This window comes from Chiloscyllium plagiosum, unplaced genomic scaffold, assembly GCF_037043375.1.
Source record: "Chiloscyllium plagiosum isolate Xiang-an unplaced genomic scaffold, Cpla_swu_hap1 HiC_scaffold_34, whole genome shotgun sequence".
NCBI lineage: Eukaryota > Metazoa > Chordata > Chondrichthyes > Orectolobiformes > Hemiscylliidae > Chiloscyllium > Chiloscyllium plagiosum.
In genome coordinates, this window is record NW_028270172.1 from 46,732,720 (window position 1) to 46,876,898 (window position 144,179).

Here is a 144,179-nt window from a genome sequence, read left to right on the forward strand (position 1 = left end):
CCAATGGACAAAGCAAGAAATTACATTTCAGAAGTAACCTATTCGCTGCAAATCACTTCACAATATTCTGAAAGATATAACACAAAAGCAAGCTCTTTCCTTCTACAATAAGGGGGTTTGAACAAAGTTAGATAAGGATCAATAGTCCTTTCTACTTTTCAGATTCTGTTGACGCCATTGCTATGAGTTTGAACTCAGAAGGGAACATAGGAACTGGAGTCTCTTCATTGTAAAGGGATGTACATTTCAAGGACAGATCATTAGCATACAATGACAACACCCATAGCATTTCTCCATCTCATGTCTTTATCACAGGATGGCACTCTTGTTATCTAGACTTTTATCCCAGTCATGGGATACTCATGGCAGTATGCCCTGATCAATGGTTTTCGGGTCTTGTGGTACTGTTTTCCAGGCTGTGATGATGGGTGATTCACTCGCAAGTTCTGCTGGATCATAACCAGGTTACCCATGATTTCCTGGAATATTTTTAGATGTGAAATTTAAGCCGTGATCCACTGGATCTTGGTGGATGGACTATACCAGGTGATCAATTGGGTTTATGATTTGGAGATACCGGTGTTGGACTGGGGTATACAAAGTTAAAAATAACACAACACCAGGTTATAGTCCAACAGGTTTAATTGGAAGCACTAGCTTTCGGAGCGCTGCTCCTTCATCAGGTGGTAGTGGAGGCACAATTGTAAGACACAGAATTTATAGCAAAAGTTTACAGTGTGATGTAACTGAAATTATACATTGAAAAACACCTTGATTGTTTGTTAAATCGCTCATCTGTTAGAATGTCCATGATAGTTTCACTTCTTTCATATATAAACCACAAAAGTTTTTTTAAAAAGTTACATTCTCAGGTTAACTGTAACAATTGGTGTCAGCCAGATAAGATGTTGAAGGTGTTAGTCCCCTGTTCTGTTGTCTGTGCCATAACATTTAGACTGATTCTAATCTAAAAAATGAGTTAACAGAATCTGACATGGATTCCTGCAGTTTTTCAGCAAAGTAGAATGTAACTGAGCAAGTACAAACGTATATGTGTATGTGTGCATGTGGATGTGTGTGTCTGGGGTGGGGGGATTGTGAGTGTCTGTGAGAAAGAGTGTATATGTGTGTGTGAGTGTAGAGTGGTCTACGTCTGTGAGAGGATGCATGTGTGAGTTTGGGAGTGTGTGTCTGTGTATAGGAGTGTCTGTATGTGCATAGGTTTTCTAGGTCTGTGAGAGGATGCATGTACACACACAGAGACACACACACACGCACACACACAAAAGTCCACATACACATATATGTTTGTGGGGTAAATTTGTACTTGCAGAGTTACATTGTACTTTGCTCAAAAATTGCATGAATCCATGTCAGATTCTGTTAACTCATTTTTTAGATTAGAATCAATCTAAACATTATGGCACAGACAACAGAACACAGGGGGCTAACACCTTCAGCATCTTATCTGGGCTGGCACCAATTGTTACAGTTAACCTGAGAATGTAATTTTTAGAAAAAGTTTTGTGATTTACATATGAAAGAAGTGAAACTATCATGGTATTCTAACAGATGAAAGACTCAACAAACAATCAAGGTGTTTTTCAATGTATAATTTCAGTTACATCCCACTGTAAACTTTTGCTATAAATTCTGTGTCTTACAATTGTGTCCTCCACAACCACCTGATGAAGGAGCGTCGCTCCAAAAGCTAGTGCTTCCAATTAAACCTGTTGGACTATAACCTGGTGTTGTATGATTTTTATCAATTGGGTTAATTCGCTCATTGCTGTTTTGCCAGATATGGTTACCAGGGAAACAGCTTCTGGGAAACAAGAACCATGTTCAATGTGATAAGGATATATTGGTGGCCCTGTTCCAGTTTGGGCAAGGATCCCTAACAGTCCACAAAGACCTTGCAGAATGGTTGCCTAAAAGCCAGCACAGGAATCATAGGTACAGTTACAGTGTAGAGTTTCCCACAAACTGACAATTGTGACATGTTCTACAAAGCCTTACTATATCCTTGTGGAGCTGTGGGTAGGATAAAAGGTTATACGATGCAGGATTGGGTTTCATATATGCTGACATGCCCAGCCATCAGAATTTCATGAGGCAGCCATAATATTTCCCTACTGCACCTTAATCACAGCACTACTTAGTGGATCACTGGGCACTCCTTGTTTACAGCATCTCATTTTTAATACAGTAGCATTCAGGCAGTGTTTCTGCATCAGCTTCAGCGTGAGCAGTCTTAGCTAATGTTTCCAACAGCGAGTTAGTTTGTTAAGACTGCTACTAAGGATGTTCAACTTATTACCTCCTTCGGGTCCACTGGACCCTGAAAAATATTTCAGATAGCTGGACTGGAAAGCCTTTAGCTTGCAGTGCTGACTCAACCTCTGTGGACTGAGCTTGCCTGGCCTTAGGCCATGTGGCTATGTAGTCAGGGAAAACACGCACACGTTATCTGTAACTGTTCAGTGTACCTGATCACAATGGATTTCTCAGAGCACTGGGGGAGGCTATTACCCCTGATCCTTGCAGATCATTGCTAGGAACAGGTTGAAATCTGGGGTGGCCTCCCATAGTCACTGGTCCCAACATATGGCTGTTGCACCTAATAAAAAGGAATAAGCATATGCCCTCCTTCAATCCCATTTATTAGCACATTGGAACACCGCACTCTCTGATGGGATTGTCATGCTTTTTCCCAGCATGACCCTGCTATCCCTGGATATTAGTCAAAGAGTGTGGTGTTGGAAAAGCACAGCAGGTCAGGCAGCATCCGAGGAGCAGGAAAATCAACATTTCGAGCATGCTGATGAAACCTGGATTCTCCTGCTGCTCGGATGCTGCCTGACCGGCTGTGCTCTTCCAGCACCACACTCTTTGACTCTGATCTCCAGTATCTGCAGTCCTCACTTTCTCCATCGCTGAATATTACTATAGTCTTGCTCACCACCCTTCTTTTAGATAAGTATACCTGGTAAATTCCAGGGATTTCTTTAGATTCGTCATGAATGCTTTTACGAATTCCGTAATACAAAGCAGAACTGTAGCCTGCTCTGTTTTCTGACGGACTCATTCTCTGCATGGAACACATCTGACCTAATAACTCACAAAGGTTTATCCTGCAGCATCCAACAGTTGGCCCAGATATGCCCTACAGGAGTTTAAATGCAGAGCTCAATTTGATCTCAATACCACCATTTTTATATTGAGGAGAGGTCCCAGCACCTCTTTTCTCTCCCATGGATTCTCAGTTTCCCATTGCTCTTATCAACTCTATCCTTTCTGATTGGTTGGGAATAGGTGGGATAGGATTTCTCCTGGAAATGGGGTCCATGGATCAGATTAGATTCCCTACAGTGTGGAAACAGGCCCTTTGGCCCAACAAGTCCACACCGACCCTCCGAAGAGTAACCCACCCAGACCCATTCCCAACCCGGCTTTTACACCTAACATTATGGGCAATTTAGCATGATTTAGCATGACCTATTCACCTAACCTGAACATCTTTGGACTGTGGGAGGAAACCAGAGCACCTGGAGAAAACCCATGCAGACATGGGGAGAATTTGCAAACTCCACACAGACAGTTGCACGAGGCTGGAATTGAACCTGGGTCCCTGGCGCTTTGAGGCAACAGGGTTAATCACTGAGGCACCATTCTGCCTCAGCTCATAATCATTAGCCAGTGACACAGTTTGCCAAGATAAAGTAGCTCTGTGTTCCTTTAGGTACATTCTTAATGGGAAGAGAATGGAGTTTTTGAGACTGGATGGGAATTATTTCACAAAGGCTGGTGTAAATGGGTTCTGATTTAACTTCTTGGATCAACTCGTCAAAAGGAAGCTCCTTCAGCCTTTTAAATTTCAAGTATGTCTAGTGCTTCATGGGCAGCACAGTGGCTCAGTGGTTAGCACTGCTGTCTCACAGCACCAGAGACCTGGGTTCAATTCCGCCCTCAGGTGGCTGTCTGAGTGGAGTTTGCACATTCTCCCTCTGTCTGTGGATTCCCTCGCTGCACTCTAGTTTCCTTGTACAGTCCGAAAGATGTGCGGGTTAGGTGGATTGACCATGCTAAACTGTCCAAGGGATGTGCTGGCTAGGGAAATGGGGTTATGGGGCAGGGATGCATCTGGGTGGGGTGCTGTTTTGAGAGTCAGTGTGGATCCAATGGGCTGAGTGGCCTGCTTCCACATTGTAGGAATTCAATGATCTCTAAGGGTATGGAATTTCTATTGGTATGTTGGCACTATTGGTACACATTTAAGACAGCCTGCAAAAATTCCCTGTTGATCCAGAGAAGGAACCAAAAGTGAAAAAGTTAAGGGTGGTGATGATTGGGGCCGACATTGATAATGTGTGCCCAACAAGTGTAATTGGCAGAAATTCTGGTTCCAGAAGGCTGTAACTGTCCGTGATCACCTAATAAGATAGATTTTGAACCTGCAGAGGCAGTGGTTATGTCAGAGACAGAGGCGTGACCAGGTAACTAATTCTCCAGCTCTTAGCTCTTGAGAGGTACTATGTCCACAAGCTGCGTTTCTGTGTTCATTGTGGTTTTTTTTCTCTGGAATAGCAGGAGGGTGAGGAGAAGACTATTGTTTCTTCTGTTGGTGTTGTTCCACAAAAGCTGGGAAATCCATGCGCACACAATTAATATCCACAATTAACACAGCTTTTAATGAACACTTTATTTACTAGAATTGGCAATTTGCCTTTCTCATATGAACTTTCTCATATGCTGATTAAAGATACAACTCAATTGTTTCCTGTCGACTTTCTGCTGCACTATCAATTTCATTACTTTTAACCTGTCAGCCACCCGCAATCCCATTCATTTTCCACATTAAATTCCTCTGCTTCCCAACCCCCACAACCATTTAACTCTGAGTCTATGTTCACAAACATTGCTTGAGTGTTAATATTACTAGCATTGTCTATTTATAGATCAAATTTCCATCCTTTGTGTTATTTTGTCATCGAAGGTCATTTTTTCTGATGACTGATTGGTAGGCAAATTATTAACTTTGTAATTCATTGTGGTTGTTCTGAGTCATTGCACTTAACTGCTTCAGCAATAGAATGATTACTATTTTTGGAATTAATTCTGCCACTCACCACGAGGTTAATCATTCACTTTTAATTAACATGGATGACATTTCATTTGGTGAAATTTTTCTTGACTTACAACAACTTAAATGTGGATCACTTTTCTTGTATTTAAAGTGTAGAAAGAAATACTGTTTTGTGTTCTGCAAGTTAAATATTTAACAGTAATATTCTGCGAAATTGTTTTGGCCTGAAGTTGAAATACTTGGTGTGTGACTATATTGCCCATTCTCAGTGAAAGTCTTCCTTGGTACGTTCCAGAAATATACTTTGAATTGCATTATAAGGTCATTGAGTTATCATTAAATGCATTTATCATATCCTAAATACATGTGCTCACATCAATTTCAGGGACAAAAAAAGTTTTTTTTTAAAAACACTACATCAGAATGAAACATCATTTAGTTTTTCAGTAGTTATCAACCTCCATCACCTACAAATATACTTCCCCCTCCCACCGTTGTCAGCATTTCATGGGGCCCTTTCCTTCTGTGACATATTCTGGGCTACTCCTTCCTCACGTCAACACTTCCTCATTCTCCTCCATGGCACCTTCTCATGCATTTGCAAAAGATGCAATACTTAGCACTTTTATCTCCTCTCTCCTCAATGTCCAAAGCCCCAAACACGCCTCCCTGATGAAGTAGTGGTTTACTTGTACTTCTTTCAACCTAGTCACTGCTCACAATGCAGTTTCGTCTACATGAATGAGACCAAACAAAGACTGGGTGACTACTTTGCAGATCATCTCTGCTGTCTCTGTAAGAATGACACCGACCTTCCAGTTGCTTGTTACCTTGCTCTCATACAAGCATTTCTGTCCTAGATCTGCTTCAGTACCCCAGCAAAGCTCAACCCAGGCTGAAGGACCAGCACCTCATTGTTCACTTTGGCACTTTCAAGCCTTCAGAGTTCTACGTCACATTCAACAACTTAAGAGCGTGAGTCCTCCATTTTGATTACACCTTCTTCCAATGCAACCCTCCACAAAGTCTTGCTTGCAGGTATTTGCTCTCAGCAAAACTAGCCTCTTGTCTATGATTCACCCCTATTTTTCATCTCCAATAGTCTTCTCCTAGTAATAGCACCTTTGTCTGTTGTTCCATTCACTTTTCCTTACCTTTGTTAACAGCATAAAGCCCATCATTTTCCAGCCCCATTGTGTTCTGAAGAAGTGTCCTATCAGACTCAAGATTACTGTGGAAAAGGATATGGAAGATATAGACTGTAGGGAAATAGATGGTGACATCTTGCAAAATGTCCAGATTATAGAGGAGGGAGTGCTGGATGTCTTGAAACAGTTAAAGATGGATAAATCCCCAGGACCTGATCAGGTGTACCCGAGAACTCTGTGGGAAGCTACAGAAGTGATTGCTGGGCCTCTTGCTGAGATATTTGTATCATCGATAGTCACAGTTCACAGCGTCAGAGACCCGAGTTCAATTCCCGCCTTAGGCGACTGACCGTGTGGAGTTTGCACATAATCCCTGTGTCTGCGTGGGTTTCCTCCGGGTGCTCCGGTTTCCTTCCACAATCTAAATGTGTGCAGGTTAGGTGAATTGGCCATGCTAAATTGCCCGTAGTGTTAGGTGTAGAGGAATGGGTCTGGATGGGTTGCGCTTCAGCGGGTCAGTGTAGACTTGTTGGGCCAAAGGGCCTGTTTCCACACTGTAAGTAATCTAATCTAAAAAAAAGGTGAGGTGCCGGAAGACTGGAGGTTGGCAAACATGGTGCCACTGTTTAAGAAGGGTGGTAAAGACAAGCCAGGAACTATAGACCGGTGAGCCTGACCTCGGTAGTGGGCAAGTTGTTGGAGGGAATCCTGAGGGACAGGATGTACATGTATTTGGAAAAGCAAGGACTGATTCGGAATAGTCAACCTGGCTTTGTGCGTGGGAAATCATGACTCACAAACTTGATTGAGTTTTTTGAAGAAGTAACAAAGAGGATTGATGAGGGCAGAGCAGTAGGTGTGATCAATATGGACTTCAGTAAGACGTTCGACAAGGTTCCCCATGGGAGACTGATTAGCAAGGTTAGATCTCATGGAATACATGGAGAATTAGCCAATTGTTTACAGAACTGGCTCAAAGTTAGAAGACAGAGGGTGGTGGTGGAGGGTTGTTTTTCAGACTGGAGGCCTGTGACCAGTGGAGCACCACAAGGATCGGTTCTGGGTCCTCTACTTTTTGTCATTTACATAAATGATTTGGATGCGAGCATAAGAGGTACAGTTAGTAAGTTTGCAGATGACACCAAAATTGGAGGTGTAGTGGACAGTGAAGAGGGTTACCTCAGATTACAACAGGATCTGGACCAGATGGGCCAATGGGCTGAGAAGTGGCAGACGGAGTTTAATTCAGATAAATGCGAGGTGCTGCATTTTGGGAAAGCAAGTCTTAGCAGGACTTATACACTTAATGGTAAGGTCCTAGTGAGTGTTGCTGAACAAAGAGACCTTGGAGTGCAGGTTCATAGCTCCTTGAAAGTGAAGTTGCAGGTAGATAGGATAGTGAAGAAGGTGTTTGGTATGCTTTCCTTTATTGGTCAGAGTATTGAGTACAGGAGTTGGGAGGTCATGTTGCAGCTGTACAGGACATTGGTTAGGCCACTGTTGGAATATTGCGTGCAATTCTGGTCTCCTTCCTATTGGAAAGATATTGTGAAACTTGAAAGGGTTCAGAAAAGATTTACAAGGATGTTGCCAGGGTTGGCGGATCTGAGCTACAGGGAGAGGCTGAACAGGCTGAGGCTGTTTCCATGGAGCGTTAGAGGCTGAGGGGTGACCTTATAGAGGTTTACAAAATTATGAGGGGCATGGATAGGATAAATAGACAAAGTCTTTTCCCTGGGGTCGGGGAGCCCAGAACTAGAGGGCATAGGTTTAGGGTGAGAGGGGAAAGATATAAAAGAGACCTAAGGGGCAACTTTTTCACGCAGAGAGTGGTACGTATATGGGATGTGCTGCCAGAGGATGTGGTGGAGGCTGGTACAATTGCAACATTTAAGAGGCATTTGGATGGGTATATGAATGGGAAGGGTTTGGAGGGATATGGGCTGGGTGCTGGCAGGTGGGACTAGATTGGTTTGGGATATCTGATCGGCATGGACGGGTTGGACCGAAGGGTCTTTTTCCATGCTGTACATCTCTATGACTCTATGACTCTATGACTCTCTCCAGATGTTGCCAGAAATGCTGAGTTTCTCCAGAATTTCCTGTTTTAAATTCAGCTCTCAAGCATTTACTGTACTTTGCTTTTATTTTAGAAATAATATTTGATTAGAATAGTAAATGAGCATCCATTTGTATAGAAATCGCTCTTTCATAATATTTGTTCCCGTATCTCAATTGTTCTTCAGCGACAACAAACCTCGTGTGAGCCTCCCACAAATGAATAATGTTTCTTTGATGTTTTAATAATTCCAAAAGCAATAAAATGTTAGACCATCTACATCTACGTTAATTAGATTGAATTTAGCCAGCAGCAGAAGAAAGTACAGTCAGTTCTTCTATAACATGATGGTTGCGTTCTTGTGCAACCCTGCATTATAGAAAAATCCTGCTTCAGAAATAGTGCTTTAAGGGTTGGCGATGTAATCGCATTACAGCCGACACATGTTTAAAATTCGCACTTTACAAATAGAGTCCCCAATGCATCAATTGCGTTTAGAGCACATTCATGTTGAGGAAATTCATATTTTCGCAGAGCGACCTGATGCCTGATTCTACGGATTAACTTCAGAAATGACTTTCACTAAAGCTCCCTGATATGTTTCCATGTGTTGTATTTTTACATTGAAAATGCTTTTGTAAAACATGATTTTTGCATATCAACTTTATTTTGTACATGCAATCAGCCATTTTCTCAGCATTATTGAGAAATATTTGGTTTTCAACTATGGACAGCTTTCATTTTCAAATTGTTTCATTAATTTCATTTTTTGTGGATCTTCTGTTCTTAAACTATATTTGGGTTTAACACAGAATCACTCAAGGATTTAAAATCCTACGTTAAGGCCTGTTAAATAGATTAACACATTGCTTGTGAATATTTATATTTAACACACAAACCTGGTGTGAGTAGCATTTTTAAAAGGATTTGACATGTCAGACTTACACCAATTAAACCCTGTGCACAATTTTTATATTGCAAGCCCCTTAGGTCCTGAGCTGTAAAGCACAAAGAAAATGATTAGCTCATGGCTATATTGCTAAGAAATGCAATATGTCAGCTTTTCAACATGTCTGCCCTAGTGCCTATGATTCTGTTGGTTGTATCACACAGCTTGTGCATAGAATGTGCATTTACTTAAAAAAAGTGAATGTTACCTTGAGCTATTAAAAAAAACTGTGTCAGTAGTATCATGAAGTTGACAAATCATTTTACAGTTATTTTTGGAAAGGGGTAGTGTTACGTTTATTCATTGAGAATTGCTTGGTTGCCAGAAGTATCAGAGATTCATCGACAAATCTGTCTTTGTATTTAGAAATTTTCTAATCAACCTGTTTCGAGATGTTATGACACACCTCTGGAGCAGGTGGGACTTGATCCCAGACCTCCTGATTCAAAGGTAGTTTGGCACAATGCCAGCTTGGCCCAAGATCCTATATTACTGTGCATATATTTGTGGATTTAATAAACGCCAGGTGACATTTGAGCAGAATGAAACAACAATGAGAACATGACTCACATACCAAATCATTAGCATACAAAACATATGTATTATATGGAATTACACTGAACTTACAGCACAGAAACAGGCTGTTGATCCAAGAGTTTAAGTGATGTAGGAGCATTCTCCCAACTCACTTTATTAATTGTTACCCAAACACTCTTCTATGACACACCCTTCATAACCTACCTAGCTTTCACTCAAATACATCTATGCCAATCATCTCAACTACTCCATAAAGTGATGAGTTTCATGTTCTAACCATTCTCTGAGTAAAGAAGTTTCTCTTGAATTCCTTTCTGATTTTTAGGGACTACCTCATATTTATGACCTGTAGTTTTGTACCCCAACAAGTTAACTCGGTACATCATTATGTTGATGCACTTGTGTAACATTTTAAGAATATAAATTCATATTGTTGAATTTCATGCGAGTACCAGAACAGTACAGTCCTAAAAGCAGTTAAATATGATCGTACTTGTTATGAAATGGTTTACTGAGATTAGTAAATGGATTAATTAGTGTCTGCTTGGCTATATGCAATACCATATTATCACACGTCCCACATGTATTCTGGAATGCCAATGCTTATTTAAATAGATATTGATAACAAGCACAATCAACTTGTATTTAATATCAAAGTTAAATATTCAGTGGAATGTATTGCACAATAATGAGTATCAATAGCTGATCATGCCATTTAAAATAGTTGAAGTTTTTATTGCAGGGATAACATCAGAAGTCTTTTTGCATGGTAGTAAAACAATAAAAACAACTTGCATTTGAAAGTCAAAGAACAGTGCAGTGCAAGGGCTAGGACCTTTGGCCCATCAAGACTGTGCCAACACAATGCTTTTCTAAACTTGAAAACCTTTGCCTCTATGCTGTCCATATTCCTATATTCCCTGCTAATTCATATCTATTAAGATGCCTCCTAAATGTTATTATTGTATCCACCTTCAACATCTCCTCTGGTAGCATATTCCAGGCACTTATTGCTCTCTGTGTAAACAACCTGCCTCTCACACCTCCTTTAAACTTAGCCCTTTTACCTTATTACTATGTCCCCTAGTAATTGACATTTCTATCCTGGGACAGAGATTCTGACTATCCATTCTATCAGTGCCTCTCGTAAATTTCTATCTGGTCGCCCCTCATCCTTCCATGTTCAAGTGAAAACAAATGGCATTTGTCCAATCTCTTCTTATTGCTAATACCTTCCAGACCAGATAACATCCCGATAAACAGTTTCTGTACCCTCTCCATAATCTCCACAACCAGAACTAGTGGCAACCAGAACTGTATACAATATTCCAAATGTAACCAATATAAAGTTCCATACAGCTGCAATATAACTTGCCAATTTTTATACTCTATGCCCTGACTAATGAAAGCAAGCATACCATATGCCTCCTTGACCATATTATCCATTTGTGTTGCTGGTTTCAGGGATCTGTAGACCTGTATGCCTAGATCCCTCTGTATGTTGATGCTATTAAGGGTTCCCTCTTCTTCCTTGACTGCAACTAGACTTTCCCTGGGCGGCACGGTGGCACAGTGGTTAGCACTGCTGCCTCGCAGCGCCAGAGACCCGGGTTCAATTCCCGACTCAGGCGACTGACTGTGTGGAGTTTGCACGTTCTCCCCGTGTCTGCGTGGGTTTCCTCCGGGTGCTCCGGTTTCCTCCCACAGTCCAAAGATGTGCAGGTTTGGTGAATTGGCCATACTAAATTGCCCGTAGTGTTAGGTAAGGGGTAAATGTAGGGGTATGGGTGGGTTTCGCTTCGGCGGGTCGGTGTGGACTTGTTGGGCCGAAGGGCCTGTTTCCACACTGTAAGTAATCTAATCTAATCTAATACCCTCTTGCTCCTTATACAAGCATGAAACGCTTTGGGATTTTCCTTAATACTTGGCGCAGTGGGGAGATGTGTGTCACAATTTTTAGCACTGCTGCTTCTCAGTGCCAGGGACCCGGGTTCAATTCCATAATCAGGCCACTGTTGGGATTTTCTCCGGGTGCTCCAATTTCCTCCCGTTGTCCAAAAATGTGGAGGTTAGGTGGATTGGCAATGCTGAATTGTCCAGGGGTATGTGTAGGTTAGTTGGATTAGCTATGAAGAAATGCAGAGTTGTAGGCAAGGGATGGGTCTGGGCGGGGTGCTGTTTGGAAGGTTGGTGTGGACTTGATGGCCCAAGTAGCTTGCTTCCACACTGTAGGGATTCTGTGATGATTCGCTTTACCAAAGACATTTCATGGCCCCTTTTAGCACCCCCCCCCCTCAATTCTTGTTTGAGTTGTATTCTTTGACGGCTCTATCTCTCTTCAGTTTTCTAAACATTACATGTGTCTCCTTTTTTTTTGACTAAGCTCTCAACTTCTCTTATCATCCAAGGTTCCTGAAACTTGTCATCCTTATCCTTCATTTTCACAGGAACAGAATGGTCCTGAACTCTAATCATCTGGCTTTTAAAGATTCCATCAAGCCAATGTGGATTTACCCTCAAACATTTGCACCCAATCTGTATTCCTCAGCTCCTGCTTGATATTTTTTTATTACTTACAGTGTGAAATAGGCCCAACAAGTCCACGCCGACCCTCCAATGAGCAACCAACCCAGACCCATTCCCTTACATTTATCCCTTCACCTAACACTATGGGCAATTTAGCATGGCCAATTCACCTAACCTGCACATTTTTGGACTGTGGGAGGAAACCGGAGCACCCGGAGGAAACCCACGCAGACACGGGGAGAATGTGCAAACTCCACACAGTCACCTGAATTGAACCCGGGTCTCTGACGCTGTGAGGCAACAGTGCTAACCACTGTACCACCGTGCCGCCCACAATTATAGCAATTAGTCTTCTTCCAGTTTAGAACTTTCACCCAAAGACAGCTATTATCCTTATCCATAAGTAACTTATAGAATTATGGTCACTATTCCCAAAATGCTTCCCCTTGGAACTTTGATCCCTTGCCCAGGCTCATTCTTAGGTCTAATATGGCTCTTTCCCTCATTGCTGAAAATGTGTTGCTGGAACAGTGCAGCAGGTCAGGCAGCATCCAGGGAACAGGAGAATCGACGTTTCGGGCATAAGCCCTTCTTCAGGAATCTGTTCCAGCAACACATTTTCAGCTCTGATCTCCAGCATCTGCAGACCTCACTTTCTCCTCTTTTCCTCATTGGACTATTTACATATCTGTACATACCTAACAAATTCCTCCTCCATCCAAATCCTTGCCCTTGGCATTGAGTGAGTTTCAGTCATATAGGGAAAACTAAAATCATCCATCGTAACAACATTGTCGTTTTTACACTTTTCCAAAGTCGGTCCACATATCTGTTCCTCTGTCATCCATTGACTATGGGGAGACTTGTAATAAAATCCCATCAAAGTGTTTGCATGCTTCCTATTCCTGAGCTGTACAGAACAGCTGTGATATTTTCCCCTGTCAGTAGTACCCTTATCTCTTTTATACTCATCTCTATCTTGCCTGAAACATTTAAATCCTAATTGCCAGTCCTGTCTCTGTTTCGATCAAGTCTCTCCAGCAGCTACAACATCATAGCTTTATGTATTAATCCAAGCTCTCATTTCATCTGCCTTATCTGTCATACTCCTCGTATTAAAACAAATACACCTCAGACCGCTGGTCAGTAACCTCCCCCTGCCTAGTCTTCCTTTTCGTCTTACTGACCTTAAGCTCTGACTCCTTGGTCATTTTACTTGCAGACCTATTGTTCTGGTCCCCCCACCCTCACACACACACTCCCTACCCTCCCCCCCCCCACTCCCCCCAGCTTCCAGACTAGTTTAATCTCTCTCGAGTGGCACTGGCAAACCTCCCTACCAGGATATTGGTGCCTTCCAGTTTAGGTGCAACTAGGCTCTCCTGTACAGGTCCCACCTGCCCCAGAGACATCTCAATGATCTGAAGCTCTCCCTCCTACACCAGCTATTTAGCTACGTATTTAACTGTACTATTCCTAGCCTCAATGGCCTTTGGCACAGGACATAATCCCATGATTTAAACCTTAGAGGTCCTGTTTTTCAATTTCCTCCTGAAATCTCTAAACTTCTTTTGCAAGACCTCATCTCTCTTTCTGCCTATGTCATTGGTATCAATATGAACCACACCCCCGGCTCCTCACTCTCACACATCAGAATTTCCTGTGCCCACTTAGAGACATCCTTGGCCCTGACACCAGAGAAGCAATACATCATACAGGAGTTTCACTTGCAGTTACAAAACCACCTACCTGTGCCTATAACTATAATGTCCCCTTCCCTACTGTTCACCTACACGTTAGACAATAGACAATAGACAATAGGTGCAGGAGTAGGCCATTCAGCCCTTCGAGCCTGCACTGCCATTCAATATAATTATGGCTGATCATTCCTAATCAGTATCCTGTTCCTGCCTTATCTCCATAACCCTTGATTCCACTATCTTTGAGAGCTCTATCCAACTCTTTCTTAAATGAATCCAGAGAGTGGGCCTCCACTGCCCTCTGGGGCAGAGCATTCCACACAGCCACCACTCTCTGGGTGAAGAAGTTTCTCCTGAGCTCTGTCCTAAATGGTCTACCCCGTATTTTAACTTGCTGGATAACAGTGCCAAGTTGTGGTGCGACTGATCTGACTACTCCTGCTGCCTTCTCCTGAGAGGCCATCCCTCCAACTGTATCCAAAATGGTTATACCTGTTTGAGAGGAGAATGGCCACCTGGGGCTTCTGCATTGCCTGGCCACACTTACTCATCTTCATGCTTCTGTGTCTGTGTAGCCTTACTGGTGGTGTGACTGGCTCACTAAACATGCTATCCATGACATTCTCAGCATCAAGGATGCTCTGTTATGAGTCCATCTTCAGCTCCAGGTGCTCTATATGGGAAATCAGGAGATACAACTGAACACACTTCCTGTATACATAGTCATTATATTGCAGGAGAAGCATTCCATGGAGCCAAGTTCTCCTGCCTTCCCCTATAATTTGATTAATTCTTCAGGGACCCCAACGGGATTACATCCATAGTTTTTGTGCAGTTACTGATTTATTATTTTTTGAGGTTCTTTTACCTTTCATACTATAGCTGTTCTGGATTCCTCATCTTAACTGAATGTTTTTAGGCTGAGTCTTACTACCTGTTAGCATAAAAATTATCTTCATGGGCCCTGAGATCTAACTGAGGTTCTGTTTGTACTCCCAAGTGATAAACCAAAAGACTTTCATTAGATTTCTTTTGATCTCATATCAATCTAGGTTTTCCACAATCTTCCTGTAACATATTTAAAAGTGGCAGATTAAGCATGATTCCAGTACACGTGTTGCCTCCCTGGTGTCAGGGGTTAAGGATTTTTCTGAGTGGGCACAGGATATTCTGATAGGGAAGGGTGAGCAGCCAGGGGGTCGTGTCCACTTTGGCATTAATGACATCAGCAGAAAGGGAGATGAGGTCCTGCAAAGGGAACTTAGGTAGTTAGGTAGAAAATAGAAAGTAGGTTGTAATCTCATGATTACTCCCTGTGCCATGTGCTGGTGAAGCCAGAAATAGAAAGATAATACAGATGAATATGTGGCTAAAGAGCTGGTGTGGGAGGGAGAGCTTCAGATATTTGGATCAATGGGAGCAGATGGGATTTGTACAAAAAGGTTGAGTTGCACCTAAACTTGGAGGGGCATCAATATCCTTACAGGGTTGTTTGCTTCTGTCATTTAGGAGGGTTTAAACTAGTATGACTGGGATGGGGGTGGTGTTGGACTAAGGCTGGAGACTAAAAGAAACTTCATTGAGAAAAGGGCAGCACAGAAAGCTCAACATTCTAGTGATTAGATGTTTCAGGTGAGATAGAGAGGGGTGCAAAAGGTGTGCAGGAGTTGACCTACCATTAGAGGGATTCCTGAGGGACAGGATTTACAGATATTTGGAAGTTGAAACTTTATTGCTGGAACAGCACAGCAGGTCAGGCAGCATCCAGGGAACAGGAGATTCGACGTTTCGGGCACAGGCCCTTCTTCAGGAATCGGAAGGGCAAGGACTGAATAGGGATAGTCAACATGGCTTTGTGCGTGGGAAATCATGTCTCACAAACTTGATTGAGTTTTTTTGAAAAAGTAACAAAGAGGATTGATGAGAGCAGAGGGGTGGATGTGATCTATATGGACTTCAGTAAGGCATTTGACAAGGTTCCCCATGGGAGACTGGATAGCAAGGTTAGATCTCATGAAATACAGGGAGAACTAGCCAATTGTTTACAGAACTATCTCGAACGTAGAAGACAGAGAGTGGTGGTGGAGGGTTGTTCTTCAGACTGGAGGCCTGTGACCAGTGGAGTGCCATAAGGATCAGTGCTGGGTCGAATACTTTTCGTCATTTGTATAAATGATTTGGATATGAACGTAGGAGGTATAGTTAACATGTTTGCAGATGACACCAATATTGGAGGTGTAAGTGGACAGCAAAGGAAGTTACCTCAGATTACAATGGGATCCTGATCAGATGGGCCAATGGGTTGAGGATTGGCACATGGAGTTTAATTTAGATAAATGCGAGGTGCTGCATTCTGGGAAAGCAAATCTTAGCAGGATTTATACACTTAATGGTAAGGTCCTAGGGAGTGTTGCTGAACAAAAAGACCTTGGAGTGCAGGTTCATAGTTCCTTGAAAGGAGTTGCAGGTAGATAGGATAGTGAAGAAAGCATTTGGTATGCTTTCCTTTATTGGTCAGAGCATTGAGGATAGGATTTGGGAATTCATGTTGTAGCTGTACAGGACGTTGGTTAGGCCGCTTTTGGAATATTGTATGCAATTTTGGTCTCCTTCCTTTTGGAAGGATGTTGTGAAACTTGAAAGGGTTCAGAAAAGATTTGAAAGGATGTTGCCAGGGTTGGAGGATTTGAGCTATAGGGAGAGGCTGAATAGGCTGTGGCTGTGTTCCCTGGAGCATCAAAGGCTGAGGAATGACCTTAGAGAGGTTTATAAAATTATGAGGGGCATGGATAGGATAAATAGACAAAGTCTTTTCCCTGGGGTGAGGGAGTCCAGAACTAGAGGGCATAGGTTTAGTTTATTCTATCTACCTGCGACTCCACTTTCAAGGAGCTATGAACCTGCACTCCAAGGTCCCTTTGTTCAACAACACTCCTGAGGACTTTACCATTAAGTGTAAAGTCCTGCTAAGATTTGTAATCTGAGGTAACCTTCTTGTTGTCCATTACATTTCCAATTTTGATGTCATCTGCAAACTTATTAACTATACCTCCTATAAATCATTTGTATAAATGATGGAAAGTAGTGGACCAGCACCAATCCTTGTGACACTCCACTACTCACCATTGACCACAATTTGTTAGGCTCACTGGTCTATACTTTCCTGACTTTTCCTTACCACCTTTCTTAAATAGTGGCACCATATTAGCCAACCTTCAGTCTACTGGCACCCCACCTGTGACTATTGATGATACAAATATCTCAACAAGAGGCCCAGCAATCACTTCCCTAGCTTTCCATAGTTCTAGGTTACACCTGATCAGGCCCCAAAGTGCTCCACCACTGACACCTCGGTCACCTGCCCTGCCTTATTTCCCAAGAGTAGGTCAAGTTTTGCACCTTCTCGAGCAGGCACATCCACATACTGAATCAGAAAATGTTCTTGTACGCACTTAAATTCCTCTCCATCTAAACCCTTAACACTATGGCAGTCCCAGTCTATGTTTGGAAAGTTAAAATCTCCTACCATAACCACCCTATTATTCTTACAGATAACTGAGATCTCCTTACAAATTTGTTTCTCAATTTCCCTCTGACTATTAGGGGGTCTATAATACAATCCCGATAAGGTGATCATCCCTTTCTTATTTCTCAGTTCCACCCAAATAACTTCATTGGATGTATTTCCAGGAATATCCTCCCTCAGCACAGCTGTAATGCTATCCCTTATCAAAAATACCATTTCCCCTCCTCTCTTGCCTCCTTTCCTATCCATCCTATAGCAGTTGTATCCTGGAACATTAAGCTGCCAGTCCTGTCCATCCCTTAGCCATGTTTCTGTAATTGCTATGATGTCCCAGTCCCATGTTCCTAACCATGACCTGAGTTCATCTGCCTTCCCTGTTTCAGACTCTTGAATTAAAATAAATGTATTTAATTTATCAGTCCTACCTTGTTCTCTGCTTTGTTCCTGCCTGCCCTGACTGTTTGACTCGCCTTTGTTCTCAACTGTACCAGTCTCAGATTGATCTCTTTCCTCAGTATCTCCCTGCATCTCACCCCTGTCCTTACTAGTTTAAATCCTCCCAAATAGCTCTAGCAAATCTCCCTGCCAGTATATTAGTCCCCTTACAATAAAGGTGCAATCCATCCTTCTGGTACAGGTCACTTCTACCCCAGAAGAGATTCCAATGATCCAAAAATGTGAACCCTTCTCCCATACACCAGCCCTTCAGCCACGCATTCATCTGCTCTATCCTCCTATTCCTGCCCTCACTAGCTCATAGCACCGGGAGTAATCCAGGTGTTACTGCTTTCGAGGACCTACTTTTTAACTCGCCATATTTACCCTTCAGAATCTCATCCTTTTCCCTTCCTATGTCGTTGGTTCCAATGTGTACAATGATGTCCTGCTGGGCCCTCTTTTGAGAACATTCTGCATCCTCTCTGAGACATCTTTGATCTTGGCACCAGAAAGGCAACACACCATTCTGATTTTTCGCTATTGGCCACAGAAATGTCTGTCTGTGCCCCTGACTAGAGAGTCCCCTAACACAATCGATCACTTGGAACCCAATGTACCCCTCATTACATTAGAGCCAGTCTCAATACCAGAAAATTAGCTGTTCATGCTGCATTCCCCTGAGAATACATCACCTCCTACATTTTCCAAAACAGCATAGTTGTTTAAAATTGGAATAGCCACAGGATACTCCTGCATTACCCGCCTACCTCTCCTACTTTTCCTGGAGTTAATCCATCTATGTGACTGTACCTGCAACTTTTCTCCCTTCCTATAACTGCCATCCATCACATCCCCTTGCTCTTGTAAATTCTTCATTGCCTCTATCTGTCGCTCCAACTGATCCATTCGATCTGACAGGATTCACAAACAACATTTATTGCAGATATAATCCTTAGTAACCCTTAAACTCTCCCGAAACTCCCACATCCAATAAGTAGAGCATATTACTCTATTTAATTGAGATTTTTGAGAAAGTAATGAAGATGATTGATGACAGGAGGGCAGTGGATGTTGTCTGCATGGACTTTACTAAAACTCATGGTAGGCAGGTCCAGATTAAGTCACATGTCATCCATGGTGAGTTGGCAAGTTGGATACAAAATTGGCTTGGCATTAGAAGGCAGAGGATATTTTTGGAGGGGTGTTTTTCGGACTGGAGATCTGTGACCACAGGTTTTCCTCAAGGATCAGTGCTGGGACCTCTGTTGTTGGTAATATCTATATATATGTGTTGGTTTGGATGAACATGTAGGTGCTCTGATTAGTAGGTTTGCAGATGATACAGAAATTGGTGGAGTTGTGAAAAGTGAGATTATCAAAGGATACAGTAGGATGCAGACCAGTTGGAAAGTTGGGTGGAGAAATGGAGGATTGAGTTTAATTTGGGCAAGTGTGAGGTCATGTATTCTGGAGAAGAGAAAAGTATACAATATATGGCAGAACATTTAGGAGCATTGATACATAGAGGGATCTTCGGATGCAAGTCTATAGCTCCCTGGAAGTAGAAACACATGTGGATATGATAGTAATGAAGGCATTTGGTGTACTTGCCTTCATCAGTCAGGGTAATAAGTATAGCAGTTAATAAGTCATGTTGTATCTGTGCAAAACTTTAATTAGGCCAGCTTTGGAGTATTGTGTACACTTCTGATCACCATACTGTAGGGTAGACTGTGGAGGCTTTGGAGAAGGTGCAAAAGGATGTTGCCTAGATCAGAATGTACTACCTATAGCGAGAGGTTGGACAAACTTGGATGGTTTTTGATAGAATTATGGTAGGGTGGATAGTCAGAGCCTTTTTTCCCAGGATAGAAATGTCAAATAGTAGGGCGCACAGATTTAAGGCGAGAGGGGAGAAATTTAAAAGACGGTGAAAGTGAGTACTGCAGATACTGGAGATCAGAGTCAAGATTAGAGTGATGCTGGAAAAGCACAGTAGGTCAGGCAGCATCCAAGGAGCAGGAAAATCAACGTTTCAGGCAAAAGTTTAAAAGAGATGAGCGAGGAAATTTTTTTATATAGAGAATGGTAGATGCCTGGAATGCACTGCCATGGGAGGTGGTCGAATCATGGTTAGCACAGACATGGTGGGCCAAAGGGTCTGTTCTTGTGCTGTACTGTTCTATGAAGAGGACTTATTTTAGACAACACCAACTCCTAGAAATGAAGAAAGACTTGCATTTACATAGCACCTTTCACAACGTCAAGATGTGCTAAAATGCTCCTAAACCAACTTACCGTAACCCTGATTTCTAAAATGTAATCACAGTTCTCATGTAGGAAATATGGAAGATAATTTGCTCACAGCATGCTACCACAAACAATAATGAGATAAACGATCAGATAAGCTGATTGAGAGATAAAAACTGATCAGAGCATTAGGTTTAGACACAGGAGAGTTAACAATTATGTGCCATGACTGACAGCTGAACAGAAATGATAAATAATAAAGCAATATGCAATCTAACTTCCTTGCATCATTGGTGGAGTTAATTAGTCTGATGTCTTTTCTTCATGGCAGAATCTCTCTCTGTTTTGAACTGTCCAAACTAATTAAATGCCCCAGAAAATAGCAGTTCCAATTTGAATAACTATCAGCTAAATTCAAAATAATCTGCTTGAAAAACATACAGTTGTTTGTCTTTCTGTATGAGTTTCCTCCCTAAATTTTACTTCTTGAAAATCAAACTGATCTGTTGTTGCAAATTTAAAATTAATTAAGCTAGGGAGCTAATGCTGCTGATTTTAATATGGTCAGTATTGTGACTGAATTATGGTGCTGCTATCTAACTAAAATTAGTAAAAACATTCCATGTTGCTATATTGGAAATCACAGTAACAACTTACAAGGTAACCAATAAATGATAAAGTAGCTAAATTTTCTCAGGATATTGTTTGAGGAAGTAATGTTCCACGTACCTTGCAAAGAGACAGGCATAGCTAGAACCCAAACAGGTACCAATGGCCACACCTTTGATTTGAAAGGAATTGTTACAGAAAGCAGAGCGTGAGGACGTCCATCCTACCAGCATCAGCATCTAAAGGATTATCAGCCACCACTTCTAGTCGACTGTATTTGCTGCTCACAATGTGGTCTTCTCTGCAGTAGGGAGACTGAGACACAGACTGGGCAACCACTTTGCAGATCACCTATGAAATAATGACCCTGAGCTTCCAGTTGCCTGCCACTGCAACCTTTGTCTCAGGCCAGCTGCAGTGCTCCAGCGAGGCTCAGTGCAAGCTGGAAGAACAGCATTTCATTTGCCACTTCAGGACCCTGCAGTCTTCAGAACTCAATATTAATTTCAATAATTTTAGGGCCCAAACACCTCTTCCTATGTTCTTTAACCACCCCTGCACACCTTGCTCTGTTATCACATGGGCTGAATTCAACACAGCCTACTCATTTTTTGTCTACTTTTAGTTCCCAATATCAGCTTTTATTTCTCCTTGGCTTACCATTATCCATCCCTTTATCTGCCCAAATGTCTTTCTGTCCCTCTGGGCTCCTTCTCCACCTTTGTTTACTCCTTCCCACACTCCTTCCCCACCCCAGCCTCCCCCCATCCCACTTTCTGTCTTCAGCATATACACCACCTTTTTCTTGCTACTAATTATTCAGAAGGGTCACTAGACTCAAAGTGTTAACTCTGATTTTTCTGTGTAGATCTGCCAAACCTGTTCAGTTTCTCAAAGCAATTTCCGTAGATATTTATTGCTTTTATTTTAACCTGAGATTAAATTTAAGATTTTATCTCAATCTTAAATACTTCCATATTATTGCTGACAGTATTTGCAGCTTTCATTGATTCACTTTAATACATAGCAGATTTTACAATGGATAGTGAATACTAATGGCAGAGCATATTTGGGAATTACTTAATGACTATTGGATATTGGAAGACAACAAACAGTCATGCAGCAGGAACTTTAATGTTAAGCTGTGAATTCTACATTGTCTAATGGACATGCACTACCATCTATAATAGTCAGCCATAGCACAACTACAAAATAAGACACAAAATATTAAATCCAAGTTGCAGAGTGATACCGAGCAAAAGTAAACACAAACAGAATTGCATAATGCAACCTCCAAAGCACTGGAAAACCTCAATTAAACAACTTAAACAGAAAAGTGAGAACTGACACTTTGCAATTGCATTCCAAGAGTTGTACTCAAAGAACTAAATGATAAATGAGTGTTGCATAGAATATAGAGCACAGAAACAGGCCATTCAGTCCTCCTAGTATGGACTCATATTTAGCTAAGTCTGAGTAATTTCCAAAATCACCTATAGAACATAGAACATAGAACATAGAAGAATACAGCGCAGTACAGGCCCTTCGGCCCTCGATGTTGCGCCGATCCAAGCCCACCTAACCTACACTAGCCCACTATCCTCCATATGCCTATCCAATGCCCGCTTAAAGTGGGCGGCACGGTGGTACAGTGGTTAGCACTGCTGCCTCACAGCGCCAGAGACCTGGGTTCAATTCCCACCTCAGGCGACTGACTGTGTGGAGTTTGCACGTTCTCCCCGTGTCTGCGTGGGTTTCCTCCGGGTGCTCCGGTTTCCTCCCACAATCCAAAGATGTGCAGGGTCAGGTGAATTGGCCATACTAAATTACCTGTAGTGTTAGGTAAGGTATGGGTGGGTTTCGCTTCGGCGGGGCGGTGTGGACTTGTTGGGCCGAAGGGCCTGTTTCCACACTGTAATCTAATCTAATCTAATCTAATCTAAATGCCCATAATGAGGGAGAGTCCACCACTGCTACTGGCAGGGCATTCCATGAACTCACGACTCGCTGAGTAAAGAACCTACCCCTAACATCTGTCCTATACCTACCCCCCCTTAATTTAAAGCTATGCCCCCTTGTAATAGCTGACTCCATATGTGGAAAAAGATTCTCACTATCGACCCTATCTAAACCCCTAATCATCTTGTACACCTCTATTAAGTCACCCCTAAATCTTCTTTTCTCCAATGAAAACAACCCCAAGTGCCTCAGCCTTTCCTCATACGATCTTTCTACCATACCAGGCAACATCCTGGTAAACCTCCTCTGCACCCGTTCCAGTGCCTCCACATCCTTCCTATAATATGGCGACCAAAACTGCACACAATACTCCAGATGCGGCCGCACCAGAGTCTTATACAACTGCAACATGACCTCAGTACTCCGGAACTCAATTCCTCTACCAATAAAAGCCAGTACGCCATATGCCTTCTTCACCGCACTATTTACCTGGGTGGCAACTTTCAAAGATCTGTGTACATGGACACCAAGATCCCTCTGCTCATCCACACTACCAAGTATCCGGCCATTAGCCCAGTACCCTATCTCCTAGTATCATTTCAAAACCACCTGAACTAGTTACCTCAAACACTTCCTCAATTTGAGAGTTCCAATCAAACTCTGAGTAAATACATTTCTCCTTATTTGCCCATCGGATTTGCCAGTCTGATATTGATGACGCCTAGTTTTGGATTTTCCCACAGGTAGAAATGCAGACTGCGAATCTGTCCAACACATTCACACTTTTAAAGACTTCTATGAGCTGTTTACTTGTCTTATCACAAAAGTCAGTAACCAATACCTATATATTTTGATTCTGATATTGTCCTTGTAAATTTTGTTTATATTGCTCCACCTGTTCTGAGTTATTTTTAAATATAGTTTAATTGCATTGCATTGTATTATTATCTGTTTTAGTGATGTTAGCTGTTAGATAAATTTGCCCAGGACACCAGGAAACCTGATGACAAAATAAATACATGGGATATTTTACAACCATATGTGAGATTGCTTAACACCCCTGCTGCATCATAGGCCCTTTCAATAGCACCTTCCTCAGTACTTTACTGATGTATAAATCTGGATTAATGCTGCACCTGAGTTAGTTTTAAATTCACTTTCTTTTAAAATTGCCCTAAGGATAAGATGTTTCATTCAGTTCACAGTCCAAAGGTAGATAGTTGCCATTTTTGTGTGCTAATTAACTGAGCCCCAGGACAGTAACCTAGATCCAGCCAGATTCAGCTGCATCGTCAGACTGGAAGTGATTGCAGTGCCTGGTTCCAAATGCAACTCCTCAGGTACTGAGGGAGTCAGGCATGCATTCAGACTTGGGTTAATGATCGGTAATGATCATTCACATTAAAAAAAAGCCAGGCAATTACCATTTTCAATAGGAGATTATTTTCCCATTACCCCTTGATGTTCAATGGTATTACCTCCCTGGATATTCCACTATAACATTCAGGGGGTTTACACCGACTGGAAAATTAGTTGGACCAGACACGAAAACAATGTGGTTACAACAGCAGGTTGAAGACTGGATATTCTGCAGTGATTAAATCATCTCCTGATGCAGAAAACACTTCCATCATCTATAAGGACCACTCTGAAGTGTCATGGAATGTTCTTCATTTGACTGCATGAACCCTTAAAAGTTCAACACCCTTCAAGACAAAGCAGCCAGCACCCCATCCACCACACTAAACATTCACTTCCTCCATCAAAAGTACACCATATCTACAAGGCATCAGCCACAATACAAACTGAAATAATTTGTTCAGGCTTCTTCAGTTGTATTTCCGAAATTTGTGGCTGATGCTGCTGAGAAAAACAACTGCAGTAAGTACATGGAAGCACCACCGCCCATAGGTTTCCCTCCGAGGCAAAAGCCTGACTTGTAAATGTATTCAGTTCCTTCACTGCCACTGGATCAATTCCTAGAACTCCCTTCCCAACAGTACTATAATGCACCTATTGATATTTATAATTAAATCTGAACCACTGTCAGCAAGTTATATATTGTAGTCATGCCCATCAGAACCATCTGACAAGACTTGGGTTGATTCACTGCCACCAGCCTTTCTTATTGATATTTGTCTAATTTACTGATACCAAGTGGGAAAACGTGCCCACACAAAGTCTTCAGTTTTAAGAAACAAAATAGGTTTACTACTTCCAAATTACAGGATAGTTTATTGTGAGAAATTAGACTGGACTTAAGAGCAAGTACACATTGCTATAAGCAAATGGATTTCGCATTAGAATAACTGAAACTGAACTGGTAACAGAATAGTTTAACAAGGTAAAAACAATGACTGCAGATGCTGGAAACCAGATTCTGGATTGGTGGTGCTGGAAGAGCACAGATTCTTGTAGAGAGAGGAGGAAAACTTCTTCAAGGCTGGCATCCTTGCAAGAGGAGTCGCAGTAGGGTTAAAATTAACGAGGTAAAAACAATGACTGCAGATGCTACTCCTTAGATGCTGCCTGAACTGCTGTGCTCTTCCAGCACCACTAATCCAGAATCAGAATAGTTTAGCTACTCCCAGGTGAGCGGAGTTTATCTCACAATATTAGTTCACATTTCAGGTACAATTTGTCTTATACAATTTCTCTGGCACACAGACAGCAGCAGTTCAATAAGGCACCACCATATTTTCAAGAGCAATTAGAAATGGGTGATGCCCACACTCCATGAATATACAAACACTGGAGTCATAGATAGATAAGATAGTGAAGACAACATTTGGTATGCTTGCCTCTATTGGTCAGTGCACTGGGAGACCATGTTACCGCTGTACAGAATATTGGTTAGGCCACTTTGTTGTTAAACTTGAAAGGGTTCAGAAAAGATTTACAAGGATGTTGCCAGAGTTGGTGGGTGACCTTATAGAGGTTTTATAAAATCATGAGGTGCATGGATAGGGAGAACAGGCAAGTTCTTTTCTCCAGGATAGGGGAGTCCAAAGCTAGAGGGCATAGGTGTAGGAGGAGAGGGGAAAGATATAAAAGGGACCTGAGGGGCAACATTTTCATGCACAGGGTGGTATATGTATGGAACTAGCTGCCAGAGGAGGTGGTGGAGGCTGGTACAATTTCAACATTTAAAAGGCACCTGGATGGGTATAAGAATAGGAAGGGTTTAGAAGAATATGGCCAGGTGCTGGGAAATGGAACTAAATTAACTTAGGATGTCTGGTCAGCATGGATGAGTTGGACCGAAGGATCTGTTTCCATGCTGTACATTTCTATGACTCTGAAATATTGATTCCTGGGAGAAAGTGAGGATTGCAGATGCTGGAGATCGGAGTCCAGATTGTGGTGCTGGAAAGGTACAGCAGGTCAGGCAGCATCTGAGGAGCAGGAAAATCAATGTTTCAGGCATAAGCCATTCATCAAGAATGAGGCTTGTGGGCCGGAGGGGACTGGGAGATAAATGGGAGGGTTGGGGCTGGGGGGATGGTATTGCATTTCCAGCTACCTTCCCCCTAGACCCTCTTCCCTCCCATTTATCTCTCATTCCCCCCGGCCCACAAGCCTCATTCCTGATGAAGGGCTTATGCCCGAAACATCGATTCTCCTGCTCATTGGATGCTGCCTGACCTGCTGTACTTTTCCAGCTCCACACTCTCGACTCCTACCTTGGACTGCATTATTCAACACATGTATTGCCTAGAACTTTTATATGATGCATTAATAGGTCCTTTGTGGTCATACTAACCTCTGTTATTGCTAATCTGAGTAACACAGCTACTGACCCCTGTTGGGAAGGGAGTTTCAGGATTTGATCCAGCAGCAGTAAAGGAACTTGATTTACTATTGAAGAACGTTTTGAAGAATTTCCAGTGCTATGTAACTGTGCATAATTTTCCCATCACTGATCATTAACAAGAACTTTAAAAACAAACACCAGATTAGGGGGGCATGTTTGTACACAAATTTGCTTGACAAGGGCTGAGAATTCAGCATGGATTATTAAGTGTGCTTCCAATTTAATGAGTTTTATAATCATTGGCTGGAAATTTAGGAGCACTGCGAATTGGCCACACTGATCCCTTCACCCACAGATGAAACAAGATTAAAATAGGTTCTGTGCCCAAGGTGTGCAAACCCAGCATTCCTCACCTCACATGGTTTCTTCCTTCCTTAATGCACTTCAGGGTTTACAAAACCCTGGAGAGGCATTAAAAATGGAAAGAGTTCGTTAGTATTTTCCTTAAAAAAAATGCTTTTTACTTGTTTTATTTTGTAGCAAAACTTGCAAAGCCAGGAACTCTGGAGATACTGCTCATTACTGACGCAGTTACTTACTGTGCCCTCAAGGACATAGACAGTGATCTAAATGGATTCCTGTCATTGTTATGTCTATAAAGTTCAGTAAATTCAATCTCAGTGGCCTAACATGCAATGCAGCTGAATAATCTGTCAACTTCATTCATATAAAAAACATAAAGAACTGCGGACTCTGGAAATGAGAAGCAAAAATAGAAATTGCTGGGAAAACTCAACAGGTCTGGCAGCATCTGTGGAGAGAAAGCAGTTAACATTTTAACGCTGCTTTTCCTGCACAGATGCTGCCAGACCAGCTGAAATTCATTCATGTGTTAGCAGCACAAGCCAAATCAACTATTAATATCTGTATTTATATTGATGCACAGGCCAAAGTTTCTAGTCGAATAGCATGGATATATTTTAGGCTTCTTGCTAATCCCCTCTGAGGCAATGTTCCATGATGTACTCCAGAGTCTCTATAGGAACTTCAGAGTCACATGAAGGGGATAATCTGAAATACTAGGAAATAGGCAGGGCTGCAGATGCTGAAGAGTCAGAGTAGATAGAGTGTGGGCCTGTAAAAAGCACAGCAGGTCAGGCAGCATCTGAGGAGCACGACAGTCGACATTTCAGGCAGGACCTGTCATCAGAATGACTCTCCTGCTCCTCAGATGTTGCCTGACCTGCTGTGCTTATTCTTAATTTGAAATACTTGCATTCAGAGCCTAAATATTCTTAACAAGTACATTTAAAAAATAATTTATTTTATGAAAGGTTCCTTACCTTCTGAGACAGTGGAGATGCAGTTTCACAGCCATTTAATGTCCCATGGTGGAGAAAGGACTTTCGCCTGTCCTTCAACTGGAGGTCCTGCCTCATAGAACAGCTAACCAATCTGAATGACTGGCAGCTGTCAAGTCTCAGCAGTGTCAGCATCAGCTTCAGTGGTGGCCAGGATTGGGACTACAAGCAGTCTCGAGATTCGAACTGCAGGAGTTCAAGATTAGGTAACTGCAGGAAGTCTCACAGCAGGAGGGGAAAGTGGGATTCAGAGTAGTGGAAAAATGAGGAGATAAGGAGGATCTGTGGAGGTAAGCCTTGGTGAGGAGTGTTGATGGGGAGAGGGGTGCTCTTAAAGCATGCATCACTCTTGGGTGTAAACAGGATGGCATGTTGGGCTTCTTCTCTGCCCTTTTCCTACTATTGTTTGAGGCAGTTAGTATAGGAAAGGGTTAACTGACATCAAGATAACTTCCGTCCATGAAGATATAAAGTACTGTTCCAAGGAGGAGCTAACAACTTTTCCATGTGCCTTTACTGGTTCCTGAGTTGTTGTTCTTATTATTAACAACAGAAAGCCAAAGTAGCAATGTATACTTACTCTTAGATGGAGTCTGATATCTCACAATAGACAACCATGGATCTTAAAAGCAATACAATCAGCTCTCAAGAAATATGTAATAAATCTATTTACTTTTCAAGAAGATTAACCAAGTTTTTGTCTTGGACATTGTGTGGACATCCACCCCACTTGGCATCAGTAAGACAAACAAGATTGTTCGGTGGTGACAGATCTACTCAAGATATCCAAGATAGTATCTAACCATATGTGCCCTCTTCAAAATTGAATTTATAGTGTCATTAGTTATAAATAATCATAGAATCCCTACATTGTGGAAGCAGGCCATTCAGCCCATCAAGTCCACACCAACCCTCTGAATCCCATCCAGACCCCTATCCCTGTTACCCTGCATTTCCCATGGCTAAACCACCTAGCCTGCACATTTTTGGACTGTGAGAGGAAACCAGAGCACCATGCAGATAAGGGACAACGTGGAAACTCCACACCTGAGGATGGAATTGAATCCAGGTCCCTGGTGCTGTGATGCAGCAGTGATAACCACTGAGCCACCCTGGCCATTGTGCTGCATTGTCCTAATATCCTATAGGGGCTCCACCGGTTGACATGATAAAACCAGTGCCAAATTTGGGAGGGGAGGAAGTAATAGAGGTGAGTAGATGTTCTGTTTTAAGAGATGGGGTTTGAGAACAGTTTTAAAGCAAGAGTGGGAGGACGAGATGTATCGTTAGAGAATTTTAAAATGTAGATGTCATTTGCTGAAAGCCATGTGGCCTACAGTGGAGTGAATGGATGGACAGGAAAGATTACTGAGCTAGGGTAAGAGAGTCCATAGTAGAATTTAAAGATGTGTATATTAATTTTATTATACTTGGCGATAGAAAGTAAGGATGTCAGTGAACAGATATGAGGCATGAAAAGAACAGGATATATGTAGCGATGTTTCACACAAATTAAAAATTTTGGAGTTGTGAGGCCAGAAATGAGAGCTTTGGAGTCACTGTATTTGCAGTTGACAATAGCATGAAAACAATTTCAGTAACAGGAGAGCTGAGAGATGGGGTCTGACAATGCTAAGGAATTTTGCAATCAAAACTTAGTTTTTGAACAGTCATGAAAAGTGAAAATAATTTTAATGTGTTTTTGGCAATGAGACATTACCTCATTTAATTAGCCCAATAGAAATTGAAGAGGAAATATTTAATGGTTGTCAGATCAGGAGTTAGTGAGCTTAATATTTAAATTGATGTGTTGGTAATGAAAGTACTTAGAAGCTTTTAAAAAGGAAGCATGCTACATTTACCACTGCTGTTGAAGCTTATACAATGTTGTGCCTTCTGACACAAGGCTGCATTGATACATCAGCCTTGTAGTTATTGTACAGGAGTGGCAGCAGGAATTCAAGGGCTGACAATCTCACAAAGACAAGATGTAAAACTGAATTTTAAAGTTTAAAATTGTTAAACAGAACTGTGTCATTTTTAATTATTACTAATTATTACTAATCACTAATTATTTCAAATAAAATAGAGTCATAGAGAGTAACTGAACAGTGAACAGCCTTGGGCACATTGCACCATTGTTGGTCAAAAGCAACCTCCTAACTATTCTAATTGCAATTCCGGTCTCCTTCCTATCGGAAGGATGTTGAGAAACTTGAACGGGTTCTGAAAAGATTTACCAGGAGGTTGCCAGGTTTGAAGGATTTGAGCTATAGGGAGAGGTTGAATAGACTGGGGCTCTTTTCCCTGGAGCATCGGACGCTGAGGGGTGACCTTATAGAGGTTTATAAATTCATGACGGGCATGGATAGGATAAATGTAGAAAGTCTTTTCCCTGGGGTGGCAGAGTCCAGAACTAGAGGGCATAGGTTTAGGGTGAGAGGGGAAAGATATAAAAGAGACCTAAAAGGCAACTTTTTCCTACAGAGGGCTGTGTGTGTGAGGAATGAGCTGCCAGAAGAGGTAGTGGAGGCTGGTACAATTGCAACATTTAGAAGGCATCAGGATGTTATACGAATAGGAAAGTTTAGAAGGATTTGGGCCGGGTGCTGGCAAATGGGACTAGATTAGTTTAGGATACATGGTGAGCATGGATGAGTTGCACCGAAGAGTCTGTTTCCGTGCTGTACATCTCTATGACTCTAAATGAATACAGTGAAAAATTTGTCAGTCACCAATTAAAGCACCATCTTAGGTACAATGTTACCTAAGTCCAATCCTTCGTTATAGAATAGCTAAATGAAGAAAAAGAAGTTACATTAGCTAAACACAGTATGACTGTAGGTCAGAAAAAACAAGAAGCAAAGTTAAAAAGACAAAATCCCAGTCTCTGTCAAATGGTTTTCCGCAGCAGACCAATGCAGGGGGGGTCTCCACATGGTATGATCTCTGGTTATTGCCATGCTCCACACTGGGACGCTATCCCTGCCACTGGTTGCTTGTGTTGCCACTCTGGCTGCTGGTTGATGGTGCCCCTGCTCTGGCCACTAGCATTCCCACTCTGGCCTCTGACATTCCCACTGCGGCTGCTGGCTTTCCCGCTCCTGCCGCTGGCATTCCCACTCCTGCTGCTGGCATTCCCACTCTGGCTGCTGGCATTCCCGCTCCGGCTGCTGGCATTCCCACTGCGGCCGCTGGCATCCATGCTCCGGCTGCTGGAATTCCTGCTCCAGCTGCTGGCATTCTCACTCCGGCCACTGGCATTCCCGCTCCAGCCACTGGCATTCCCACTCTGGCCGCTCTCTGTGAGGCAGAGAGAGAAGGGAGGAGAGAAGGAGAAAAAAAGAGCAGGCAGAGCAGAGGAGCTCCGACTGGAGTGTCCTACTCCATCACCATCTTATCAGGCAAGTAAGGTAGTTAGTCCAGGGCAGAAATTCATTGCAGTAGTTATTCTTCCTCTTTCTAGTTTGGTGGATCTCCAGCTTCTCCCTCCCACACTGGACAATTCAGTACAACTTGGTGATTACATCATAATGAAAAGAGTAAGCAGAGGATGTGTTCTTAAAAAGGTCACCAGTCAAGATGGCTGTCCAAAGCCACATGTGTGGTTTCATGCATAAGAGAAAATGCTGGAAGTGTACATGAGGTCTGGCAGCAGCAAGACACTTTTTAACAGAACCAAAAAAGTTAGAGATAGAACCAATATATACAGGGGCAGTGGAAGAGGAAAGGAATAAAAGGGAAGTTCCTGGGGTGGGTTGGAAGGCAAGAGCGATACAAGGTAAAAGAGGATGGAAATGATGCAAGTTATCAAACAAAAGATGGATCTTTTAGAAGAGGTTTAACTGGAAAAAGCAACAGCTGTCCGACAAGGAGGAGACAGAGATTTGTATATGAAACTCTATGCTAAATATGAAAAACCCATGTAGTGCCTAATTGAAAGATGAGGTGCTATCCTTGAGTTTGAGATTCATTGGAACACGGTAGGAGCACTCAACTTTCAGTGTTCAGCACTTACTTCATGTTTTAATTTTGGGTTTCCAGTGAATGCTGGGTAATTGCTTCCTTACTCATCCCTGTGATTTGCAAATCATTATGTTCGCTCAAATCTTCAGGAATGACAATGACCATCAGATGACTGCTCTACCCACCCTGTTTTCTGCCAAAAGAAATTCTACAAGTGTCTGGGCTATCCCAGCCCAGATTCTTCAGAAATGTGAGAGCATCTAATAAAAGAATCCTTCCTTGCAGGAACATTGTGGGAATACAGGCCACATTCCATTTTTATGGGCTTATGGACTTGTGTCCATAATTTAGGAAGTGTTCATTAATACTTTGTAAAGGTTTGGAATATTTAAACAACTTTTCCATGTGCTAGTGAATGGATTTGAGTAAGATAATTGGTTAAGTAGGCTGAATAGCAGCAGGATGGGAGGCGAGTAGTGTGGCAGGTTGGTAGGGTGTTTGGAGGGTAAAGAGGCAAGTGAGAATGTGGCCTTTTGGTTGGTTGGCCAGAAGACAGGCAGGGATATAGGATATATGGGTAATTGGGTTTGGGGTTTGTCAGGTAATGTAGGAGTCAGGGGGGAGTTGATGTGCCTGGGAGAATTGTAGGGTCATAGAAGTTGAGATGGGGTCTATTCAGATTTGGTTGAGTAGCAAATCAGAAGTTGTGGGAGCTTCTGGGGTGAGGAATTAAGTTAGCTAGTGAGGAGTTTGGAGGAGTGCAGTTCATGGAGGGGTTGATCAGTGTCAGGTACCTTTGAGGGAGATTTGGGGATCAAGGAGTCGGATGGTGGAGTTTGGTCACGTTGGATGGAGGAGTCAAACTGTGGGGTAGAATCAGGTTGAATTAGAGAGGGTGCTGGATGAGTGGGAAGAGTGTGGGGAGGTTTAGGGGAGTAGAGTAGTGTGTCTAGTCAGGTTGGGGTTGGGGGAGAGGAATTGGGAAATTTGGAAGATGGTAGTGGTGGTTCCAGGGAAGTGTCAAGTGATGGAGGTTTGTCACATTTGAGTAGGGGAGCCTGGGGAATCAAAGGGTCAGGAGGTTAGTTGCATGGTTGAGGGTCTGGGTCCAGAAAGGTCACATTGTAGGGAGTGGGTAAAGTCAGGGAGCTTGGCAGATCAGTTGCACAGCTACCCAGGGGTCAGAAGATGATTTTCATGTCTAACATTTCCTGGTAATTACACAGGTTAGAGATGACAGAACTGTACAAAGTTTCCAATTCTATCCCTGAAATTGCTTTTAAAGGGTCACAGGGAGGTCAGGAATTGCCGATTGGAAATTCAAATATCTTCAGCAATTTTCACTGAATAAATGTCTTGAGTCTTCAGTGAGATTGTATGTCCAATCTCTGACCATCCAGAGGGGAAAGAATAAGGAGTAAATTTGCATTATTGTTTCTCATTATTTTATATATTCCCTTTTCCTAATGCTGTTGGATAGATTTTACAAATTAATTTCACAAAAGTGAACATTTGGGTATTCAAGCAAGGAGCTCAGAGTGCCTGATGTGATTATCCATCCATTCAAAATAAACATGTCACCAAATTCACTACATGAAGAACTGTGTTGGGAGCTCAAATTCCAAACATTTATCCATTCACTTCCTTGGGAATATTTTGTTGTCATCAAATCACAACATGAGATCTATGATTGAATGTTTCTATTCAGTCTTTAGAAGACACCACGATTTGTTGATGTGGTAGTCTGCAATTACATGGTGATCTGCTTTGTTTGAATGTTTGCTCACAAAGCTGACTCAAACAAATCAGCAGCTGCTAGATGCATTCAGCAAAGTGCTGTCATCCCTAAATAATACCGCGTAGCAATACAAATTAAAGTAGATTTAAGGGCTAATGGAACAAAAGCCCCTGCAGAACTAGGACTTTGATTGTTAATCACTTCAGTTTATTCTTTCCTCACAGCTTTCCCTTTCGCACTTTAGGGTATGTTGCCGTTTTCTCCCCCCATCAATATATTTTTCAACTTCCTGAAGTATTGTGAACAAAGTTGCACACAAATTACATGTATCAGGGATTACAAATTTCATTTTAATCCCGACTGATTGAAGTTCCACTGCTCTGGCTATTTATCCCAAAATGGTAGGAAGGATCTCCCACCAGCTTTACTAAAAGGATCATTAAGTGCTCACAGTCCAGTTGTTGTTTGGCTCCTTCTGGCTGTTGCTGTGATTTTACTCGTGTGTGATCCTTTGTAAAGTTACTTCAAGTTGAACCAGTATACTGGGAGTCATGGCCTCCTGGGTGGTCTAGTGTTTGGGATTCGGTGTTTTCACATTCAGTCAGGGTCCAATGCCAACTCAGGGAGCAAACGCTTATACTGAGGGCTTTCGTGGCCCAATGGTAATGACGTCCCAGCCTGTGCTGGAGATGTGTCATAGCATATCTGAACAGGTTGACTCAAAATACTTAAAGGGAATGGTGTGACAGAAGATGCAGCTTTTTGCTGATGTTAAAGCTACTGCATGACGCAATTGCTCACAGATGTGGCTGCATTTGGCATTGCCTTGAAATACAGCATGATTTTGAGGATGAAAAAGGTCATGTGGGGGGAATTGCTTGAAGAGGAAAGAAAAGAAGGGGTCTCAGCAGGAGACCATTTATACCATATCCCTCAAGCGTTCTCAGGAAATAATTTTCCACCTTGAAACTCAGTGATGAATAATGTAAGACCACTATTCTTTAGTAAGAAGGTTCTCTTTGAAATGTGTCACTCACCATGCAATGACATTGTCAGATCATTCCAAGAAAGTGTGGAGTGCATAGTTCCTTGAAAGTGAAGTTGCAGCGAGGTAGGATAGTGAAATCATTTAGTATGTTTTCCTTTAACGGTCAGTGCATTGAGTATAGGAGTTGGGATGTTATATTGCAGCTGTATAGAACATTGGTTTGGCCACTTTTGGAATACTGCATTCAATTCTGACTTCCTGATACAGGAAAGTTGTTGTGAAAGGGTTCAGAAAAGATTTACAAGGATGTTGCCAGGGTTGGTGGGTTTGAGCTACAGGGAGAGACTGAACAGGCTGGGGCTTTTTTTCCCTGAAGCGTTGGAGGCTGAGGGGTGACCTTATTGAAGTATATAAACTCATGAGGGGCATGTATAGGATAATTAGCCAAGGTCTTTTCCCCAGGGTAGGGGAGTCCCAAACTAGAGGGCTCAGGTTTAAGGTGAGAGGGGAAAGATTTAAAAGGGACCTAAGGGGCAACTTTTTCACACAACAGTGGTGCGTGTATGAAAAGAGCTGCCAGAGGAAATGGTGGAGGCTGGTACAATTACAGCATTTACGAGGCATCTGGATGGGTTTATAAATAGGAAGGGCTTAAAGGGATATGGGGCAAATGCTGGCAAATGTGACTAGATTAATTTAGGATACCTGGTCATTATGGACAAATTGGACTGAAAGGTCTGTTTCCATGTTGTGTATCTTTATGACTCTATCTCAAAGTTTGTTGTCTATTTTTGCATGTGGTTCACTATTCAATGAGAGTTAGTTATATTTAATAAATAAGGTAAAGAAAAATAGCTCAATAAGAAAAACATTACAGCACATTACAGGCCCTTTGGCCCTCAATGTTGCGCCGACCTTGTGAAACTAATCTGAAGCCCATCTAACCTATACTATTCCATTTTCATCCATATGTTTATCCAATGACCATTTAAATGCCCTTAAAGTTGGTGAGTCTACTCCAGTTGCAGGCAGTGCATTCCACGCCCCTACTACTCTCTGAGTAAAGAAACTATCTCTGACATCTGTCCTAGATCTATCACCCCTCAATTTAAAGCTATGTCCCCTCGTGCTAGTCATTACCATCTGCGGAAAAAGGCTGTCATTGTCCATCCAATCTAACCCTCTGATTATCTTATATGTTTCAATTAAATCACCTCTCAATCTTCTCTCTAATGAAACCAGCCTCAAGTCCCTCAGCCTTTCCTTGTAAGACCTTCCCTCTATACCAGACAACATCCTAGTAAATCTCTTCTGAGCCCTTTCAAAGCTTCCACATCCTTTTGATCAGAACTGTACGCAATACTCCAAGTGCGGCCAGACCAAAGCTTTGTACAGCTGCAGCATGACCTCATGGTACCGAAACTCAATCCCTCTACCAATAAAAGCTAACACACCGTCTGCCTTCTTAACAACCCTATCAACCTGGGTGACAACTCTCAAGGATCTATGTACATGGACACAAAGATCTCTGTGCTCATCAACACTACCAAGAAACTTACCATTAGCCCAGTACTTTTTTATTCCTGTTACTCCTTCCAAAGTGAAACACCTCACACTTTTCTGCATCAACCTCTATTTGCCACCTCTCAGCCCAGCTCTAGAGCTTATCTGTGTCCCTCTGAAACTTACAACATCCTTCTGCACTATCCACAACTGTACCGATCTTAGTGTCATCTGCAAATTTACTAACCCATCCTTCTATACCCTCATCCAGGTAACTTATAAAAATGACAAACAGCAGTGGCCCCAAAACAGATCCTTGCGGTACACCACTAGTAACTGAACTTCAGAATGAACATTTCCCATCAACCACCACCATCTGCCTTCTTTCAGCTAGCTAATTTCTGATCCAAACCGCTAAATCACCCTCAATTCTATGCCTCCGTATTTTATGCAATAGCCTATCATGGGGAATCTTATTAAACACCTTACAGAAATCCATATACATCACATCAGCCACTTTTCCCTCATCCACCTGTTTGGTCACTTTCTCAAAGAACTCAAATATTAATTCTTCTCTCTCTTTGGGCTCTATCCCCACCTATTGTTTACTCATTACCCCCTTCCCCCATTCTATCTTTTGCATATAGGCCATCATTTTCCTAGCTACCATCAGTTCTGAGGAAAGGTCACCATCCCAAAACATTAACCCTGATTTTTCTTCACAGATGCTGCCAAACCTGCTGAGCTTTTCCAGCAACTTCTGTTTTTGTTTCTGATTTACAGCATCTGCAGTTCTTTCATTCTTTTATCATCAGAATATGGTCTGCTGCAGTCTGGTTTTGCTGGCTGACAGGAAACAGCAAGTACATTGGTAGATGGCCAGCATTGAAGGGTGAAAGTTGCCTTCCGAAGAGAACACACTGCTGCTACTGAGTGTTGGTGTTGAGGGTTTCTGACTATGGTGCCAATCAAGCAGAGTGTTTTATATTGGAAGGTGTTGAGCTTCTGAAGTGTTGCTGGATTTGCACTTGCCCAGACAAGTGGGAAGATTTCATCACACTCCCGACTCATGCTCCATAAAAGCATGTCTTTCCTCTGGGACTAAATATCAGTAATTTTAGTAATTCTTAGGAGGATAGATTGCTAGATTTCTGAGCCACTCTGCACCAAATAACCCGTGGTCATGATGGATGCTTCCACTGAATACTCACATTTGAGTGGCTGGTGCTGATGCTGGTACTGCAGTAGAAGTTGCAACATCAGCCGTTAGATCATGCATCATGTTGCATCCACAAGAGAGTGAATGGAGTTGGTCATCACTTCCACAATGAAAAGATTGGAATCTGATCTCTTAGCAAAGGCCTGTCACATGTTGGTGCCAGAATCCTCCACACTGCTTGGCTTTGACTGCAAGTATTTTTAATGCATATTTATCCGCTTTCTTCTGTAGCCTTCCTCAACTGAGACCTCTGCTGCAGAACTCACATGTGAACACATCCTCTGGTGAACTGGCACTTTCATTATCTGGCTCCTGTGATTTAGATTAGATTAGATTAGATTAGATTACAGTGTGGAAACAGGCCCTTCGGCCCAACAAGTCCACACCGACCCGCCGAAGCGCAACCCACCCATACCCCTACATTTACCCCTTACCTAACACTATGGGCAATTTAGTATGGCCAATTCACCTGACCTGCACATCTTTGGACTGTGGGAGGAAACCGGAGCACCCGGAGGAAATCCACGTAATTCTCGGATAAGACCTGTTTCAGCAGTGCAATTTGGCTATACCATCGCTGAAGAATTAGGGAATGGTATTTTCGAAAACACTTACCTTAATTCGCAATAACGCGATTCCAGCAGGGGTCAGTTCACACACTTCGTTGTGCACATGAGCCGGTGTCTACACTGAAATCTCTGAAATCTCATGCTGTACAGCACATGCACCGATGTCAGCTGCTGACAGAGCAGCTTTCTGTGAGAGGTACAGTATAGAGAGCAGATTTCGTACATTTTTTAAATGTACTGTGTGAAATTTACTTTTGTTTTGTTAATAAATATGATTTCAACCTTCATTCAGGCTGTGTTATACTCTGCGTTAGACTTTTGGGTGATTTTTGAGTGATTGTGAGTGATAGTTTTTGCAGGTCAGCCCCAACCCCACTTTTCCCAAAGACTCCATTACAGAGGAACCTCAGTTATCCCAAGGACACGGGCAGGCAGTATTTCGTTTGGTTAATCGAATTCCGGATAATGAATGCTGGATAACATAGTTTAGCTGAACATTGGGACCTTGTGAATTTGCCGGATAATCCAGTATTCAGATAATCGTATGCTGGATAATCGAGATTTCTCTGTGTTTCTATTAAATGATTTTCTATTAAGCGAGATTTCACTGGAATGCAACTACAGTGTGATAGGAGAACAACCTGTACTTGTGTTTGATGTTTCACTGCTTGCAGATCCTGTCTGGATGTTATTTAATCTGTAAGTGTGAGCTGTGGCTCAGTTGATTGTTCTGCCACCTCTTGGCTGAAGTTGTTGGCGGTATCAGGGGTCTGATCAGCTGGCTGAAGAGCTAGCAAGGGATCCACGTTGTGTCCTTTGGGAAGGCCTACCAGTGATTAGTGTGACTCAGGGGTTGACAGCTCTTTTGAATAGAAGACTCTGGTTGCTGCCAGAATGACACCTAGTGGAGGTTAGGGATGGAGGTGCAATCCAGGCTATGGATGATCAATGGGTGGAGGGAGTTCATGGGTCTGGATCGCCAGGTGTAGGAGGATCAGTAATGCAGATGGATCAAAGGGTAGTTAGCTCTTAGCTGGCATCCTTTCTATAATGTTGTGTCCTTAGTGAGGCTACAGTGCCATTGAATGAGGCCCCCATACCTCCAGCAAGGGAGACCACAAGCAGGCCACATAGTTTTACCTGCCATCCACATCGCAAGTTGGCAGACCTATCTACCACTGGGTTAATATCAGTGACTGAGAAATGTGGTCTTTAATTGGTCATTGATTGTCTACTTAAGGGCTTCAGTATGAGGTGGGGTGGGATGTTTAAGCATGTGCCTTCTTCCACCTTTCTTAATTCTGATAGAGACTCAAAAATTCAAGCACACATCATCTCACTAATTAAATGCTCTTGCCACCTCTAAACTTTGCAAGAGAAGCAAGAACATTCCACCTGCTGAGTCAGACAATTGTGAGAAAGAGCTACACTGGTGAAGGTTTCATCTTTCTTTTAATGAGTTATTAAAGGGAGATTTTGTCATTGTCAGGAGTGCAGGAATTCTATGGCAGTTATTTTTAAGATGATCCTGAGAAGTAACCCTGTCTGCTGAGTAATATTTATCTCTCGAACAGTATCACAGAATCTGACTATCTGCCTACGATTACATTGCTGTCTCTGGGACCTTACAAATTGATTTCCAACTGAACAAAAGCAGTTCCCAAGCCATACAGCATTTGCGTATGTGTGTGCCAGTATCTATGCATATGTGTTTCCTGGAGATGCTGTTCAGTTCATGAAAGATCAAATTTGCAATTTTTTTCTGAAGAAGTCCAATTTTCGTCTGCCAACTAGAGGACATGCTATTTTAGAACCAGTATTTTGTAATGAAAAAGGACTAATTTATGAACTAATTGTCAAAGAACCTTTAGGGATGAGTGACTACAATATGATAGAATTTTACATTATGTTTTAAAGTGAGATAGTTCATTCTCAAGAAAGACATTTAAATAAGGGAAATTATGAAGGCATGATGCACAGGTTGGCTGAAATAGATTGGAAAACACATTAAAAGACATGACTGTACATAGGCAATGGATAGTCTTTAAAGATCTATTACATGGTATACAGCAACTTCACATTCCTTCAAGGTACGAAAACTTGAAAAGGGTCAATCAACCATGGCTAACAAAGAAGGTTCATTATTGCAAAGTTTAAAAGAAAAGGCCTATGAATTTTCCAGAAATAGCAGTAATTCTGAAGATTGGAAGGATTATAAAACACAAAAATAGGAGGACCAAGAAACTGACAAGGAATGGAAGAATAGAATATGAAGCAATCTGGCAAAACAGAAATGCAAAAATAGGTTGCAAAAGCTTCTGTTTTTGTTTCTGATTTACAGCACCCGCAGTTCTTTCAGATTTTGTTTTGTATCAGCAATTATGTTGCACTGATTTCAGGTGAAGTGGCTGCCATAGCTGAATACCTGAAGTTATATGAAGGCAATAAAAGATCGATGTGAGACTGAAAGCAATGTGGTGTTAAGGTAAAGTATTTGAATTTTGTGTCTGAGTTATGATAGCTAGGGACCATTGCTGGGCTGGTGATGAATGTGGTGTCTTGAACAGCTTAAGGGTTTGCTGATGTGGTGGATAGGTGGTGTATGTGAAGATATATTTAATAACCTTGACTTTCTGTGTGAGGTCGTTCAGTTTCTTTCAGCACTGCTGCAACTCCTTGGGCAAGACTCTAGGAGCTGACATCCCTGATCACCTGCTCATATATTTTCAGTGAGGCAGTTGTTAACAGGCTCCAGGCCACCACAAATCCTGTTCATCCCCATGACCACATCCTCTAGTACCATATCTGTGATATGTGATATCCTCTCTCTGCCTTGCTATTTTATATCTATTCCCTATTTTGAGTAATTTAACAGAATTCAATTTAATTCAATGCAGTCTCCCTTTCAGAGGGCACATTTACCATAAGGAGCTGGAGGCTATTTGGTGTTCATGCTAGCTTCCCACGCTGTTAGGACGCATTGTGAATTCAGCCAGCCCCGCAGCAAGGATTGCACACAGAAAACACTGAAGTGATGAGGCAACACAGATTCTGAATGCTGACTGTCTCACTGGCAATGGGCAAGGGCAGTTCACAAATCACAAAACCTGCCACTTAAAACCATTTGAATGAACCTTTCTCCCAAATGTATTCTATTCATTTGGTTACACCTTTAGCAAGTGTAGAGGTTGCAGAAAGATGATCATAAAGGTCCATCTGTGCAGGAAATTAAATGAAGTAAATATTTTTTCATATCTTGGGTAGAAAATCCAAATGTCTGCACTTAGCCAATTTGAAGTGAGGTGACTGTGTCTGTCTGTTTGCCTACACCACTATTACATCTCTGAACATTATTGAAAGAAATATAATTTTTTCTTACACCCATCAGTAACTTTACTGAAACCATTTTACAACAGCTGCTCATACACAACGTTATGGCAGCAAACAGCTCTGGCTTACCACATTTCCATAGACACATTGATCAACCTAATATATGAGAGAAAAAGTAATATTCACTTTTATCATTATGATTTAAGTGGATATGATCTACATATTCTGAAGTGTTTAAATCAATATTAAAAAATAATCAATAATAAATTCAAATGTTTCCTGAGGGGCTAAAAAAAAAACAGAGCTCTGCCAAATTGCTTGAGGGCGCAAATCTGATTGAAATAAATTTTAACATTAATTATTACTGGCAGCAGTTCATTACTTGTACCAAGGCTGCCAGCACAATGGAAATGTTAAGAATGAGATTTATGATTATCAAGCTTCAGATAAGCAGCAAACCAATTTAAACACAAGAGCTAAGGTTGTTCTTCAAAGATACGAATGTTAATATATATTCAATTTTTAAAACAAATTCTGAGAGTAACTTATGTGTGTGAGACATGGTGGCCTCCTTGTAATATAGGTATTAGTTAAGATATAGAACTACAAGGAGGGTAACCAATTACAAATGATATACTTAATGTCAGATGCACAATTCCATTACGATTTTTTTAAAATTGTGATCAAGTTGAGACAAAAATCTGGTTCAAGATTCATTTGTTTCAGAGCTTTAACTTTGACATTATAACCTTTAATTTGGAAATTTGAATTTTTCAATGTACTGTGTTGAAGATGTATTCTCTGAAATACTAATGATATTAGCTTGACATATATTTTGACATTTTCAAAAGAACAAATTGGCTACGACAGCAAAAATATTGTGTTTAAAAAGTACAAAATCTGCTTGAATGAAGTCAATGAATCTGTTACACTTTCAGAGAGACACCCAGATTGTGAATCTAAAATATAGGCCATGAACACAGATAAAAAGAAGGAAATTGCCTGAAACCTCTGTTATCTAAGTTGGTGAGTTGAAAATTCACTGGGAGACCTCATCACCATAAGTCGAGGAATGTTAGAGGATAAATATGAATAAATAAATAAATAAATGAATAAAAATAAACACCACTGTCTCCGGATAAATACTTTCAATCAGCCATTACAGATCTAGGAAGAAACTCCAGTACCAATAGTTTGTGTGTGAAGTGAATTCAGCAGAAGATCGGCATTTGGAGCAAATTTTAATCAGTCTTTTTCTTAAATTTATCTGTTACCTATTCAAAGTATTTGCAAGATAATATTTTGCAGAGGTGGGTGTGATTTTTTTAAAGCCTTTTCTAATAATTCTTGCATCTTTGCTTGAGTCTTTTTAAAATTCACAAACTAGTTCTTAACTTGTTAACTAAAAAGAATCTAGCTGACTTGTTTCTGATACTGATAATATATAAAATTATAAATATCACTTTCCTTTTAAAATGCAGACATTGTTGTGGTCAGTGAAAGAGCAGGACAGACAAGGATGAATTTATCCACTTAACTAGGCTGTAACACTAAGTTAAAAGGATTTAAAGAAAAACGAAAGCAATTAGAAATCAAAATGCGTTGACAACATTGACTTAAGAGCTTAGAATTTGAAAGGCAAGAGCATAAACAGTAGGAATCTTGCTCTTAACTTAGCAATGGTGCCAGTAAGTCAAGAATAGATTGTCTTCTCCTTGTTAGAAAACACTTTATTCGTATGCTTTCTAAAAATCAACAAAACTTTGGATTTGACAGGTAGTTAATTCAACTGGCAGCACAGTGGCTCATTGGTTAGCACTGTTGCCTCACAGTGTCAGGATCCCTCATTTGATTTCTGCCTTGGGCGCCTGTGTGTGTGAAGTTTGCACATTCGCCCTGTGTCTGTGTGGGCTTCCTCTGGGTCATCTGGTTTCCCCCCACAGTTGAAAGATGTGCATGTTACCGAGAGGTGCAGGGTCGCATGGATAGGGCGACTTTGGGTGGGATGCTCTCCAGAGGGTAGGTCTGGATGCAATGGGCTGAATGGCCTGATTCCATGCTGTAGGAATTCGATGAAACCTGGGAATAGGCCACATGTATCATGTTGCCACACAGATGATAATTCAATGGAACATTTGGTCAGAATCCTCTTTCATTTAATTTAAACTTTCGGTGTTTGCTAACAGAAAGCGAGCTGTTAATTTTCAGTCTCCTAAGGGAAAAAAACAGTGGCCCTCAGAGAACCATTGTGTCAGAAAAGAGCCAACAGCTGGTAAGCTTGAAGGAAGAAATGTTTAATAGGAGCTAGGAATTATTGTGAGACCCACACGTTAAAGAAGCTAAAGGAGCATTGAGGCTAACTGGGAACCAGGGGTGTTCCTGATGTTCAAATCTCTCCAAAGGTCGTGAAGCCCAGGCTTGAACTGAAGCATCCATGCTCATGATTTTGTTTTTTTTTTAAATTGGAAGATTGATTAGCCAACAGCTAATTGAGAAATTCCCACGTAATTGACATCTCCAAGGATAGCTAGAATGCTAAAAGGTGTGAGACTGTGGCATACCACTTGGGTTGATTCCAAGAAAAGTTAATGAACGTTCAAGATTCCGTAAGAGAATCAAGGGAGGGTGGGGAGATTCTCTCTTGTTGGATAAGGTTATGCCAGGTTCTTGTATGATGACTTATCAGTCCAAGCTTGGATGTTGTCCGAATCTTGTTGCACTGGGACTCTGACTGCTTCAGTATGTGTAGAGTTGTCAATGATACTGAACATTATGTAATCTTCAGTGAAAGTCCCTATTTCTAACCTTACAATGGAAGGAAGGTAGATGGTAGATGATAAAGCAGTTGTAGATGGTTAATCTTAAATAATTCTGTAAGAAACTCCTGCAATTTCGCCCTAAGGCAATGACCTATGGCCTCCAATAGCCTCAACCATCTTCTTTTGTGTAAGTATGATTCCAACCATAGAATCCTTACAGTGTAGAAACAGGCCATTTGGCCCAACAGGTCTACACTGATCCTCTGAAGAGTAACCCACCCAGACCCAGTCCCCTACCCTATTATTCGACATTTATCCCTAACTAACCACCTATTGTTGTCTTGTTAAAGCACAACAAATTTTATTTTTTTGTAGCACTTTCCCATTTTTTTCCATTCTCATTTTTGGATGGCAAATCATCCTTTAATTTGTTGATGATGAATATGACAGGACAAGAAGTTGCAAGGCATGCTTGGTGTGGGACAGTTGTGTCTCATTGGCATTGTGACAGTTCGTAGGGGAGGTGGTGGTGTAAAAAGTGGGCTGTTGTACAGCATTGATCCAATGATGCAACCTAAGTATTAATGAGGGCATCTCTCATGTCCCAGGGATATTATGAGCAGCTGCCATTGCACTACTCAGGTAGCATGATGGCTCCATGGTTAGCACTGCTGCATCACAGTGCCAGGCACCTGGGTTATATTCCAGCCTTTGGCAACAGTCTGTGTGCAGTTTGCACATTACCTGTGTGGTTTTCCGCTAGGTGGTCTGGTTTTCTCCCACAGTCCAAAGATATGTAGGTTAGGTGGATTGGCCAAAGGAAATGCAGGATTATGGGGAATGGGTGAGGACTGTGTCTGTTTGGAAGGCTGTTCGGAGGAACGGTGCAGACTGGATATGCCAAATGACCTCTTTCTGCACTGTAGTGAGTAATATGTTCATTATCACCCTCTTTCTTCTCTTCTTCCCTGGAATTGTTCAAAAAGAACATAAGTTCTGCACATCATTCCTCCTGTGAATTCAAACCCTACTGATGCACAATTTTGTGGAAACCACAGGACGAAACAGTCATTCTGAAGATGAACTTCAATCGCCTAGACAAATCTGGAAGAGCCCTTCAGTACACACCAGCTAGGGTGTCCAGAATAGATGTACCCTAAGTTTACATTTGATCTCCCCAATGTACATCAGGGAGACCAAATGTAAACTTCGGGAATGGTTCGCCAAGCATCTCAGCTGGGCCCACAGGGGTGACCGGACCTCCCAGTCATCACACATTTTAATTCCCCTTCCCACTCCCTTTGCGACATGACCATCCTTAGCCTCCTCCATTGCTACAACGAACCAAACTGCAACACCTCATCTTCCACTTGGGCAGCTAACAGCCCAGTGGACTCAATATTGAGTTCTCCACTTTAAAATAGTGTCCTGTCCCATCCCCCAACTCCTTTCCCAGCCCCTCCCCTTCCCTTCCTCCCCCTCTCAGCCACCTACTGGATTAATTCCTCCCACTGACCAACCAGGTCATACCCTCTATCTGTCTTCACCTATCCCCACCCCACCACCCTGCCCCCACCACGCCCTTTATCTGTAACTCCCCCCACACACACTCCCAGTCCTGAAGAAGGGTTATGCCTGAAACATCAACTTCTCCACCTCCTGATGTTGCCTGGCTTGCTGTGTTCTTCCAGCCTCCTGCTTGTCTATTCTGAACACCTTAACTGGGGTGTACTGAAGGACTCTTCCAGATTCGTCGAGGCAACTGAAGTTTATCTTCAGAATACTGTTGGCGATATGATGTGGAGATGCCAGAGTTGGACTGGGTGGCAAGGTCAAATATCAAATGACACCAGTTTATAGCCAAACAGGTTTATTTGAAATTACAAACTTTTGGAGCTCCACTCCTTCTGCAGGCTTGATATGATAGGGAGGTATAAGACACAGTATTTATAAGCAAAACGTTAACAACTTTAAAACTAGCTGCCCCTGCTGAATCCTTTAATCAGTTAGAAGGTAGACTGCAGATTAAAATGCAAAATCCATGCTAGTATGTATATGAGAGAGAGAGAGAGTGTGTATGTGTATTTGAGAGTGTGAGTGTGCGTGCATGTGTATATGTGAGTGTGAGTGTGCATGTGTGAGTATTTGTGTGTGGGACATGGTCTGTGTAAGTGTGCGAGTGGTGAGTGTGTCTGTCTGTGTGTTGGAGTATATAGTGTGGTGGGGTTGCCTGTAGCGTGACATGAACCCAAAATAATGGTTGAGACCATTCTTATGGGTATGGAATATAGCTATCTGCCTCTGCTCAGTGATTTTGTGTTGTTGCATATCTCAAAGCCCATCTTGGAGGACGCTCACCCAAAGATTGGAGGCTGAATGTCCTGGATCACTGAAGTGTTCCCCCACTGGGAGGGAACCCCCCCCCCCCCCCCCCCATGTGTTGGGGGGAACCCCCCCCCCCATGTGTTGATCATTGTATGGGTGTTCATTCACCCATTGTTGAAGCATCTGCATGGTCTTCCCAATGTACCATGCCTTGGGGCATCTTGCATGCTGAGTATAAAATAGACGACATTGGCCAAGTCACATGTACGTAGTGGGCGATGTTCCCACATGTGAAGGTAGTGTCCATGTCGATACTCTGACATGTCCTGCAGAGGTTGCCTCTATGTGATGTAATGGCCGATGTTGCACTGAAGGCTGGGTAGTTTGCTGCAAACGATAAACTGTTTAAAGTTCAGCGGTTGTTTGAAGGTAGGAAGTGGAGGCATAGGGAAAGTCATGGCAAGGTATTCATCGTTGTCGCTGATGTGCTCAAGGCTGCGAAGAACAACCATGATCTTGGGTTCATGTCACACTATGGTAATATCACTACACTAGTTAAAAATCACACAACATCAGGATGTAGTCAAACAGTCATAAAGATGTACTGCATGGAAACAGATCTTTCGGTCAACTCATCCATGCTGACCAGATATCCCAACCCAATCTAGTCCCACCTGCTAGCACCTGGCCCACATCCCTCCAAACCCTTCCTATTCATGTACCCATCCAGATCCCTTTTAAATGATGCAATTGATGAAGGAGCAGTACTCTGAAAGGTAGTGTTTCTAATTAAACCTGTTGGGCTATAACATAGTGTTTTGTGATTTTTAACTTTGTACACCCCAGTCCAACACGGCATCTCCAAATCATGTCTACCACACTATATATGCTCACACGCATACACTTGCATACACACACACACCCTCTCTCTCTCTCTCTCTCTCTCACACACATTCTCTTTCTCTATCTCTCTCTCACACACACACTCTCTCACACACACACATTTTCTCACACACACACTCTCTCACATACACACTCTCTCACACTCTGTCTCTCTCACACACATACACTCTCACTCTCACACACACACACACTGTGAAGGGAATTATTTCTTTCAAGATTCTTTCCTGTCAAAAAATAAAACTGGACCTCAGCTTAAAACATAGACAGGTTTGAAGCAGGGCATCACAACTAAAGTGCATTATCTAACCTGAGATATCACATCTTGCACATTGATGAAATCTTTGCTTATCTAGGGACAAAGGAATCTGGATTTTACATTTTAATTAGCAGTCTAACTCCTAATTGATTAAAGGATTCAACAAAGGCAGCTAGTTTCAAAGTTGGTAACTTTATCCTTATAAATACTGTGTTTTAAATTCAATTCAATTATATTTCCCTATCATATCATGCCTGAGGAAGGAGGGGAGCTCCAAAAGCTTGTAATTACAAATAAACCTGTTGGGCTATGTAATGGAAAATTAACAAAAGTAACATTTACTCTGAAATCCATTTACTCTGAAATCTGAAAAAGAACGCTTCACTAAATTTACAACTTTTCTGACACTTTGCAACTTTGCCAAAGTCTGCAGTCCAGGGACAGCTTATCTCTGTGGAACTTTGTAAACATTCTAACTGGCCTTGTGAGCAGTCGATTTCAGATTTGAGCAAAGGAAAACATAAAGACAGTTATGTCCACAGTAAGGAAATGGAAAAAGCAAGGACTCGAATGTTCCCAGCCCTTGTCCTTGGGGGGGGGGGGTTATAAGAATGATATAAGAAGAATGTGTGAATCTGGTTTGAAGCCCTTACACGAGGAATTTCTGCCAAGTGCATTGGCCCTGCATGCAGTTTCTAATAAAGCTTTTTCTTTGCTCTTGCTAGCATATGAGTTGAGTCAGTTTAATTTCCATGACAGTAAACTTGGGGGCTTGTCCGGGATCCCACGACTGAGTGAGATTCTGAGGATTCCCAGGAAGTGCAGGTGCCAGTGCCTTGAAGGTCTTTCACTTAGTCTCGAGCGCTGAATTGGCCCCTTTGCATGAGAGGACTGGGAATCTGTGGATCACCCCAGGCCCAGGGTTATAACCGAATAGGGTCGGGGTAAGAGTCGTGGCTTAAGTAATCCGATATAGAGACTCATTCTAAGAAATTAAGTGAATCAGGAAGAGGGTTCAATGAACTCTCACGTGGTATTCGAGCAAAACTCAAGGGAAAGGATTGCTGTTTCTAGAGTGTTTGAGAGACAGCAAGTTTAAGGGTGGCTTTAGACTTGGAACCACCACTGGCAAAGTTGGACTCACCAAAGATGTACCGGGTACATGGTTTCTTGGTTTACAAAAACCAAGGCATTGAGGCGGACATGTCCAATGTGAGAGGGGACCTCCGGAGGTAAAAGCAAGTCAAAGGGAAAAAAGATAATGATAACATAAGAGAGAGAGAGAGCTGAGCACCTTTCCAGTAACACTGCAAATGAGCTTCAGCAAGAGCAAACAAAAAGAGAACCCACAGAGGCATTGGAATGGTCAACCAAAAATACAGTACATGTTAAATAATTATAGCCCAGAGTCTGTAAAGCAGTTAGAATTGTGGATCAAGGAATGTAGTTTTCCAGAGGGAGGAGGTTTTAGTAAAAGGCAGTTGGAAGTATTGAGGTCGAGGTTGGAGGAGAGAGACAGAAGAAGAAATGAAGGGGAAAATAGAACCTGTGAATTGGAGTGCTTATAACATATGGAAGGCTGAGGCTGATATTAGGGAAAGGAAATCTCAAGTAAAAGATAGATCAAACGCGCGTACAAACACCAGCGCACATGCAGACACGCACGGAAAACAACCTAACAAAGCTGTACAGTATCTTAAGTCTGTTCCAGATCCTGACCTTGATGACTGCCCTCCGAGACCTCCAGCCCCCGTATGAGATCTGCCTGGCGAAGGTTCCACATCAGCGGCCGCCACCTCAGGGTCTGCTGGATCACCGGTTCGTACCCACAACCAACTGAAGCAAGGAGCTCAAAATGACAACGGCCACTCCAAGACGAAAAGGCATCCAGGGTCTGTCCGCAATCACCCCATGATGGATGATGAGTCAGACGGTGAGGATTTTAGCATACGATCATCGAACCAGGTAGTTTTGCAAGCCCCAATGGTTGAAGTTGCAGGTCCAGACGGGCACCCAGTGCTGGTCCGCCAACCATGGACCATGAAGGATTTGGAAGGTGCCTATGGGCAGTTGCCTGACCCACGGGAGGTTGGAGGTAATAAGTTTGCCAAAGAAGTGACAAAGTTCTGTACCGAGTTCCATCCCATATCACATGAGATGAGACGTCTCCTGGGATGAAAACTGGGCACTGATGTCACCAAAAGCAAATATAGATGGCCAGCCGTAAACGTCCATGCCAGAGCAACTGACCCGCAAGGGGAAGAGAACGGAAACTTTGATGCTTTGGTTGCAGCACTGGCAACCGCCTGTAGGGAGGTATTCCCAGTGCAAATGGACATGACCAAAATAGCAATGTGTAAACAATGGGAAGGTGAGACAGTGTCCCAGTACCTTACGCGCCTCACTGAAGTCCATAACACCCGTAGTGGACTGACACCACCCGCGGACATAACGGTGGCAGAAATCACGCCGCATGAGGCACACCTGAGGAACAGCTTCATCAATGGAATGAAGGATGAAATAGCGAAAAAGGTAAAAGACACATATATTACCTGGGACACGGAAAAGCTGAATTTGATAGAACAGCATGCAATACATGCTGAAAAATTGCTGGCCCAAGAGAAGGATACGCGGAAACTAAAGATGGAACAGCAAGCACATAAAGCTCAGCTTATCATGATGCAAATGGTCACCCAGCCATTGGAGGGAGCTGCTGCGGAAAAAGAGAGAGGAAGTGGGGCTGGCAGAGGTAGATCTGGCGGGTGCTTTGTTTGTGGAGCAACGGACCATTGGGCAAGACAGTGCCCACAGAGACAGTCCCAATTGACCCTGGAGGCTGGACAGCAGGGTGACTGACAGGGGATGGCTGAGGTGGAGGTGGGCAGCCCACAAGGTACAGGTAAGCCTTTTTCTTTTATGCTTGGCAACGAAAACCCACTTATGCTAATCTCTTCTACTTATGGGCACTGAGACATGTCCCACCTCTACATCGAGCACTGAGATTACGTGGACAATATGTTCTATATAACAACGATTTGTATAAGTCGATGCCTACCTCTATGTTATATGTGGAAGGTACACCAGTTACCTTTTTGGTAGATACAGGGGCAGCATATTCGGTCCTTAAATTAAGCCAGTTCAGAGAGTCGCCATTAATAAAGATGAGTGGAAAGTTCCTGAACACAATGGGTGCATCAGGAATCGTGATACGAGAAAGATTTTTCTCACCCCTATTGTGCAAAACTAATCATGGGGAAACATTCTGATTCTCACTCTTGTTATCGGAATTCTGTCCTTTTAAATCTAATGGGTCAGGATCTCATAGGGAGACTGGTGTTAGGTTTGCTCAGTAACCCGATGGGCTAACATGTAATTCACAAGGAAGATTTACCTTGCAGGCTGTAAAATACGACCCATGACCCTTGATGTATGTCTATGAGTGGCGATTAAGCCAGAGAGCGATAAGTTCAGTGAGCAATTCACTCACCCTGGAAGCAAGTAACCATGTTAATCCTATGAACACCAATTTTCTTACTGGGGACATGCTGCACTGCACAGTACACATACACCTGACAAATCGTATGAGAAGGATCAGTTCAGGAGATTGGTTAAACCAGAGCAGTTGTTATTGTGTGAATTTTATTGGAGTGATCAGTCAGTGTGAACTTATCTAAAGTATCTGTGATAGCAAATAGACCCTAACTTTTTGATGTGCAAGGCTCTTTTCCTCACAAGTCACTGGCGAAGGCGTCCAGCGACAGGTGACAGGATTTAGGACCATGGGTGCTAAAGGCAGAAAGAATGGAAGGTTGGGTCTTCAGGGACAATGTGGGTATCTGGTTCAATGCAAATATGCGGACAAATAGGAAGAAACTAAATTGGCTAACTCAGGCAGATAGAGCAGTCCAGGTAAACCCCGCTAGCCCTGAAGAGCCTAGAAGGGTAGTCGGGCGGTTCCCTAAGGTAGAAGTCTCGGACCCAAGGTTAAAAACGGTCCCTACTGAGTTGTGGGCAAAGGGCAAACATGATGTGGGGTTCATACGAGGCTGTAAACCCATAAGAATAACCCCAAAGTCTGAGTATCGTGCTTGCAGAGCACAATACCTGTTAAAACCCAAAGCTATAGAAGGAATTACTCCAGTCTTTGAAACCCTCCTAAAGGCTGGGGTGATAATCCCCTGTGAAAACTCACCGGTGAGAACCCCCATTTTTCCGGTCAAAAAGCAAACATTCCCGGTGAGCCGGAGGAATGGAGGTTTGTTCAAGACCTGCAGGCAGTCAAAACCGCTGTTATCCTGCGTGCCCCAAATGTTCCTCACCCCTGTACTATATTGGCTCAAACTCCATCAGACAGTAAATGGTTCTCTGTTGTGGATTTAGCAAATGCCTTCTTTAGTGTACCGGTACACCCAGATAGGCAATTCTGGTTCGTTTTTTCATTCAAAGAGAAATTGTATACCTTCACACAACTTTGTCAAGGTTACTGTGAGTCCCCCACCATATATAATGAGGCTCGACACAGGAGTCTGGAGACTCTTGTTTTAACCCCGGGGTCAGCGCTTCTGCAGTATGTAGATGATTGCTTAATAGCAGCACCAACAGAGGAACAATGTGAGAAGATACCCTTGCATTGCTCTGCCATCCAGCGAGGGAAGGGCACAAAGCCAGTCTCACAAAGCTACAATTTGTGCAACAACAGGTGAGGTTCTTAGGTCACTTAATATCTGAACAAGGGAAGGCCATTGGTCAAGACAGAGTTCAAGCAATCCAGCAAATTCTAAAGCCTCACACAAAGAATCAATTGCTATCCTTTTTGGGCATGTGCTCCTACTGTAGAATGTTTATCCTACATTACGCAACCCTTGAGGCACCCCCTAAGTGACATAGCCCATGGCAAGGAGTTGCAGAACCAGAGTCCGTTGCAGTGGACCCCAGAGGCTGAAAATGCCTTGGTTGAATTGAAAAAGGTGCTCCAAACTACACCTACACTGGTGATTCCGAATCCAAACAAGCCTTTTGTACAAATGGTAGATGAGAAACGAGGCTACATGACATCTCTGCTGTTGCAGGATCATGGGGGAAGATTGAGACCGGTAGCATATTTTTCAGCTAAACTAGACCCTGTAGCAGCAGGATTGCCTAAATGCCTGCGAGCCAGCGCTGCAGCTGAAAAAGCTGTTGTAGCGTCCAGTGACGATGTCGGCTGTGGTGAATTAACCCTACTGGTCCCACATGCAGTATCCTTACTGCTTTCTGAGCAAAAGACAGCGTACATGTCGGCAGCATGTTGGCTGAGATACAATGCTGTGTTATTGGAGATGCCTATCTTTACAATAAAGCAATGGAACATCCTTAACCCTGCTAGCCTTCTCTCCACAGAAGGAGATGGAGACCCACATGATTGTGTCGCTGTAACTAATGAAGTTTGCAGCCCCAGACCAGATTTGCAGGATTCACCACTTCAGAATCCGGATATGGAGTTTTTTGTGGATGGGTCAGCTTTCAGGAACAAGGAGACAGGCCAGAATTGTGCTGGGTATGCTGTAGTAACTATCCATGAGGTAGTCAAAGCGGGATCACTCCCTTCTCATCATTTGCCTTGACTGAGGCCTGTAAATTGGCAGAGGGAAGGCCAGTGAATATTTACACCGACGGCAGATATGCATTCGGGGTAGTACATGATTTTGGAACCCTGTGGGAACACAGGGGCTTCTTGACCTCCACCGGAAAGCCCATCGCACACTGTGGCCTGATTTCTGACCTCCTGGAAGCGGTCCTGTTGCCCAATTCAATTTCTGTGTGTAAATGTGAAGCCCACACAAAAAATAATTATTCTATTTCTCAAAGCAATGCGAGGGCAGATCCAGCAGCAGGAACAGCAGCCCAGCAGCCACCAAGTGATCAGATTGACAAGCGTATGACAAAAATTTGTACCCCAACAGCAGACATACGGGAGTTACAGTCACAGGCCACGCCAGAAGAAAAGCATGAGTGGACAAAAGCAGGATGCAGTGTGAGGGAAGGAGTATGGTGTGGTCCCAATGGTAAATCCTGTCTACCATGATCATTATTTCCATTCTATGCCAAACTGACACACAGTAAGGACCATGTGTCAAAAGGGGGGATGTATGACAGTATTTCGGTACACTGGTACACTAAAGGGTTTACTCATTACTCCCAGAGATATTGTGAACGATGTATTACCTGTGTCACTAATAATGTGGGGAGGGGAATACAGATGAGTCAAGCAGCACACCCCCAACCCCAAAGACCTTTTGAACATTTACAGATGGATTTTATTGAACTAACACCCAGCGAAGGAAAAATGTATTGTCTGGTAATAGTTGAGATGTTTTCCAAATGGGTGGAAGCGTTCCCCAGGTCTAAACAGGATGCCAGTGCAGTAGCCAAGGCTCTGCTAACTGAAATAATCCCGAGATGAGGCATCCCTGAAAGGCTTAGTAGTGACAATGGGACACCATTTGTCAATAATGTCCTACAGCAGATCAGTGAATATTTGGGAATAAACATGAGACAACACTGTGCCTACAACCCTGCGAGTGGTGGGGCAGTGGAAAGAGAAAAATGCTACCCTAAAAAAAAATAAATTGATGAAATGTTATGAGGAACTAGGAGTGACATGGACAAAGGCACTTCCGATTGTGCTGATGTATATGAGATCTAGAAGGAGAGGAAGAGCTAACCTTAGCCCATTTGAGATTTTGTTTGGTAGGCCACCCAACACAGGAATTGGCTCAAGACCTAAGGTAAGCCAGATAACAGGCCGCTGTGAGGATGAGCTGTTGTGTTACCGTATAAAACTCTCTACACTTTTGTCTCAAGTATAGAATCAAGTGAAAGCAGCACTACCCTAATCAGCAGAGGGGAAGCTGCATGATCTGGAGACTGGATAGTGGTGAAAGGCTTCAGGAGGAAAAGCTGGAAGGTGAGGAGGTGGATGGGACCATTTCAAGTGCTCCTTAACAGACTGCTGTTAAGATCGCCGATGTTTAGCTATCTGGCTCTGTATTTTATTTTTAAATCTGGCTCGATTTTCTTGGTTGTCCTTGTTGTCATAAAATGATAAAAGGGGGAAAATGTAATGGAAAATTAACAAAATTAACATTTACTCTGAAATCCATTTACTCTGAAATCTGAAAGAGAATGCTTTACTAAATTTCAAACTTTTCTGACATTTGCAACTTTGCCAAAGTCTGCAGTCCAGGGACAGCTTGTCTCTGCGGACTTTGTAAATCTTCAAACTGCCCTTGTGAGCAGTCGATTTCAGATTTGAGCTAAGGAAAACATAAAGGCAGTTATGTCCACAGCAAGGGCATGGAAAAAGCAAGGACTCGAGTGTTCCCAGCCTTTGTCCTCGAGCGGGCGATAAGAATGGTATAAGAAGAATATGTGAATCTGGTTTGAAGCCCTTGCACGAGGCATTTCTGCCAACTGCGTTGGCCCTGCATACAGTTTTTAATAAAGCTTTTTCTTTGCTCTTGCTAGCAGCTGTGTCGAGTCAGTTTTATTTCCATGACAAGCTATAACCTGTTGTCGTTTTATTTTTGATGTTGGTGATGCGATAGTCATTGTAGGACTTTCAGGCTTTATTACTTGAATTTATAATGGGTGTCCAATTAAATTTTTCTTGGCTACCACCTGTTGCTGAACAAGCACCATGGGTTTGCTAACAAATCCAAAGGCATCATGGAACCAGTAATGCCACAGGACAAACTAATCAAGGCAGTTCTGGGAGTACCTTGCCCACACTTGCGGAAATATATTTTTGTATTTCATATCAGCAGTATAATGATGGAGTGAAAAACTCGTGTTGGATGAATACTCTTGATTGTTCTCAGCATGCCGAGATTGCCAGGTGTTTAAATGATGATGTTTTGCAACTGTGGGGAATCACTGAGAACCTCAAAGCTTAGTGCTCTCTCATTCTGACTGACATCATTTATTAGATCTGGTAAATGAACACATCAGTGAACTGTTTAGGTATTTTGTAGGTTTAGGTATTTGGAGATCCTAGATATCTCTCCTGATAGAGTCTGGAAGTTAAAATGGTGAGGGCTATAAAAGAATGTTTTTAAATTCATATTGATATTCTATGGCGTGTTTATTCTTTTTAGCTTCTGCTTGCGATGCGGCTCTAGCTGGGAGAAGTGAAGGTGGTTGAGATGGTTAGATGCCTATTTATGGGCAGTTCGGGAAGGGTAGTTGCCCGTCTGGGCAGGGGGTGAGTTCCCCTATTCAGTGCTATTGGCGCTTTATATGTTGGTTTGTTTTCTGGTTTTTGTTGTTTTTTATTTTTAATAATTTTGTATGTTCGTTAAATGTAGGGTTTTAGTTTATGTAGTTTTTATATTTGGTGGACCATGCAACACTAAGGCTCAGCAATTTGTGGTTCGGGTTTCTCCTCTCTGGAATTTAAATGTAATTGCAGAAGATTATGGCTAATGATTTGATTAAATGGTGTACCTGGAATATCAAGGGGAGTCACTCACCAATTAAGAGGAAGAAGGTACTCTTGAGTCTTAGAAAGGAGAAGATGGATATTGCTTTGTTACAGGAGACACATTTGGATGACAAGGAGCATCTGAAATTACAGCAGAATGGCTTTGACCGAGTTTATTTTTCATCATTTAATACCAGAAGTAGGGGAGTGGCTATATTGGTAAGGAAAAATCTCTCATTTAAATTGTTGGAATGTGTTAAAGACACATACGGGAGGCTTGAAATTCTTAAAGCCTTGATAAATGGGGAAGAATATGGTGTTTTAAATGTTTATTGTCCCCCAGCTCATCCTCTTAATTTCTTGGCAGATGCTTTTTCTAAACTGTTAAGTCTCAAGTCTCGGCACATCATTATAGGGGGAGATTTTAACTGCCTCATGGACCCCACAGTAGACAGGTTGCCTAAAGGTCCCTCAATACCCTCTGCACAAACTAAACAGTGATTGGGTTTGTGTGGGGAATTAGGGTTGGTGGACGTCTGGAGGTGTCTCCACCCTACAGGTAGGGATTTCACGTTTTTCTTCAATCCGCATAGATGTCACACAAGGATTGATTTTTTTCTGACCCCTGCGGTAACCCTGGATCTGGTGGCATCCTGTACGATTGGTAATATTGCCATCTCTGATCATGCTCCAGTGTCCCTCATGGTTAAGATTAAGGATTACTGTGGATTCAAGGTACTGGCGAATGGACCCCTTTATTCTCATGGACAGTAAGTTTGTGAAGTATTTCTCTAGGAAATTTCGGGCATTCCTAGACATCAAAATAGGCTTGGTTGATAGCTCATCTGTTCCCTGGGAAACTGCCAAAGCTTATGCCAGGGGGTTAGTTATTTCATATTCCACCACTAGGAAGCAGCAGAATAGTGAGCAGCAACGTCTCCTTGAAGCACGGTTGAAGGCAGCCGAGAAGGCCTATTTTGACAGATCCTCGTTGGTCAAACTACAGAGGATTACGGCACTGCTATCTGCACTAAATTCCATGCTCATGCAAACGACAAAGAAGGAGCTGGCTTTTGCAAAGCAAAGGTTATACGAGCATGGTGACAAGCCAGGCAAATACTTAGCATACCTTGCCAGAAAGAGAAGTGCCCTACAAACCATTACAGTGATTAGGAAAGGGTCTGGGAACCTAACATGTGATTCTAAAAAGATTAATGTGGCGTTCCAGAGATTCTACTATATCAGTCTGGGAATTGTGAGGAGGGGCAGACCAAAATGGAATCCTTTTTTAGAGATCTGAAGCTCCCGGGTGTGACTCCCGAACAACAGTCCTTTCTCAATGCCCCATTATCAGAGCAATAAGTGCAGGAAGCTGTGAGGCAGCTTCAGAGTGGAAAGGCACCCGGTCCTGACGGACTTCCCAGTGAATTCTATAAGGAATTTATAAGTATACTGTCAGGCTCGATGCTGAATATGTATAATGATTCACACAGTCATGATTGTCTCCCACCATCTCTGAGAGAGGCCAATATTTCATTTATCCTTAAAAAAGGGAAGTATCCGGAAGACTGTGCTTCATACAGGCCCATCTCACTCTTAAATGTGGACTTTAAGATCCTCTCTAAAGCTCTCGCGTTAAGGCTGGAGACTGTGTTACCCTCTATTATTAAAGAGGATCAGACAGACTTCATAAAGGGTCGCAGATCCTCCAATAACATTAGGAGGCTGCTTAACGTAATTCAAGCATGCCAACAGCAGTCAGTACAGGGATTGGTGATTTCTTTAGATGTAGAGAAGGCATTTGACCGAGTTGAGTGGCCATACCTTTTCTATACTCTAGACCGGTTTGGTCTGGGCAAAGTTTTCATAAGATGGGTAAAGGTTCTCTGCAGTGTACCTCTCGCTGTGGTCATTACCAACGGGGTACGATCAAGCAATTTTAATATTTCTAGGGGCAGCCGGCAGGGCTGTCCCCTTTCTCCATTACTTTTTACGTTGGTGATTGAACCATTGGCAGAGGCCATTCATGGGGATCTCAATATATCAGCTCCAGAAGTGGGGTCAAAATTACATAAGATCTCGCTGTATGCAGATGACGTTCTAATTTTCTTGACAAATCCAGCAGTTTCAGTGCCTTGCCTGATACAATGCATTCACGCGTTTGGTGCTTTTTCAGGGTATAAGATTAATTTTGCTAAATCAGAGGCTATGCCTATGGGTGGTCTTATGAAAGTGTTGGCTCTTGAGAGTGACTATAGATTCCCACTTAGGTGGTCACGGGGGGGTGGGTTTGTGTATTTGGGCATATTTAAAGGTAGGCTGGAATGTGCAGAATAGGCTGGTGGGCAGCACAGTGGCACAGTGGTTAGCACTGCTGCCTCACAGCGCCAGAGACCCAGGTTCATTTCCCGACTCAGTTGAAACTTTATTGCTGGAACAGCACAGCAGGTCAGGCAGCATCCAGGGAACAGGAGATTCGACGTTTCGGGCACAGGCCCTTCTTCAGGGCCTGGATGTTCCCTGGATGCTGCCTGACCTGCTGTGCTGTTCCAGCAATCAAGTTTCAACTTTGATCTCCAGCATCTGCAGACCTCACTTGCTCCTCATTTCCCGACTCAGGCAACTGACTGTGTGGAGTTTGCACATTCTCCCCGTGTCTGCGTGGGTTTCCTCCGGGTGCTCTGGTTTCCTCCCACAGTCCAAAGATGTGCAGGTCAGGTGAATTGGCCATGCTAAATTGCCCGTAGTGTTAGGTAAGGGGTAAATGTAGGGGTATGGGTGGGTTGCGCTTCGGCGGGGTGGTGTGGACTTGTTGGGCCGAAGGGCCTGTTTCCACACTGTAAGTAATCTAATCTAATCTACTCACCTCAGCCATAATTGTATTGAATGGCAAAGCAGGTCCGAGGACCTGAGTGGAGGCAGTCTGCTCTTAATTCATATGCAATATAATGAACCAACTATTGCTGCTCTTATGTTTTAACTTCATGGAATCTTTACATAGGCAGGTTCTTTGCAAGATAAAAACAATGACTGCAGATGCTGGAAACCAGATTCTGGATCAGTGGTGCTGGTAGAGCACAGCAATTCAGGCAGCATCCGACGAGCAGCAAAATCGACGTTTCGGGCAAAAGCCCTTCCTGATGAAAGGTTCTTTGCAAGGTCTAGCATATTTTCTCGGCCACCAACTGGAAGAACAACACATCTTCTGCCTCGGGACCCTACAACCGACATTGACTTCACTCGTTTCCAAGTCTCTTCTCCCCACCCCCCTCCTAATCCCAGATCCAACCGTCCAACTTGGCACTGCCCTCTTGACCTGTCCATCTTCCTTCCCACTATCCACTCCCCCCTCCCCACTGACTTATTACAATTACCTTCCATGTGCATCCACCTATCACCATCCTACCTACCTTCCCCCCAGCCCCATCCTCACCTGTCCCCTATTTGTCTCTCAGCACCCTTTCCCCCTCCACATTCCTGATGAAGGGCTTATGCACGAAACATCGACTCTCCTGCTCGTCAGATGCTGCCTGATCTGTGTTTTTCCAGCATCACACTTTTCGACTCAAGCATATTTTCTCACCAGATTCTCCCAAGTTTACCTATTTTACTGTAATGCCCCTACAGTGCCCCTTTGGTCCGATGCCAGTCAAATTCTCCCAAATTAATGCTAGCTTGCCTGTGCAGAGTGTAGTCTCCATAGTCTGTCAAAATGCCCAAAAATGCAGTACGGTAGCCAGGTAAGTAGCATCATCTTTTTGTCTATTTTTATCTATATTAGGGTCAGGGACAACTGCTGGTGAGAGCTTTGCAGCTATCCTAGATTGCTGACAGTTGGAGGACTACTAAAGACAGGCACCAGCTCATGACCAGGAAGGTCCATGGTGTTGGTCCTTGGGGACTTCACACATATGCATAAGCAGACACAGGAGCAGCAAGCATCAAGGTCAGTGGGATCTACAAGGCTACAAGATTGCAGCTCGATGGTTAGAACCTAGCTATCTCAAAACATGAGTTGGAGGTGCTGGTGTTGGACTGGGATGGATAAAGTTAAAAATCACAAAACAGCAGGTTATAGTCCAACAGGTTTATTTGGAGGTACTAGCTTTCAAAGCACTGCTTCTTTATCAAGTGGTTGTGAAAAACAGTGCTTTGAAAGCTAGTGCCTCCAAATAAACCTCCAAACAAACAACACTGTAACCTAGTGTTGTGTGATTTTTAACTCAAAACATGAGTGTATCTTGTTCCTTCAGGCCGATAGCTGCCATGGAGAGACAGCTCCAGCAGTCTCAGAGTTTGCTGAACGTGCGCACAGGCTTGTACTTCATTGCTCCAGCCATTGGTGATCAGTATCAATGGCTAGGTATCAGGTGACTAAGAACTAGGCACACTCTGCAAGTCCTCTCAAGGTGACTGGGTGGATCTAGTAGGCTTCCAGATAGAGGCGGCCAAACATGACCCCCTACAAAGTCTCTTAGGATATTCCAGTTATGGCAGCACCTTCCATCTCCACCCTAACTACAGACCTGTAGGAGCTGAAGTTGAAGTTGCACGTGCTTCTGCGCAGGATACACAAACACCACCACTGGGCCCTCCAGACAAAAATGCCCCAAGACTCTTTTGATCAAACATCCAAGGTCAATCGACTTCACTGTAAGACAAGCTGCCTCAACCAGATACCTGGGTATTACCACCTGGGGGCACATGGGTGGAGTGACCGACACTCCATTGAAAATACATTATCACATTTATAAACATATGGTCACTTTCCACCATTAGCTGTGTGCAAGTCTCTGTCTAGCTATAACCTCAACATTTAAGGTACAGAGCCCACCCATGCTGAGCGCTACATGATATGTAATGAATCAAGGTATGAAATGAAAAGTTTCTGCACTAAGTGTACTTACCAAGTGGGTAAATGACAGGTGATTGCTACTGGCAACTAGACTGCACCTTTCCAGGTAGACAATCATAGCTACTGTATCACTAACACTATGAGGAGCATTCATTCAATATATATGACATGGTCAAGAGCACCTGGGGCAAGGATTTGGACTGGACATAGCAGGATCATAACCAAGGTGACATGGCATGTCATGCTCTCAGGTGAGTTTTAGCTTCAATCTGTGAGACACTGAAGGGCCTCACACTGATTTCTGAGCAAAGACTTTCCATCACAGAATGCAGTATTTAGCCCAGCCACTTTTCAGCACAATGGAAGAGAACAGTGGCTGCTCTTTGAAGACCGAGCCTCAGGTTCAGTTTCACTGTCTTACTACATCCCATTCCTGGTAGCTACTCCTTGTCCAACCTCCCAACCCAGAGAGACCGAGTGGAAGCTCGCACAATGGTTCAGGGAACATTCCTGGTCCATACACACCAACCAACCCCAACTTCCATGCTAATATTGGAGCATCCATCTTGCCAGTGAGTTTGTAGCATTTTGTGATAATATCACTGGTGATATTTCAACAGGTACTTGAGGTGCCTGCTGTAAATTGTTCACATCCCCGTGCATAGAGGAGGCTGGTAATGTTGCTGGCCTTAGACGATGAACTTGGTATTGGGTCTCTGTCATAAAATGTGCTGTTCCTCAGATGATCAAGGCTGCCCTGAGGCAATTTTATATTTCACCATTTGTCTCCCCCTACTGAGAGGAGGCTCCCAAGGTATGAGAATTGATCCATATTGTCTCGTAATTCACCGTGAGTGTTGTGTCAGGAAAGCATGTGGTAGAGAAGCAGTGAGAGTAGGCTAGTGGAGGATTGCTGTCTTCCAGGTTTTTTATGATTAGGCATGTTCTTTCATATGTATCTGTGATTACATTAGTGATAACTTGGAGCTTGGTCTCTAATGTGAACGCACACAAGCGACAGCTACCCAGTGAAGCTTGGCTATGGAGATTAAGGCGGCCTTGGTGCAATGCAGGTTGAATGTAGAATCCTCATGAATGGAACCAACAAGTTCACATTGACCCTCCAAACAGCATCCCACCCACACCTATCCACCTACCCTATACCGGTAGCCCTGCAATTCCCATGGCTAATGTACCTAACCTACACATCCCTGAATACTATGGGCAACTTAGCATGGCCAATCCACCTAATTTGCACATCTTTGGACTGTGGGAGGAGACCGGAGCACGCAGCAGACATATAAACACTGTGCGGGCAGTCACCCGAGGTTAGAATTGAACCTGGGTCCCTGGCGCTGAGAGGCAGCAGTGCTAACCGCTGAGCCACTGTGTTGCCCTACATATTGAACCTGTTCATGCTCGTCCTGTAGAAAAGCTCCACGCCAGCAAGAAGTTTCATGGACATGGTAAATTGCAGCAAGGAAAATGGAGAAGAGTGATGGTGCAGGTACGCAGCTTTGTTTGGCCCCAGTTTGCCCACGTGCTGAATCCTTTGGATGCCGTTGTGCAGTTGACAGAAAACAGTGAGAATCTCTGCAGACACTAGACGAGGAGGAGGCCCATCGTCTCTTTCTGTCAATAGACTGTAGGCCTTTCAGAGGTTTACTCTTATTTCAAAAAAAAGGGCCAGGTGTAGAGATTATTGCTGCCCTCTGCTTCACTGTCCCTCTTGATAGACAGATCTGCATTGTGACTCTGTTAGGAATACTTTAGCAACGGAAGAGAAAACAATAATTGAGGACTTGCAATTGATCTCCTTTCTTGAAGGTGGTCACAACTGCAGTGTGCTCTTATCTGTCGGCCTCCCAAATAAGAGCATGTATACATACCAAAGGTGCTGCTCTGCCTTTTTTTAGTATTTCAGCAGCAATTCCATTTGCAAGGTGGCCTTGCCTGATTAAATGAGTCTTTCAGTCTCATGTTGGACTGGGGTTGTGCAGGACTGGTGGTGGATAGCATTCTATGGATGTCATCAATGACCATCCAGAAGAGGACTGATTCTTAGTTGAGATCCTTCATGTTCTTCTTCCTTTTGAGTCCCTCCCAACTCTGGTGTTGAAGTCATTGAAAATAATCTGAGTGTGTCCTTTTGTGACAACTCAACAACTAGAGTAGGATTCCAATTTAGTCTGATTTGTTGATTCTAGGGTTCAGTTATGTTAGGAGGAGACATGCACTTTTGTCCCCATTTATGCAGAGAACCTGGTCCCCGATTGTCTTGATGTCCCTGCCTTTGGATAAACATCTTACTCTACCAGGACTGTGGGGTTTTTGTTGTGAACCCACACATAGACATCTTCTACTGTTCAGAGATAATGAAGGCTAGACTGTTCAAAGCCAATTTTACTCAATTATTTGAAAAAATTAAACCAGATCTCCAAAGATGGGAGGCACTTCCAGTCTCGTGGTTGGGTCGGATAGTGCTTATTAAGATGAATATTCTCCCTCGTTTGCTATACCCTATATGGATGCTCCCCCGATTTTCAATAAACAAACACTCAGGAGACTGAACAGTTGGTTCAGCTCCTTTATCTGGCACCGTAAACGGCCCCTCATTAAATTAGCCAAACTGCAGTTGCCTCACAGATTGGGGGGAGCAGACCTTCCGGACACTAAAAATTACCAATGAAGCTCGCTTTTGACCTACGTGAGTGATTGGGTTTGTGGGGACCCTCTTTCAATATGGCTAGATATCGAAGCCTTCTAGGCAAGGTGCCGCCTTACCAGTTTGCTGATTTTGGACAAGGTGAGGACAGTTAGGGAATATTGCCATAACCCAATAGTCATCAATACCGTTAAAGCATGGAGGGCAATTCGGCAGAGGGAAGGTAATATTGGCAAAACATCTTTGTTTACACATTTAGTGGGTATGCTGGGTTTTCAACCAGGTATGATAGATTCAGGATTTAAATGTTGGGCAGCTAGGGGTATATCTTGCATGGGTGATTTATTTGAGGGAGACGTAATGATGTCCTTCGATCAGTTAGTACGGAAGTACAAGTTACCTAATAGAGACCGCTTTCGTTTTTTTCAAGTTTGGGATTTTATTAAAAAAAAGACCACACTTTTGACTGATCCCTACAAATCTGACATAGAAAGAGGGAAACTAAGGGCTAAGAGTACACTCTCTGTCAGTACTCGATATCACCACTTAGGGGGTGCCACCTCAGATGAGTCTGATCGACTCTGCAAGATGTGGGAAAGAGAGCTGGGTGTTGAAGTTTCCTCAGAGGCATGGGAGGATATTTGGGAGAATGCAAGGAAGATATCAATTTGCAATAGGACCCATGCTTTACAGTTGAAGATTCTCCACAGGGTCCACTTAGGGAATGCGGAGCTCCAAGCACTCATACCATCACATTGACTAAATGTGTAACTACTGTGCAGGTGCACGGAGCACTCATTGATTTTGAACTGGGGTTTAGTGATGGTGAGAGGGATGCCAGATGCCAGGGAAAACAGAACTCAGAAGCTGGAGTCTAAAGACAGCCCAGGACTTGAGCAGGAGTAATGCAAGGAGCCGGGAGGCCCTAGCCCCCTCTGCCTTCCTTCCATACTTCCCCGAACCCAGTTCTCTTTCTGTTCCTCCAAACCCACACCAGCTCTATCTACATCCCACCCTAATCAAGATATTTTTGTGTCAGTCTTCAAGAGAGACGATAGAAGTAGCATCCCCAAAATACCTAAATTAGGAATTGAGAGGGAGGATGGAACTCAAAACAATTACAATTACCAGGGAGATAGGACTAAATAAATTGTTGGAACTGTGACTTGACAAGTCTCTAGGTCCTGATGGATTTAATCCTAGGGTCTTAAAAGAAGTAGCCAGTCGATGCATAGGTTTTAATTTTCCAAAACGTATTAGATAGAGGGAAGTTTCCCTTAGATTGGAAAATAGTTATTCTAACTCCTTTATTCAAAATGGGAGGGAGGCAGATAGCAGGAAACTACAAGCCACTTAGCTTAACATCTGCCAAAGGGAAAATGTTAGCATTATAACAGGGCGCTTGCATAAATTCAAGGTAGTGAGGCAGAGTCAACATGGTTTTATCAAAGGTTAATCATGTTTAACTAATATGTTGGGGTTCTTTACAGAAGTAACTTGTGCTGTAGATAAAGAGCATTTCGATTTCCGGAAGGCATTTGGTAAGGTGTCACATCAAATGTTATTGTGAAAAATAAAAGCTCATGAAGTACAGTGTAACATATTGGCATGGATAGAAGAAGTCTGTGTAGTTGAGCTGATCAAATATGTCTTCACTGCAGAAGACACTAGTAACATCCAAGACATACTTGGATATACTTAAGACATACTTAAGAGGTAAAAGAAAGAGATGAACTTAAAACGATGACATTACTGTATCTCTGTCTCTCTCTCCCTCCTTTCTTGATTAGAGAAGTTATGTTCACTATTTTCCAATCTGATAGGACTTTTCCTGAATCGAAGGAACTAAATAAAAATAACAATACATTTGCTATCTCCACAGTCACTTCTTTCATGACAAAAAATAAATTTTAAAAATAATGGATATGGGATATGTCAGCCTTTAATTCTAATAGTTTCTCAGTATTCTTTCTCTGATGATTGTAATTGTTTTAAATTCCTCTCCTCCTTTCACCTCTTGATTTGCAAGTTAATTTGATTTCCCTTTCTATACACATCTGAAAATGGAGTGGGCAGAAGCAGGTGGAAACTGCATAATTCATGACTTTTGTTTTCCAAACCTCTTTGGAAATATTGCAACAGTTTGTAAATACATTCACGAAATATGGTCTCAGTTAGTTGTCTTTACTTTTTAAAGCCATGTTAAATAATAGAGGTTGCTTTTATTTTCACATCCACCAATCCCTCCCCTAACCCTGTATTTTTTTGCAGTCCACCTAAGTGAATTTGCAGAGAAAATGGAATGACAGCCTCACTGATCTTTTCCTTTACAATAAGTAAATTGGCAGGGGCAGGAACACCTTACAAAGCTAGCTGGGTCCTCTGACTGTACAGAGCAGGTTACACGAAAAACTGTTTTTTTTCTGATGTCTTATAGTGGGGAAGTTTCTGTGTTAAACGAATCCTATCAGAATTTATTGGCAGCTTCAAATCCTAAGTAATTATTTTTTCTTATTTTCACATCCATTGGGCTGCTAAGAAGCCTTCAGTCTTGCCTTCCCTCGACTGACTCCCAACTTCATTCTCCCATGGTCTAACCATGATTCCACTTCTTCAGCCGTATGCTGCACTAGCGAGTTTTGAGAAGATTTGTAGCTCAGGTTGAGGTTCTGGATGTAGTTTCACTCGCTGAGCTGGAAGGTCCATTTTCAGACGTTTCGTCACCATACTAGGTAACATCGTCAGTGAGCCTCTAGACGAAGCACTCCTGATGATTCCTACTTTCTATTTATATGTTTGAGTTTCTTTGGGCTGGTGGTGTCATTTCCTATGGTGATGACATTTCCTGTTCTTTTTCTCAGGGGGTGGTAAATGTGGTCCAAGTCAATGTGACTGTTGATAGAGTTCCAGTTGGAATAACGTGCTTCTAGGAATTCTCGTGCGTGTCTCTGTTTGCTTGTCCTAGGATGGATGTGCTGCCCAGTCAAAGTAGTGTCCTTTCTCATCTGTATGTAAGGATACTAGTGAGAAAGGGTAATATTGTTTTGTGGCTAGTTGATGCTCATATATCCTGGTGGCTAGTTTTCTGCCTGTTTGTCCAATATAGTTACAGTTCTTGCACGGTATTTTGTAAATTACATTAGTTTTGCTTGTTCCTTATAGGGTCTTTCTTTAATTTACATTCCATCAGTCTATGCACCCATTACTTACATTATTACCCTTGATATTTTTTACTGCTTCTCCAACTCCCCCATTTTAGATAAAAGTCTTGAAATTGGCAATCTTGAACGTAGGTCTGATTCAGGCAGGAGTCAACTTTCAGTGGAATGATTCTATTAGTCCATGGGATGGAAGTGTAACTGGTCGTCCTTGAGAAGGCTGTACTTGTGTAAATGATATTTGTCTTCTTGAACAATATGTTGTGGTCACACCCATAGACACACTAGAAAGGGAGATCCAGGATTTTGAGCCAAAAACAGTGAAGGAATTGTAAGGCAGTTCCAAGTCAGAATGGTATGTAATGGAAGGGAATTTGCAGCTGGTGGTGTTCTGTGTGTATGCTGCTTTTGTTCTTCTGGCTGGTAGAAATAGCAAGTTTGGAAGGTTCTGTTGAACTACTTAATGCATCTTGTAGATGGTGAACACTGATGCCACTGTGTATCAGTGATGGAGGAAGTGAATGAGCAGTAAATGGGGTGTCAATCAAGTGGGTTACCCTGCATTTGATAAGGTTCCCCATGGTAGGCTCATTCATAAAGTCAGGAAGGATGGGATACAGGGAGAATTGGCTATCTGGATTCAGAATTGGTTGGCTGACAGAAGGCAGAGAGTGGTTGTAGATGGGAAGTATTCTGCCTGGAGGTCAGTGTTGAGTGGGGTCCCGCAGGGCTCTGTTTTTGGGCCTCTACTCTTTGTAGTTTTTATAAATAACTTGGATGAGGAGGTTATGGGGTGCGTTAGTAAATTTGCAGATGACACAAAGGTTGGATGTGCCGTTGATAGTATCAAGGGCTATTGCAGGCTGCAGCGCGACATAGACAGGATACAGAGCTGGGCTGAGAAATGGCAGATGGAGTTCAACCTGGATAATTGCAAAGTGATGCATTATGGAAGGTCAAACTCAAATGATGAATATAGGATTAAAGACAGGATTCTTGGCAATGTGGAGGAACAGAGGGATCTAGAAGTTCAAGTACATAGATCCCTCAAAGTTGCCACCCAAGTGGATAGGGTTGTTAAAAAAGCATATGGTATTTTGGCTTTCAATAACAGGGGGATCGAGTTTAAGAGCCGTGAGGTTTTGCTGCAGCTCTACAAGTCCCTGGTGAGACCACACTTGGAATATTGTGTCCAGTTCTGGTCACTCTATTATAGGAAAAATACAGAGGCTTTGGAGAAGGTGCAAAGAAGGTTTACCAGGATGCTGCCTGGACTGGAGGGCTTGCCTTATGAAGAGAGGTTGAATAGCTTGGAATTTTCTCTCTGGAGAGAAGGAGGAAGAGAGGAGACCTGATCGAGGTATACAAGATAATGAGAGGAATAGATAGAGTCAACAGCCAGAGACCTTTCCCCAGGGTAGGATTGACTGGTACGAGGGGTCATAGTTTAAGATATTAGGAGGAAGGTATAGAGGGGACGTCAGAGGTAGGTACTTTATGCAGAGAGTTGTGAATGCATGGAATGCGTTGCCAGTTGTGGTGTTGGAAGCAGAGTAATTAGTGACATTTAAGTGACTGCTAGACATGCACCTGGATAGCAGTGAGTTGAGGGTGTGTAGGTTAAGTTATTTTAGTTTACATTAGGATTAAACCTCGGCACAACATCGTGGGCCAAAGGGCCTGTTCTGTGCTATACTTTTCTATGATCTATGTTCTGGAAAAGTTTCTTCAGCTTTTCTGGAGCTGCTTTCATCAAGGTGAGTGGAGAAGAACAGTCCTTCATCCTCCTACCTTGTTACATGTTTTGGGGAGTCAGGAAGTGAGTTACTCACAGCAGAATTTCTAACTTCTTACCTTCTCTCATAGCCACAGTATTTGCAGAACTGTTTCAGATCCATTTCTGGCATAAAGTAACTCCCGAGGACGTGGATAGTGAGGCAATGGTAATGTCGTTGAATGTGCAGGGAGGATGGCTAGGTTCTTAGAGATGGTTATTGCCTGACACTTATGTGATGGTAATCACAAGATGGTCACAACACTGAGGAGGCCATTCAGTCAATTATGTATGTGCTTGTTCCCTAAGAAGCAATTCATTTAGAACTACTCTTCTGCCTTTTCTCCATAGCACTGTACACTCTTCCTTTTCAAATAATAATGCAGTTCCATCTTGAATGCTCAATTGAATGTCCCTCCACCACACTGTCAGTCAGTTATGGATGCAGATCCTAACCAGTCACTGCATGAAAGAGTTTTGCTTCATGATGCCATTGCTTCTTTTGGCAATTATCTTTTTCTGTGACCTGTGTACTCTATCTTTTGATCAATGGAAACAGTTTTGTCCTATCTACTTTGGCTAGATCGCTCAATTTTGAATACATTCTCCAAGGAAAACAGTCCCAACCTTTCCAATCTATCTACATAAATATTACATACCAATTGTCAGTTCAAGCCTTCATACTGTTCAGTTTTTGTTGCCTGTCGGCCTGGACTACTGAGTATTTGAGGAGTTGTGACTTATACTGAAAACTGTGCAATTATCAACACATTCAAACTAAGTACTAGTGAACAGGTTATTAATGAGTAAGTGCTGCATGATCAACGTTTGAGAATAGATCAATGGGGCAGCAGTTGACCACTTTGGATTTCTCTTGATTTTGGCGGTCACGATGTAATGGAACAGCTTGGATAAGTAGTCAGTATTACAACTGAAATATTGTCAGGGCTCTTGACCTTTCCTATATCATGAGTAATCTCATGCACAGTTGTTTCAATGTAAATAGGCTTTGGATTAAAATTTTGAAGTAAAAATAGATGGAGTGTGCATTACATATGCTCTGCCTATTTTTATACCAGTTTCTTTTTCATTCAACAGATGAATTCATTGCTGGCTGGTCAGCATTGATTGCCCATCCCTAATTACCCAGAGGGCAGTTAAGAATCAACTACATTGCTGTGAGTCTGGAATCACATGTAGGCCAGATCAGGTAAGAATGGCAGTTTCCTTCCCTGAAGGACATTAGTGAACCAGATGGGGTTTTCCAATAATTGACAATGAATTCAGGATTATCATTAGACTCTTAATTCCAGATTTTAAAAAAAATTGAATTCAAATTCCACCATCTGCTGTGATGGGATTGGAACCCAGGACCCAGTGACATTCCCTGGGTCAATGGATTAACCGTGCAAGAGTAATACCACCAGGCCATTGCCTCCCTGTAATTACAAATGATTAGTGGAAAAATGAGCATCTTTCGATGAGCCACTTACATTTCGCCCAGGACAGGCAGTATCCATTTCCTCAGTTTGTTGATGGGCCAGAGGAGCAATACACATTTTAGGCCATCAACAAACATCTGGACCACTGCCATCTGATCCACTTCACAATGTACTTTCCTATCTATCTTTGTGTCGTCAGTAAGTTTAGTAATCATACCTCTGGGCTCTCCATCCAATTCATTCATGCAAATCGGAAAAAAAACTGAGATAATATCACTGATCCCTGTGGCATACCACTGGTTCCATCTTGCCTACCAGAAAAAGACCTATTTATGATTACTGTTATCTAGCTAACCTTCTATCCAAACCAATATGTTATCTTCTAAACCAGAATATTATATTTTCCACTATAGCCTTTAATTCAGCATATTTTCAAATGCTGTCTGAAAATCCAACTCTAGGACATCCCAACATTTCCTCTTTATCCACAGCACACATTACCTCCTCAAAAAAACTTCAACAATTTGGTTAAAGTAATTTCCCCTTTGTAAAGACACATTTATTTTATGTGGAATATGAACAGGGTGAAATGAACACTGCTGTATCATAGAGAATGAAACAATGTTTCTACTTATTTAATTCAAAGGCCAAACCTGGTATTTTGGGGTGTTCATATATTGGTTACACAAAGTAACATACCTATTGGAAGAGCTGGATTTGATATTTTGTGAGACCAACAAGAGCTAGGTGCCTCCAAGGTGAAAAGCTGCCCAGTTACAGCTCTTGGATCATTAAGTTGAATTTTGTCACAGAACTGAAATAGGGCAATTTCACTCAGACCTCCAGAAAGTCTGCAAGCCAAGACAGCACTTTCTCTCTCTCTCCTCTTCCAAGTGTATAAAAAACATCAGCTCTCAAAGACTCTGAAAAAAAGGATTTCTAGCTCAAGCATAGACATAGGTCCAAGTGAAGATCTTCTGCAGTTGACAACAGTGTGATATAATTACCAAAACCAGATGAACGGAGAGGAAATTACTCATCCCATTGTTATGGTTTGGAGTCTTGATCCACAAAATTTGTTCCTTATGCCTACGCTTTCCATCCTTGAACCAGCTGCAGAGCACCTTGTCTGTCTGTCTGTCCTATTAGTGAATAAATATGTGAACTTTAGATTCAAAGGAGGTGCAGTTGAAGTGAACCCAGTCTTAATGAAGTATCTGTTTTGCATTTGTTAAAAGGAAAGGTTTGTTTATAATATATATATTTCTTTTGCCTTTTGATGAAAGTCTGGTGTGAGCTTTTTTGTCCTAATTATCAGTCAAAGTCAGGTAAACTAACTGTCTTGGTGATTCAGTTGGTCATTTTTACAAGTGTTACGAGTTGTGAAAATGGGGATTGATTAGCAATCTTCCTGGCATGATTGTGACAAACGTTTGGGGCCTCAGAGCTGGACTGGGCATGGAATATGAGTAAGGATAAAAGGATAAAAGAACAGATACCAGGTTTCTCATACTCTATAATAAGATGGCATTTGAAGTAGATAAAATCCTCCTGCAGATGGAGAAGACATCTCTGACTGTCTTACAGGATTAACTAAGCTAATGCAATTAGAACTGGCAAGGTAATTAAAAGTCAAATGGCCTGAAAAAGCTAAGAAGACAGGGATAATTAAAATATTGGTGCAGCAATTAGGAGATGTGAAAGTACAAAAAAGATTAGATATACCAAGTGATAAGTGATGAGCTGACAAGAACTATGTGCAGCTAAAACAGCTTGAACATGACAAAAAAATGGAATTTAAAGGACATTAACTTGAGGAAGAAGGAAGAGAAAAATAATTTAAGAGGTTGGAACTAGAAATTCAGCAACAAGAAATTGAGAAAAAATTCCCTCTTAGGAAGTTGGAGGTTAAAGGAGAAATTTCAGCTGCAGAAAAATTAGAAAAATCCCAGCCATAATATAAAGTCCAATAGGGAAATTTAAAAATTCATTCAGACCCTACCCAACTTTGAGGAAAGGAATGTGGGTCACTGTTTGTCATTTGAAAAGGTAGTGAAGCAAATGAAATGGTTGAAAGGAAACCACACACTGCTAATACAGAACCAGTTGATAGGTTGAGCCCATGAGAGATAGTACATTGAGAGTCATAGTATCAGTAAACTAGATAACTGGAGAGTGTATACCCATTCCTTTGTACAAAGTACACACAGAATATGACTTGACAGTAATTGGAATTGTTTATGAATTACGCATGGACAGAGTCGACATCATTTGGCCAGAGTCAAAGTTATTATCTTTGGCTATATTCATAGAAATTGCAAGGTTAGAGATGGAACAGTAACAGGAACAAGCTCCAGGTATTTTTCACCATGTATGATGATTAGGGAGCTGGCTTTTTTAAAATTCACTCATGGGACCTGAGAATCACTCGGTGGGCCAACATATATTGCCCATCCTTAGTTGCTGTTGGGAAGGTGCCTTCTTGAACCACTGCAGGCCATATGCTATAGGTAGACCCATGGTGCTGTTCAGGAGCACATTTCAGACTTTTGACTCATTGAAGGATTGATGATATATTTCCAAATCAAAATGGTGAGTGGCTCAGAGGGGAACTTGCAGGTGGTTGTGTTCCCATATATCTGCTGCCCTTGTCCTTCTCATTAAAAGTGGCTATCAAAGGATAAACTAAGTCTGTCACTACAGGCCACAAGCAAGTGTTAAAGTAACTGAAACTTTCTTTAAGGAAATTCGAAAGATGTGGTTGGTATGCCTTTATTCATTGAAGCACAGAAAGCAAATCTGAAGTTAAACAAGTTAATATAATCAGCTCACACTAAAGTTGAGGCTGAAAAGTTCCAAAGTGTTATGATACTAAACATGTAGTTCTGAAGAGGCGGTGGAAACACCCTCACACACCCTCAGTTGAGGAATGAACAGTTTTCCATCAGATAATGGCACCATCCAGATCTTCAAAGGAGATATTGCATGGACGTTGAAACTTTATTGCTGGAACAGCACAGCAGGTCAGGCAGCATCCAGGGAACAGGAGATTCGACGTTTCGGGCACAGGCCCTTCTTCAGGAATGAGCAGAGAGTGTTCAGCAGGAGAAGATAAAAGGTAGGGAGGAGGGACTTGGAGGAGGGGCGTTGGAAATGTGATAGGTGGAAAGAGGTCAAGGTGAGGGTGATAGGTCGGAGTAGGATGGAGGCGGAGAGGTCAAGAAGAAGACTGCAGGTCAGGAAGGCGGTGCCGGGCTGGAGGGATTCGGCTGAGACAAGGTGGGGGGAGGGGGGATGAAGAAACTGGTGAAGTCCAAGTTCATCCCCTGTGGTTGGAGGGTTCCCAGTCGGAAGATAAGACGCTCCTCCTCCGACCGTCGCGTTGTTGTGGTTTGGCGGTGGATGAGTCCAATGACCTGCATATCCTCGGTGGAGTGGGAGGGGGAGTTGAAATGCTGTGCTCCAGGGTGGTTGGGTTGGTTCGTCCGGGTGGCCCAGAGGTGCTCTCTGAATCGCTCCGCAAGTAGGCGGCCTGTCTCCCCAATATAGAGGAGGCCACACCGGCTGCAGCGGATGCAGTAGATGATGTGGGTGGAGGTGCAGGTGAATCTGTGGCGGATATGGAAGTTTCCTTTGGGGCCTTGGAGAGAAGTGAGGGGGGAGGTGTGGGCGCAAGTGTTGCACCTCCTGCGGTTGCAAGGGAAGGTGCCGGGAGTGGAGGTTGGGTCGGTGGGGGGTGTGGATCTGACAAGGGAATCGTGGAGGGAGTGGTCTCTACGGAAAGCTGATAGGGGAGGGGAGGGAAATATATCCTTGGTGCTGGGGTCTGTTTGGAGGTGGCGGAAGTGACGGCGGATGATGCGCTGTACATGGAGATTGGTGGGGTGGTAGGTGAGGACCAGTGGGGTTCTGTCCTGGTGGCGGTTGGAGGGGCGGGGCTCAAGGGCGGAGGAGCGGGAAGTGGAGGAGATGCGGTGGAGGGCACCGTCAACCACGTCCCCCTCACTTCTCTCCAAGGCCCCAAAGGAAACTTCCATATCCGCCACAGATTCACCTGCACCTCCACCCACATCATCTACTGCATCCGCTGCAGCCGGTGTGGCCTCCTCTATATTGGGGAGACAGGCCGCCTACTTGCGGAGCGATTCAGAGAGCACCTCTGGGCCACCCGGACGAACCAACCCAACCACCCTGGAGCACAGCATTTCAACTCCCCCTCCCACTCCACCGAGGATATGCAGGTCATTGGACTCATCCACCGCCAAACCACAACAACGCGACGGTCGGAGGAGGAGCGTCTTATCTTCCGACTGGGAACCCTCCAACCACAGGGGATGAACTTGGACTTCACCAGTTTCTTCATCCCCCCTCCCCCCACCTTGTCTCAGCCGAATCCCTCCAGCCCGGCACCGCCTTCCTGACCTGCAGTCTTCTTCTTGACCTCTCCGCCTCCATCCTACTCCGACCTATCACCCTCACCTTGACCTCTTTCCACCTATCACATTTCCAACGCCCCTCCTCCAAGTCCCTCCTCCCTACCTTTTATCTTCTCCTGCTGAACACTCTCTGCTCATTCCTGAAGAAGGGCCTGTGCCCGACACGTCGAATCTCCTGTTCCCTGGATGCTGCCTGACCTGCTGTGCTGTTCCAGCAATAAAGTTTCAACTTTGATCTCCAGCATCTGCAGACCTCACTTTCTCCTCGATATTGTATGGACCCCTAGGAACAAATATGCTTCCTATGGTAGCATATTTAAGAACATGGAAAGTTCATGCATCAGTAAACAGGCATTTTATCTGGTCAAGACTTTATAAAGATGTAATGCAGATCAGTAAAACAGGCCATGTATATCGAGTAGCAGGAAACCTCAACAGTCATCAAGATGGCACCCTTAAGACTCAGACTAGTTTTTAAAGAACCATTCTACAGAGTGATCGTGGATTGAATAGGACCAAACTGAAAATGAAAATGCGACACTAGTCTATCCTTATAGTTTTGGATATAGCAGCTCTCTTTTCAGAAATTATTCCATTGAGGACAATTACAGCAAAGGTAGTTATGGAAAACTTTATTTACTCATTCTGTTCTACAACTAGAAATACAGTTGGGTCAGCTTGTAGGGGAAATGCGGGACTTCAACACTATGTCTAAATGCTCAGCGTGCCAGTGTAGATAGGATGGACTGAATTACCTCCTTCTGCACCATAGCAATTCTGTAAAATCAACATCCTTAACATCTAAACCTCCCCAAAAAGGTTAATGTGTAAACAGAGATTCAATATCTGTGAAAAGAATCACTTTTCTGAACCTAGCCAAAGCAGTGTGAGTTAACCAGTGGTGTTAGTTCCTAAACTGGATTGGTCAATTAGATTCTGCACAGACTAAAGAAGTGTAGATGCGAAAGAGGGAGAAAGCGAGGATTGCAGATGCTGGAGATCGGAGTCAAAGAGTGTGGTGCTGGAAAAGCACAGCCAGTAAGGCAGCATCCGAGGAGCAGGAGAGTCGACGTTTCGAACAGAAGCTCTTCATCAGAAACGTCGACTCTCCTCCTCGGATGCTGCCTGACTGGCAAAGCATTTCCAGCATCACACTTTTCAACGGGATGCAAAAGAGTAAATAAAACAAGAACAGATTCACACGCCCAGCTCCTCGGTTGGAATATTGTATTGATAGGGTGGTCATTGGAAGGTCTAATGCAGGAAGGAATTATACAGTAAATGGCAGGATCCTTCGATGCATTAACATAGAGTGGGATCTAATGTAAAGGTCAACAGTTCCTTGAAAGTGACAACACAAGTGGATAGAGTTGTCAAGAAGGCATTTGACGTGCATGACTTCATCGGTCGGATGATAGGTACAAAAATTGGCAAATCATGTTACAGCTCAATAGAACTTTAGTTAGGCCACATTTGGAATATTGCATAAAGTTCTGGTTGCCACACTACCAGAAGGATGTGGAAGCTATGTAGAGGGTGCAGAAAGGATTAACCAGGATATTACCTGGTTTAGACGATAATAGTTATGAGGCCAGTTTGGACAAAGTTGGTTTGAGGCTGAGGGGCAACCTATTAAAGGTTTACAAAATTATGAGGCATGGATAAAATGGATAGTCAGAGTCTTTTCCCCAGGGTAGAACTGTCAATAGATTTAAGGTAAAAGTGGCCAAGTTTAAAGGAGATGTGAGAGACAGATTTTTTACACAGAGGGTGGTAAACATCTGCAATGGACAGGCAGAGGAGATGGCAGAAGTGGACACAATAGCAACAATTAAGAGGCATCTTGATAGATCACGAATTGGCGGAGAATAGAGGGATAGAGACCACATAGAGGCCAGCCTGTTTTAGTTTAGAAAGGCATTGTCTGTCGATGCAGCCTTGATGGGCTAAAGGCCTTGTTCCTGTGCTGTACTGCACTGTTCTTTTTTCTGGGGGTCAGTGCCTCATTCCTTTCTAAGATTGATCTACTGAAGGGCACCACCAAGTACTATTAATATTGAATGCTAAAAAAGATATCACCTTTTGGACAGAAAGATATCTTGTACCACATGGTCAGTAGGGAGCATAGTCAATGTGTAGGAGGCTATAGACCAGTTGGCCTAAAGTTTGTCCATAAAGCACATGGAATTGGGGCTAGTGTACTGACATGGATAGAAAAACTGTTTGGTGGACAGGAAACAAAAAGAAATAAACTTTTTTTTGTGAGTGGCAGTCAATATTTAGTGCAGTAATACATGGATTGGATTTGGACCCTCTATTCACAATATATATATATTAATGATGTATAAAGAATTGAATGCAGCTGACATCAAGCTGGATGGGAGGGTGAGCTGTGAGGAGGATGTGTGAATGCTTCAGTGTGGTTTGGACAAGTTGAGTGAGTGGGGAAATGCATTGCAGAGGAAGTATAATGTGGATAGATGTGAGATTATTCACTTTGGTAGCAAAAACAGGAAGGCAGATTATTATCTAAATGCTGATATATTGGGAAAGTGGGAGACACAATGTGACCTGGATCTCCTTCGATATTAATAGTACTTGGTGGTGCCCTTCAGTAGATCAATCTTAGAAAGGAATGAGGCACTGATCAAAAAAAAAGAACAGTACTGTACAGCACAGGAACAGGGCCTTTGGCCCATCAAGGCTGCACCAACAGACAATGCCTTTCTAAACTAAAACACGTTGGTCTCTATATGGTCTGTATCTCTCTATTCCCTGCCTTTTCATGATCACGGAAAGTAAGCATACAGATGCAGCAGGCAGCAAATGTTAAGTTGGTCTTCATAGCGAGAGGATTCGAATACAAGAACAGGGATGCCTTGCTGAAATTGTACAGGGTGTTGGTGAGACCGCAGCTTGATAATTGTCTGCAGTTTTGACCTCCATATCCAAGAAAGGATGTTCTGCTTATGTGCAATGAAGATTTACCAGACTGATTCCTGGGTTGGCAGGACTGATGTACTGAAGATAGATTGCTTCGGCTGGGACTATATCCACTGGAGTTAAGAAGAATGGGGGAGATCTCTTAGAAAGTAAAGTTCTAGCAGGACTGGGCAGGGTAAATGCAAGAAGAATATTGCCATGACAGGGAAGTCCAGAAATAGGGTCACAGTGTAAGGATGGTGAGCCTTTGAAATTCTCCAGTTGAGTGCAAAGCATTGAATGTTTTCAAGATGGAGTTAGGTATAATTCATACGGATAAAGGAATAAAGAGAGTTTGGGTTGAAAACAGGAACAGGGTACTGAGTTGATCTGTTGTGATAATATTGAATGACAAAGCAGACTCAGACGTAACAGCTTACTCCTGTTCCTATTTTCTATGTTTCACCTCTCAAACCCTAGATCAAGGGCTAAATGATCCCTATGTGCACTGTAGAGATTCTGTATAAGTTTATTTCCTCCCTCTATTTTGGTTGTCTTTTATAGATTTTTAAAGGTTTCTCAATACTCGAGTTTGCAACAAACCTTCACCAAATTGTGTGGCTTCTTTTCCTTCAGTTTGATGCTATCGAGACTCAACATTTCAGATTTGTGACTTTGGATTAGTACTGGGAAAAAGGTAGAAATATAATAGGCTTTGCGTTAGCAAAAATGAAAAGGGAGGAAGAAGACCAAAAGGGAATGCCTGTCATATGATGAAAAACAAGAGGGTTTAAAAGGAACAGAGTACCGAGTTGATCTATCATGATCATATTGAATGGCAAAGCACATTACGGCCTACTCCAGATCCTATTTTCTATGTTTCATCTCCCAAACCCAAGATCAAGTGGGGCCTGGGAGAGGAAAGTAGTGAGAGTGAGACGTGGGGAAAGGGAGAGTCAGCAGTGACCAGAAGGGCCGATGTAGAGAGCAGTTGTTGGTGAGAGGGTCAGCAAACAGCATCAGTAATGAGTGGGAGGTTGGCGTGAATGGTAGGGACTGGGAGTGTCGGGGAGTGCGAGAGGTGGTTAGTTAGACAGGCAGTGAGCCAATGGGTTGTCCATCCAGGAGATTACCTAATGGGACAAGCAGAGAGGCAGAGGTCAGGAGAGGCAGCAAGCTCATGGGTCAGTGAATGACAAACACAACAACTGGAAGGTAAGCAGCAAGAGTTAATATAATTCTTTTAAATTATTTCAATTTTTTTTATCTTTGTAAGTTTAGTTAAGAGCTTGTTTCCAATCGCCTGACATTTCGATTCCCCAGCTTGCTCCCACTCTGACCTTTCTGGATGCAACATGGAGATTAACAATTTTCGATCATTATTTCTGACTCCTTTTTTTTTAAATGGTTTGCCTTTTTTTCTCGTTTCTGTGAATAACCTCGCATTTGATTGGCTGCTATCCTGTCATTCACACTTCTTCTATATATTTTTCTTTTCTTGTGCCATTACCACTTCTTTAGTTTCACTCCTTGAAACCTTTTGTTATTTAAACTCACCTGTTTTTCATCATATGACAGAATTACCTTTTGTTCTTCTTCCTCCCTTTTAATTTTTGCTTACTTTTCTAATTCTGATCCAAAGTCACAAATCTGAAATGTTGACTCTCGATAGCATCAAACTGAAGGAAAAGAAGCCACACAATTTGATGAAGATTTGTAGACTAGAGTAATGAAAAACTTTTAAAAACCAATAAAAGATGACCAAAAATTAATAAATAAGGAGGAAATAAACTTCCATAGAATCCCTACAGTGCACATAGAGGTCATTTGGCCCTTCCAGTCTGCACCAACCCTCCGAAGAGTTGAATAAATATTTTGCATTAGTCTTCACTTTAGAAGGCAGTAATAGCAAAAGTACTAAAGGGGAAAAAGGAGGAGAGGAACTTACTACAATAATTATCACTAGAGAAAAAATGCTAGAGAAACTACTGCAGTTAAAAACTAATAAGTCTCCTTGATCTATTTGAATGCATCCGAGGTTATTAAATGAAGTAGCAACAAAAATGGTGGATGCACCGGTGATACTCTTGCAGGCATCTTTAGATTCTGGAAATGTCCCAGAGCACTGAAAAACTGTCAATATAACCCTGTTATTTAACAATGGAAGGAGACAAAAAGTAAATGACTATAGGCTAGTTAGCTTCATGTCTGTAATAAGGAAAATGTTAGAGTCTATTATAAAGGATATACTAGCAGAGCATTTACAAATTCATGATCAAGGAGAGTCAGCATGGCTTCATGAAATGGAAATCATGCCAGACAAATAGTGTACAATTCTTTGAGCAGGAGGGATAAAGGGGAAGTTTGGATGTAATTGATTTGGATTTCAAAACAGCGTTTGATGTTGTACTACACATTTGTCCACATCACAAGATGACAACCCAGTGTTTAGGAGGTAGTATATTATACGGATAGATGAGTGACTAGCTAATAGAATACAAAGAATTGGGATGAGGGGTGCATTTTCAGGATGGCAAAATTTGGCAAGTGGAGTGATACAGTGTTGGGGCCACAATTATTTATAATATATTAATGACTTGGATGAGGAAAGTGAATGTACTATAGCCAGATTTGCAGATGACATAAAAATAGGTGGGAGGTCAAGTACTGAAGATGACACACAGTCTGCAGAAGGATACAGGCAGATTAAGCAAGTGGGCAAAACTTAACAGATCGAATATAATGTAAGGAAATGTGAGGTTATGCACTTTAGCCAGAAGAATAGAGGAGTTAAATATAATTTAAACAAAGAACAAAGAACAAAGAAAATTTACAGCCCAGGAACAGGCCCTTCGGCCCTCCAAGCCTGAGCCGATCCAAATGTACTGTCTAAACCTGTCGCCCAATTCCTAATCATCTGTATCCCTCTGCTCCCCACCTACTCATGCATCTGTCCAGACACATCTTAAATGAATCTACTGTGCCTGCCTCTACTACAATTGACAATAGACAATAGACAATAGGTGCAGGAGTAGGCCATTCTGCCCTTCGAGCCTGCACCACCATTCAATATGATCATGGCTGATCATCCTTAATCAGTATCCTGTTCCTGCCTTATCCCCATAACCCTTGATTCCACTATCCTTGAGGGCTGTATCCAACTCTTTCTTAAACGAATCCAGAGACTGGGCCTCCACTGCCCTCTGGGGAAGAGCATTCCACACAGCCACAACTCTCTGGGTGAAGAAGTTTCTCCTCACCTCTGTCCTAAATGGTCTACCCTGTATTTTTAAGCTGTGTCCTCTGGTTCGGCACTCACCCATCAGCGGAAACATGTTTCCTGCCGCCAGAGTGTCCAATCCTTTAATAATCTTATACATCTCAATCAGATCCCCTCTCAGTCTTCTAAACTCAAGGGTATACAAGCCCAGTCGCTCCAGTCTTTCAGTGTAAGGTAATCCCGCCATTCCAGGAATTGACCTCGTGAACCTATGCTGCACTTCCTCAATAGCCAGAATGTCTTTCCTCAAATTTGGAGACCAGAATTGCACACAGTACTCCAGGTGTGGTCTCACCAGGGCCCTGTACAGCTGCAGAAGAACCTCTTTGCTTCTATACTCAATCCCTCTTGTTATGAAGGCCAGCATGCTATTAGCCGCCTTCACTACCTGCTGTACCTGTATGCTTACCTTCATTGACTGGTGTACAAGAACACCCAGATCTCTCTGTACTGCCCCTTTACCTAAATTGATTCCATTTAGGTAGTAATCTGCCTCCCTGTTCTTGCCACCAAAGTGGATAACCATACATTTATCCACATTAAACTGCATCTGCCATGCATCTGACCACTCACCTAACTTGTCCAGGTCACCCTGTAATCTCCTAACATCCTCCTCACATTTCACCCTGCCACCCAGCTTAGTATCATCAGCAAATTTGCTAATGTTATTGCTAATACCATCTTCTATATCATTAACATATTGTAAAAAGCTGCGGTCCTAGTATTGATCCCTGCGGTACCCCACTGGTCACTGCCTGCCATTCCAAAATGGAGCCGTTTATCACTACTCTTTGTTTCCTATCAGCCAACCAACTTTCAATCCAAGTTAGTACTTTGCCCCCAATACCGTGCGCCCTAATTTTGCTCACTAACCTCCTATGTGGGACTTTATCAAAAACTTTCTGAAAGTCCAGGTATACCACATCTACTGGATCTCCCTCGTCCATCTTCAGAGTTACATCCTCAAAAAATTCCAGAAGATTAGTCAAGCATGATTTCCCCTTCATAAATCCATGCTGACTCTGACCTTTCCTGTTACTACTATCCAGATGTGTCGTAATTTCATCCTTTATAATAGACTACAGCATCTTTCCCACCACTGAGGTCAGACTAACTGGTCTATAATTTCCTGTTTTCTCTCTCCCACCTTTCTTAAAAAGTGGTACAACATTAGCCACCCTCCAATCCGCAGGAACTGATCCCGAATCTACCTCTGCTGGCCACATGTTCCAGGTGCCTACCACCCTCTGTGTAAAGTACTTGCCACATGTATCACCTCTTTTCACCTCTCACCTTGAAAGTGTGACCTCTCATTATTGAATCCTTCACCCTGGGAAAAAACTTATCTCTATCTACCCTGTCTATAGCCTTCATGATTTTGTAGAAATGGTGAAAGACTGCAGAAAGGTACAGAACAAGAGGATTTGGGAATCCTTGTCCATGAGTCAGAAAAACCTAGTATCCAAATTCAGTAGGTAATAGGCAAGGCAAATGGAGTGTTGGCCTTTATTTCAAAGGGAATAAAATATAAAAGTCAGGCAGTTTTGTTAAAGCTATACAAAGCAGAAAACTATACAAAGCAGAAGTCAGATCATAGCTGGACTACTGTGAACAGGTTTGGGCCCCTCATCCAATGAAAGATATATTAACATTGGAGACACTCCAGAGAAGGTTCCCTGGGCTGTTATCAGTCATGAAGGTCCTGTCTAATGAGGAGATATTGAGTAGATTGGGCATGTACTTACTAGAATTTAGAAGAATGAGAATCCAGGTTCTTAGGGAACTTGACAGGGTAGATGTTGTTTCCCCTTGTGGGTGAGACAAGGATCAGAGGGCATAGTCTCAGATTAAAGGGTCACACGTTTGAGACAAATGAGGAGGAATTTCTTCTCTGATGGTTGTGAACTTGTGGAATTCTTTCCCGAAGAGGGTTAAATGAGGCTGAGTTGTTAATTCCATCCCTGAGGTAGACAGAGTTTTAGTCAGCAAGGGATTCAAGGGTTATAGGAAAAAGGCAGGAAAGTGGAGTTGAGGTTTATCAGATTAGCCACGATCTCATTGAATTGCTGAGCAGATTCGATGGGTTGAATGGCCTACTTCTGCTTCTACATCTTAAGGTTTCTTTCTCCACAGATGCAGCAAGACCTGCTGAGCATTTTCAGCATTATCTACTTTTATTTCAGATTGTCATCGTGCACAATACTTTGCTTTTGTATTAGTTCTTTACTGTTTATTTTGAAACTTACTGGCACCAAATTTCAAAATGAAATGTTTATACTATTATATTCTAAATGGCAATATCATTCACCTTAATAAGCATAAAAGAAAATATAAAAAAATGCAGCACCTGAGCTAGCAACAAAGGTCTAAAAATCCACATTTGGAAGGATTGTGATTGGTTTAGAAATTATACCTCCATCTGTTCCTCATCTCTTTGTGTGTGGTTCTGAGTGCAAAACACTGCAACTGATTCTGTAGTTCAATCAAAGCAAAGTCAGCAATGTTTCTTGCAGTGTTGTACAGGTATGAGCAGTATATTTATTGTAGCATTGTCTCCATATGCTGTAGCTATATGGCCATTTTAATTGACTCTTTTCCATTATTCTTTAACTTTTATGATTTCGATCCCTTATTTTACAATAGTTTGCTCAATCTCAAATTTGTTCTATTTCAATCTCATAAATGCATTTTCATTATGTTTCCAGCTTCCTGTCAATTCTTTCTATGATTCCCTTAGCAACCTTTCTATTCTTTACATTCAATTTATTTTAAACAAAAGAATATTTTTTCAATGACCTACATTTGTCATACATCTATTTTTTCCCTTTCATTCCCCCCCTATCCAAAAGTGCTCTTACATACAACTGAACATTTTTTGTCATAGATCTCTACTGTTTGCCTGAATTCAAAACAGCTGGTACTGTCATTCTTCACATTACACTCACGGCAAGATGACTACCTTCATAAGCTAAGAAATAAACACCCACCTAGGATTCAAAATCTACTTGTTGAAAAACTCCTCAAGAAACCGTGAGAGCCATTCAATATGATTAAAGCTAATCATCCAACACTGTACCCTGTTTCTGTCTTCTCTCTATACACTAGGCATAAAAATCTGATACTGCACTTTTGCAGGTGAAACCCTTTGGATAAGGCATAAAACAAAACTCCAATTTGCCTGTTTAGGTAAATGTAACAAAGATAGCACTATTTCTCAGATGATTAGGGAGGTTATCCTTGGTGCTCTGGCCAATATTTATCTCTCAATCAACATCATAAAAGAAGCAGAATATCTGGACATTATTGCATTTCTCTATGTGGGAGATTTTTGAGCGCGTGTTGTCTATTGTTTTTCCTACATTACAACAATGACATTGACTGTGATGAGTTTTAAGACATTTAGTTGGTTTGAAAAGGACTGTATACATGCAAGTCTTTCTTGTTTCCTAGGATTGACAAAGTTTCATGAGATTAGAGTCTAGACTAGAGTGGCACTGGAAAAGCTCAGCAGGTCAGGCAGCATCCATGAAGCAGGAAAATCAACATTTCGGGCAAAAGCTCTTCATCAGGAAGGACTTTTCCTGCTCCTCAGAAGCTGCCTGACCTGCTGTGCTTTTCCAGCACTACACTCTCGACTCCAATCTCCAGCATCAGCAGTACTCACTTTTGCAAAGTTTCATGTGAGGCAAAAAACACTTCTCATTAATATCAAACTTGTATTAATGTATCATTTATGACGTTCTAAAATCATTTCTAGGTCTGACTTCAGGTGACCATTTTCAGAAAAGGCACATTAACATTCATGATTAGAATTAGCATAAATATTTCCTTACACAGTAGCCAAAAATAATTACAAACTTTAGTAGAAAAAGATAAATTCCGAAAATATTTAGGACATGGAAGGACCTAGGATTTAATTGGAGACTGTTTTATGAGACAACAAATCTAAGTCACAAAGTTTTTCTAGTTGGCCTGGGAAAATAACACAATGATACATTGTATAGTGCTTTGTCGTAAACTATGTTCTTGCTTTGTCTTCATGTAAAATTAAGGCTGGTGCAGAGATCTCTATATTTGCACAGTTGTGCTGGGAGCAAGCTCAGATAAAGTTACCTTAAAATTACCTTTTTAACTGAGAATTTCTATAAGACATGGCAGCCCTTTTTGGATTATCTGGGCACAGATGTATCTGCCACATTACTCAGGGCTTTTATTTAGCCATGACGATTATGTTTAATGAATCTAATACCCAGAGAGGAAGAGTTACAGAGATATGAATGTGCATAAATTAATGTTCTCAATGGTCAAGAGCTATTGCTTCATCTAGCTGAGCCATATTATTGTTATTACTTATTAGTTAGTTAGTGGCTAGCTGTTAGTTATTTATTTATGTATTTTGTGGGTCCTTTATATACACACACACATATTTATACACAGATGTAGTTCTGTGCTTGTTCTTTGTACTCTTTTGAAATCTCTTGCTTTGGATTTGTTGTAATATTCTAAAAAAACTTTTTCAATAAAAATATTGAAAAACTTTTCAAAGCTCGTTGCTATTGCTGCCAAGTGAATGTTGGTGTTAAACATTTTTGGTGGAGCTGAATGTTTTCTGGTCTTCGTTATGTCTGCAATGTTCTAAAAGCAAGTCTATTTTCTGTATTATGTATTCTAGACTTGTTGGAACTGGCCCTGGGTGCCACCAAATAGCCATCTGCTTTTCTGCAATAAGTAAAGCATGTCTTTTGAAAAGAACTATCCATTCAAGTCAAACCCATTACGAAAGATTGAAAGGCAGCAATTAGTAATGTTAATGTTAATGTTGAAACTGCATCAGGTTTAACTCGAACATTTCCTTGTATTTCGAAGGAGAGCAGGTCAAAACATGAATGACTTTGGGCTCAGAGACAGTCTTTCGCAACAATGTTCCTGATGCTGTGTAACTTTAATCATTTGTTCATGTATTTGCCTGCTACTGTCAAAAACTAACAACACAATCTGATGATATGGGGAGGCTAAATTGGATAGTCCCCAAAAGTGAACTGGGTTTGGGACGGGATGGGGAGCCCATGCATATTGGTTGAATTCAGGCACCACAGCAACTTCTTGTTGCCAATTCATAAGATTGATTGCTACATGCATCCAGAACTAACCATTCTGTGCATTTCCTGCAAATATGTCAGCAAAAGACCAAAAATGGTCATTGTCTAGCACGAAGCCGGCCAGCCCTGTCAAACATGAGGCTGGAGTAGGTTCTGGAAATGAAAAATAGTGAAGGATGTCCAAAAAGGGCTGTGAAAGACTCATTCCCCCCTTAATAGGATATTGTTTAGGAGTATCTAAAGACACACGACATGAATCAGGTAGCAGTTTATTTTAAAATGCAGGTATGCACAGAGAAGAACTCAGAGATCACAGATGCACATCTCTAATGCAACAGATTTCTTGAAAATTTACTTCATGGACCGCAATTACCTCACAAATCACAAGCCTTGTTTGCATTTTTTGTTTTTTAAATGATTTGTGCAAAAATGAATCATATGTTGCTCACATTCCTTGACCATTTCCTTCTTGTTGTACCAAAACCTCCTAGCATTTCCCCTATATGTCAATGTATTCTGACCTTCTCACCTTCCTCTTCCCCTTTTAGTCCTTTTTCCAATCATAAGGCAGTGACTTAATATTTTAAAAATGTAGTATTCTTAATCTATTTTAAATGTTATTCTAAGTCAGCAGAATTTTCTTACTTTGATCACCAGTTTCACTCTTGCAGCTGCACTAATGACCTACACCCTGGTTAGCTTGTTGTTCTTAATTCTGTGAAGCTATGTCTATGTTCTAAACTTTGAATTAATTCCTGCATAGATTTGGATGTGACGATCAAATTTAAATTGTGAATTATGAATTAACTCAGGCAGCAATTTAGATTTCTCAAACAGGTTGAATGCCTCCTATATGGTTATAGATGCTCTCCTCCTCTCCCCTTCGCTCTCTTTACTTCTTATTAGATTAGATTACTTACAGTGCGGAAACAGACTCTTTGGCCCAACACTGACCCTCCGAAGAGCAGCCCACCCAGACCCATTCATTTACCCCTTCATCTAACACTACGGGCAATTTAGCATGGTCAATTCACTTAGCCTGCATATTTTTGGACTGTGGGAGGAAACTGGAGCACCTGGAGGAAACCCACGCAGACACAGGGAGAACGTGCGAACTCCACGCAGACAGTTGCCCGAGGCGGGAATTGAACCCTGGTCTCTGGCTCTGTGAGGTAGCAGTGCTAACTACTGTGCCACCAAGCTGCCCATATCTTCTGTCTTCTCCACTGCATTGTGTCTCCTTGTGGTGTCTCCTTTAACCTTATTGTTCCTCTGTTTTTCTCAGTCAGGTTGACAATTGTACAGACTTGATCTGGGGCAGATCATCCATGATATTGCTGAATGGCAGGGCAGGCTGGAGGAGCCAAATGGTCTTCTCCTGAACCTATTTCTTTTGTTCTTCTTGTCATGACAATACATCACAACTCCTGATTATAGACATTTAATTACTGTTTTTTAAGTGGATATATAGCCAAAAGGTGACTGGAGATCTAACTTCAGCGAACATCTGGCAAAATACCGAGAGGAACCATAGAATGTCACATCTAAAATGTGCCAAGGGATCTTCAACCAGTGATTCTTCAGAAGGAAAGAGGTAATTCAAAACAAACTGCACTATGACATCCTATGGCTACAGACATAATGAGAGGATAACTCAGCTGAAAGTCATCTCCTGTGGATTATGTCCTAAACTACAAACATATTTGCATTTTACAGGAATATATAAAAATGGTGTTAGCAATCATCTGCACTAAGCACTTGTGTTCTAGCGTGGATTAGTGTGTTGTGAACATGTTTTAGGTAAGCATTGCAGGAAAAGAAAGAAACTCTGTCACTGAATGCATGTCAGAGAAATCACTGTCAAAGGCAGACAAGCAAGAGGCAGGGAGAACACAGCAAGCCAGGCAGCATCAGGAGGTGGCAAAGTCAACATTTCGGGTGTAACCCTTCTTCAGGATTGGAGGTGGGTTAAGGGGAGCTGCTGATAAAGGGGGTGGCGGGGCCAGGGTGATGAAGTGGGGACAGGTGAAGACAGATAGTTGGTCAAAGGGAGGAATGAATCTGGTAGATGGCTGAGAGGAATGGAAGGGACGGGGAGGGGCTGGGAAGGGAGTCAGGAGATGGGAAGGAAGGTTATTTGAAATTGGAGAACTCAATGTTGAGTCCTTCAGGGATTAGGCTGCCCAGGTGGAAGATGAGGTGTTGTTCTTCTGATTTGCAGTGACAAGCAGAAGGGTGGGAGAACACAGCAAGCCAGGCAGCATCAGGAGGTCACCATCAAAAACAAATAGGACACAAAGCCTGTCAGCTAACCTGCAAAGTCAAGAATCTCACAACCAACTGGTTTACTATTAACATCGGAGTTAATGGTATCATCCAACTTCACATCACAACATTCCACCATCCATTCATTCATTGAACCTACAGGCTAATTTGCATATATTTTTAAATGTTGTAATTCCACAATCATATTTTTAATCTGTGTGAACATGTGTGTGTTTTATTATCTTGTCTGGCATTTAATAGCTAATAAATTTCTTATTTTGTAAACTGAAAACAATTGTCTAATTTGGCTCCTTTTAAAAGATCAATACATTTGGATTGGAAAAGAGTATCCATGAGGACAGGAATCCTTTTTTAAATTGACCTTGTTGCAACCAGCTGAAAGATGTGTTGAATTACAAAGGGGATCCTTGCTGGGAGCACGTCCATTTGGGGGAATTCTGTTCAGAATGTTCAGGGCAGACTTACTCAGACACCAGTTGTAGACAAACGTTCCTGTCCTCATATCTCCATCTTTCAATCCTGACCTACTCTCCTTATCAGCCAACACTCTCTTCTTATTGCCACTTTGTAGGCATCACTTACAGTAGAAACATTATTGTATATCAAAACAGCCTCGACTGCAAATAATGAAACACACCCTGTTTCACTATTAGCTTTTGTGCACTCTGCTTACATCAAAAACAAAATGTTTTAAGATCATGAGCAGTCTCAGGCAGTGAAGGAATGACCAAGCGGTGGAGTGGGAATTGGGTGGGTTAGGATTGCATGGGAAGTAAGGAAGACTAAAGAACCATGTGGTTGGTGGGGGAGGAGAGAATGAGTGGATCCTTGTGGAAAATGAGTCTTAAATCTTGTTTTCCTCTATTAACTATAAATCAGGCATGGTTGATGTTACCCTGTGCACAAATGGTCAACCATATACCACCTGTATTTGAAGCTCTGTAACACTTCTAGGCATTAGGATTGGGGCATTAACTGCTCACCATTTGTCCACTGTAAAAACAAAAAAAGATGTTGCTATAGCTATCTGCACAGACCCTAGATATGGCTGTCTTTTTGTGAGTTATATGGAACATTTCTTGTACTAGGATCCCTCCTCCAACTCTTTCTCTAGTACATTAATTACTGAAACCATTTCCTGCTCCCACCTAGAACGGGAAAATTAATCAATTTTATTTCAATTTCTACCTTTTCTCAGCTTCACATAGTCTATTTCTAATACTTCCCTTGACTTCTGGGGATAACCGGTCTAAAAATATTTATTGTCAAGTGACTGACCCCCACAGCAACCTAAACCAAACTTCCTCATAAACAACTGTCTGTGAGGACTCCAATCCATTCTCCAAAGCTCCATCACATTTGTTCTGCTGATGCTATCATCCAAAATGGTGCTTCTGATCATTTTTTTTCCTCAGTTGAGAATTACTCCCCTCCCACTCCTTTACTATAGTCGACAGGGCCCTCAACAATGATTAACCCATTTCCTGTTCTTCTGCACTCACGCCTTACCATTGTTCATGGAACCATCCACACATTCTATGAGCCCCTGCATTAAAAGGATCACCGTTCCCCAATTCTGCCACCTCTGCACAATAACAAGTTGAGAAGTGGAAAGTTTAAGGGGGATATACACGGCAAGTACTTTACATAGAGGGTGATAGGTGCCTGGAATGCGTTGCCAGCAGAGGTAGTAGGGGCATGCACAGTAGATTCATTTAAGGTGCACCTGGACAGATGCAAGAGCAGGTGGGGAGCAGAAGGATACAGATGATTAGGAATTGGGCAACAAGTTTAGATAGTGGATTTGGATTGGCTCAGGCTTGGAGGGCCGAAGAGCCTATTCCTGGGCTGTAAATTTTCTTTGTTCTTTGTTCTCTTTGTAACATCACCAAACACATCGTCTCCTCCTCTATCAGCATTCCCAAGCGACCCTCTACAATTCATTGCTCCAATATTCTACCACCCGCAATACCTCGTTTCCTTCAAATAAACCCCGCCCATGTAATCACTAGAGCTGTAATACCTGCTCCTTACCTATTCCGGACCCACAGCAATGTGGTTGACTCTTAACTTCCCTCTGGGCAATTAGACATGGGCAAACAATGCCCTCCTCCTACCAATCCAGTGATGCTACATCAAACTAAACCAGCCATAATTCTTCCCTTTACTACTCTTTCACATCTGTCATGGTAGTACTGTGGTTGACAGCCTAAGGACAGAGAGTGGGGGTGATTGAATTGTGGTGTACAAGGTTGTGAAGGAGATTTCCAGCTTGCTACCCCAATGAGCTATGGCAATATTATATTCACTGCTCATAATGCAGTCTCCTCTACATTTCAGTCTAAGAGCTCTGTCTTTCAACTTTGCTTCATTTTTCTTTTGCCTCGGGCCAATTTGTATCATGTTTTTGCTTTCAGACAGAGCTATGCAATATTCAACTCAGAGGGGTGAGCTTATAGACATTTACAAAATCATGAGGGGCATGGAAAGGGTAAATAAACAAGGTCTTTTTCCTGGAATGGGGGAAGTTACTGGAGCAAAATGTGAACATCAAACATAGAACATTACAGCACAGTATAGGCCCTTCGGCCCTCAATATTGCGCTGACCAGTGAAACCAATCTGAAGCCCATCTAACTTACTCTATTCTATTCTCGTCCATATGCCTATCCAATGACCATTTAAATGCCCTTAAAGATGGCAAGTCTACTACTGTTGCAGGCAGTATGTTCCACACTCCTACTGCTCTCTGAGTAAAGAAACTACCTCTGATATCTGTCTATATCTAACACTCATGTAAAACTATGTCCCCTCGTGCTAGCTATCTCCATCTGAGGAAAAGGGCTCTCCCTGTGCACCCTATCTAACCCTCTGATTATCTTGTCTGTCTCAATTAAGTCACCTCTCAACCTCCTTTTCTCTAATGAAAACAGCCTCAAGTGCCTCAGCCTTTCCTCATAAGACTTTTCCTCCATACCAGGCAACATCCTAGTAAATCTCCTCAGAACCCTTTCCCTCCTTCTTATAATGCGGTGACCAGAACTGTACGCAATTCTCCAAATGCGGCAGCACCAGAGTTTTGTACAGCTGCAGCATGACCTCATGTTTCTGAAACTCAATCCCTCTACCAATAAAAGCTAACACACCATATGCCACCTTAACAACCCTATCAACTTGGATGGCAGCTTTCAAGGATCTATGTTCATGGACACCGAGATCTCTCTGCTCATCTACACTACCAGTCTTAACGTCCACCCAGTACTCTTTATTCCTGTTACTCTTTCTAAAGTGAATCACCTCACACTTTTCCACATTAAATTCCATTTGCCACCTCTCAGCCCAGCTCTCCAGCCTAACTATGTCCCTGTATAACCTGCAATATCCTTTGTCATTATCCACAACTCCACTGACCTTAATGTCATCCATGAATTTACTAACCCATCCTTCTATGCCCTCATCCAGTTTATAAAAATGACAAACAGCAGTGGACCCAAAATAGATCCTAGTGGTATACCACTAGTAACTGAACTCCAGAATGAATATTTCCCATCAGCCATCACCCTCTATCTTCTTTCAGCTAGCCAATTTCTGATCCAAACCGCTAAATCACCCTCAATCCTGTGCATCTGTAATTTGTGCAATAACCTACCTTGGGAAACTTTATCAAACATCTCACTGAAATCCATATACACCACATCAATGCTTTGCCCTCATCCACCTGTTTGGTCACCTTCTCAAAGAAGCAAGTTCATCCTCACTTAGAAAGGCATGGGCTATATAGAGACATTCACCAAGGCTTTGTCAGAGAAAGGTCTTGCCTAACAATTTTGTTAGAAATGTTTTGCAGTGTCATCAAGTGTTTGGATGGGGTGTATTCAGTTGATGTAATGTATATAGATTTTAGCAAAGCTTTTGACAATGGCCCTCATAGGAGACTGATTGAGAAGGACATGGAATTGAGGGAAACTTGGCAAGATGGATCAGAGCTTAAAAATGTGTTGCTGGAAAAGCGCAGCGGGTCAGGCAGCATCAAAGGAGAAGGAGAATTGATGTTTCGGGCATAAGCCCTTCTCCTTTGATGCTGCCTGACCTGCTGCGCTTTTCCCACAACACATTTTTAAGCTCTGATCCCCAGCATCTGCAGTCCTCACTTTCTCCAAGATGGATCAGAAACTGGCTTAGTAATAGGACACAAATGATTATGATAGAAGGCTGTTCGAGTGACTGAAGGCTGGTGTCCAGTGGTGTCCCACAAGGATCAGCACTGAGACTCTTATTGTTTGTTATATACAATAAATTATATAGATGAAAATGTGGGGGAGTATTAAGCAATTTTGCAGATGACACCAAAATTGGTAGAGTGGTTAATAGTAAAGAAGATGACTGTAGGTTACAGGAAGATATGGATGAGTTGGTCAGATCGGCAGACCAGTGGCAGATGGCATTTAACCCTGATGAGTGTGAGGAAGAAGGAACAAGATAAGGGAGTATTTAATGACTGGCAGGACACTAGGTAGGTTAGAGGAACGGAGGGATCCTAAGGTAATTATTTACAGTCCCTGACTTTGCTGAATAGGATAGTTAAGGCAGCATATGGGACACTTGGTTTCATCAGTCGTGTCATAGAGTATAAGGGCAATGAAGTAATGTTGATGTTGTGCAGACCCTTGGTTAGGCCACAGCTGGAGTACTGTGTGCAGTTCTGGTCACCTCACTATAGAAAGGATGTGATAGCACCAGAGGGGTTACAGAGGAGGTTGACCGGATATTGCCTGGGATGGAGAAACAGGGCAATAAGGAGAGACTAGATTGGCTTGGACTATTTTCTTTAGAGCATAAAAGACTGAGGGGGTCATGATTGAGGTGTACACGTGATGAGAGTTGTGGATAGAGTGAATAGAGAGCAGCTGTTTCTCTTGGTTGAGGGGTCAATCACAAGAGAGCAAAGTCTTAGGGTAAGGGGCAGGAGATTCAGAGGGGATTTGGGAAAAACATTTTCACTCAGTAAGTGATGGGAATCTGGAATGCACTGCCTGAGGAGGTGGAAACCTTATAACCTTAAGAAAAAATGGATGAGCACTTCAGATGACATAACATTCAAGGATATGGGACAACAGCAGGAAATTGGGATTAGTGCACCTTCACTGGTAGTCATGACAATGCAGAGTCAATGGGCTGGAGGGCCATTTCTGTGCTGCATGAATCTATGCTTTTCTATTAATGTTATGATTTCATGTTAGTGAAACACAGAAATTGCTATTCCATAGAGAGACACAGAAAGGACTTAATCAATACGTGATCAATTGATGCTGATTGATTCTATTTAACGGAGAGAGCCAAGAGAAATAAGTAAGTCATGGCTATCCTAGCAATTAAATGCAGCAGTGAAATTTATATACTATATCTATAGAATATGACATTTATCATGCCTTTCTAGCATATTCTTGCTACAGAGCCAGAGCAAATCTCATATAAAAAGAAAAGTTGCAAAAAGGTTAATAGAGATGAGGAAAAAAATGTGAAGTCAATTTTATGAAATAGCTCTACTAGCATGAGCTTCACTCAACAGTTTGTCCAAATAATGGAACACATTCAAAAGAACTAACAAAACAGGGGTAAACCATTGAACCCCTCAGCTTGTTTGACCATTCAACTTGTTCCTGAGTGATTTGCGTCCTTAACCAATTTTGTTCCATATTCCATAATATACTTGCCTGACAAAAATCTTTCAATCTTTGAAATTTTCAATTGATGAGATCTATACTTTATGATTAATAAATAGTTTTCGGCATATGAAACACATTTATACTTTGGATGAGAGTTGATGTAACAAGTCTGTGGCTTGCAGCTGAAAATCTTAAGCCTAAGATCTATCCAAAAGTAAGAGCTCTCTGTACAACCTAAAGTAATGTAAATGTGATAGAGTAACAAAAAAAACCAAAGTCCAAATTTGATCAACGAGTAACATTTAGAAATAGTTTGAAACCTTGCTCTTGCTGGTTCATAGTGTAACTCAAATATCTCAATACTTGAGGTACTGGGATCTATTTTCACTCACCTCATGTTTCTCAAATAATACATGTTCTCTATATTAATATTTAATAAAATATAGCCAACAATATTTAATGAAGGTCATCGAGGTTTTGCTTCCTGGCTTGAGATCCTGCATCATCGCTTTTCAAGAAGGCTTAAACATTAAGTGCTAATTAGGTACTTAAATTGGCAGCAACACCAATGCAGTGGGGGTAACTGTTTTTGACACTACACCCACCCACAATCCAGATCATCATGGACTCAGGCACAGAGACTGATGGTGGAAGTGGTTGCAGGGCAGAGGGCTGACAGCAAGATCAGGACACAGCAAACAACAGACACCCATCTACTCAACACTGCGTTCCTCGATGAGTGAGGGACCTGCCGTGGGTGTTGTGCAGCTTCTCACATGGCAAGTCCCCTGAGTGAATACCAGTGAGGGATGAGATCCATGGGTGGTTATCGTTTGCCCACTTAATTACCTCATTTGGTAGTAAGAAGGGGGTCAAGATTAGAGTGGTGCTGGAAAAGCACAGCTGGTCAGGCAGTATCCGAGGAGCAGGAAAATCGGCGTTTCGGGCAGGAGCCCTTCATCAGTAAGTAGGGAGTGCCTGTGCAGCACTTCCCACTATCAACTTAATTGGGGCAAGAGTGGCAGGGTCCTGACACTCAACTAACCCACTAAATGAAACATATTCCAGCCACAAAATTAGCCATTGGGGAGTGCATTAAATTCGGTCCAATGTTGCTGGTTTGTTCTCGCATTCAAATGCTACTCTAAGTTACAGTCATTTGCAAATGTTATGGCAACGCCGTTGTTAAACAGTCATTAACGAACAATCAGAATCACAGACAGGAAAACAACACATTATCCCTGGATACTAAATCAAACATTTAATCTATAAACAAATGACAGTTGAATAAACTGCTGAGATTTTATTGATTTTAAAAAAATTCACAGCAGCTTACCATAGTGATTCCATTTAACTTTGATTTAAGCATCAGGGAGACAGAAATGCAAGAAAATGCAGCCACCCAATCAACAACTACTGGGTACACTGTCTGGACAGTGGTAGCTACACTCAGTTCACTCTGGCTGTCTGCTCCCCCTCCAGCTGGTTAAGTGGTTACTCCTTCTTACACCCAATTTCAAACAATAACAGTCCCCTCCATTCTAGATTTCATAGTCTCTCTTTTCGCAAAACATTGCATCCAGCTTCTGCCTTTTTGACTCATTACTTCCATGTCATATATTTTCCCTTCCCTCCATTCACATAAATTTGTCTGATTCATCAGTACAACGAACCTCCCCTTCCGTCCTCCATTTCTGTTTCATTTCACTGCCATTACTCTGCCCCGAACGTCTATTGAAGTCTGCTAAGCCTTTTTATTTCCCTATTCTCATGCATCCATCTCCCCTAGTCTTCCTGTACATTTGCCTCCACTGTTCCCTCCCTTCTCACTTTGCTTTTGTGTCTTTTGTTCCCTGCTCCAGTTGCTGCTTTCTGAACCACTACGCTGGGGCTAAGATTCCATCACTGGGAGCAGTGTTTATGGCTCCGCTCCATCTCATCACCTGACACCAACCAATTTTCATAAAGAAGTTAATTAGTGACCCAGTAGCATGTTCATCATCTAAATAGGGGCGGTAGACATGGCGAGGATGTGGGAGATAACTGTAGTTGGTCCAATTGAACAGGCAAGCAGCAGTCATTCATTGCGCATGTGTATGGCTCTTTAGCTGGGCAGAGAGTTTCTGTGATCTTGTCATTATCGACATCTTATTGGCAACAGTGTTATTCTGGAGGAGATTTCAATTTCTGGAGAGGGGTAGGAATAGGCCAGACACAGTAGGAAAGGCCTACTGAGGTGGTTTACAAGGTAAGCACAGGCAGTATGGTCAGCTAGATGTGGATGTAATGAAGATAGCACTTCTGTTCCCTTCTGAGGTCTGGCAAAGTGAGTGAAATGCACCACCAAGATTTACACCAGTTCTGTAAATCTAACTATACCCACCCAAAGGAAGACTTCAGGGCACATAATACTGAATCAGTGAGGTTATGTGCTGAGGTGCCCTCCAATGCAATGGGCAGTTTTCACACTAAGTCATTCTGGATGTGGTGACAATATTGCTATGAAGATATGTTATCTAAGATTTTATTTGGATGTATTGGTTTAAAAAATTGTCAAGATATGTGCCTTGAGCTTTTTGGAGAGAACACTTTTCAAAGCAAAGAGATTGGCTACAGCAACAAATTGCTGACAGAGGCAAAATCTACAAAACTTTCAAAGAGATGTCACACTGATTTAGGTGCACAAAACTATGAGGGGTATGGATAGGAAGTAATCTGTCGCATTAGAAGAGGGAGGATTAACCTGGGGCATGGATTTAAGGTAAATCGCAGGATGTTTAGAGGGGATTTAAGAAAGAAATTTTCACCAAGTGGGTGGTTTGTGTCTGAAATAACCTGCTTGAAAGGATGGTGAAGGCAGGGACTATCCCAATATTTAAGAATCACAGAATTGTTATAATGCAGATAGAGGCCATTCAGCCCAACATGCATGTACCTGCCCATTAAGTGAGCATCATTAATTAGTACCAATTTCCTGTTTTTTCCCCATATACTTGCACATTATTTTTATCCAAATAATCATTCAATGCCCTCTTGAATGCTTGAAGGAATATTTAGATGATCATTTGAGGCACCATAAGCTTCCTATCCTACTACCCATTGTGTTGAAACTAGTCATAGAAACTTCCCATCATGAGAGACTGATGTCAGCTCACTGCTTGTTCCTTCAGACTGCCATCTTGGACACTCGGCACCAACACTGCAGGGCACATTCTATGGGCAGTGGTCACAACCCTAATCCATGGACACTGGCATCCAACATGTGCCAAGCAAGAAAAATAACGAGAGTAGTGAGAAATGATGAGCCTTGGTGGGAGTTGGGTGCAGTGGCAGAGATAGTGTGCGTTAGCAAAGAAAAAATGATGGCACGCATGCTGGATCAGAGAAGATCATTAAGTGGAGAAAGTTGTAGTCTGGCTTTGTGGACTCCTCTGCACTAACCCCATCTGCTAGGACTTCTAGGTATCTACCAATACAGTAGGACACCAAATTCCCCCTTCATCTGCCATATCTGGTGGAAATGGCAGATCTATACTGACAGTACATGTCCAGTTAAATCGCTGCCTCACAGTTCCAGGGACTCAGGTTTGATTCCTGCCTTGTCTGTCTGGAGTTTGCACATTCTCCCTGTGTCTGCGTGGGTTTCCTCCCACAATCCAAAGATGTGCAGGTCAGGTGAATTGGCCATGCTATATTGCCCAAGTGTTAGGTACATTAGTCAGGGGTAAATATAGGGTAGGGGAATGGGTCTGAGTAGGTTACTTTTCAGAGGGTCGGTATGGACTTGTTGGGCCAAAGGGCCTGTTTCCGTACTGTAGGGAATCTAATCATAATAAAAAAACACTCTGCAGAGTTTTTGTTTTTAAGTGGATTAGAAGCGTAATTAAACATTTTCCCATATTTTAAACTTTTTAATAATGTTTGCTATTTTGCTTGCATATTATATTCTGCAATAGAACTAATTCTTTATTTGTTAACTTAAGGAAGCTGGCTGACTAGTTTCTGATATTGAATTATATATAGGTTAATATATTGTTACGAATAATGTATGACTTTAAGTTTAATGTATAACTTTGCATTTTGTGCGTTAAGAATTGGAAGAAATAGACTGTAATTTTTAAAGTTTCATTTATAAACTTGGAGTCTTGATGCCAAAAATTTGTTTATATGTTTTGTTTACATGCGTTTTGTTGAGGTTTTACAACTTTGAAGTAGAGATGGGAGTTAATAGATCTGTGCAGTAGAAAAAAATAACTAGGCTGTTGCCTAGCAATTGGGGTCCAGTGACTGATAGAACAATCCAGAAAGTCAGTCAATGTGTGGATGTGTTAGAGTGGAGGCTGAATTGTTAATCTCTCAGCTAAGAAATCCGGTGATAAAACTAACGGTAACTGAATTTCAGAAATTTCTGTGTCTACCTGAAAGTAAAGTAATAGTGAGTTTCTAAACGTCTCTGGGAGGGATGCCAGTTGAAGAAAAATAATATTTAATGAATATACAGAAGTTTGCCAAAATGAAACCAGATATCACTGTGCCAGCCTGAGTAAAACGCCTGACTATGTATATAGTGTTGACCCTTTGCTGAGATTTGTAAGGATATTGTTAGGATAAAAGGAATAGTGAACATTTGAAGTTTTTGGTGTTTTCAGTTAAGCCTTTGCAACCATTTTGTCTCTGTAATTCATGCATTTTCCTTGTTTAATAAATATTTTACTCTTTTGTTAAAGTACATTGGGAGCCTGCTGTGAATGAGTTCAGTAACTGACCACCACAATTTGCAAAAAATTGAAAATTAGGATTTAATGAGCTAGGTTTCAATCTGGTATCTGACTCGTCCAGTATTAAAATCAACTGGGAGCATAACCAAATGCAAACTTGTGAACTAGGAACAGGAATATCAAGGGGCCACTTGACCCCTCAAGCATGCTCTGCTTTCAATAAGATCATGGCTGACATTAAGTCATGAGAGAGGCAGTGGCATGGTTGTAACGTCACTGGACTAGGAAACCAAAACACAGGTTATATTCTTGGGACATGTATTTGAATAGTTAAATTGGCATTCAATTTTAAAAAGAACTGAAATGAAGAGCTTATAGCGACAATATTGATAGTCTGCTGTCTATTGTTATTAAAACCCCATTTGGTACACCAATGTTCTTCAGAGAAGGAAATCTGCCATCCTTACATGGTCTGATCTACATGTCACTCCAGACCCACAGCAATGTGATTTATTGTTAAAATCCCTCTGGACAGTAAAATGTAAACCTAGCCAGCAACGCTTACACCCCATGAATGACTTTTTTAAACGTTCTCCCTCCACCCTGATTATCTTTCACTTTCTTGCTTATGAACAATCTATCTACCTCTGCCTTAAAAATATTCATGGACAATTCTCCATGTTCTTTTTGAGGAAGTGAGTTCCAAAGTTCTGCTTTATCTTTGTCATAAAGGGAATGACACCATATCTTTTTAAACTGTGACTCCGTCCTTTCTTAAATAAGGGGCATGGTACCATACACAATGCTTCATATGTTGTCGCATCAAAGCCTTGTACTCTGAAGCATAATCTCTTATTGGGGAAGGGTCACTTAGACTGGAATGCTAACTCTGATTTCTCTCCACAGATACTACCAGACCTGCTGAGCTTTTCCATCAACTTCTGTTTTCGTTTCTGATTTCCAGCATCTGCCGTTCTTTCCCTTTATATTTAGTATAATCACTTAGTTTTGTTTTCAAATCTACATGTAATTATCAATAGCATTTTGTTAGTTGCTATAAATTACTTGTTGTACCTACATACTAACTACCATGTCTGCAATCATGAAGACAGATTCTTAATTTTTTTGTGATCTTTATTTTTAAAATATGCGCTTGGTGGATTTAAAATGGCTGCTTTCAAAAACAATGCTTAAGTGGCTGCTTCTAGAATTTTCTAGCAACAAACAAGACCAAAGCTAACTCCTTATTTCTTTAGAATGTTAAATCTCCTATTTCTGTGAACATTGCATTAACTTATTAACATATCCACCTTAGCCAACTCTGAACAAAGGAAACCAGCAAACTCATTATGGCTGAAGTGGTGCTAATGACTCTACAGTAATTTTTTGCAACACAATGGTTTTGACAAGATATATTGAAGCCATTTCATTAAGTTATATTGCCTCATCTAGGAACCTTGTCACATAAATGACACGTCTGGCTTTTGAACATCTCTGAATTCTAATTTTTCAATTTTTTTTAACATTGGAAAAGGCAACTCCAGACTCAACAAATGTCTACTTCTAATCACAGCCTCTCTTTGAAACAATTTCCAGGAATAATGCTGTACTTAGTCTGAAAAATTCATTCTCAGTCTATAAAGATCATATTCCTGCATCTTCAACTGTTCCCACCTGCTTCTGAGCTCCTAAAAAAGAGGATTCTGCCGAAGCAGTCAACTGCAAGAACTTTACTCCACATTGACTGACTCACAGCATTTTTTGTTCACATGAAATGATGCCTTTGTCTCGTTTATAATTGTAGCTTTTCCTCCTTTCCTCCTCTCCCTGTCTGGTATATTTATGTGTTAATTGTGAAGATGTAACACCAAGGTTTAATTATTTGAATAAATCATCCCTTTTACTTTTTTAACCTAAAGATGTTTGCAGCTGGTTGTTAAAAAAAACTGGACTTCACAAAAAGAAGGTTTAGGAAGAACACAGTATTGTCAATATTCATGGGGGTGAAAGTTAGGAAAACTAAGATTAAAAATCACCTTAGTTAAAAGCTGAAGAGGAAGACAATAAATAATTCAGTACCGTTCACCCTCTTGTCTGTGACAGAAATGTGAATTCTTGTCCAAGATAGGATCAATTGCAAAGAGTCAAAGTTTTACAAAAGCACACAATAATCTGACCAGATACCAAATTTTAAAACAAGCCTGGACCGCATCCCTAAAGGAAGAAATTTGACCCAGGAGAAAAAATTAAGTGGCTGAAATTTATCTTTTTAAGACACATGTGCCACAGCAAATTCTCTTAATCTAATATTTGAACAACATGTTAAATTGTACTACAAAGATGGATGGGAAAGAAAAAGGATGAATTAACTGGCCAAACCTTAGACTCTCTTAGCCTCGGACAACTGGAAGTTGTAGCTAGGAGCATACAGCTTAAAAGTACCTAGCGAGGCAAGAAGAACTGGGTTAATCAAGATAATGGTTGAGCATTTGGCTTCAGTTTATATCCAAAAGAGGTTGAAGGCTTAAGAATCTAAACTTTGTTGGGATACTCTATCCAGGATAATTACAAATGATCTGATGGTGCCAGAAAGAATGAGGGTAGAGTAAGTGTTTTGGGAAAAGAGGAAGGCCAAAAGGTAACGAAGATGGAGTGAGTTTTCCAGCAAAAGTAGTTGCTAGTGAATACCTTAAAAGTTCCAATGAGGTGGAGGGAATTAGTTATGCCCTGAGGAAAGCACAAAGACCAAACTTTGTATTATTATATGCTTTTGCTTTAACTTTGATATGTTCTTTAACGTTTTTTTGTTTACCATAGATGGTGTGCTCTCCCTTTTGAAGGTTTATTTTTCATTAGAATGCATCTATTCTGTGTAATCTCAAGAATTGGAGGTGTAGTGGACAGCAAAGAAGGTTACCTCAGAGTACAACAGGATCTTGATCAGGTGGGCCAATGGGCTGAGGAGTGGCAGATGGTACTGTGAGATAAATGTGAGGTACTGAATTTTGGAAAAGCAAATCAGAGCAGGTCTTATACACTTAATGGTAAGGTCCTGGGAGTGTTGCTGAACGAAGAGACCTTGCAATACAGGTTCATAGTTCCTTGAAAGTGAAGTCACAGGTAGACAGGATAATGAACAAGGCATTAGGTATGCTTTCCTTTATTGGACAGAGCTTTGAGTATAGGAGTTGGAAGGTCATGTTGCGGCTGTAGAGGACATTGGTTAGGCCAGTTTTGGAATATTGCATGCAATTCTGGTATCCCTCGTCTCAGAAGGCTGTAGTGAAACTTGAAAGGGTTCAGAAAAGGTTTACAAGGGTGATGTCAGGGTTGGAAGATTTGAGCTATAGAGAGAGGCTGAATAGGCTGGTGCTCTTTTCCCTGGAGCGTTGGAGGCTTAGGGGTGACATTATAGGGGTTTATAAAATCATGAGGGGTATGGATAGGATAAATAGACAAGCTCTTTTTCCTAAGGTGGAACTAGAGGTTTTGGGTGAGAGGGAAAAATTTAAAAGGAACCTAAGGGACAACTTTTTCACTCAGAGGGTAGTGCATATGTGGAATGAGCTGCCAATGAAAGTGGTGGAGGCTGGTACAATTGCAGCATTTAAAAGGCATCTGAATGGGTACATGAATAGGAAGGGTTTAGAGGGATATGGGCTAAGTGCTGGCAAATGGGACTAGATTGGGTTGGGTTATCTGGTTGGCATGGACGGGTTGGACGGAAGGGTCTGTTTCCATGCTGTATATGTCTATGACTCTATGACTGTATTCACTTAAATATTTGCCACTGCATATTGTTTGACCTAACTTGCCAATCCACTTTACCTAGCTCTGCATTTCTGACCTCCTCAATGCCTTTATATAAGTTTAAAATACTTTTGACCCTCAAACTGAATCTAAACTTCAATCATATTATGGTCACTGCTACCTAAAGGTATCTTCACTACAAGATCATTAATTAATTCCTTTTGCATAATTCCAGTGTACAGTATAGTATAGTAGACATGCTGTATTTGGCTCCAGAACAAGCTATTTCAAGTAACAATCCAGAAAATGTTCCATGAACTGACTATCTAGGGTCCATTAATTCCAGGAATTTTATTCTTTGGGACACTGTATGACCCATCCTGCTCTCTTTGATGTCACCTCTCTGACATCTTGTATTAAAGGGCTAAATTTATTATTGGAGCAGTTGTTCCTATTGTCACCGCTGTGTCCCATTTTCAGCGATGGTTTTGCTCCAGACCAGCTACATGGTAACAGATGTTTGAAACTCCAGTTGTGTCTCAGTGACCCCTGCAGGCACATGACTTCCTGAATTGCCCCATCACCTTGATGTTTCTGCAAGCTCTGCATACAGAATGCTCTCTGTGTGCCAATGTATGACATGCTGCCTGCTCTTTCCCTCTTTGATTCATTTTTAGAAATTGCCCCAACTTGTGTGATATTGCTCTGCTGGTTCCTCTCTGTTAGCTGTAGTTGTGACACACTTGCTTTCTGTGTCTTCCTTCCAACATCACAACCTGCTCTTCCAAAGAGTTCTCAGTTGCCTCATTTGCAACCTTACTTGATGACTTTCACCTTTTCTACGGGGTGCAACTACCCACTGTATGACAGTTTTGGCAGAATTGCAGGATGGCTGATCATGTAGTTAAGCCAGCACGATGTTTAGTGATACTGCCTTGGTGGATATCTGGCCACCCTCCCATCTTTCTGTTTAGAGAATCGGCTGAATTTTCTTCTCTTCATCCCCTTATTTTTGCCATACATCTTTCCACTTCCATTTCTTTTGACTTACAGTCTGCTCCTGCTCCCTTGTGTTGTGGCTCTCATCATATATTTTCTTCCTTTCCAATAATAAACACTTCCCTTGCTTCCCAAAACTAATTCAAACCCAGGAGGCCTCTTTCCCTATTCTATACCATTTCTAATACCAGAAGCCCAGATTGCCGCTTTGGTACATTTTGAGCAGAACTTCCAATCCTGTCAGCTTCTGCCTCCAATACACAGAGGCAACAATTGAGGCATTAGCAGTGCAAATGGGACAGATGAGGTGTAGGGTCTAGATGTCACACTAGTGGGACATATTCTACCTGTGCTGATTTGAGTCAGTAAGCATTGACATGGCCAGTGAAATGCTGGATGTCAGGAAGATATATTTGCAATGTACCTTACTGTGCTAATCCCTCTCAGTAAGACTGGTTCCAGGTCCAGCTCAACTGGCTACAATCAGAAGGTAAATAAACTGGGATTAGCCACAGGTAACATGTGGTATCCTGATGAACCTGTGGCTGGTTTGTAATGCAGAGTGGGTTCAATTTCTACACCTACACAGGAAGGACTCTCCTTCTCAACCTCCCCCTTCACCTGAGGTGTGGTGACACTCAGATTAAACCACTGCCACTGTATCTCTCTAATGAGACAGCAGCCCTATGTTCAGGTAGTACGATTGTGATTTAACCTGATGAACTCTGACAAATATATATTCCAGCTACAACTAGATGCACTAAATCCAGAAACCACTTGCTCCAGCCTGAACCAAAGAACAATGCAAAAGCAGCTTATGACTCACTAAAGAATCTAATGCAACATCCGTATTATCTCCCTGAAAGGCTGTATTATCACATGACAGAGTGAAGGTAATTACAAAGTAATCTGTTTCCATGGTTTTTCAATACATGGCTGGACCCAATCAAAGTGCACAGATAAAATCACATGCTGTCAAAGCAAAGCTGAAGGGTGAACTCTGGAGATTAAATTGTATTGCTTTAAAATCCTAAGGAATTTCCAGTTCCCTATTGTGGAGATTTCCCAGTAATAAATGAATATGAAAGTAAAGCTGCATAATGTGGATTATTCACTTCATAAGGCAGGGCCTGAAAGTATTTCAATACATATAAACTCCTCTGTCATTATTGAAGGCATTGCACATTATATTGCCATGTAATTCATTATCTGGCATGTAATAGTGCATTCTATGGGAGAAATTGTACCACCACTGGTGAGCTGCAAATAGATAAACAAATCACAAACTGTCTGTTGAGCATTTGTCTAACCTCTAGGAAAATGCTAGAATCTACTAGTTAGGCACGGTAGCAGGACGTTGCGAGAAACCTATTACAATTAGGTACAGTCAATATAGTTTTGTGAAAGAGAAATTATGTTTGACAAATTCATTAGAATTATTTGAGGATGTAACAAAGAGGGCAAATAAGTGTGCATCAGTAGTTTGTAATTTATTTGGGTTTTGAAAAGGCAAATGATAAGTTGCCACATTAAATATTATTGCACAAGGAAATAACCCATAGCATTAGCAATGCTACATCAGCATGGATAGAGGATGAGTCAACAAGTGTGGTGCTGGAAAAGCACAACAGATCAGGCAGCATCCAAGAAGCAGGAGAGTCGACATTTCGGGTATAGGCCCTTCATCAGGACTGTGGAGGAGAATAGGAGGAGGAGTCTGAGTTGGTACCTGGCTTCAGCGGTGTAGAGGTCCATGTGCCAAACTACGACTGTGCCTCCCTTGTCCGCTGGTTTAATGGTGAGGTTGGGGTTGGAGCGAAGGGAGTGGAGGGCTGCGCTTTGCGAGGGTGAGAGGTTGGAGTGGGTGAGAGGGATGGATGGTGCCAACTCATGTACACCTCTTTCTGCCTCCTCAACCATGACCTCACCTCCCATCACCTACCATCATCTTCCAGACATTCCACAACCTCATCACCTCAGGGGAAATCCTACCCACAGCTTCCAACCTCATAGTCCCAGAACCTCACACCGCTCGATTCTTCCTCTTACCCAAAATCCACAAACCTGACTGCCCCGGTTAACCTATCATCTCCATCTGCTCCTGCCTCACCAAACTTATCTCCTCATATCTCAACACCGTTCTGACCGCCTTAGTCCAGGAACTCCCCACAAACATTCAGGACACCACTCATGCCCTGCACCTACCCCATATCTCTTCAACTGCCCTACCTCTCCATCTTCCTTCCCACCCATCCGCTCTACCCTTTCCTCCAACCTATCACTATCAACCCCCCACCTGCTTCTACATATCGCCTTCACAGCTATTCCCCCCCCCATCCCCACTCCCACCCCTCTATTATTCTCTGATCCCTCCTTCACTCTGCCACACACCCTGATGAAGGGCATATACCCAAAACGTTGACTCTTCAGCGCCTTGGATGCTGCCTGACCTGCTGCACTTTTCCAGTGGCACACTTTTTGACTCTGATCTCCAGCATCTGCCGTCCTCACTTTGAGGATGAATTAACTCACATGAAACAGCAAGGCAGCAAAAAATGGGACATTTTCAGGTTTGCAAATTGTAACTAGTGGAGTACCTTAAAGACTAGCACTAGGGCCTCAACTCTTTATAATCTTCATTATTGACTCTGATGAGCAAGGACAGATTGTGTTGTAACCAAATCTGTTGGTTATTCAGAGATAGATGGGAAAGCAAGTTGTGAGAGGATATGATGGCCAGAATTTTCCAGACAGGAACTATTAGAATATGGTCAGGAGGACTTAACTGGGGAGAGTCAGTTTCCCTATAGGAGGTTAAACGTTTGGTATTAAGTTTTCAGAGGAGGTCACCTTTGGGATTTGCTTTTCTAGAATGTCATGAATATTTATCAATAACCCAGCTCATGGAAATTATTTTCACAGGAGCAATTTTCTTAGGCAAAAACAGGAAACCCATGCATTCATAATTCAAACATGAGCTTCCTCCCAGTTACATGCATCTTTCATCAACAAGCCATTTCACTGCGCAAACATTTCCAATGTTAGAGCTCAAAGCTTTTGATGTCAAGCTGCTCAAGAGAAGGATCTCATAGAATATGAGTTTCCTAATTGGACCAGATTAACAGCCCTAATCAGGGAGTCCTAGCTGACAGATAGAAACAGAAGTGCCGGAGATCCTGGCACTCTGAAAGTTGACTCTGAAGAGGCAGTACAAGAGTTAAGGCTTCTTCCTGTGTAAATAAAAGGTGACTTGGTGACAGGATACTGGCGTCTGTGGAATTATTTCAGTGGCAAGGAGAGGAAAGCATAGTCCTGAAGAAACTTAACTTGCAACAGTCATGTAATTAAGTGAATAATTCTCCTGAGTGTCTGTGGAGCCACTGCTTTTTCTGTTATTAGGTGCCCACCTTTTGCTGAGGCACCAGATTTTAAAACCTTTCAAGAATTGATGACATAGTTAAGGAATATTCTGACCCCAAGCCTCCTCTAATTCTAAGAGGCTATCGTTTTTACTCGGCAATTCAAGAACTCACATGAAACAGCAAGGCAGCAAAAAATGGGACATTTTCAGGTTTGCAAATTGTAACTAGTGGAGTACCTTAAAGACTAGCACTAGGGCCTCAACTCTTTATAATCTTCATATCGGGATTTGTGACTAGGTTAAGATGACTGGCAGAAGCATGTGACTTTGATTTAACCCTTAATGAGATGCTTCAAGACTGTTTGGTATGCGGGATTAATGATGTAACTATGCAAAAGCATCTACTAGCTGACGCCCAACTAGATTTCAAACAGTGCTACAACTGGCTTAATCATTGGAAAATACGGCAAGTGGAGCATGTGAATTGCAGTTCAGACGGAAGTGGACACCCTTGTCAGTCTGACTGAGGCTGGCAGCAATATTTAAGTGAAGGCAATTGCATGGCCTTACTCAGGCAATATCCTGATAAGGGGGACTGTAGGTCAGCCACAGAAAAACCCCAAAACAAAGCCAAGCCTCAGCCAAACAGTTAACATTGTCTTCAGGATCCAGGCCGGCAAGCCATTGTAGCTACAGCTGGTATGCAGACTCAAGACAACTAAAGAGTCCTACTAGACCTACAGTGAGTAAGATAACTCATAGGCCAGTATCCAAAAGAGTTCATACCCTGGAAAATCCACCTACATCTGGTTTGGAACTGTTAAATTGCTTAGCAACATCCAAATCAGAAACAATCAAAATAAACTTTGGTTTAATTGATCATTCAGTTCTAATGGAGGCCAATATTAGTGCAGCCATATCAGTGATCACAGAACCAGTTTTTAATAAAATTCACTCCGGACTCCAACCCTTACATTTGCCCAAACCTTGGCTAGGCTGAGAACCTATGGCTGGGAACCTTTATAGATTAAGGGTACTACTTCAGTTCTGGTCTCTTATAAAAAGCAGCTGGTTCAGTTACCATTGACTGTAGTTACCAATTTGTGATTGTGAGTTACCAATGCCCTTAGGAAAATGATAGTTTGTCCCGTTCACTACACATTGAGCTGCCTGAGATGTTGGATACGCAGCCATTGCTGGCTTCTCTCAAGTACAAGGGGCCATCATGATGTCATGTGGTTCTCCAAGCTCCCTGGTAAATCCAGCCAGATTTCTGAAGAGGAAAGGATGTCCAGTTCATGTGACTACAGGCAATTCCTGCAGATGTGCCTCACTATACAGAGAGCTGACAATGACAGGATGAGAATTTAGATGGAGAATTGTTTCCCCAGATGAAAGGGAGTCTGACTATGATCCTAAGGGAGCCAGGGCACTACTGAGACAAAGCAGAGACACCTGTGAGAACCTGATAATGGTGAGGTTTGAAAACTATGACTTTACATGAGCAGTTGTGGACACTCAGAAACTGTAGCCTGTTGTTATGCAGATGCTAGTTTTATAATGTGAAACTTTGTTATTGCTTATCATACAATATACATTTCTTTGTTCCCTTTGCACCAATAAACAATAAACACTGTTCAGTTTGGCTAGGACATCAGGATGGAGTTCTTGGATTATATGGAGGCCAGGCACTTACCACACAAATCTTTCTGTGCAGGGGACATTCATCCATCACAGAGATGTAGAGGTGCCATTGAGGAAGTAACGACCTAGTGGTATTATCACCAGAATATTAATTGAGAGACCCTTGGTAATGTTCAAACCCTACCATGCTAGATGGTGGATTGTGAAATCAATAAATATCTGGAAGTAGGAGCCTAATGACAACCATGAGACCATTGTTGATTGTCGGAAAAGCCCATCTCATTCACTAATGCCCTTTAAGGAAGGAAATTGCCATCCTTACCTGGTCTGACTGCAGACCCATAAGAATGTGGATGCACTCTACACTCCAGTCTGCACACAATCTCTGGCACTTCTGTCAACAATTCCCTGCTTGACAATGCACCTCTGCCAGCTCATCAATGGCTGAGTCCAGAGGCTAATCATCTGTACTGAGCTCAGCAGGAGCATGTGATAGATGTTGTCCAATTGTCCTTCAACTGTCAATGACATTGGCCATTTCTTCTTGTATCTGCAGGTTCATGTCAGTGCTTTGCTCATCAGAATGTGCCTCCCAGGCCTACTCTAAATAAACAATCAACTGGGGTGAATGTCTACACTGGTGCAGGATGGGAAGGTAGGCCTTGACAGTGCTTCCTGTGAAGCCCTTGGCTTCTGGGTTCTTGGCTTCTGGTTGAGATGGTCCTGGGACTCTTCCTCATCTGGTCCTGGATTGGAAACGCTGTTCAGAGGATTCTCAGTAGGTGACTATTAACATCCAATCTCCCTTTCCAGACATGCATATTCCCCTCATCCTACTCCCAGTGCAGCAACCAGCTCCGAATCCTTTTGTCTAAAGCCACACACACACACACACATCAACTGTGCACGCATGCTTACATTTTAAAAAATTCACTCAAGGGATGTTTTTAATCACTGACTAGGCCAGTATTTATTGCTCATAACTAGATGTCCTTGAAGAGATGATGGTGAACTGCCTTCATTGCTGTATTCCATGTGCTGTCAGTAGATGTACAATTCTAATAGGAAGGCAACTCTTGGATTTTGACTCAGTGACAGTGAAGGAATGGTACCATATTTCCAAGTCAGGATGGAGGGGAACTTGGAGGTGGTGGTGTTCCCATGCAGCTGCTGCCCTGGCCCTTCCAGATGTTGGTGTTTGTGGGTTGGAAGGTGCTGTCTAAGGGGGCTTGGTGAATTTTCTTTCCTAATTCTAACCCTTTTGCATATTGTAAATAGTACAGACTCCTCCTATTGATGCAATGCGCTGAAGAGCCTATTGTATCATTCTATGAACATTGGGAATAGATGTTTGTGGAATTGTTGCCAGTCAAGCAGGCTGCTTTATTATAGATGGTGTCAGGCTCCTTGAGTGTAATTGAAGCTGCATTCATCAAAATAAGTGGGGGAAAATCCATCACACTCCTGACTGGTGGCTTGTAGATGGTGCACAGACTTTGTGGAGTCAGGAAGTAAGTTACTGGCAGCAGGATTCCTAACTTCTGACTTGTTCTTGTAGCCATCGTACTTATGTAGCTAGTCCAGTTTAGATTCTAGTCAATGGTGATTCCCAGGATGTTGATCAAGGGGAATTCAGTGATGGTAAGGCAAATGAACATCATGGGGCAATGGTTATATTCTCTTTAACTGGAGATTGCCATCACCTGGCAATTTTATTTACTCCTTGTTAGTCCAAGCCTGGACATTGCCCAAGTCTTGCTGAATTTGGACACATTCTGGTTCAGTATTTAATGAGGCATGAATGGTGCTGAACATTATGTAATCATCAGCCAACATACCCACTTCTGACCTTATGATGGACAGCAGGTCATTAATGAAGAGGCCAAAAATTGGGCAAAGGATTTTACCCTGAGGAATCCTGCAGAGATATTTTGGAGCTGAAATGAGTGACTTCCAACCACCACGACCATTTTTCTTTTGTGCCAGGTATGAGCGGAAGGTTGTTCTCCTGATTTCCATCGAATCTAACACAAGCCTCTTGATGCCACACTCTGTCAAATGTGGTCTTGATGTCAAAGACAATCATTCTTCCCTCCCCCACAGAGATCAGCTCTTCTAACCATGTTTGTACCAAGGCTATAGTGAGGTCAGAAACTGAGTGATCCTGGCAGAACCCAGACTGGTGTTGGCAAGCAGAACATCTCAAGAGGCATAAGTATTATTTTGCATATTTCTAACTATACATTCATATTTTGCTATGCAGGCCCAAGTCTGATCTGTAGAAACAATCAGTTAAGTAATAAAGAAATATTTGGTTTCATAAAATACGTTTGAAGTGGTTATTTGTTTGCAAGTACACAAGGCAAAATGTCTTTTTTTTTAAATGTAACATTGTTTCCTCAAATAAAACAAAATTCATGAAGAAAATGCCTATTCAAGTTTGAAAGAGAAACTGTTTGCGTTTGGTGTGATTCAAATATTAAATTTCTAATTATTAGATATTTAGACTAAAATTAATATGACTGGAGAAACAATCTGCCTCAACCAATAGAGCGATTGATCAAAAAGGCTATTCAGAAAACCTAGATGCAAATATTAATCTTGACTGTCTCAGAGCTCTTCAATTAGGACTGCGTCATTGCATCATCACCCAGGATTAAAATGAGTGATGCTGATGTACTCGGCAATCATGGACTCATACAGACGGAAATAGACCCTTCGGTGTAACTCATCCATGCCAGTTAGGTTTCCCAAACTATACTAATCCTATTTGCTGTTTTTGGCCCATATCCCTCTAAACCTTACCCATTCGTATACCTGTCCAAATGTCTTTTAAATGTTGTGAGTGCATCTGCATCTATTATTTCCTCTGGCAGTTCATTCCACATACGAACCACTCATGTGAAAACATTGGCCCTCAGGTCCCTTTAAAATCTTTCTCCTTGCACCTTAAAAATATGCACCTTAATTTTGAACTCCCTTGCCTGAGGGTAAAGACCTTTGCTCTTCACCTTATGTATGATTTTATAAAACTCTATAAGACCACCCCTCAACCTCCTGTGCTCCAGGGAAGTAAGTCCCAGCCTATCCCGGGATATATGAAAGACCACACAAAAGAACCACCTGAATACCCCATCCTTTTTTGCCATGGAACACCTTTTGGCTGCAGACCACCAACACCCTTTCCACTCCTCAATGTACCACCAGGACTAATTGCTCTCCCGCCCATGATGGATTTTTATGACATTTGACAATGGTTATGTGCTATTAAATTGGCTTTTTGTATTGAGTTCAAATTATCGCCATTGTGGAATTCAAACTGTTGCAACCAAAACATTAACCTGAGGTTCTGGATTGTTTGTCCTATGACTGTTTCGCCCTTGACCTATCCCCTGACTGTCACTGGATGACTGACTGTGGTAGAACCCTGGACTGTGCATAGATTCTGTCCTTGACTGATGGCACTGGGACACTCTGAGTGACAGCAGGCCCACTTGACTTAATGGAGGACAACCACTCACAAACTTTGATACATTGCTTTTTTTTTCTTTGTTTAAAAATTATAGTGTTTTGCTACACCACCAGTTGGAACATGATCCCTGGATTTGATTTCTCTCCACGGATGCTGCCAAATTAACTGAGTTTATCCAGCAATTTCTGTTTGTGTACCGAACCCAAAATCTTGTGCATTGCCATGTGATTAACTACAATATCTAGAGAATGAATAAGGAACCACCTTGTGCGCCAGTCAAACCAGTTCAGGGACCCACAGAACCCACAGTAAGGTCTCATCGCACTCCTAGTTCACAGATTAGAATATAAGAATATAAAACTGAGAGCAGTATGCAATTCAGCCATTTGAGCCTGTTCCGCCGTTTAATTTGTTCACGCTGATCTCATCTTGGCCTCAACTCCACTTTCCTGTGTGCTCCCCATAACCCTTCATTCCATTGCTAATTAAAAGTCTGTGTGTCTCTCTTCTTAATTTTATGCAATGTCCCAACTTCCAACCATACTCTGTGGTGTTGGATTCCACAGATTCACAACCCTTTGAAAGAAGTAATTTCTCCTCATCTCTGTTTTAAATCTTGTTATTCCTTATCATAAAATTGTAATTGACTGGTTTGCCATTCATGATAATGATTTCCTCTTAAACATAGATTATTTTGCCAAGTTCCCAATTTTCAGACAGTTGAGAGATACATCAAGCACATTTATAGCCAGTAGTGAATCTTCTTGGTATACTGGAGGTGATTGTTTCAGATAATGGTTCACAATGTTCAGGCAAATCATTCAGAACATATGTGCCAAATGGATCAGAAACCATTTAAACAACATCTCTACATAATCCGAGATCCAACAGAGAATACTTCATGCTGTTAAATTGCTTATTTTGAAGAGCAGGGGAAAAGAGTAAGACTTCCAGGTTGCTATGTTACATTTACTGGCAACACCATTAGTCATGGAATTATCATTACCAGCTGAAGTTGGGATAAAATAGATAAATATATATAAAACATTAATTAACTGATCAGAAGGACACTTCTGAGTCATAGTCTGTCCAGGTTTGCATCAGAAAGAATACTGAAGGAATAGAAGAGTGTGAAGTGCAGATGAGATTGGCAGGCAGGTGTGCTGGATTATACGTGGGGCAAAAGATTTGCGTTATTCACTTTACAGAAAGAAAATCTAGCTCCCCCCGAGGTGGCTGAGATGTGCAGTGACCCGTACACTAACAGTTGGACCGATGTTGAGGAAGAATAGATGTCAATTAAGGGAATTATTCCACTGCATCTTATCCAGTGCTCCAAAAGTATGAACAAAACATTCATGGCTGAGGACAGGGAGTGAAATTATTTAAATACTTAAAGAAATGGAGAGAGCAGATAAATGTCAGGTATTTCCTGTGATTGGGGGTTTGGGAACCAGGGGCAACTATCTAAAAATAAGGGAGATGCAACTTATGTACGAGATTGGAGAAAATGTTTTACTGCAGGGTTGTAAACTTTTGGAATTCTCCACCACAAAGGATAGGAAGCCTCAGTGTTTGAGTACGTTTAAGATAGAGGTTGATAGATCCCTGAATACCCAGTGACATACAGGGGTATGAGTATGGAATGAACAAAAGGCAATGAAGTGTTTGATCAGCCATGATCATATTGAATGATGGGGCATGTGTAATGGGCCGAATGGCTTGCTCCTGTTCCTATGTTTGTAAAGAGCACTGTGGAGATAACCATACCAGTGCCGATGTGTAAGACACTCATATCTGCATTGAATCAAGAAAGCCATAACGGTGATTCCAGATTTCAAAAGATTTTACAATGATGAGCTCCAGGCATTTCTGAACTGCTGCAATCCATGTGCTGTAGGTAGACCCACAATGCCATTAGAAAGGGTGACTCAGAAGTGTCCTTCTGATCAGTTAATTAATGTTTTATATATATTTATCTATTTTATCCCAACTTCAGCTGGTAATGATAATTCCATGACTAATGGTGTTGCCTGGCCCTCTTACTCTGCCTGGTGATCACCCATTCCCTTTGTGCCTGTGGAGTCTTGGCCTGATTTTCTTAGTTATACAGATGCTCCAAAGATTGCCAACTGTTGCTCCTGCTCCAAAACGTGAGCTTCCAGGAGCTGCAGCTGCAGACACTTGCCCCACACATACTAGCCCTGGACAAGTTTCTGCATAGAGCAGGAAAAGCCCACCATGGCCTGGAACTCCCCTTCCAACCTTTATACCTTTAACTTAAATGCTTCAATTGCCCTTAAACTCAAATAAAGTTAATTTTCAGGCCCTTCTATCCTGGATCTCTGAAGTATAACCCTTATGCACCTTAAAATAAAATTACGACTTTAGAAACTATCAGCAATAAAAGCTATTCCCTTTAGTCTTTAGTCTCCTCTTATTCCCTGACTTTTATTTATCCCCAGTGCATCTCAGTAAATCCTTTAATAATAATAATATGCTTTTCCAAATTACTGCTATTTTTAGGGTTAGTCTCAAAAGGCAGTTCCTTAGCAGCCAATCAAGATACCACCTTCCTGTAGCGTCAGTCCAATTTTTCCTTGCTCAATTCAGTTGCGAGCAATTGAACGAGCGAAATTCAGGTCGCTGTCTCTGCTCCCCAGTAAGGGTGAAAGATGGGTGGAAAGACAAATGCAAATGAACAAGCATCTTCTCCCCCACTTACCTCTCGCCCCTACTGACCAAATTCCAGAGATTTGCACTCAATTTCAGCTACACTCATTTGCAGAGCTATACTAATATTCCCCTAATTTATGTCCAGCTCATTTATTTTTACAGACCTGCTTTAATCCAGTCCACATCTCATCCACCTCGGGGGGAGCTAGATTTTCTTTCTGTAAAGTGAATAACACAAATCTTTTGCCCCACATGTAATCCAGCACACCTGCCTGCCAATCTCATCTGCACTTCACACTCTTCTATTCCTTCAGTATTCTTTCTGATGCAAACCTGGACAGACTATGACTCAGAAGTGTCCTTCTGATCAGTTAATTAATGTTGTATATATATTCATCTATTTTATTCCGACTTCAGCTGGTAATGATAATTCCATGACTAATGGTGTTGCCAGTAAATGTAACATAGCAACCTGGAAGTCTTACTCTTTTCCCCTGCTCTTCAAAATAAGCAATTTAACAGCATGAAGTATTCTCTGTTGGATCTCAGATTATGTCGAGATGTTGTTTAAATGGTTTCTGATCCATTTGGCACATATGTTCTGAATGATTTGCCTGAACATTGTGAACCATTATCTGAAACAATCACCGCCAGTATACCAAGAAGATTCACTACTGGCTATAAATGTGCTTGATGTATCTCTCAACTGTCTGAAAATTGGGAACTTGGCAAAATAATCTATGTTTAAGAGGAAATCATTATCATGAATGGCAAACCAGTCAATTACAATTTTATGATAAGGAATAACAAGATTTAAAACAGAGATGAGGAGAAATTACTTCTTTCAAAGGGTTGTGAATCTGTGGAATCCAACACCACAGAGTATGGTTGGAAGTTGGGACATTGCATAAAATTAAGAAGGGAGACACACAGACTTTTAATGAAGGATAAGACTCCACAGACACAAAGGGAATGGGTGATCACCAGGCAGAGTAAGAGGGCCAGGCAGGTAGTGTAGGAAAGGCAGATAAAAAGGAAAAGGAGGTGGGTTAGCACTGCTAACTAAAAAGGAAGCGTGATTCTGAGGAACAATATTAGCTCTGGTGCATTGGAATCTATATGGTTGAAAATGGGTTGCTGGAAAAGCGCAGCAGGTCAGGCAGCATCCAGGGAAAAGGAGAATCAACGTTTCGGGCATAAGCCCTTCTTCAGGAATGAGGAAAGTTTGTCCAGCAGGCTAAGATAAAAGGTAGGGAGGAGGGACTTGGGGGAGGGGCGTCGGAAATGCGATAGGTGGAAAGAGGTCAAGGTGAGGGTGAAAGGTCAGACTGGGGTGGGGGCAGTGAGGTCGGGAAGAAGATTGCAGGTTAGGAAGGCGGTGCTGAATTCGATGGATTTGACTGAGACAGGGTGGGGGGAGGGGAAATGAGGAAACTGGTGAAATCCGAGTTCATCCCTTGTGGTTGGAGGGTTCCTAGGCGGAAGATGAGGCGTTCTTCCTCCAACCGTCGTTTTGTTGTGGTCTGACGATGGAGGAGTCCAAAGACCTGCATATCCTTGGTGGAGTGGGAGGGGAAATTGAAATGTTGAGCTACAGGGTGGTTGGGTTGGTTGGTCCAGGTGTCCCAGTGGTGTTCTCTGAAACGCTCCGCAAGTAGCCGGCCTGTCTCCCCAATATAGAGGAGGCCACATCGGGTGCAGAGGATGCAATAGATGATGTGTGTGGAGGTGCAGGTGAATCTGTGGCGGATATGGAAGTTTCCTTTGGGGCCTTGGAGGGAGATGAGGGGGGAGGTGTGGGCGCAAGTCTTGCACCTCCTGCGGTTGCAGGGGAAGGTGTCGGGAGTGGAGGTTGGGTTGGTGGGGGGTGTGGATCTGATGAGGGAGTCACGGAGGGAGTGGTCTTTACAGAATGCTGATAGGGGAGGGGAGGGAAATATATCCTTGGTGGTGGGGTCCGTTTGGAGATAGCGGAAATGACGGCGGATGATGCGCTGTACATGGAGATTGGTGGGGTGGTAGGTGAGGACCAGTGGGGTTCTGTCCTGGTGGCGGTTGGAGGGGCGAGGCTCAAGGGCGGAGGAGCGGGAAGTGGAAGAGATGCGGTGGAGGGCATCGTTGACCACGTCGGGGGGGAAATTGCGGTCCTTGAAGAAGGAGGCCATCTGGGTTGTGCGTTTTTGGAACTGGTCCTCCTGGGAGCAGATGCGGCGGAGTCGAAGGAATTGGGAGAATGGGATGGCGTTTTTACAGGGGGCAGGATGGGAGGAGGTGTAGTCCAGGTAGCTGTGGGAGTCGGTCGGTTTGTAGTAGATGTCCGTGTTGATTCGGTCGCCTGAGATAGAAATAGAAAGGTCGAGGAAGGGGAGGGAGGAATCTGAGACTGTCCAGGTGAATTTGAGGTGGGGGTGGAAGGAGTTGGTGAAGTGGATGAACTGTTCAACCTCCTCGTGGGAGCACGAGGCGGCGCCGATACAGTCATCGATGTAGCGGAGGAAAAGGTGGGGGGTGGGGCCAGTGTAGTTGCGGAAGATGGATTGTTCCACATATCCTACGAAGAGGCAGGCGTAGCTGGGGCCCATGCGGGTGCCCATCTACTACAAACCGACCGACTCCCACAGCTACCTGGACTGCACCTCCTCCCATCCTGCCCCCTGTAAAAACGCCATCCCATTCTCCCAATTCCTTCGACTCCGTCGCATCTGCTCCCAGGAGGACCAGTTCCAAAAACGCACAACCCAGATGGCCTCCTTCTTCAAGGACCGCAATTTCCCCCCCGACGTGGTCGACGATGCCCTCCACCGCATCTCTTCCAATTCCCGCTCCTCCGCCCTTGAGCCCCGCCCCTCCAACCGCCACCAGGACAGAACCCCACTGGTCCTCACCTACCACCCCACTAACCTCCATGTACAGCGCATCATCTGCCGTCATTTCCGCCACCTCCAAACGGACCCCACCACCAAGGATATATTTCCCTCCCCTCCCCTATCAGCATTCCGTAAAGACCAATCCCTCCGTGACTCCCTCGTCAGATCCACACCCCCCACCAACCCAACCTCCACTCCCGGCACCTTCCCCTGCAACCGCAGGAGGTGCAACACTTGCGCCCACACCTCCCCCCTCACCTCCCTCCAAGGCCCCAAAGGAAACTTCCATATCCGCCACAGATTCACCTGCACCTCCACACACATCATCTATTGCATCCTCTGCACCCGATGTGGCCTCCTCTATATTGGGGAGACAGGCCGGCTACTTGCGGAGCGTTTCAGAGAACACCTCTGGGACACCCGGACCAACCAACCCAACCACCCTGTAGCTCAACATTTCAATTCCCCCTCCCACTCCACCAAGGATATGCAGGTCTTTGGACTCCTCCATCGTCAGACCACAACAAAACGACGGTTGGAGGAAGAGCGCCTCATCTTCCGCCTAGGAACTCTCCAACCACAAGGGATGAACTCGGATTTCACCAGTTTCCTCATTTCCCCTCCCCCCACCCTGTCTCAGTCAAATCCATCGAATTCAGCACCGCCTTCCTAACCTGCAATCCTCTTCCCGACCTCTCCGCCCCCACCCCAATCTGACCTTTCACCCTCACCTTGACCTCTTTCCACCTATCACATTTCCAACTGCCCTCCCCCAAGTCCCTCCTCCCTACCTTTTATCTTAGCCTGCTGGACAAACTTTCCTCATTCCTGAAGAAGGGCTTATGCCCGAAACGTCGATTCTCCTGTTCCCTGGATGCTGCCTGACCTGCTGCGCTTTTCCAGCAACACATTTCCAGCTCTGATCTCCAGCATCTGCAGACCTCACTTTCTCCATCTATATGGTTGAGCTTAGAAACATTAAGGGGCATACAATTAAAGTAAGGGTTGTAGCATATAGCCATCCTGACTTGAAAATATATCGCTGTTCCTTCTTGTTGCTGGCTTAAAATCCTGGAGTTCCCTTTCTAATGACATTGTGGGTCTACCTACAGCACATGGATTGCAGCAGTTCAGAAATGCCTGGAGCTCATCATTGTAAAATCTTTTGAAATCTGGAATCACTTATGGCTTTCTAGATTCAATGCAGATATATGAGTGTCTTACACATCGGCACTGGGATGGTTATCTCCACAGTGCTCTTTACAAACATAGGAACAGGAGCAAGCCATTCGGCCCATTACACATGCCCCATCATTCAATATGATCATGGCTGATCAAACACTTCATTGCCTTTTGTTCATTCCATACTCATACCCCTGTATGTCACTGGGTATTCAGGGATCTATCAACCTCTAAAACGTACTCAAACACTGAGGCTTCCTATCCTTTGTGGTGGAGAATTCCAAAAGTTTACAACCCTGCAGTAAAACATTTTCTCCAATCTCGTACATAAGTTGCATCTCCCTTATTTTTAGATAGTTGCCCCTGGTTCCCAAACCCCCAATCACAGGAAATACCTGACATTTATCTTCTCTCTCCAATCCTTTAAGTATTTAAATAATTTAACTCTCTGTCCTCAGCCATGAATGTTTTGTTCATACTTTTGGAGCACTGGGCCTCAGCCTAAATTTAAGAAAGATATCAAATGACCTCAAAGAGCAGACTGGAACACCTTCATGTCACTGCTTATTCCACTGCAGAAGAATTCTGGGAACACATCAGAGCTATAGATATTTCTGACAAGGTAATGAGACACAATAACAAGAAGAACAGGGACTGGTTTGAGTAAAAATGACAAGGAAATCCAACCTATTCTGACAATATAAAGGTCAGTTGTCATATTGGCCTGGCTCAGCCAGCTAGCCAGTAAGTACAACAAACTTTTATCTATCCACCTCCATAACCAGCGCTCCTCGAACATTCCAGAAGATTTCCCTGGCCTTGGAAACACCATTAGCCATGCGGCTGATGCAGCTACCACCCCCACGCTGATTGATGATGTCACTTCTGCCCCCATCATGGCCACTCCCACAGCCACTTCCGGCCCTCACATCGTCGCCAATGCCACACGCTCAGTGACTTCCGCCACCCCTACTGCCGTGTCTGCCACCACTTCCGCCCCCACCAGCGCCACTCACCTGCATTCTGCTGACACGCCCCCCCCACAGACCCCACTGTCACTATCCCCACCCCCCAGAACCCCGAGGGGAACACTACCCCTGCTCATGACTCTACCCCCATTCCCATCACCATCACACCCACTCCAGGTACTGGCTCCGACCCCACTCCCAGCTCTACACCCACACCAGCTCCCAGCTCCTGCCGAGTTTTCACCATCCCTCCAGACCTCCCCCTCACTGAGGACGAACGATCAGTCCTCAGCAAAGGACTCACCTTCATCCCCCTCCGTCCACGCATCAATGAATTTAATACACGCCGTGACATCGAACAATTCTTCCGTCGACTCCGCCTCCGAGCTTACTTTCACAATCAGGATTCCCGCCCATCTTCCGAGGACCCCTTCGCCCACCTCCAACACACAGCATCCACCGAGACACCCCGTGCTGGCCTATTACCTGCCCTCGACCTCTTCATTTCCAACTGCCGCCGGGACATTAACCGGCTCAACCTGTCGACCCCCCTCCCCCACTCCAACCTCTCACCCTCACAACGCGCAGCCCTCCAATCCCTCTGCTCCAATCCTGACCTCACCATCAAGCCAGCGGACAAAGGGGGCGCAGTGGTAGTCTGGCACACTGACCTCTACATCGCTGAAACCAAACGCCAACTCGAGGACACCTCTTCCTACTGCCCCCTTGACCATGACCCCACCCCCCATCACCAAACCATCATCTCCCAGACCATACAGAACCCCATCACCTCAGGAGATCTCCCACCCACAGCTTCCAACCTCATAGTCCGGGAACCCCGCACTGCCCGGTTCTACCTCCTTCCCAAGATCCACAAGCCTGACCACCCTGGCCGACCCATTGTCTCAGCATGCTCCTGCCCCACTGAACTCATCTCTACCTACCTCGACACTGTCCTATCCCCCCTAGTCCAGGAACTCCCCACATATGTTCGAGACACCAGCCACGCCTTCCACCTCCTCCAAGACTTCCGTTTCCCCGGCCCCCAACGCCTCACCTTCACCATGGATATCCAATCCCTCTACACCTCCATCCGCCATGACCAGGGCCTCCAAGCCCTCCATTTTTTCCTCTCCAGACGTTCCCAACAGTACCCCTCCACCGACACTCTCATTCGTTTGGCCGAACTGGTCCTCACCTTAATTTCTCCTTTGAATCCTCCCACTTCCTCCAGACCAAAGGGGTAGCCATGGGCACACGTATGGGCCCCAGCTATGCCTGTCTCTTTGTTGGCTACGTAGAGCAGTTGATCTTCCGTAATTACACCAGCACCACTCCCCACCTCTTACTCCGCTACATTGATGACTGCATTGGCGCCACCTCGTGCTCCCGCGAGGAGGTTGAGCAATTCATCAACTTCACCAACACATTCCACCCTGACCTTAAATTTACCTGGACCATCTCTGACACCTCCCTCCCCTTCCTGGACCTCTCCATCTCCATCAGTGACGACCGACTTGACACTGACATTTTCTACAAACCCACCGACTCCCACAGCTACCTGGATTACACCTCTATCACATTTCCAACACCCCTCCTCCAAGTCCCTCCTCCCTACCTTTTATCTTCTCCTGCTGAACACTCTCTGCTCATTCCTGAAGAAGGGCACGTGCCCGAAACGTCGAATCTTCTGTTCCCTAGATGCTGCCTGACCTGCTGTGCTGTTCCAGCAATAAAGTTTCAGCTTACACCTCTTCCCACCCTACCTCTTGCAAAAATGCCATCCCGTATTCCCAATTCCTCCGCCTCTGCCGTATCTGCTCCCAGGAGGAGCAGTTCCACCACAGAACACACCAGATGGCCTCCTTCTTTAGAGACCGCAATTTCCCTTCCCACATGGTGAAAGATGCCCTCCAACGCATCTCGTCCACATCCCGCACCTCCGCCCTCAGACCCCACCCCTCCAACCGCAACAAGGACAGAACGCCCCTGGTGCTCACCTTCCACCTACCAACCTTCGCATAAACCAAATCATCCGCCGACATTTCCGCCACCTCCAAACAGACCCCACCACCAGGGATATATTTCCCTCCCCACCCCTCTCCGCCTTCCGCAAAGACCGTTCCCTCAGTGACTACCTGGTCAGGTCCACGCCCCCCTACGACCCACCCTCCCATCCTGGCACTTTCCCCTACCACCGCAGGAACTGTAAAACCTGTGCCCACACCTCCTCCCTCACCTCTATCCAAGGCCCTAAAGGAGCCTTCCACATCCATCAAAGTTTTACCTGCACATCCACTCATATCATTTATTGTATCCGTTGCTCCCGATGCGGTCTCCTCTACATTGGGGAGACTGGGCACCTCCTAGCAGAGCGCTTTAGGGAACATCTCCGAGACACCCGCACCAATCAACCAAACCGCCCCGTGGCCCAACATTTCAACTCCCCCTCCCACTGTGCTGAGGACATGGAGATCCTGGGCCTCCTCCACCGTCGCTCCCTCACCACCAGACGCATGGAAGAAGAACGCCTCATCTTCCGCCTCGGAACACTTCAACCTAAGGGCATTAATGTGGACTTCAACAGTTTCCTCATTTCCCCTTCCCCCACCTCACCCTAGTTTCTAACCTCCAGCAACACGATCCCCTTGACTTGTCCGGACTTGTCCGACCTGCCCAGCTCCTTTTCCACCTATCCACTCCACCCTCTCCTCCCTGACCTATCACCTTCATCTCCTCCCCCACTGACCTATTGAACTCTATGCTACTCTATCCCCACCCCCACCCTCCTCTAGCTTATCTCTCCACGCTTCAGGCTCTCTGCCTTTATTCCTGATGAAGGGCTTTTGCCCGAAACGTCGATTTCGAAGCTTTTCGGATGCTGCCTGAACTGCTGTGCTCTTCCAGCACCACTGATCCAGAATCTGGTTTCCAGCATCTGCAGTCATTGTTTTTACCTAAGAGAAAACAGTAGTCTACTGTCAAGCGTGCAGCACCCTTCAACATTGAAGAACATCCAGATTGGTTCAGATTTTTGTAAAGAGTTCAACTGTGCATTGACACTTGCCACATATCAAACCCAAAACCTCTTGAGGTGTGCAAATGCCAAGACACTACACAATAATACTGAGTCAGTTCTGGATTGCTACACAAAGCAGCTTCAAACATTCTTTGATGCCAAGTGCACTACACATGATATTATTAGGCCCCACTGGGGTAGTGCACTAGAAGTCAAGCCCAGTAACTCCCAGAGTTGTCACAAATGTTAAAAGATTGCAACACAAACTCAGAATTCTTCAGTTTACCTGACTTACAGACCCACATTGACAGAAAACATGGACTAGCTTTCTGTACTTAACAAGAATTAATAGACTTTGGCTGCAGGGAAACAATGGTGAACTGTTGGCGTATAACTTGACGCATTAAAACTTGAACTTAATAAATTTCTCCTCCAGGTTTGCATGCAGATAGTCAGACACTGAGCGGAATAAAACATAGGTATAATGGGCAGAAAGAAAGATTGGGAAGTCAGTTCAGTGGTTCCTGTTCACAGGGTTTGCTGAGGTAATTTTTGTGCTGATCAGATCACTGCGTCTCCTCCTACTCAGGGATGCCCTCATAAGAACAGGGTATGATGCTCAACCCATCAGCTACCAGTTCCGACGTGCCACAGCAAGGAACCGTAATGACCTCCTCAGGAGACAGAGACGTGCTGCAACCGACAGGGTACCCTTCATTATTCAGTACTTCCCAGGAGCTGAAAAACTACGCCATGTTCTTCGTGACCAGCAACACATTATCAATGAGGATGAGAACCTCGCCAAGACCTTCCCTACACCTCCACTGCTTGCCTTTAAACAACTGCCGAACCTCAAAAAGATCATTGTTCGGAGCAAGCTGCCCAGCTTTCAGGACAACCCCATACAACCCTGTCACGGTAGGCACTGTAAGACGTGTCAAAGTGTGGACATGGATACCACCATTACACGTGGGGACACTTCCCACCATGTACGTGGCAGGTACTCATGTGACTCAGCCAACATTGTCTATCTCATACGCTGCGGGCAAGGATGTCCTGAGGGATGGTACATTGGGGAAACCGAGCAAAGGCTACGGCAAGGGATGAATGGGCACCGCACAACAATCAACAGACAGGAGTGTTCCCTCCCAGTTGGGGAACACTTCAGTGGTCCAGGACATTCGACCTCGGACCTTCGGATGACCATCCTCCAAGGCGGACTTCGGGACAAGCAGCAGCAAAAAGTGGCTGAGCAGAGGCTGATAGCTAAGTTCAGTACCCATAGGGAGGGCCTCAACTGGGACCTTGGGTTCATGTCACATTACAGATGATCACCATTGCACTATACATTCACAGATACTCCTACACACACACACACACACACAGGCACTCCTACACTCACACACACACATATACACAGACACACACAGACACTCACACACATTCCCATACCACCCCCTCACAGACTTAAGAGATACTCTCCAATCACATGCATACACACATGTACACTCTCTCTCACACTCACAACTCCCCAACCCAGACATACAGACACACACACACACAAAGACCCACACACACACACAGACACGAAGACCCACATGCACACATATACATATATTTTGTGGGGTGAATTTGTACTTGCAGAGTTACATTGTACTTTGTTCAAAAACTGCATGAATTCATGTAAAACTCTGTTATCTCACTTTTTAGATTAGAATCAATCTAAACATCATGGCATAGAAAGAGAACACGGAGCTAACACATTCAACATATTGTCTAGCTATCACCAATTGTTACAGTTAACCTGAGAATACAACTTTTAAAAAAGGTTTATCATTTACACATGAAAGAAGTGAAACTATCATGGTATTCGAACAGATGAAAGACTCAAGAGACAATCAAGGTATTTTTCAGTGTATAATTTCAGTTACATCACACTGGAACCTTTTGCTATAAATTCTATGCCTTACAATTGTGTCCTCCACAAGACCTGATGAAGGAGCAGCGCTCCGAAAGCTAGTGCTTCCAATTAAACCTATTGGACTATAACCTGGTGTTGTGTGATTTTTAACTTTGTACACCCCAGTCCAACACTGGCATCTCCAAATCTATCTTCCCTTCCGTGATTTTATTTTACTATTCTCTCATGGGATGTGGGCATTGCTGGCTGGCCAGTGTATATTGCCCGTCCTTGTTGCACTTGAGAAGGTGGTGGTGAGCTGCCTTCTTGAACTGTTGCAGTCCATGTGGTGTAGGTTGACGCACAATGCCCTTAGAAAGGGAATTCCAAGATTCCAACAGTTCCTGATTGGGGCTGTTAACCTGTTCCAATCAGTCAGTCCTGGCTGACAGAGATAAAAGAAGTGTTAGCCAGAAGGCGGGTAGCCGTCCTCGGCGCTGTCACCCCGGGCAGGTACTGGGGCGGGCTGCCCCAGAGGTGGTCGAAAGGTGCTGAGGGTGGTGAGTGAAGCCGAAAGGTGGGTAGGCCGTCCTGACTGCTGTCACCCTGGGCGGGTACCGGGGCGGGCTGTCCTAGAGGTGGTTGAAAGGTGTGTCAGGGCGGACCGAGAACTGGAAGGGGCATGGGGTGGACCGAGAACCGGAAGGTGGGTAGGGGCGGGCTGCCTTAGTGGTCGGAAGGTGGGAGGGGCGGGGGCTTGCTGGGTCTGTATTGTCTGCACTTTTGTATGTAACGGTATTGTCTAATGTACAAATGTCATTGTCACTGTCTTATATGTGGAACTGGGATTTGAGGTTTGTCCTCCTCTCCCTGTAAATTGGTTGAACGGTAGGGTTCAGGGCCCAGCTTTGCTGCTCCTCTCCCTTGTAAAATTGCTGTCTTTTGTGTACAGCTGTCAATGTTTTTTTTATAAACTGTTTTGTAATTTGTTTAATAAAAAAAATATAAATAAAAGAAGTGTTCTCCTTAAAAACCTTCTCCTCTGTTTTTGGCTGCACTTCAGTCCCACGCTCCTGATCTTTGGGCACCCGGTACGGAGGAAGGAGGGCAGGTCTGAAGACCTCCTCGTGGGTCTGCTCCTGGGCCTGGCCAAACTGGCCATCAACAGGTCCAGGCAGCGGGCCGTGGAGGGGGTCGTTAGGGCCGACTGCCTGCCCCTCTTCCGCGGTTACGTTCGGGCCCGGGTGTCCTTGGAGAAGGAGCACGCGGTGTCCACCAACACCCTGGAGTTGTTCAGGGAGAGGTGGGCGCCGCAGGGAGTGGAGTGCTTCATTTCTCCCTCCAATTCTATTTTGATTTAGTCCCTACCATCCCCTTCACTGTTTTGATCACACAGCACTGTCCCTTGATGTGAAGGGCAGTGTTTGTCACTGGCCACCCGGGTGTTTTCCTATCTTCCTGGTGGTGGAATTTGAATAAAGATTCGTGCACCTTGTGTCTTTCACTGTGTCTCACACCTGCACACACACACCATGGGTGCTGGGGACAAAATAAGCACTACCGCACTTAGGTGGTAGTGTGGGGGTTAAAAAGAAAAAGAAAAAAAAAACAAAAGAAAAGAAAAAAAGAAAAAAAAATATAGACAGGAGTGTTGGAGTGCATTATTTCCCCCTCCAACTTTATTTTAATTTAATCCCTGCCCTCCCCTTCACTGTTTTGATCACACAGCACTGCCCTTTGATGTGAAGGGCAGTGTTTGTCACTGGCCACCCGGGTGTTTTCCTATCTTCCTGAAAAAAGAAAAAAAAAAATAAACACGGGATCACAGCACTGTCCCTTGATGTGAAGGGCAGTGCTTGTCACTGGCCACCCGGGTGTTTTTCCTATCTTCCTGGTGGTGGAATTTGAATAAAGATTTGTGCAAAAAAAAAAGAAAAAGAAAAAAGAAACAAAAAGAAAAAAAAAATAAAAAAGAAAAAGAAAAAAAAATAAAATAAAAGAAGTGTTCTCCTTAAAAACCTTCTCCTCTGTTTTTGGCTGCACTTCAGACCCACGCTCCTGATCTTTGGGCACCCGGTACGGAGGAAGGAGGGCAGGTCTGAAGATCTCCTCGTGGGTCTGCTCCTGGGCCTGGCCAAACTGGCCATCAACAGGTCCAGGCAGCGGGCCGTGGAGGGGGTCGTTAGGGCCGACTGCCTGCCCCTCTTCCGCGGTTACGTTAGAGCCCGGGTGTCCTTGGAAAAGGAGCACGCGGTGTCGACCAACACCCTGGAGTTGTTCAGGGAGAGGTGGGCGCCGCAGGGAGTGGAGTGCATCATTTCTCCCTCCAACTCTATTTTGATTTAGTCCCTACCCTCCCCTTCACTGTTTTGATCACACAGCACTGCCCTTTGATGTGAAGGGCAGTGTTTGTCACTGGCCACCCAGGTGTTTTCCTATCTTCCTGGTGGTGGAAATTGAATAAAGATTCGTGCACTTTGTCTTTCACTGTGTCTCACACCTGCACACACACACACCATGGGTTCTGGGGAAAAAATAAGCACTACCGCACTTAGGTGGTAGTGTGGGGGTTAAATTTAAAGAAAAAAAAATATATATATATAAACAGGAGAACTACCGCACTTAGGTGGTAGTGTGGGGGTGAAAATAAAAAAAAAATAAAAAAAATAAAAAATAAATAAATAAACAGGAGATTTAGGAACAAAAAAAAATATATAAACAGGAGAACTACCGCACTTAAGTGGTAGTGTGGGGGTTAAAATAAAAAAAAAGGAAAAAAAAAAGAAAAAAATAAAAGAAGTGTTCTCCTTAAAAACCTTCTCCTCTGTTTTTGGCTGCACTTCAGTCCCACGCTCCTGATCTTTGGGCACCCGGTACGGAGGAAGGAGGGCAGGTCTGAAGACCTCCTCGTGGGTCTGCTCCTGGGCCTGGCCAAACTGGCCATCAACAGGTCCAGGCAGCGGGCCGTGGAGGGGGTCGTTAAGGCCGACTGCCTGCCCCTCTTCCGCGGTTACGTTAGGGCCCGGGTGTCCTTGGAGAAGGAGCACGCGGTGTCGACCAACCCCCTGGAGTTGTTCAGGGAGAGGTGGGCGCCGCAGGGAGTGGAGTGCATCATTTCTCCCTCCAACTCTATTTTGATTTAGTCCCTACCCTCCCCTTCACTGTTTTGATCACACCGCACTGCCCTTTGATGTGAAGGGCAGTGCTTGTCACTGGCCACCCGGGTGTTTGCCTATTGTGAGTGTATGTGTAAGGACTCTCCTTGAAGGCGACTATCCCTAGACCAGCTGCCCTACAGGGAGAAGGAGAGACCAGCACTCCCACTGCTGGTCTCTGGGACCCCGCCCAGACTTGCCTCAGCTGTTGCTGCTTGGGGCCTACCTCACTGCTGCTGCCTGGGACTTGCCTTGGGGCCCTCCCAGGACCTCCACCACTGCTGCTGTTACTAGAGGCCCACCTCCACTGCTGCTGCCTGGGACTCAATTTTGGGGCTGCCTTGGACTTGCCTCGGGGACTCTCCCCAACAGGTCTGCCCCCACCACTGCGACCAAGGGCCTGCCCAGGACTTGCCAGAGGCCTGCCTCCACTGCTGCTGTTGTCTGAGGCCCGCCTCCACCACCGGTGCCTGGGACCCGCCTTGGACCCCTCCCCAGGACCTCCACTGCTGCTGCCTGGGACTCAATTTTGGGGCTGCCTGGGACTTGCCTTGGGGACTCTCCCCAACAGGTCTGCCCCCCCCACTGCGACCAAGGGCCTACCTGGGACTTGCCTGAGGCTTGCTCCACTGCTGCCGCTGCCTGAGACTCTCCTCGGGCTCCTCCACCACTACTGCCTGGGACTCAATTTTGGGGCTGCCTGGGACTTGCCTTGGGGACTCTCCCCAACAGGTCTGCCCCCCCACTGCGACCGAAGGCCTACCGCAGACTCGCCTGAGGCCTGCCTCCACCGTCGCTGCTGCTGCCTGGGGCGTAACATTCGGCAGCAGAGTATGGCGAGCCCGAAGGTCGCGGGGCCCAGCCGCACCTACGCCGGGGTAGCCGCTGCCTTGGGCTCGGCTGTCCCAACCCCGCCTGCGACGTCAACCCCCTTCAGGCACCTGACCAAACGCCTGGGGGTCAAGGCCTATCCCCACCCCAACATGACCATCGAGGCCTGCAGCAAGGCCATGGCTAGTGTGGTCGGCCCACTGGCCATCGTCGCTGCGGCCCGCATGTACGGGAAGGCCGTATTTTTCCTAAAGACCGAGCAGGCGGTCCACCTGGCCGTGGAGAGGGGGCTCGCTGTGGGCGGGACACATCTGCCCGTCGACCCTCTGGAGGTTACGGCCCAGAGGGTCGTGATCTCTAACGTCCCGCCCTTCATTGCCAGCGAGCTCCTTCTCCCCCACCTCACCACCTTGGGGGAGATCCGGTCAGGGGTCCAGCCGCTCCTGCTAGGTCTGAAGGACCCTGCCCTCCGACACGTTTACTCCTTCCGGCGCCAGGTGTTCATTTGCCTGGCCCGAGAGGAGGTCACCGAGGGCAATTTCACTGTCCTCCATGAGGGCGCAGCCTACCGCGCCTTCTGGACGGCGGACGGCGTGCGGTGCCACCTGTGCCGCGAGGTGGGGCACATTAGAAAAAACTGCCCCACCCAGAAGGCCGCCCAGCCCGCGCCAATGGCTGATGGTGGTGCCGCCGCACCCACTCCCCCTCCCCCGAAGTCAACACCACAGGCCCCGGCACCGGAGGCTAAGCCAGGGGCTTCCAATGCTCCAGCCTCTGGCAGGGAGGGGGGTGAGCGTCCGGCCGGCCAGAAGGCGCAGAGAAAGACGCGACGCGTCAGGCCCGCCCACGGGGAGACCACCCTATCCCCTTCCCCGACACCTAGCCCACGACCTGCCCCGCCCCGGCACGACAATGCCCCTGCAGCCGTGCCAGCGTCGCCCCGGCGCGGGACCCCTGACCCTCAAACCCCCGAACCCGTACCTGACCCTGACCCCACACCCACTCCCCAACCCGATAGAGAAACCCCTCGGGCGTTAACGCCCGACCCTGGCGCCGTGACACCTGGCCCGGGGGCCCCCGACGCTGCCCAACCCAGCCACGCCCTGGCACTAACCTGGGGGGAACCGCCGCTGCTCCTCCACCTGCAGCGCCCGTGTCTCTGGGCCCCGGAGAGGGAACCGGACCCCTGCCCTGCCCCGCCCTCACTCCCTCACCTGATAAACCCGGGGCAGGGCAGGAAGTGACACAGCTGGCCCTCCCCACCCTGGCCACACCCCCTGTCTTCCCCCAGCCATTCGTATTCCTGGAAAGGCTGGGGGGAGGGACCCCGGGCCCCATGACCACCGAGGCGGGCGGGGAGGGGAAGGCCCATAAATCCCCCCCGGTCTCTCTGGGGAAGAGGCACCGGCCCTTGGAGGGGAGGGACTCTCCTGCAGCGCGCTGGCGGGAGCAAGTGACTGTGCTCACGTGCTGGGACTCTCCTCCTTAAGGGGCACTGCCCCTGTGCTACTGTCTTACGCACGCACGCACAGAGGCAGAGGCACTTTTTGGTCTGGCCCCTGCCTTTGGAGCTGCAGCCTAGGCCTCGCCTTGGGGCCCCTTGCGGGACCTCCACCGCTGCTGCTGTCGTCTGAGGCCTGCCTCCGCCACCGCTGCCTGGGACTCGCCTTGGGGCTGCCTGGGACTTGACTTGCCTTGGGGACCCTCCCCAACAGGTCTGCCCCCACTGCCGTGACTGAGGGCCAACCTAGGACTTGCCCGAGGCCTGCCTCCACTGCTGTTGCCGTCTGAGGCCTGCCTCCTCCACTGCTGCCTGGGACTCGCCTTGGCCCCTCCCTACAACCCCACCACCACTGCTGCTGCCTGAGGCCTGCCAACGTCCAGCAGCAGAGTATGGCGAGCCCAAAGGTCGTGGGGCCCAGCCGCACCTACGCCGGGGTAGCCGCTGCCTTGAGCTCGGCTGTCCCAACCCCAGCTGCGACGTCGACCCCCTTCAGGCACCTGACCAAACGCCTGGGGGTCAAGGCCTATCCCCACCCTAACATGTCCATCGAGGCCTGCAGCAAGGCCATGGCTAGTGTGGTCGGCCCACTGGCCATTGTCGCTGCGGCCCGCATGTACGGGAAGGCCGTATTTTTCCTAAAGACCGAGCAGGCGGTCCACCTGGCCGTGGAGAGGGGGCTCGCTGTGGGCGGGACACATTTGCCCGTCGACCCTCTGGAGGTTACGGCCCAGAGGGTCGTGATCTCCAATGTCCCGCCCTTCATTGCCAGCGAGCTCCTTCTCCCCCACCTCACCACCTTGGGGGAGATCCGGTCAGGGGTCCAGCCGCTCCTGCTAGGTCTGAAGGACCCTGCCCTCCGACACATTTACTCCTTCCGGCGCCAGGTATTTATCTGCTTGGCCCAGGAGGAGGTCACCGAGGGCAATTTTACCGTCCTCCATGAGGGCGTGGCCTACCGCGCCTTCTGGACGGTGGACGGCGTGTGGTGCCACCTGTGCCACGAGGTGGGGCACATAAGGAAAAACTGCCCCACCCAGAAGGCTGCCCAGCCCGTGCCAACGGCTGATGGTGGTGCTGCCGCACACACTCTCCCTCCCTCGAAGCCAACACCTCCAGCCCTGGCACCGAAGCCAGAGGCTTCCAACACTTCAGCCTCTGGCAGGGAGGGGGGTGAGCGTCCGGCCGGACAGAAGGCTCAGAAAAAGACGTGGCGCGTTAAGCCTGCCCACGGGGAGACCACACTATCCCCTTCCCCGGAACCTAGCCCACGACCTGCCCTGCCCCGGCACGACAATGCCCCTGCGGCCGTGCCAGCGTCGCCCCGGCGCGGGAACCCTGACCCTCAAACCCCCGAACCCTTACCTGACCCTAAACCCACTGACCCCACTCCCCACCCCGATGGAGAAACCCCTCTGGCTTTAACGCCCGACCCTGGCGCCGTGACACCTGGCCCGGGGTCCCCTGATCCCGAGCCCTGCCCAACCCAGCCATGCCCTGGCACTAACCCGGGGGGAACCACCGCTGGCCCACCTCCTGCGGCGACTGTGTCTCCGGGCCCCGGAGAGGGAACCGGACCCCTGCCCCGCCCGCCCTCGCCTGATAAACCCGGAGCGGGGCAGGAAGTGACACAGCTGGCCCTCCCCACCCTGGCCACGCCCCCTGTCTTCCCCCAGCCATTCGTATTCCTGGAAAGGCTGGGGGGAGGGACCCCGGGCCCCATGACCACCGAGGCGGGCGGGGAGGGGAAGGCCCATAAATCCCCCCCGGTCTCTCTGGGGAAGAGGCACCGGCCCTTGGAGGGGAGGAACTCTCCTGCAGCGCGCCGGCGGTGCTGCCCCTCTCCGCGGGACGAACCTACGGTGCCCCTCGACTGTCCTGCACCGCGGCCCGACTCACCCAAACCCCCAGGGGCTACAGCAGTGGCTCCTGCTGCTTCGACTCCTCCGGCCCCTGGCGAGGACCTGAATAACCACGAAGGATGTGGTGCGGGCGACGACGGAGGACCCTCTGCTGGGTCGTGGAGGGGAGGAGGGTGTTATCCTCGCTCCTCCCTCCCAGACTGTTTTTCCGGGGGCCTTGGCCCTGGGGGACGACCTTTTCCTGGGGGATGACCTTTTCCCCGAGGAGCCAGGCGTCCCGGTGTCGGGAGAGGAGCGGGGCCCCGAGCCTCTGCCGCCCGACGACCCGAACTCGGGGCGTTCCGAGAAGGGGTGCGCCGAGGAAGGTACCGCCAGTGACCCTGGGGGTGGGGTCGCCGGGGGTTTGAGGCCGGTTGGCGGCGCCGGACCAGCCCCCATCCCCTCGGTGGAGGAGGGGTCGGTGACAGAGGGCAACCTCCTGGAGGAGTGTTCGGGATCAGTGGCGGACACCGGGGACGACGCGGACTCTGTCTGCAGTGACTTTTTTGAGTCCCGGGTGCCCCCCACCAATCTCCCCCTCATCCCCCTCGAGGAACTCCGGGAATTTGTCGAGGAAACTCGGGGTCGCCGGCATAGAGCCCAACTGGCGCTCGACCGCTGGAGCTCTTTTGAAAAAGTTTACTGGTCGGCCCTCGCTGCCCGCCAGGCGCCTGGGCTCGATGTCAATGAGCGAAAGTGAGTCAGGAACTTCCTGGGGGCACTCCTGGTGAGGGCGAGGGACTTCAGTGCCCCTCCCTCGTCCTCCCTGTAAATATATACACAGGTTTGTTAATTGTACTGGTGGTGGTTGCACAAAGCTTCCGACATGGAGATGACTATAGCCAGCCTCAACATCAACGGCAGCAGGGAGTCGCAGCGCAGATTCCAGACCCTCTCGGTCCTTCGGGACGGGAGGTATGCGGTGTGCTTCCTGCAAGAAACCCACACTACCCCGGGAGACGAAGCCACCTGGCTCCTGGAGTGGCGAGGGGGGGTCTACATGAGTCACCTCACCCGCAGATCTGGCGGGGTGGCTATCCTGTTGGCCCCGCATTTTCAGCCGGAGATCTTGGGGGTCAGGGAGCCGGTGCCAGGCCGTTTGCTTCACCTGACGGTTCGGCTGGGGGGCGCGGTGCTTCACTTGGTGAACGTATACGCTCCCCTGGCCGGGCCGAGGCAAGCGAGCTTCTTCGAAGAAGTGTCCGCTCATCTCGCTTCCACCGACGAGAACCAGTGCGTCGTCCTCGGGGGAGATTTTAACTGCGTCCTCGAGGGCAGGGACCACGGCGGTGCCCGCACTGGCTGCGCGTCGGGGAAGAGGTTGAGGGACTTGGTCAAGTCCTTCGACCTGGTGGACGTCTGGCGGAATCTCCATCCCGACTCCATCGCCTTCACCTTCGTGAGGCCTGGGGTCGGAGCGTCCAGAATCGACCACCTGTACGTTTCGCGGGCGTACGCCTCCTGTTTTCCGAAGGCCTCCACGCGGCTGGTGTCATGCACGGACCATCACCTGGTGTGGGCGGAACTCCTTCCGTTCGGCGCCAGGCTGGGCTCCGCGTACTGGCACTTTAACAACCTGCTGCTGGAGGACGAGCGGTTCCGGGACTCGTTTCGTCGTTTCTGGGCCGGCTGGAGAAGGAAGCGGGGAAGCTTCCCCTCCCTGAGGCTATGGTGGGACGTGGGCAAGGCTCACGTCCGCGTCTTCTGTCAGGAGTACGCGAGGGGGTCGACGAAGAGGCGGAAATCCAGGATCCGGGAGTTGGAGAGGGAGTTGCTCGACCTGGAGTCACGCCTCGGTCAGCCCGACGCGGACCCGGCCCTGCGCGGGGCGTACGAAGAGAAGAAGGCCGCGCTCCGGGACCTGCAGCTCGTCGGGGCTCGGGGCGCGTACGTGAGGTCGCGGATCCAGCTCCTCCAGGACCTGGACCGCGGCTCCCCCTTCTTCTACTCGCTGGAAAAAAGGCGTGGCACCCGTCAGCAGCTCCTTGTGCTGCTGGCCGACGACGGGTCCCTCGTCTCGGATCCGGAGGGAGTCAGGGCCCACGTCCGGAACTATTACACGGCTCTGTTCTCTCCGGATCCGTCCAGCGAGGATGCTCGCAGAGGTCTGTGGGAGGACCTGCCGCAGCTCAGCCCGGAGGACGCCGGAAGGCTCGACGCTCCTGTCACCTTAGAGGAGCTGACCGGCGCCCTCGACCGGCTCTCGAGGGGCAAAACCCCGGGGCTGGACGGGCTGACTGTGGAGTTCTTCAGGGCGTTCTGGGACGTCCTGGGGAGCGACTACGCACAGGTCCTGGGGGAGTGTCTAAATGCTGGACTGCTGCCCCTTTCTTGGCGCAGGGCAGTCATCGTCCTGCTGCCAAAGAAGGGGGACCTTCGTTCCCTAAAGAACTGGCGTCCGGTCTCCCTCCTCAGCACGGATTACAAAATCTTCACCATGGTGTTGTCTTCTCGCCTGGCCTCCGTGCTGGCCCACATGATTCACCCGGACCAGTCCTACACGGTCCCGGGCCGGAGGATACACGACAACGTCCACCTGGTCCGGGACCTGATCCATTTCTGTCGACGGGCTGGTCTGCCGAGCGCCTTCCTGTCTCTCGACCAGGAGAAGGCGTTCGACAGGGTCGATCACGAGTACCTGCTCGGGACTCTGCCGGCATTCGGGTTCGGGACGCAGTTCGTCGCCCAGATCCGACTTTTGTACGCCGCCGCAGAGTGTCTGGTTAAAGTTAACGGGTCCCTGACGGCGCCCCTTCACTTCAGGCGAGGAGTGCGTCAAGGCTGTCCCCTGTCCGGCCAGCTGTATTCCCTGTGCGTGGAGCCTTTCCTGCGCCTCTTGCGGAGGAGGTTGTCGGGGCTGGTTCTGCGCGGGCGCGGGGGTGTTCCTCTCGGCCTACGCCGACGACGTGCTCCTCGCTTTCACCGACCCGGCTGACCTGGGGAGGATGTGCGAGTGCCAGGCCGTGTACTCAGCGGCGTCTTCCGCCAGGATCAACTGGGCCAAATGTTCCGGACTACTGGTCGGCCCGTGGCGGGTGGACTCTCTGCCGGAGGAGTTACGGAGGTTCAGCTGGAGTACCACCCATCTCCTCTACCTGGGGGTCTACCTCGGCCCGGCTGAGGAATCCTGGCCGGCCAACTGGCAGGAGCTGGTGGCCAAAGTCTCGGCTCGCCTAGGCCGCTGGACAGGACTGCTCCGAGTGCTATCTTACAGGAGTCGAGTGCTGGTCATAAACCAGCTGGTGGCCGCCATGCTGTGGTACCAGCTGGTCACTTTGGTCCCTCCTCCTGGCTTTGTCGCTGACATCCAGAGAACTTTGGTCGATTTCTTCTGGGACAAAAAGATGCACTGGGTCGCCGCGCAGGTTCTGAGTCTCCCTATTGAGGAGGGCGGTCAGTCGCTGGTGTGCGTCCGCACCCAGGTCGCGACGTTCCACCTTCAGACCTTGCGGCGATACCTTTACGTCGAGCCTCCTCCTAGGTGGTGCGCCCTGGCGACGTATTTTTTCCGCCAGGTGCGTAACCTCAACTACGACACGCAGCTCCTGTTCGTTGACCGTGACGGTTTGGAGGTTGCCCTCAAGACGCTGCCTGTCTTTTACCAGGACCTGATCACTGTCTGGAACATGGTCGAATCGCGTCGCGCCTACCCTCCGGCTGGAGTAGCGGCTGTCGTCAGGGAGCCGTTGCTCAGGAATCCGCACCTCCGTACTCGCGGGTTCGAGTGGCTGTCGGAGGGGAGGGCCACGGCGGCGAGGGTGACCAGGGTCGGGGATGTGCTGGGTGCTGGGGGCCTGGGCAGGACGCTGCCGCAGGACATAGCAGGCAGGGCAGCGGTAGACGTTCAGTACGTGGCCACCGCCATCCGACGCCTTAAAACGGCGGTGCTCGGACCTGACGTAGTGCACCAGTTGGAGGACGCTCAGGTGTGCGGTGGGATCCCGTCCGCGCTCACCCCAGCCCGGACGGAATTTCACATTGGCCCCAAGGTCCCGTACTTCCCGCGGGAGCCTGTGCCCCACAACCTGAGCCGCCTCCGAAATTTTAATTTCGTTTCATTTGGGGATGTGAAAAGGAGGGCCCTGTATAGACTGCTGCTGCACACCGTCCACCTCTTCTCCCTCATCCACAGTCCGGACACGCCTTGGCGTGCCCATTTGCCACCGGGCGGTGGGGATCCCCAGTGGAGGGCTCTCTACGCGGGAGTCCTCCCCCTTTCTCTCGGGGATCTGGGGTGGAGGGTGCTGCACGCAGCAGTCCCCTGCAACCGCAGATTGCGGTGGTTCACGGACTCCCAGCCCAACTGCTTGTTCTGTGGCGCTGTGGAGTCTGTGGACCATGTATATACTGGGTGTGGGCGTTTGCACTCCCTTTTTGAGTTTCTTAAAAACCTTCTCTGTTTTTGGCTGCACTTCAGTCCCATGCTCCTGATCTTTGGGCACCCGGTACGGAGGAAGGAGGGCAGGTCTGAAGACCTCCTCGTGGGTCTGCTCCTGGGCCTGGCCATTAACAGGTCCAGGCAGCGGGCCGTGGAGGGGGTCGTTAGGTCCAGGTGTCCCAGAGGTGTTCTCTGAAACGTTCCGCAAGTAGGCAGCCTGTCTCCCCAATATAGAGGAGGCCACATCGGGTGCAGTGGATGCAATAGATGATGTGTGTGGAGGTGGAGGTGAATTTGTGGCGGATATGGAAGTGTCCCTTGGGGCCAATGAGGGAAGTAAGGGGGGAGGTGTGGGAGGAGGTAGAAACGGGCGGTGCGGGGTTGTGGGACTGAGGTTGGAGGTGGTGGATGGGAGATCCCCTGAGGTGATGAGGTTCTGGATGGTCTGGGAGCATCTCCTCCTACTGCCCCCTAGACCATGACCCCACCTCCCACCACCAAACCATCATCTCCCAGACCATCCAGAACCTCATCACCTCAGGGGATCTCCCATCCACCACCTCCAACCTCATAGTCCCACAACCCCGCACTGCCCGTTTCTACCTCATGCCCAAAATCCACAAACCTGACTGCCCCGGCCGACCCATTGTCTCAGCCTGCTCCTGCCCCAACGAACTCATCTCTGCATACCTCGACACGGTCCTGTCCCCCTTAGTCCAAGAACTCCCCATCTACGTTCGGGACACCACCCACGCCCTCCACCTCCTCCATGATTTTCGCTTCCCTGGTCCCCAACGCCTTATCTTCACCATGGACATCCAGTCCCTGTACACCTCCATCCCCCATCACGAAGGACTTAAAGCCCTCCGCTTCTTCCTTTCCCGCCGTACCAACCAGTACCCTTCCACCGACACCCTCCTTCGACTGACTGAACTGGTCCTCACCCTGAACAACTTCTCTTTCCAATCCTCCCACTTCCTCCAAACCAAAGGAGTAGCCATGAGCACCCGCATGGGCCCCAGCTATGCCTGACTCTTCGTAGGATATGTGGAACAATCCATCTTCCGCAGCTACACTGGCACCACCCCCCCACCATTTCCTCTGCTACATCGATGACTGTATCGGCGCTGCCTCGTGCTCCCACGAGGAGGTTGAACAGTTCATCCACTTTACCAACACCTTCCACCCCGACCTCAAATTCACCTGGACCGTCTCAGACTCCTTCCTCCCCTTCCTAGACCTTTCCATTTCTATCTCGGGTGACCGAATCAGCACGGACATTTACTAAAAACCGACCGACTCCCACAGCTACCTGGACTACACCTCCTCCCACCCTGCCCCCTGTAAAAACGCCATCCCATATTCCCAATTCCTTCGTCTCCGCCGCATCTGCTCCCAGGAGGACCAGTTCCAAAACCGTACAACCCAGATGGCCTCCTCCTTCAAGGACCGCAATTTCCTGCCAGACGGAGTCGACGATGCCCTCCCCCGCATCTCTTCCACTTCCCGCTCCTCCACCCTTGAGCCCTGCCCCTCCAACCGCCACCAGGACAGAACCCCACTGGTCCTCACCTACCACTCCACCAACCTCCATGTACAACGTATCATCCGCAGTCATTTCCGCCACCTCCGAACTGACCCCACCACCAGGGATATATGTCCCTCCCCTCCCCTATCAGCATTCCGAAAAGACCACTCCCTCGTCAGGTCCACACCCCCCACCAACCCAACCTCCACTCCCGGCACCTTCCCCTGCAACCGCAAGAAATGCAAAACTTGCGCCCACACCTCTTTTCCCCCCCCCCCCCCCTCCCTTTACTTCCCTCCAAGACACCAAGGGACACTTCCATATCCGCCACAAATTCACCTGCACCTCCACACACATCATCTATTGCATCCGCTGCACCCGATATGGCCTCCTCTATATTGGGGAGACAGGCCGCCTACTTGCGGAACGTTTCAGAGACACTCGGACCAAGCAACCCAACCGCCCTGTAGCCCAACACTTTAACTCCCCCTCCCATTCCACCAAGGACATGCAGGTCCTTGGACTCCTTCATCGCCAGACCATGGCAACACAACGGTTGGAGGAAGAGCGCCTCATCTTCTGCCTGGGAACCCTCCAACCACAAGGGATGAACTCAGATTTCTCCAGTTTCCTCATTTCCCCTCCCCCCACCTTGTCTCAGTCAAATCCCTCGAACTCAGCACCGCCTTCCTAACCTGCAATCTTCTTCCTGACCTCTCCGCCCCCACCCCAATCCAGCCTATCACCCTCACCTTGACCTCCCTCCACCTATCGCATTTCCAACGCCCCTCCCCCAAGTCCCTCCTCCCTACCTTTTATCTTAGCCTGCTGGACACACTTTCCTCATTCCTGAAGAAGGGCTTATGCCCGAAACGTCGATTCTCCTGTTCCTTGGATGCTGCCTGACCTGCTGCGCTTTTCCAGCAACACATTTTCAGCTCTGATCTCCAGCATCTGCAGTCCTCACTTTCTCCTGTCCAGGGGATGTGTAAGCTTAGGTGCGTTAGCCATGGTAAATGTGGAACTACAGGGCAGGGGTGGGATGCTCTTCAGAGGGTCAGTGCAAAATCATTGTGGCAAATAGCCTCTATCTGCACAGTAGGGATTCTATGAAATAATGGGTGCAGTACTCGTGATTTTGCATTCAATTGAAATTGCTTAGAAGGTGCAACAGTACAGCATTTATAAGTTGGTTTCCAGGTAAAGTGGAATTCATGAGTTCAAAATTGACAGTGATAAGTTGTGACTATTAATTTTATAGATCTTGAAGCAAAATATTGTAGACGCTGGAGATCTGAAATAAAAACAGACCAAGCTGATAAAGCTCACTATCTATTGGAGAGATATTCAGAGTTGACCTTTTGAGTCCAATATGATGTCTTAACAACTGAAATGATGTTAAAAGGTGCTGGGGATTATATTGCTGGGAAGAAAGGTGTCAGGGGGTGGGTTGCGGAATGGTGGGGTTGGGGGATGCTTCTTCAAGTGCCCTTAACGCATCCTCCAGACCAGTGCTTTATTTTGTCACGACTATCATTCTTTACCCTTTCTTCCATGTCATCTTTGCTATTTAATCTCCCCCACTCACTAATTATCCCTTCCAGTTTTGTTTCTCTTAAGCCTCCCTAAAGTCTAATTAATGCTAATTAAGAATGTTGTGATACAGTATGTTGTGCTGCAGCAGGAGGTAATTACAGAACACAGACTTTCAGTGAGGATGGGCAAATAACGTTATGTACAAAAAGGTTGGTTTTCTGTTTCACAATAAGGAAAAAATTGAACTCCTGAAACATATGGGAAGCAATCCGTGAGGGGGAAATGTATGGATCTCTTTATCGGAGGATCAAACCATGAATTACTTGTTTAAAAAGCCATTCTAAAGAAGGGTCACCAGACCAAAATGATATCTCCGATTTCCCTCCACAGATGCTGCCAAACCTATTGAGATAGTTCAGCAATTCCTGTTTTTGATCACAAACTGCTTATTGTTCGCTTGTGAGAAACTCTGATAAGACTTTCAGGATGGGTGTGCCCTGAGTGAGAGTGTTCATGAACATGTGCCATGTCAGATTTAAGTGTGACTTTAGATATTTGGTTGCTGATGGAAGTGTCTTGAGAGCCAAACCCAATGAATAGGAAATGTGGGAGAACCTACTTATTGGAGGCCAAATTGGAAAAACTGAGGGATTGTACAAGATTCCACATTTTGTAGAAAGGGAGGTGCAATTTGTGATGCATATCTTTGTTGTCGCGGTTATTTAAAGAGAAAATTATTACATCCTTTGTTGATTTTGGGTTTGATTGTTATAGTACAAGTGAAATCTTGTTCATCCATTCCCTTGTTGGTGTTGTTTGCAGATTCTTTTCTTTTCAGGTTATTGATCTCTACGGAGATCATAACACATTTATTTAGCTACTAGAGGTGCAGTGGGCCAAATGGCCTTCTTCTATGCCATAAGCTTTCCGATGTTTATATTGAATGACTAAGAAAGCTACTTTATAATCACAAAACTCTAACCAATGCAGTAAATGTCCTTCAGTAAAAGGAATTTCTTTTTTATAAGACCATAAGACCATAACATAAAGGAGCTGTGTTAGACCATTCAGTCCATCAGGGCTGCCCTGTCATTTGATCATGGCTGATTGACTTCTCAATCCCATTTTCCTGCCTTCTTACTGTAACCCTGGATCCCCATAATAATCAGGAGACCTGGCCTCCACATCCCACAGTGGCAAGGAATCTCACAGACTCACCATCCTCTGGCTGAGGAAAGGACTTATCATCTGAGTTCTAAGAGGCCATCCGTTCACTCAGAAATTGTGCCCTCCAGTCCTAGTCTCTTCTACTGGTAGAAACCTCACCTCCATGCCCACTTTATCCTGCCCTCTCAGTGTTCTGTATGTTTCAATGCGATCCTTTCTCATCCTTCTAAGCTCCGAGTACTAGCCCAGAATCCTCAACCATTCCTCACGACAAGCCTTCATCTCTAGGATCATTCTTGTAAACCTCATGTCGACTCCTCCAATGTCAACATGACCTTCCTTACATATGGGGCCCAAAACTGCTCACAATATTCCAAATGTGGTGTGATGAGAGCCTTATACAGTCTCAGCAGTACATACTCTTGAAATCAATGCTAATATTATATTTGTCTTCCTAACTGCAAACTGAACCTGCATCTTAACCTTAAGAGAATCCTGAACTAGGACTCCAAAGTCTCTTTGTACTTCAGATTTCCAAAGCCTTTCCCCATTTAGAAAATAGTCTACATCCCTATTCTTCCTACCAACGTACCAACGCACTTTCTGTCACTTCTTTGTCCACTCACCTGGCCTGTCAAAGACATTCTGCAACTGCCCACTTCTTCAACACTACCTGTCGCTTCACCTATGTTTGTGTCATCTACAAACTTAGCAACAATGTCGTCAGTTCCTTCGTCCAGTTTTTTTTAATGTATAACATGAATGGTTGTGGTCCCAACACTGACCTCTGCAGAAATCCCTAGTAATTGGCTATCATCCTGAAAAAGACCACATTATACACACTCTCTGCCTTCTACCAGTCAGCCAATCTATGCCAGTACCTTGCTGCTAACATCATGGACTCTTATCTTATGAAGCAGCCTCCTGAACAGCACCTTATCAAAGGCATTCTGGAAATGCAAATAGACCATATCCACTGGCTCTCCTCTGTCTAACTTGCTTGTTACCGCCTCAAAGAGTTCTAACAGATTTGTCAGACATGACTTGATGAAGCCGTGCTGACTCAGCCCTATTCTACTATGCACTTCGAAGTACTCTGCAATCTCATCCTTAATAATGAATACCAAAACTTTACCAATGACCAAGGTTAGACTAACAGCCCTATAGTTTCCTGTTTTCTGTTTCCCTGCCTTCTTAAACATATCATCAAATCTAGAATTGCCTATTCCCTAATGGACTCTACCACAAGCTGCTCCAACAAGTCTTGCATGCCATGCCAATCTTGAAAATATGGTTTACTTTGGGTGGCACAATGGTTCAGTGGCTAGCACTGCTCCCTCACAGCACCAGGGACAGGGTTTGATTCCACCCTCGAGTGACTGTTGGAGTTTGCATATTCTCCCCGTGTCTGCGTGGGTTTCTGCCAGGTGTTTGGTTTCCTCCCACAGTCCAAAGATGTGCAGAAATTAGCCATGCTAAATTACCCATGGTGTCCAGGAATATGCAGGCTAGGGGGGGTTAGCCATGGAAAATGGAAGCCTACAGGGATAGAGTGAGAGGATGAGTCAGAGGGTCGATGTGAACTCTTCCACACTCTAGGGATGTTCATGAGCAGAATGAACAAGTGAAGCCGTAAAGACGTGGGCTATGGTGAGATTTGCAGCAGAATCGGATGAGAAGCCCAGCAAGGCCTTATCTTGACATTCAAAGTAACTCACTATATCTTTTATACTTCTAGGTGTTGAGATGAGTTTCTCACTTGCAGTGGTGAGTTGCTTATTATTGCATATTAAATGCTTTATTAATAGAAAACCTCAACTTATTAATATGTAGCGACCAAACACGCTAACCAAACCAGTTGCTGAGAATTCTCAACATGGAAGTACCTGGCAAATTCAGTTTAGGAAGCACAGACCTGCATTGCCAGAAACACTACCAACGAGCAATGTAAGTCTGTTATAAGGACACTGTGCACAGGGACAGTCAATAAGCTCACGGATTGGATCAGGGATTGCTCACTCCTCTTGATGTTTGCTCACTTGGAGCTAATCCATGTGCTTGCACCATTGAAATTAGCGTTTCAGGTAAGTTAGCCACAGGGTGGTTAAGAAGGCGTTTAGCACACCTGCCTTCATTGCTCAGACCTTTGAGTATAGGAGTTCAGACATCATGATGAGGTTATACAGGACATTGAATAAGGCCACTTCTGAAGTTCTGTGTGCAGTTCTGGTTGCCCTGCGGTAGGTGGGATATTATTAAATTGGAGTGCATTCAGAAAATATTTACTAGAATGTTGCAGGAATGGAGAGTTTTAATTATAAAAATAGATTGGATAGGCTGGCACCTTTTTCACTGGAGTGTAGGAAGTTGAGGGGGTGACCTTATAGAGGTTTATAAAATCAGTGAGGGGCATTGATAAGCTGAATAGAAAGGGTCTTTCCCCTAGGGTTGGGGAGTTCAAAACTAGAGGGCATAATTTTAATGTGAGAGGAGGAAGTTTTAAAATGGATAAAAGCAAATTACTGCAGATGCTGGAATCTGAAACCAAAAGAGAAAACGCTGGAAAATCTCAGCAGGTCTGGCAGCATCTGTAAGGAGAGAAAAGAGCTGATGTTTCGAGTCTAACTGACCCTTTGTCAAAGCTTTGACAAAGGGTCAGTTAGACTCGAAACGTCAGCTCTTTTCTCTCCTTACAGATTCTGCCAGACCTGCTGAGATTTTCCAGCGTTTTCTCTCTTTAAGTTTTAAAATGGACCTGAGGGGTAAATTCTTTTACACAGAGATTGGTTTGTGAATGGAATGAGAAAATGGCCAGAGAAAATGGTGGATGCAGGTACAATTACAACATTTAAAGGACACTTGGATAAGTATATAAATAGGGAAGGTTTGAAGGGATATGGACCAAACACATTCAAATGGGACTAGTTTAGTTTGGAAACCTTGTGGGGGTGGACTAGTTGGACCAAAAGGTCTATTTCCATGCTGTATGACTCTGACTGTATGATTCTATCATCTATGCCTTGCATTGTTTAATGTGTTAGTACATTGTTGCTTCAGCCAAACCCTAAAGAGTATCGATCACTGCCATATGGTGGGCTCATTTGTCCAGACAGACAAGTCCACTGTCATGCTTGTCAGTGGAGTCATCTTGTTGTAATGCAGATCGAGACATCAATCGAACATCTAAGGCATGTGCTCCCAGCTGCATATTCAACCAAATGGCCTTTCTGCAAATTGGGTGGGAACTAGTCCTCAGTCCAGTCAAGGGGACAGCTGTCAGTCATGGGTTTCCAGTACTGTCAGTCACAAGCACAGTCCTTACACAGTTCAGGGACTTGGAAATGGTTATCCATCCACACAGGCTGGTCATATTCAGGAAATATGTCTGACTGCAGTCCAGTCAATGGGCAACAATCAGTGTAGGATCATCACAAACATTCAGAGATATTGTGTAACAGCTCATGGAGCCACAAACAGAGCGGTCAGGGGTTTGCTCAGTCATGTCTAGGGCTGCTTGTTGAAGTTGGTCAGAAATCTGGGGTGAATACAATCCTGCAGGGCCTTGTATTGATTTGGAGGAGGGTGTAGAGGAGTGCTACAAGAGCAGTTTGGGGGATTACTGCTAAACGACATGAGAGTTATAATTGGTGGGTAAGTAAAGTCATGTGCTGAAGTGGGGGTGGTCATGGAGGCGGGGCTAATCTTAAAGTATATGGTGTGGGGCAGATGGAAGAACATCAGAGAGCATGGTATGCATGGGAAGGAGAGTTATCGGCAGAGACCAGTTCTGTGGCTTCTACTGTGGGACTGTAAATGGCCAGGGTGGGACATCATCAAGGAGTAAGTTTGGGTTTCAAAATGTGGGGAGGATAGTTGACGATGACATTCCCTACTATTACTTGTTGTTCTCTAGATGTGAAATGCTCCTGAAAAATAGCTGGACAGCCACCAAAACGGGCAGAGTCAGTGTCAGTTTGATGGGTGAAAGGGTACAATCTAAATTGGCTGGATGCTAAGATGTTGAAAGGATAATTACATGAAACATATGTTTGCAAACTCTAGCTACATTTAGCTTCCAATCATTTCTTTGCCCATTTGCAATGGATACGGAATGAATGTGCTTTG